The sequence below is a fragment of the Taurulus bubalis genome (assembly GCF_910589615.1).
Source record: "Taurulus bubalis genome assembly, chromosome: 8".
NCBI lineage: Eukaryota > Metazoa > Chordata > Actinopteri > Perciformes > Cottidae > Taurulus > Taurulus bubalis.
The window spans coordinates 16,430,287-16,552,673 of record NC_136596.1 but is presented as its reverse complement, the minus strand read 5'-3'; the positions used below and the strand labels follow the sequence as shown (position 1 = coordinate 16,552,673).

At 42.0% G+C, this 122,387-nt stretch overlaps 6 protein-coding genes across 6 annotated transcripts; 5 read left to right on the top strand and 1 right to left on the bottom strand.

The window, feature by feature from the left end:
• Positions 1 to 810: 810 nt before the first annotated feature.
• On the top strand, positions 811 to 5,711 carry asb6 (ankyrin repeat and SOCS box containing 6). Its single transcript, XM_079222797.1, has 6 exons — positions 811 to 923; positions 1,494 to 1,675; positions 3,096 to 3,202; positions 3,307 to 3,415; positions 3,511 to 3,597; positions 4,546 to 5,711. Exons 1-6 carry the CDS (start codon positions 814 to 816, stop codon positions 5,265 to 5,267), a joined length of 1,317 nt encoding a protein of 438 aa, XP_079078923.1. The 5' UTR covers positions 811 to 813; the 3' UTR covers positions 5,268 to 5,711.
• Positions 5,712 to 20,558: 14,847 nt separating this feature from the next.
• Positions 20,559 to 21,767, top strand: LOC306740404 (immediate early response gene 5-like protein). Its single transcript, XM_079222545.1, has one exon. The coding sequence runs from the start codon at positions 20,671 to 20,673 to the stop codon at positions 21,547 to 21,549; it is 879 nt and encodes a 292-aa protein (XP_079078671.1). The 5' UTR covers positions 20,559 to 20,670; the 3' UTR covers positions 21,550 to 21,767.
• Positions 21,768 to 22,456: 689 nt separating this feature from the next.
• Positions 22,457 to 27,776, top strand: LOC306740044 (carnitine O-acetyltransferase). The gene is made up of 14 exons (XM_079222146.1): positions 22,457 to 22,543; positions 23,683 to 23,952; positions 24,111 to 24,229; positions 24,718 to 24,771; positions 24,851 to 25,016; positions 25,147 to 25,321; positions 25,493 to 25,671; positions 25,767 to 25,867; positions 25,952 to 26,071; positions 26,161 to 26,283; positions 26,615 to 26,750; positions 26,827 to 26,889; positions 26,981 to 27,118; positions 27,224 to 27,776. The coding sequence occupies exons 1-14, from the start codon at positions 22,517 to 22,519 to the stop codon at positions 27,437 to 27,439; spliced, it is 1,887 nt and encodes a 628-aa protein (XP_079078272.1). The 5' UTR covers positions 22,457 to 22,516; the 3' UTR covers positions 27,440 to 27,776.
• Positions 27,777 to 27,924: 148 nt separating this feature from the next.
• adamts13 (ADAM metallopeptidase with thrombospondin type 1 motif, 13) lies at positions 27,925 to 39,569 on the bottom strand (the record flags this gene model as incomplete). Its single annotated transcript, XM_079222145.1, has 29 exons — positions 27,925 to 28,099; positions 28,198 to 28,373; positions 28,900 to 29,076; positions 29,168 to 29,311; positions 29,392 to 29,626; positions 29,979 to 30,183; positions 30,262 to 30,438; positions 30,609 to 30,738; positions 30,851 to 30,953; positions 31,025 to 31,223; positions 31,310 to 31,489; positions 31,681 to 31,810; positions 32,284 to 32,440; positions 32,626 to 32,807; positions 32,891 to 32,971; positions 33,096 to 33,216; positions 33,301 to 33,449; positions 33,555 to 33,681; positions 33,971 to 34,034; positions 34,169 to 34,326; positions 34,448 to 34,552; positions 34,657 to 34,807; positions 35,085 to 35,219; positions 35,789 to 35,935; positions 36,028 to 36,152; positions 36,353 to 36,436; positions 38,919 to 39,052; positions 39,155 to 39,209; positions 39,492 to 39,569. The coding sequence occupies 29 exons, from the start codon at positions 39,567 to 39,569 to the stop codon at positions 27,944 to 27,946; spliced, it is 4,065 nt and encodes a 1,354-aa protein (XP_079078271.1). The 3' UTR covers positions 27,925 to 27,943.
• A 7,054-nt stretch (positions 39,570 to 46,623) lies between these two features.
• ncs1b (neuronal calcium sensor 1b) lies at positions 46,624 to 57,774 on the top strand (the record flags this gene model as incomplete). The annotated part of the gene is made up of 7 exons (XM_079223022.1): positions 46,624 to 46,702; positions 49,499 to 49,523; positions 52,991 to 53,129; positions 56,134 to 56,212; positions 56,657 to 56,745; positions 56,822 to 56,899; positions 57,676 to 57,774. Exons 1-7 carry the CDS (start codon positions 46,639 to 46,641, stop codon positions 57,772 to 57,774), a joined length of 573 nt encoding a protein of 190 aa, XP_079079148.1. The 5' UTR covers positions 46,624 to 46,638.
• A 3,076-nt stretch (positions 57,775 to 60,850) lies between these two features.
• Positions 60,851 to 104,276, top strand: hmcn2 (hemicentin 2; the record flags this gene model as incomplete). Its single annotated transcript, XM_079222510.1, has 81 exons — positions 60,851 to 61,109; positions 62,730 to 62,800; positions 63,402 to 63,560; positions 64,088 to 64,210; positions 67,792 to 67,963; positions 68,080 to 68,186; positions 68,274 to 68,394; positions 68,490 to 68,753; positions 68,871 to 69,015; positions 69,466 to 69,587; positions 69,871 to 70,143; positions 70,575 to 70,716; positions 71,027 to 71,154; positions 71,800 to 71,913; positions 72,005 to 72,163; positions 72,246 to 72,440; positions 73,500 to 73,595; positions 73,744 to 73,871; positions 73,986 to 74,130; positions 74,795 to 74,907; positions 76,236 to 76,395; positions 76,580 to 76,739; positions 78,993 to 79,120; positions 79,284 to 79,535; positions 80,696 to 80,779; positions 82,585 to 82,776; positions 82,887 to 83,017; positions 83,180 to 83,324; positions 83,672 to 83,798; positions 83,890 to 84,047; positions 84,526 to 84,804; positions 84,887 to 85,029; positions 85,584 to 85,734; positions 85,951 to 86,166; positions 86,270 to 86,383; positions 86,503 to 86,690; positions 86,776 to 86,872; positions 87,005 to 87,166; positions 87,305 to 87,418; positions 87,616 to 87,812; positions 88,203 to 88,284; positions 88,367 to 88,498; positions 88,583 to 88,726; positions 88,808 to 88,967; positions 89,573 to 89,697; positions 89,785 to 89,968; positions 90,074 to 90,171; positions 90,258 to 90,536; positions 90,631 to 90,821; positions 91,278 to 91,359; positions 92,087 to 92,223; positions 92,309 to 92,450; positions 92,557 to 92,701; positions 92,840 to 92,967; positions 93,163 to 93,319; positions 93,428 to 93,549; positions 93,638 to 93,802; positions 93,926 to 94,033; positions 94,120 to 94,254; positions 94,552 to 94,686; positions 94,838 to 95,107; positions 95,200 to 95,390; positions 95,482 to 95,695; positions 95,900 to 96,034; positions 96,316 to 96,506; positions 97,188 to 97,269; positions 97,590 to 97,760; positions 98,445 to 98,597; positions 99,047 to 99,184; positions 99,605 to 99,726; positions 99,851 to 100,091; positions 100,187 to 100,246; positions 100,348 to 100,467; positions 100,591 to 100,725; positions 100,939 to 101,058; positions 101,468 to 101,593; positions 102,577 to 102,705; positions 102,788 to 103,081; positions 103,166 to 103,285; positions 103,373 to 103,499; positions 103,652 to 104,276. 81 exons carry the CDS (start codon positions 60,851 to 60,853, stop codon positions 104,028 to 104,030), a joined length of 12,603 nt encoding a protein of 4,200 aa, XP_079078636.1. The 3' UTR covers positions 104,031 to 104,276.
• Between the last annotated feature and the right edge of the window lie 18,111 nt (positions 104,277 to 122,387).

Sequence of the window (122,387 nt, the reverse complement as noted above, 5' to 3'; positions counted from 1 at the left end):
TTTTAGCTGCAGTTCAAGGACAGGGCGGCAAGCGGAACCGTCGTTACCCTCTTGTGCAGTAAAGGGGAATGTAAACACCGTCGGACTGACGTAACTGACGTAAGGGAAGCTTCCTGTTGTGAAGGGATACAACTGTCGTGAGCGTCTGAGTGTCTGAGTGAGTGTATTACAACTTACCTTGGACAGTAATTTATTTCAAACACTTAACTTAAATGAATAGTTTAGGATTGCAATGAGCAATGCATTCAGTCATCTATGCTGGTGCTGACTGTGACGTGTAACACGCGCCTGCTAAATGAGTTAGCGCGCGAGCGTTACAATACGACGTATTTGTCAATCAATGTATTACAAATTACTTCATATCATGGGTTTGTACCAATGTCTCTTAAGGACTCCAGTAAACATCACTCAATTGCAGCCTATGCACTTTGAATCTATAAAATAGAATAGATAGATACAATATTTGCCATGGGTCCTTTAAAGTGTCACACACTTGCAGGTAGTTTGGAGCCTTTTAGAAAGAGACAGAGATTAACTCGTGCTGTTTTCCTTTTACACAATATGCGAATTATTTGCAACTTTGACACCGTAATAATACTCTTTTTTCCTTCTCTCAGATTACTATGAAGCTCGTTTCATCCAGTAGTTTATCCTTTTTATTCCCCAGTCAGTTGTCGCTCTGTTAAATTTGTTGAATGTTGGATGAGGGTTAAGCAAGTTGATCTGAAGAGAAGCCTGAGATATGACTTGTGTTCTCTTGTACATTTGTTCTCCAGGTTTTGGCTTCTCAGAGTTGTGAAGAGTGGAGGAGCCATGCCTTTCCTCCATGGGTTTCGTAGGATCATATATGAGTACCAGCCACTGGTAGATGCTGTCATGTGTGTTGTTGGACCTGAGGAAGCAGCCGGTAGTCACGAGGTCAGGTATAGCAAAGCCACAATATTTTTAAATAATTATTTAATTGTGTGCAGAATTTAATGTTTTACCATTGAGTTACTTTAGTAAGCTTTTTGGTAGCACTTTATAATAACTACACACTATTTAGCATTTGTAAAGTATGAGTAAACACTTAATTCATCATTTATACAGCATTGTTCCAACATGAACACTCATTAGTATACAATGCATTTATAAATGCATTGTAAAGCATAGATAGTCCTCACTTTAGATGAGGTCACACAAAATACTTAACTAACGAATAGTAACTACCTGAACCCATAATAGTCAAGCTTATTAATCAAGAATAAAACATTTATAACTGTGTTTATTAATTGCATACTAATGAGTTGCTAATGTTTATTTCATGGCCTCATTGACGGTGACAAAACCAACCTTTCCTAAATTCTCATTCATAACTGGAAAATGTAGTTATGTTTAAATGTTCAATTGTTTGTGGCAGTTTATTTTACTCCAGCTGTAATATCATAACCGCTATACGTATGATAGAAACACTGTTTGACTGAAACAGGGCCACTTTCTGCTCCTGTGTCCAGAGTCAGAAGCCCTGAGGATCAGTCTGGAGTTTGTGGCTCTCTAGCGAAGCTTCTGGAGCGGGAGTCCCAGTCTGACGTGTTTGTGGAAGGCATCAGCTACTCTCTGTTTAAGGTGGCAGAGCGAGGACTGGTGAATGCAGCTGAAATCCTTATACACTATGGAGCTGATCTCAATTTTGAAGGTGAGAAATTATTTGTTGTTTGTGAATAACCAAGCACCTAAAATAGGAGTAGCCAACCAGAGAAACCAACACATTAATATTGGTTACTCTGGCTGTTACACTCTATCCCACTTGACCTACAGTGCACTGTGTGTAATTAGCCATTTGAGCGATCAGTGTTGATTATTTTAAACAAAAATACTATTTTGGCAAATGAGTTCCAGTGCAATCTAGAAATGTGTCCACATTGTGTTTATATCTCAGACTTGTTTCTGTAGCAGGAGGTGTATCATTTCTTAGTAATAGCCCTTCACTTACAAGGGCCGAGCACTCTTTGAGGCGACAACGAATGTAAGAAACTTTTTCCAAATAGAAATATATTTTTGCTGTGTTGGCTAGTCCTCTACAATTAGCGTCCATCTTGCTCCAGTTTTTATGGGTGGTTGTTAGTCTCTGCTCCATGCACAACACATTGTCATGTGGAATCATTAAGACCAGTTAATGACAGGTTTGACTTCAAAACATAAGTAGACCTGCCTTTTTCACATTTCATATTACAAATTGAGTGAGTTGTCATCCATATTGGATTTAAGAGAATAAGACTCCCTTCAGCAAATTGCAATGGAAAGAGGAGCATGTCTCTCAGTGGTGATGAAACCTACCAGGGCTCAGCCAGACTCTGCTGTGGTGACCTCTGGTGGGAGTAAAAATGTCTTTCCCCTGGGACATAATTAGGGAAACCTGGTAGAGGCAGCTTCATTCATCTTTTACATTTCTTGAATGCTTTTTTCCAGAAAGTTAACGCTGACAAATACTCCCTTGTAGCATGCACGTTTCTCTATTCTTTTTCAGTCATTGTCATCCTTTTCCTTCCTGTTTAAGAATAGCTTGTGCCATTTATTTGACAGGCACTGTGCTGAAACAAGAGCATATATATTTTAGATAGTTACTAGCTACACATGTGGAACTTAATAATCTTTACACCTATTATAATGTATACATAAAATAGAATGAATCTGTTAATTAAAGGTGCATGCATTCAGTAACATTCAGTTTGTGTCCACTGAGAAACCTCAGTCAGGTGCAGTTCTGTTGCATGTCAAACTGAGGATTAACTTACTTAAGGTTTATTATGTGCTTTTATATTGGAGTACTGCCAACTGCAAGAGGTGAGAGAGCACACAACAGCTTGAGAAAACATATGCTGCATTTCAGACACTTGGTTATTAATATAGAAAACACAAGCAAATACAGAGAATACCCTTCAACAAAATCCTTTCAAACCTATGCACCAGCATTATACAGTAGGTTGCGTAGCTTTGCCTGGACACATTGAAAGAAACGGTAGTATTTTCAAGAAATCTTAATCCGTCAGATTTTTATATTTAATCTCTGTGATAAAGAATCATTTTGTTAATGTGAATGTGTGTCTACCCTCCAGACCCAGTCTCTTACTACAATCCTCTACATATAGCAGTTTTGAGGAACAAGCCAAACATGGTGAGGCTGCTGGTCGGGCATGGAGCAAGTGTTGAAAAGAGAGACAGGGTGAGGCAACTGCCAAACGTGGATTCATGTCCTCTCTTGTTTTTGTGGTACCCTCTTTGGTTTTCTCAGCATTCCATGTCAATGATATACATTTTACTTGTTAGATCCATGGAAGCAGTCCTTTGGATCTTGCCGGTGAGGAGTCAGAGAGGCTCACCTGCATGCTCACCCTGCTGGACCTGGGTGCTGATGTGAATGCAATGGATAAACATGGTACGTTTACATTACCCGGCCTAAATAAAACATTTTGAGTTGTTCTACTGATTCCTTCATTCTGAAAACCTATTGCTTTGCTCTTGTCTCCAAAGGAAAAACACCTTTGCTCCATGCAATGGCAAGCAGCGATGGACTCACTGTGCACAACACAGAGAACATCCAGCTTCTACTTCAGAGAGGTACTGACTGTAAAAACGCCCTTCATCTTCACTTTTCCTTCTTGTCTACTTTCAAATACTTTCTCAAGGTTAAATCACTACATTCAGTATGCATACCGGCCTTGTATGGATTTTGAGATGAAAATAAACTGTCATAGGTTGTCAGGGCTAAAATATGCACATACAGTTTTTAATGCAGGTCTAAGTGGAGCTGAACCAATCATGTGATGGTACTTGTAGTTCCATATGCAGTTTGATTACAGGGCTCATGTAGACTTCATGGTCTTGTCTCTTTTAGGGAATTACAACCAGGTCACGAGTCTTTTTAAAAAAAATTTTTTTACAAAGCCAGACCTTTTATGGACAATTTTCTCAAAGGATTTTGAATGTTGATACATATTTTGAGTTCTTCAACATAAGTCCCTTGACTGTGACCATTTCAAATATAACTGCAGACTGTACATTAAAAGGCAAATGCCACAAAGACTAGTGCATCATACACATGCAGCTCTCTGTCAGTAATATATGTTGTTTAAATATATAACAGTAACATGAGTAAGTGTACTGTTATGTGATGTATATCATTTATTGTCATTTGATGACAATGAAATTAAAACAATTTGCATTTACTGTTTATAGACTAGGAACATAAGGACATGAGGATACCTTCTTTGAGTTACTGCTTTTTTTCCTAACCTTTCAAATACCACCAACTTTATGGAAGTACTAAATTGCTGGAATGCCCCTTAAATGTAACCCGCAAAAGCTCATTTTAAAGATGTAACCAGTTAAAGCTCTCTCAGCTTTCTTCAGTAGCTTTGCGATAAAGGACCTAAACAATTACTCTGTTGTCAAACGAGTCATTGATAGATAGTGTCATTGAAATGATCATACTATCTCAGGTACATATGCTCGAATGCCCATGTAACAGTTGTAAATGTGGTTCTGATGATGCTTTCTTCACTACAGGTGCCGACGTTAATGCCGCTACTGTAGACGGTGAAACAGTTGAGGCCTCCTTGGTGTTTCTGGTGAAGGAAGCTCTTGAGGCCAATATGGCGGACGCTGCAGAAATCGGTAACTTCTGCGTGAAAACCACGCAGCTACTGCTGGCTCACGGTGTGGACCCCAGCTGCTGCCTGAATGAGGATGGCGAGCCCTCCCTGACACAGACAAGCCTGGAGCACTTTGACCTGCTCTTCCCTCTGGCTGTGCTCCTAATCCAAAGCGGAGCCTCTTTCGTTTGCTCCTATCACGGCGAGTCCTGTTGGTCAGGTTACAGCCTTCTTTTCCAGCGGCTGCAAACAGCCCTGCAGCAGTGCTCCGATCAAAGTCACAATTCTGAGCTTCTGGAGCAAGCAGAGGTGTTGCTCGATTTAGCGAGGGTAGACGTCCCCATGCTGCATCTGCCTCTCAGGATGGAGCTCCCTGTGGCCGGTGAGAATTCTCCCCCCTATGCTCAGGCTCTAGTAGACCTGCACAACCGCGTAGTACAGCATGTAGCGAGCCCCCCTGCCCTCCGATGCCTTTGTAGGGCATTCATAAGGAGCCACCTACAGCCTTGGCCCCTGGCAGACAGAGTCAAAGCCTTGCCATTACCCGACAGACTGAAAGACTTTATTATTCCTGAACACACATATACCCCAAAGCCTGGCTGGGACTGCTTCAAGCCCCAACAAAGCCAGCACTGACAATTTAGGCCTGTAATAATTTGTATAACATGTCTGACCATAAATGAACCTAAAACTAACAAACCATTGAGGCCTTTGTTTAATTATTATTGTTGTTGTTGTCTGTGCCAAATGAACAGACACATGTGGGTATATTTATGACACAAAGGTATGTCTGCAAAAGATCTCACTCTTATGATTAAACTCCTGTACAGTTGAGTGAGTCATATTGGTGTAAAGGGATTTGCAATACAAAATAAAAGCCACCAGATGGCAGTGTTGATCTTGCGTCTCAAAAGCACCTCAGATGTCGGGGTCAAAGATTTAGTTATTCACAGTGCTGCCTATTTAAGTTGTTCCAGTGCAGTAGGCTCCATCTATATTTCATCTCCTCAACGTGATGGTGATGTTGTGTGGTATCCCCTGCTTAATATGAAGTTGGACCAATAAAACAGACATGTCTCTTGCCAACAGTATCCTGATTGCTTGTTCTATCCAGAAATATTGGTTTGCCGTTATTTTATGTTTGTCAACATGTTACAGCGTGACACTGACCAGGTAGTGGCAGTGCAGCGCTGAATATGACTCAAACTCTCTGGCTACTTGTATGCAAGGAAATAATTGTTTCTATATTTACCTCGTGGTTGTGTTCATACACCAAGCATCACTTGAGTGAATGAAGCAGGAATATAATGCTACAACACGGCAGGAAGCCTGTAGATGTTTTGACATGGTTTAACTGTGACATCATGGAGCTGCAGTGGCTGCTGGCGTGGAAAGTTTTGCCAAGCATTCTTAATGCTTATGTTTAAATTACAATGAATTTAGGGACCCCTGTCCTCTTTTTTTATGATTTAGTTTTGCTCTCCAACATGTACAAACCCCGCTCTGCACATCCCGTCTTTGGTCATAAACAAACCGTGGCTTCGAGAAACATGCTATGATTGTACAGGAACACCGTAGAGTGCATGTGTGTTTGCGTCCATGTGTGTGTGTGACGAGCAAACTAAATAGGACATTGTGTTACACAACTAACCCCTTCCTGACATTGCTGAAGCTGGAGTGGCTCCCAGGCTTGCAAGCGCTCCAGCTCCTCTTGGTTATCTAGGTCACAGCCTCTGAGGAGAAGAGCCTCAGCAGCAGCAGCAGCAGCAGCAGCCCTGCATGACACACGCTTCACTCTCCTGTCTGTCTCAATCTCTTGACAAAACCTCAACACTGGCCCTGGTCGAATGAGGAAGAGAAAAGCAGGGAGGGAGGGAGGGGGTTGCAGGAGGCAGAGCAGTGAAAAAAAAACAAAGTTACAGAGACGGCATATGTGGAGTGGTTGTGGGAGCACTCATGGAGGACGCATGGAAATGAAAATGGCAACGTTGGATTACATTTAAACAATACACTATATAGCTGTAGGGACATAATCCACCCAACCAACAATCACAACAGTGGGGAAAACAGTCTTCTTCTGTAGAGTCCAATCCCTGCTAGTGGAAGGTGATAGAATAGAGATAGTGGGGGGAGGGTTTAAGGCAGTTCCCTCCATCCAGCATTTATTGGAAAACAGTGCGAGTGAAGCTCGGTACTGAAATTAGTTATTGATCCATTCTCTCCCTGAAGCCCATGGGTCTTTCCCACCACACCTGCTCATTCTCTCAGCCTTTTCTTTCACTGCAACCCAGTGTGTCTTTCAGCCGTTGCATAGAGCTTCTGCGCCTTTTTTGCTTGTGTTGTAGATTTTCTTACAATCACCTTGTCATAAGGAGAAGTCATAACATATGATCCTGATAATATTCTACGAGAAAGTTTAATATTTATAAAGAAAACATGTGATGGGTTTTGGAGGGCAACAAACAGCTCAAGACTTTGGTTGACAAAGTAACATGTTTAAATGCTTCAAAGTCAACAAAGTTTACACAATAATTCCAAAATGGATTTTTGAAATGAAAACCTTACATACCATCCTTGCAGAAGCGTGGACTCGACTCAGCCCTCGACTCAGTCTCTAGTCCCAATTTGAATTACTTTAGACTCGGCTTTACAAAATAACAAAAAGACTTAAACTGGACCTGCACTGTAACTCCTGACTTCACTTGGACTTGAGCTTTTTGACTTAAAGTACTTGATTCCTTCCCCCCATCCCAAAGAGAGAAAAGTATGTGTATGTACCTTCAGAAGTGTGCCACCAATCAATTCATCTCACGAATCAACTAACAATTTATTCCAAGCAAATCAACACCTGATGATCTTCTATAAATTCAGTCATGCTTGTTATAACAAACGTGTTTTTGGAAATAAATACACATCATAATAATACAATTAAAATGACTTTTGTAGAACTTAAAAAGTTTAGGACTTGGACTTGAGTGCAAAGACTTAATTGTGACTTCAAAACAATGACCGAGTCCCAACTCTGCATGCTTGGTATGTTGACCTCTTTATTTTAAAGTATCTCTTTCAATTAGTTACTATTTATTTCACTCATCTGTTTCCATGTTAGACAACCAAGTATTTGTTGTTTTTCATTCCCAATTCTGGATCTTATCCAGTCCCTGACACCATCATCACCCTCAGCTGTACAGACTTTTAAAGCTCCACAGATTATAAACAAAAACATAATAATAATATGCAGTACAAGGACATTTAACACCACATTTTAAGGATAAAACCACAAAACTAATTTTACTTGGAAGAGAGACTGGGCTCTTTTCAAGATAAAAATTAAGTATTGCAAAGCAACTATGAGCATAAAACCTACAGAGTAAATCCATGTTTCAGTTTATGCATTCGGACAATAACAGCTTTGATTTAATATTCACTGGAATATTTCCAAAAAAAAATTTTTGTTTAGTTTTTTTCATGTTGTTGGCTGAGTTCCTAGTCTGGCCTTAACCTTTTCATTCACCACTGTGTCACCAACTGAAAGACATTGTGGTCTGTCCCCGGCCTTTTCTTCTATTGAGCGCAGCCCGTGCAGAGTATGTATCTCCTTGTCCTCCCGTAGACATCGTCTAGACACGGGATGATTGCAGACATCACTGAGCACTCAGCTGCTGCCTGAAACCTCATGGGAGTTTTGGTGGACTTTGGAGGGAGATGGCCAGCATCAGTGGGGGTGGGGGGGTCACACTCACTCCCCTTTTAGATAGTGTATTTATGTGTTTGCCCATATATCTACGAGCTGTATGTGTTTGTTGGTGTGAAGGCAAGCGTGGATTCAGATGCGAGTGGGAGAGAGAAAAAGAAAGAACGAAAGAGCGCGTAGACGTTGAAGCACAGTGTTCATAACCGCAGATGTGGTGACTTCATCTGAAAAAAATGTACCCTGTCCTATTGCTTTGCTTGCGTCGATGGAGCTCACCAAAATTAATGGCTACTAATGTTAAGACGAATGAAAGCAAACTCTCCCTGGGAATCAATGTATTATGCTTTCCATTTAGCATATTTGATCTTGTGTAGGATTATTGCTGTTTGGCTCAGGCACTGTTAAATGTAAAGCTTCAACTGGGTGTGTGTACGTGGGGGTGATGGTGGGGGTGTCGGTTGGTTTTTGAGAGATGGTCGCAGGTCGCGGGGTTCACTCAGGACTAATCTCAGAGGGGTTGGATTGGAGGCAGGATTAGTGTGGCCTGTTGGTGCAGGCCACCTATTCCTTCTGCTCCAGGTGTTGGTTCCTCCTTCAGACTGACACATGCTGACTGGTGTGCTCATCAGCCTTTATAGTTCTCATTTGGCTTAACACTTTAAGGTTATATGGAGGGGGTCTTTTTTAATTCCCTCTATTCTATTGAGGGAAAATATGTCAAGATTACATTTCAATACTTGTTAGAAGATAGTCAGAGATTGTCTTTTCCACAATTCCTCTCCTTTTTTATTCACTATTGCGTTTCCTACACCTCTTCCAGAATGTGTTTTCCATAGTTTCCTCATTCTTTGTTGAACTTTGGTGTTGTTCACAATTCTTTCAAAGACTGCTCCAACGAGCAAAGAAACCATAGTGCTACACACTACTATTAACACAAAGCTGTTCTTGCTCTTTGAAGGGGAATAATTTAAAAGTGTAGCACACCAAAAAAGTTACGGTTCCAAACTTCGACTCCTATTTTAGAAGCACACAAATCCACCACCCTACAACTGACGCCATTTCACAGAAATTCCAGACAACTGGCGCCGGAGCTCTGCCTCAAGAAGGACATGATGAATAGGACACACCCTTGGTATGCTAGTGAATGGTAGAGTATATGGCACACTGCAGTGGTGCAGCCTAGATTCATTACAGCCTCTCGTCCTCGCTCTTTAGAGTTTTCTCTGCTTTTTTCCCCCTGCGTTTCAAGCTGCTCGCCTATTTTTAAAAGCTTGAATTTGAGTGAAATGCACTGAGGCACCAGTAAGGCGAGCTACAGCTCTTTCCAGCACTGGTTCCTGATCCACCTCTTTGTTGTGGTCTATGCATGCCTGCTCTAGTCACATGACTGCGTTTCTATGGCAACTCGGGTTTGAGTAATCATTTGCGTTACGACCTTTATTCCCTTGAGAAAAGGGGAGGGGGAGGTTAGACTGAGCCTGTAGAAAGAGGGAGCAAGAGGAAAGAGAAAAGACAAGCAGAAGGGGAGCGGCGGAGAGGCACAGGGAAAGAAAATAGGCAAAAACAGAGGCAGTGGAGGGAAAATGTAGCTCTTTCTTGCCGTTATATTTTGTGTTTTATCTTTTTTTTTCTTCATACCACATGCAACCCCTACCTCGTCTTATTCAGTAGTTGGGCTGGGGGAGAAGAAAGCCAGCCACTAAACACTGGGTTGTGTGCTGCAGTTTCACCATAATAGCTTTTCTGTTGTGTGACTCACTCACTGACGAGGACAGGCCAGTGAGCGGAGAGGCAGCAGGCATACATGTTTCATAAGGGCCGACACACACACACGCACACACACACACACACACACACACACACACACACACACACACACACACACACACACACACACACACTCCCCTTCACTTCTTCTTGGAGGGAAAGCAGCTCTGTGCCACATGTGCAAGTCTCAGCAGAAACAGATTCTGTACGTTCCTGTTTCTTGCTCTCCCGGCTGCGTTGTCATGGTTACCGAGCTAGTCCACCAAGGCACACAGCTCCTCTCTCCCTCCTCTCCTCTCTCTTCCCCTCCCCCTCCCCTCTCCTCTCCCCCTCCCTCTCCCTCTCGCCCCCTCCTCTCCCTCTCCCCTTCCTCTCCCTCTCCATCTCCCCCTCCCTCCCTCTGCCCCTCCCTCCCCCTCTCCTCTCTCTCCCCTCCCTCCCCTCCCTCTCCCGCTTCCTCTCCTCTCCCCCCCCTCTCCTCTCCCTCTTCCTGTCCCTCTCTTCCCTGCCTCTCCCTCCCTCTCCTCTCCTCTCCCTCCCCCTCCCCTCTCCCTCTCCCTCTCTTGCCACCGTTAGGTGATTTAACCCATCAGTTGGGTTATGTCATCTCATAGATGGAGTTTCTAGCTCCCACATCTCCTAAATGGGGTTTTTTGTTTGGACTTGTGTTCCAATTGGGTTGTAGTTTGAGAAATGGAATAAGTGTGTGTGTGTGTGTGTGTGTGTGTGTGTGTGTGTGTGTGTGTGTGTGTGTGTGGGTGTGGGTGTGGGTGTGTGTGTAGGTAAATGGGTGTCTTTTGCGGGTGTCTTTTACCAGCAGTGAGGGGGATCCAGCATTGACAGGAGGTGGCTCGACCAGGGGGCTGGTGATAGACACTATGGGGGTTGTGTGCTGGTTGTGAAGGTGGTGTTGGCTGCTTCCAGGTGCCTGCGACTGGGGCTGCATATGAATGAGGGGCCCCGGTTCTCCAGAGATGGCTAAAACCAGAGACCGGTGGAGCCTGGCTGGTTGAGAGGCCCCCACAAGCTGCTGACAGGAGCTGGAGCTAGCCATCACGTTAATTAGCGCTTTTACTCTAGCAGCGGCGAATAGGGGGAGTGGGTTAGAGAGGGATGTGGGGGTGGTATATGACTCATAGACACAGTATGGTTTATTCATGATGGAGGAAGGGGTGTGTGTGTGTGTGTGTGTGTGTGTGTGTGTGCGCACAATTATGTGTGTGCGCGAGTGTGCATGTGTTATTGAGAAAGAGAGAGAGAGAGAAAAAAGAGAAAGAGAGACATGGAATGAGAAAGGAAACAGACATTTGATTTGCACACAGTTCTCTGTATGTGTGTTTTTCTAACTGTGTGTGTGTGTGTGTGTGCGTGCGTGCGTGCGTGCGTGCGTGTGTGTGTGTGTGTGGTGCCTAAGTAGATCATTGATTGGCACCAAGCCAAGATATTATTATGTCTTGAACATAATACCAGGCATCCATTGTTATTCTTTCTTCTATAATTTTACAATACATACTGAAATGAGGTGAGACTAAATATTTGATGTGATTTTGTAATACATACAGGAATTTGTTACATGCTAAGATAAAGATGATGCAAGCTACAGTAGGAGCCGTTGTATTGTTGATTTATTTCAGTTTCTACTGTTACCGAGACATTATTGATCACAGGCTTTTGAGGCCTGTCTGGGAAGTATCAGACTGATGAAATGGGTTAAAGGTGCCGCTCTCATAGGTGACCCGACCTTGTCTCCGCTGCCTCAGACCCTGACAGTGATCCTCACCCCCCTGAGGGATGCCCGGGATCGATAGATAGGTCTTTTACCCACACCAATCACCCATGACTCCCATATCCAGGTTGAGGAGGGCTGAGGAGAAGAGCTGCTGCAGTATAAAGAACATTCCAGAAGAAGCGTCTCCTCAGTCTGTTAGCTCGCTTCATGCCAGAGCAGGGATGCAAGAGGCTTGTGTGTGTGTGTGTGTGTGTGTGTGTGTGTGTGTGTGTGTGTGTGTGTGTGTGTGTGTGTGTGTGTGTGTGTGTGTGTGTGTGTGTGTATAAGAGGGTGTAAGGGGGGGTTACATTACAGCTATGCTATTGTCTAATTGTCTCCTCTCATCATTAGTGACAACCATGACCTCTGTTATTGGCATATCTGCATTCTGCCTGCACTGCAGAGCCTCCACCACACTACTCGCAGCGTTTTCTCTCCCAAGAGCGGCAGTGCCCATGCCTCATAAATACAAACACAATCTCTCCTACACCTCCTGACTGCAGGACAGGGCTCCACACATATCTGCCCGTGGAGCGCAGCCCATTTGCATACATATTAAAGTGACGCCTCAGAAAAAAGGAAGAGAGAGAAAGATGGGGGGAACAGGGGGAAGGAGGGGAGGGGCGGAGAGAGAGAGCGGGTATATGCAAACAAGGCTTTCATCTAATATGCAAGAACCGGCATTGCTCTGGCATAAATCTGCATCTGAGCTCAGGCAAAGAGAGCGGAGCCCATTTGACAGTAAATGGGCTAGGGATAGCTGTCAGCTGCACAGGGGAACACTGTGTTACCCCACTGAGTACAGGGGCGATTGATCAGGATGGCATGACACATATAGCAAGAACTACAAAGTAGCAATAGTGCATGCTAAATAAAACCTCTGGATGGTATTCGAGGAAAGAAATGGGGGATAGACGATAGAGTATGTCAGGAAAATATGGAATGCTTCAAGGAAAAGTTAAATATGTGCTGCGATATGCTTGTTTCTTGTTTGTTTTTTGCACTGAGTAAACAAACCAGGTAAAAATTATTGAACTTTAGAGGTGCTGTTAGTTGCATTTTGTTACCTTTGGACAGAAGGTTTCCACTCTGTGTGCTAAGCTAAGCTAACTGGCAGCTGGCTACAGTGTCATATTTATCAGATGAGATTTACAGAGATGAGAGTGGTATTGATCTGATCACGGCAAATTAACATATTCCCCTGTTTTCAAGAGAAAACATTAGCATGCTGGCATGCTAAACTAATATTGTGAACCTCTAAACCTTATACTTGCTAAACATCAGCATGTTAACATTGTCATTGTTAGCATTTTAGCATGCGAACAATAGTATTGCTAATCGCCATTAGCCTTGTTTCTGGTCTTTATGCTCAGCTATTCTAACTGGCTGTTGGTGCCACAATATAATCACCATGAAGACTTTAGGGTGGTATAGATCTTCTCATCTAACTTTCGACAAGAAAAAAAAAAGTGTTTCACAAACTGTTGAACTATTCCTTTAAAAAGGCAACGCATTTGTTCTAAAAGTATACATAGGCTGACTGTATATACGCTGCATGATCCCATTAACATGCAGGGAAATGTATGTATTGTCCTCCAACAGGCAGTTGTTCAGCACTTCTAGAACAATTTTGCACAAGCAAAAGTAAAGCGCATGATGGCAGTGCTAAAGCAAAAAACTAAAACAAAAGTGCACTTGTGAAACTTTACTTACTTTCTTCAGAAACTGAAGTGCTGCCGTGAGCTCTGGGTTTTCCCCTAACTGTGAGTATTTCATGTTGGACACCCTTGAACTCCCTTTCCTGTTTTCCTGCCTGAGCATGTCGCATTGAAGCCCGCCATTCTGTCTGTACAGGTGATCTTACGCACAGGAAATGGAAACTCTGAATGTGCATGTGTATCGTATATATTTGTGTGTGTGTGCAGTGTTAGTGCGTGCGTGTTTAAGAGGGAATAGGGCGGGCGGGGGAGGGTGGGGGGGTGAAACAGGATATGTTGGGAATAACACAAAGCACAAAAAGTGTCACATGATCTGAAGCACAGGGTTGATTTATTTGGCTTCAGAAAGAATCTGTTGCATGTGGTTTGGAGGAGAGAATGTTTTCCTTCTTTGCTCTCAATGTGCTCAGACACAACACATGGAAACATTTTCAGAGAGGCCATGGGTCTGTGAATAAAAAGCTCCAGACATTTTATTTCTTCTCCCTCTTTTCATAGTTTTTCGGTTCTTTTTTTCTTTTTTCTCTACTGATTGAATTACATACATCTGCTTGCCATATGTCGAAATACCCCCCTAATGCATATGTGTGATGCACTCAGGGGCTGTGACGTGCAATTACTAGATAAGTTAATAGTTTATTTTGGTAAGAATCAACTGTCAGAGTGGTGTACCAAGGGGTGGGCTCTTCACTTATTCTCTTCAAGTGTGGCAGGATATATCAATGAACATCCTATTTACAGCCTCTATTTCAGTCTGTAATAAATACTCTTCCACTCACATGAGACAGTTGCAGGTCTGCTCTATTGTCTGCCATAAATATGCTGGAAGGGTTGGTTAAATATTGATAACACCAATTCCCCTCAACCCCCCCCCTACCCCCCCACCCCCGCACCACACACCCTCTCTCCATCACCACCACACGCACAAACACGTACACACACACACATCACACACTCACACTCAAACCAAACCCCCTCCTTCTTTCTCTCCTTCTATCTCGCGGTTATTTCACCCTCACAGTAACCTTGCTTATGCATATTGCATATGTAAATAAAGCACCCCGCCTCTGAAGTAATTGTGTGAATCTTCTTCAGAGCTGCCTATCTCAGCTCTGTGTTTAAGAGGACGCACTATGGAAAGACTCAATTCTCTTTGTTTAGCAGGTGATTATTTTCTGTTTGGACTCATCCACCAACTTCAGAACTATAAATGTATTGACAAGAGGAGTGCTAGAAGAGTTTGTTATGGGCGGGGCTGATTCCCATCCAGGATTTCTGGCAGATACACTTAAAATATTTTATCGAGTAGTATGAAGTAACTTTACTATGTCATCTTTAGGTTGAATACTAATGAAGAAACATAGATTACGTCTTCATTGTTTTTCTATGAGAATATTTAAGTTTTTTTAGATATCAAATTGATATCATTCATCATTATTATTGTGTTTGTTTCAGCTCATAACAAATTATTTATCAGATGTTCATTTCAAAGTCGCAGTGGTATTTTGTCCTGCCTTTGCACAACTCTTTGTATCAAGTGAGAGACCAATGCTGGTACAGTTTGTCCTAACAAAGGCTCACATAACCCTACAAATTATTCAAAACGATAAGAGGCTTTCTCTGTCAGTTGTATGTGTGGTTCATGTGTGGTAAAAAAAAAAAAAAGAAGAGAGGAGAAGAAGTTAAGTCTTCTCTTCTTAAAACAAAAGATTCTTTTATTTTCTTTATTAAGCAAAATTGTACTGAAAAAATAGAAAAACCTGCTCAATGTCGTTTCAACGGAAAGTGCTGCCTACCGTACTCTCAGTTTTAGATGAGAATTATACTTGACTTGTTTGTGTGTCAACTGGTATGTTATGAGGGTGTCATTAGTGGTGACGATTGAACTAAGTTTCTTTGTTTTCTTTGTAAAAGCCAAGCTCTTCTCTCTTATCAGGAAGTTGAAATCAAAGTCTTACTTTCAGTTTCAGGTTTGTTGTATGTGGTAATGGGATTAGAATGAAGCAGTTCAGAGAGAAAGAACAAATCACTATTAAAATCAGTTTACCTCAAATTGTATTGAGGACATTCAGCTTGACACTGACCTCAACCCAACCGTGAGACTGTTGACATAGTGTACTATACCATCCATACACAGTACTACATGATACAAAAAGGATACATGATTTTAGATTCAACATGATTTATCAATAAAATAGCAAGTTCATTTCTTTCCAATTATTTTTGTTATGCACTCTAAGCTGATAAAAAGACTGATCAGTAATAAAAGGTTACATCAATACCCCTATTTCTTAGTTTTTATATTTAACCAGCAAAGACTTCTCTGTTTTATTAGATAGGCAGGATGACTCCAGTCAACAGGAGAGTGTGAAGCAGCGTCTTCAAAACTTGGTCCATTTGACATTAGGTCTGACCTTTGCCTCTGTCTCTCACAGATTGTAGGTTGTGGTTTCTACATTTGTTACGGTTATATATTAATTTTGTTCAGTGTGACATTTTGGGACCTACCTTCTTTTTGTCACACTTGCATCTCAGTGGCTTTACCCAGAATGCAACACTTATTCCAGAACATAATACACAAAACGTGTATGAAGGGCATGTGCATTCTTTTTGCTCTCAAGGTTCTTGTTCCCATCTCAGTATTTTTGTATATGTTTTTTTAATAATATATTAAACTACAAATATGCTTGTGCTCATTAGAAAAAAACTAAACAAAGCAAGACCGTGATATATTTTCCCCTAAATGTACCTTTCACCCTATTATACTTTACTATATGCTATACTTTACTACACAATATAATCTGTCAAACAGTGCTAATAATCTAGGATCTCTGTTCCAGTGTGACTTAGATAGTGATAGCAGTATTCAAATATTACCATTAAAAGTGCAGGATCCGATATTGGGAACATTTTCATTGCCTCTCAACGGCTCTCATAATGGCCAGCTGCTCACAACAAACGACGCTAACAGTGCAACCGAGGGTGAAAGCACTGACGGAGCTAAAAGTGTTTACCTGAGGGGGAACCTGAGGATGGGCCCTACACTCCCGCAGCAATACTGTCAGTTGGGACGGTGTTATCAGCTGTAACCTCTGTATGAGAGCAGTGACGAGTGGCTGCAGTGAGCTAACCAGTGAGGCATGCTCACATGCACAAACATGCACGGACATGCACTAAAAGCACGCGCTGACGGCCCGACTATGTCAGCAAAGCTGTGATTATAACGCACACAGAGGGAGAGTGTCTTCATTCTCTGCTCAGGTAGACATTACTTCAACATATCTTTACGTTGCAAATAGCTGTTTGCTGCTATATTAATGTTCTTAAGGTTAAATACAGCACCTTTAAAGGTACTTGAAATTAAAGTAAACACATCTATCCAGTACTACTGTACTTGAAATTGCTGCACTATACCATTAAATACAATGCTATGCCATACCATGTCACGCTGCATCATAAAGTATGATATCAATCTGCTCTCTGCCATTTAAACTATCCCAGAGAGAGCACACATGTCAGACTCCAATTTACACCATTACCAGAGCATGATAACCGTAATAGTGACTGTCCTCCTGATTCACGTATTTGGCAGGAAATCAAAGTCACATCCAGGTGTTCAGGATGATGTCAGCCATCTGGGTGTGTACACATAAACAGATGTGGAGCACGGATGACAGATAATCTCTCGACAAAGAGCTTTTACCCTACACATGTGAGAGCGGTGACAATATTTCTATTATCAGAGGCAGTCCTAATGACATCATTGTCACGTCCAAACAGTACAGTCATAATAAACTGTGTGTGTGTGTGTGTGTGTGTGTGTGTGTGTGTGTGTGTGTGTGTGTGTGTGTGTGTGTGTGTGTGTGTGTGAGTGAATTACACCTATGTATTATGTACATATGAGTATATGTGATTTGGCTTTTAAGGAAATATTTGTAAACGTGTATATTACATTACAGTACAGTACAGTACAGCACAGTACAGTATAGTAGACTATTGTACATACTTGTATAGTATTGTGTAGAAGTGAATGTTGTTTTCTCCAGAGTTCTCCTCTATCTGTTCTGTTCTATTTTGGGGTGAGGGTGTGATTCTTAGTGTGCAATCCAAACCTACCATCTTCAGTTTGCCTTTATGCGGGTTTCTGGATTCTTTGTTGTTTATACATTTGTCCTTTTAGTTTTAAGAGTATGTCGGTGACATATTTGATTTGTCCTTTTTTTCATTATGGCTCTGAAAAGCTTATTTGAATTGTATTTACTTCCACAAAAATAGATCTATTAATACATTAGATAATCTATGCTATTTTATCACTCTCTGCTAGTCTATTCTATTACTCTTTGTGTATGTTCCAATCTACTCTATTACAATTATTTATTCAATTATTTTCTATCACTCTTTAATGAGGTTCTATTCTGCTCTATTGGTTACTCTTTACTATTGTTCTATTCAACTCTGTTCCATGCTATCACTCTCGATGTACTCCTGTTATTTTCTATTCTATTGTTCTCTACACTATTCTATTTTCCATCACTCTGTACTTTGTTTCCATTCTATTTATCGCTATTCTGTTCTATTTTATTTTATTAAGCCCAGAGATATTCTATTTTATTCTGTAACTCTCTATATTCTATTATATTCGTTAACTCTACTATATTCTATTCTATTGTCATAACTACAATATTCTATCTCTATTTTATCACTCGCTGTTCCATTCTATTGTAACTAACTGATATAGTCTCATCTATTGTCTTCTCTCTCTCTTTATATTCAATTTTACTCAAATCTACTCTATAACTCTCTACTAATCTTCCTTCAGTTCTTTTCCATTGTATTACTCTCTGAAACTATCTGTTCTATTCTGCTCTACTGGTTACTCTTTTCAACTGTATATTATATTCAACTATGTCCTATCCTTATGTTGTATTCTATTATATTAGTTTATCTTGTATGTTCAGTTGTATTCTATTCTTTAACTCTCTATGATATTCTATCCTATTAGTCATTACTCTAATATGTTATTTTATATTCCTCTTTTTTATGTTCTATTCTATTCTCTCTTATATTTTATATAATCGATTATATTATATTACTCTCTACTCTATTCTATTAGTCTTTATTCTATTGCTTCCTATTCTATTACTCACATACTCTATTATATTACTCTCTACTCTCTACTATTCTATTACTCCCTATCTCTTACATTATATTACTCTCTACACTATTCCTTGTATTACCATCTAATATGGTATATTATCTATTATTTTCTATCCTATTACTCTCAAGTGTATGCAATTCTATTCTGTCACTATAGATTATTCTATTTTATTGTTTTTACTCCTATATTATTCTCAGATCTATTCTTCTTCTATGATTTTCTTGTGTGTTCTATTATCAGTTACTCTTTACCATGTTCCATTCTAGCCTGTCCCTGTGTTCTATTCTATTGCTCTCTATCATTTAGCATGTTCTATTATGTTCTACTTTAATGTTTTCTAGTTTATTCTATTCTATTACTCTCAAGGATATTCTATTATATTGTCACTTTACTATGTTCTATGTGTTCTATTGTTATTTTCAAACGAGTTATATCTATGCTATCTCTCTCTTTACTCTCTTCTTTTCTATTCTAATTACTAACTGATATATTATACTATATTTTCTCATTTCATTCTGTTTTGTTATACTGTTATACTTGTGCTATGGTCTAATCCATTCTATAACCCTCTACTAGTCTTTTTTTTAATTCAATTCCATTATAGTACTCTCTAATACTGTATGTTCTATTCTGCTCTATTGGTTGTTCTTTACTAAATTATCTTTAACTCTGTTCTATGCTATCACTCGTGGTGTTTTTTTTTCTATTATATTAAATTGCTATCCTGTATGCTGTGTTGTATCCTCTTTGTTCTCTATTTAGTTATTTTCTATTATTTCATTCTCTACTGTATTCTATTATATTACTCACTATTATATTGTGTTATATTACTCCTTTCTCGAATAAATTGTTTTCTATTACTCTCACTTATGTTCTATACAATGATATTATTCTCTACTCTTTTCGATTCTATATTCTATTACTCTATATATCCTGTTTGTTTCTATTACTTTCTATTATGTTCTATTCTATTACTCTATTATCTTCCTTTCAATTACTCCCTTTTATGAGCTATTCTAGTCTATTACTCAAGTACTTTCAATTCTATTCTGTTCTATTTAAGTATACCTACTACTTTCTACTCTAATCTACTCTTAATTCTCCTCACCCCTATGTTATATTATATTATTTATTGTATATTATTGTATTCAATACCAATATACTCTTGTGTTCTCTTCTATTACTCATATTCTATTATACTCTAGCATGTTCTTCTCTATTATGCTACTCCCAATGCTATTTTATTATATTCTGTCACTATCTTCTCTATTATATTATATTCAAAACTATTAACTGCTGTGTTCTATCTCTTTGCTTTCACGCTCTCTATTCCAAATTACTAACTGATAATTCTCTGTTTCTATTCTGTTTTATTGTATTCCAGTCTACTCTAAAACTCTTTACTATCATTTATTCTGATCTTATTTGTTCTGTTTCTCTCTCATATGTTCTATTGTATTCAGTTAATTATGTACCATATCATTGTCTAATCTATTCTATTACCCTCGATTACATTCTACTGCAATTACTAGTCCCATCTATTCTGTCCCCCTCCTCTTGTTCTATTCTATTCTATTCTGCTCTTTTCTACCTGGAGAATAATTGTGGTGATTTCTGTCTGCACTGAGATTTTAAAAGCCCAGAACACATTTAGTGAAATGCAGCATGCCCGCTCCTACGTGCATTCTGAATGAGGCTTGTAGTGATATTTGCGTATAACAGAAGCACCGCCTCCCTCTCATTGGACAATGTCTATGTGAGGGCGTGGCAAGGAAAGATGAGAGTTGGAAATCCATGCCCTTACTGGGAAGACATGGAGCGCTATGGACACAGTCTACACGAATCCAGTAGGAATCTCAACTAAAGACATTTCTTCAGTGAAGAAATAACCGATTTGAGAGACTGAGAGGAAGGAACGGGTGGCCCGGTTGAGGATGGAGTGTACATTTGACGCACAGAATCTGATCTCCATTTCTTTGAGGAAAATCCAAAGCTCCAGGACGCAGAGAGGAGGCATCAAGCTCCACAAGAACTTACTGGTAACATATGTACTGAGAAACGCCAAGCAGTTTTATATGAGCAAAAACTTGTCGCAAACGCAAAGGACGCATCAATATGAGGATGTAGCGGCAGTCCGTGAAAGGCAAGAATATTTTGAATTGAATGGGAGCTTAACGGAGTTGTCCGATGACTTCTACTGCAACTTTACTGGGGTTGAGTCGGACACTTGGCACTGCGGAGCGCACCAGCCCAACGGCCAGCCTGCCGAAGTGGCGCACCAAGACGCATCTGCCTGCGCAATGCTTTCACCAAGTGACTCTGACCTCATGGTTTCGGAAGCCTGTTGGAGTTGTGCAGACAAATCCTCCTGGGAGTTACCTATCCCAAACCTACAAGCCAACCAAAAGACTGTCCTGGACTTGGACACGCATGTGGTGACTACTGTCACGAATGGATACTTCCACTCAGACTGTTGCGCGCAGCCTAAACAGCCGCAGGGCGCGCAGTGCTACACGAAAAAGCGAAAGATGGACACAAGTTATCATATTGTTGATCCAGAGTTTTATTTGTCAGACTTTGGGCCAATGCCATATAAAAGGATGAGGACTGAGGATGAGTTACATTCAGACTCGGACCAGTTGGACAGCACAAACATCTCCAACCTGATCTCAGTGTTGGGTTCAGGTGGACTATCTGAGTTTGTGAGTTGGCAGCAGACGGACCTTGAGCAAATATTCGCCTCTCAAACAATTTGTTTAAAACATACACTGTTAACAGGCAGTGGATGGACCAGAGCAATTGAAGCATTTTGATTTGTATGGTTGTTTTTCTTTGTATTGTTTTCTTTTATTGCTTTCAAATAAACCATGACACGACTGCAATTCACTCTCTCCTCTGTTATTGAAACATGTTGTTGAAATGTGATTTTATAGAGCAATCATGTTAATGTTTGGATTACTTTTGCACAGTAACCTTTCTCGTGCCAATTGATATAATTTGTTCACATGGAATAAATTAATTGTTCCTTTCATTTAAACCTTATTTTCTGGTGATTTATTTGGGGTACTAGAGTCCGTCTTTGGTTTCTTTTCCTGAAGAAATGAGTTAACACTGTTTCTCTGGAAAGACGTTGGACGAGCTCCATCACGTGGCCAGTAAAGATCTGTGCAGCCTTGTGCACCATTTCAACGCAAAATATAATTCTGTAAATGTATTATTTATTTCAGGGCCTGCTTTTATTAATAAATAAAACTAGCATATCTTACAAATGTATTGGCTTTAAATCGCGACTTCAACTCCTGATGAAATATATCATGCACGTGTTGTGTGTGCATGATAAACATATATCTGAGCTTAGAGTTAAAATGACCTTGTATTTTTTCCATTGCTGTCATTTTACCAGTCGCATGGGATATCATACAGGCTATCTGTAATGTATGACAATGGATTTACTACAACTAGAAGATAAACATTAATGCTACTTATGGACTACTGGAATAGTTTTTTTTTAATGCTAAAATAGATACAATGATGAACTAACTAAGTCAGCTTATTATTGCTGAAATATTTTGTGTACAATGTTTTGAAACGGCAGGCAAATAAACACAAAAACAAAACAGGACTTTTAGTGGAGAGCTCTCAGTCGTCTCTGCTCGGTGGGTCCGAGGGGGCGGGTCTCTGAGAATACACAGCGAGCTTGTCCTTGAGACATGACTGCCCGAGGGTCTCCCAGCTATATTCCCGGGACAGCCAAAGACTTTAACGCTTCTGTTTGACAAGATGTTGGGTATTTTTGTCAAGGCCGCGGTGAGTCTATTGCTTTGCAGCCTACATGCATTTTAAGTGCGTATCAACAAACGCAGCAACGTTACGTTTGGTTGTACGACGTCAGACTGATTGACGGTAGGTGGGGCGCTGTCCAGGACAGCAGCAAAGTGACAGTATAAGTTAAATATAACTCGTGTTTCACCACGATTGGTTGTCGATTTTCTCTGGTAAGATACTTCGGAATAGTGTTGATTTAAAGTGTAATTTAGACTTGAGCGTGATGCGTAACGTTGGCCTAGCTAGCGTAACGTTAGCCGATAGCATAACGTTACCTTGACGTGTGGCGTAGCCGACATAGTTTTATTTGCGAGAGTCCGCTTCAGTGTTATATCCCTCTGTTCATATCCTTTGTTGGCATGAAGTGTTAAAACACAACAACGCTGCAAAGCACGGTATTCACAGCGGTTTTATTTTGAAAGCGTCTACCGGAAGTTCGTCATTGTATGCCCAGAGACATGGCACAAATTAAAACGATGCCCATTAATGTGAATCATTTATATGAAAATTTCTGAATTCCTTCGTATTCCCACTGTTATTTAGTTTGTAAACATCCATCTATACATCTGATAGGAATCTTATCATCAATATATCAGATACCTGTTGGTAACCACCATGTGGGCACAGATGAGCCGCTGCATTTTGCTCTTGTGTGTGTTTTGTTTGAGCTGCCATTTCAACGGTTCAACTGTGTCAATCCTCTATTTATAACCTGGCCGAGCTAACACTGGGTCCAATGAAATAGTTTGGCTGTTTTACAGTTGTTTTGGTGTCAGTTTTCACAGTTTAAATCACCTCGCTGTAAAGTATATGCCTTTTTGAAATAATTAGAAAGGTTGTTCACAACACTTACTCCTCTTCTAACTTGAAACCATTGAGTCATTTACTATTTGAGGCTTTGATTGCATGCACCTAATAGTTTACAGCATGTTGACACCTGGATTTGTGAGGCAACGCTAATTCATTTTATGGTTCAACAAGAGAGATTATCTCTCCACACTTTGACTTTTATATCAAGGCAACAAGTCCACAGTGTGGTCAGTTGAAATATTTGAACAAAGAACAGTTGTGACAATAATGGAAAAGGAGAATTTGTGCTCATTAAAGACCGTGTCTTTCAGCTGCGGCCTGGCATGGTGAAGCCATGTCGCCTGGTCAGACCAGTAACGCAGATCCCAGAGAGGACCATAGTGCACCAGGAGGGTTTACCTAAGCTGCCTGTGCCGCCCTTGAAGCAGACATGTGAGCGATACCTGGCTGCTCTGGAGCCCATCGTCAGCGAGGAGGAGCTGGAATACACCCGACAGCTGGTAAAGGAGTTCCTCACGGGTGGTGTTGGGGAAAGGCTGCAGAAAGGCCTAGAGCGACGGGCACACAAGACAGACAACTGGGTAGATATCCGGGTGTATTTAGCTGAATATTTTGGTGTATAAGACATATTTTCATTTGGAGGCCTTCCTTTAGGACTGTAGTCTAAAGAAGCAATGGAAAACTATTTATATATATTATATATATTTTATATCCTGCCTTCTGACTACTGCTTTTTTAGTTGTCAGAATGGTGGACGCAGTCAGCCTATCTAGACTGCCGTATGCCGGTGGCGGTCTACACCAGCCCTGGGGTTGTCCTGCCTCGCATGCACTTCCACGATCGACAAGGACAGATGAGGTGAGAAACAAGGATCCACTTTCAAACCACAGTGACTACGCTGTTTGTCTGTCTAAACAAATCAAATTGTCTAATTGTAAGCACACTCATGAAGTTGTTACCAAAATTGATTCACCGTGTGTCGAAATACAGTGTAAACAAGCTCATATGAAACTGGAGTTTCAAGCCGACCTTTGCACAGGGCTCCCTCCACATGCTGGCTATTTAAAGCTCTTTAGCCACTCATAGCATTGCTCAGCTGTTTTTGAATACTGTGAACTATGGGATATGCTATGCACATAGTGGCCCCAAAGACAAATAGTCCAGGAAAAGAATGGCAGAGTTTAAAAGGGAGCCAGGTACAGTAGGCTCACAATTTGTCAGCCAGTGACACTTTAGGTCATATGGATGACATTTACTTGTAAATGTCTCCATTCAGAGCTAACTACTGGTAATTGATGTTCAGAATCACCACGTTTGTCAATAACACAATGACGTCTTCTGTGCAGGTTTGCTGCAAAGCTCATTGCAGGAGTTTTGGAGTTTAAACAAATGATTGACACGTGAGTTTGCCTGAAATCACCATTACTTTCAGTTGGTTTACAAAATTGCCGATGTATAATATAAGATGCTGTGTCACAGTGACACCCTGCCTGTCGAGTACCTGAGTGGGAAGCCGCTGTGTATGGACCAGTACTACCAGATCCTGTCCTCCTGCCGTATCCCTGGTCCAAAGAGAGACACTGTCGTTAATCACGCCACCGGGAAGACACCTCTCACTCATATCACTGTGGTCCACAACTTTCAGGTACCGGTACTCTAGATGGCACTGCTGTTCTTCTCCATCTTGTAACACATTGTGTAATATTGTTATCACTGGTGGCTAAAGAAATACTGGATCTATGGCTGAAGTAATCTGACCTGGTCTTTCCCCCCAGTTCTTTGTCTTGGATGTGTACCACAGCGATGGCACCCCGCTGACCGTAGACCAGATTTACATGCAGTTGGAGAAGATCTGGAACTCCTCTCTGCAGACTAACAAGGAGCCTATTGGCATCCTCACATCACAGCACCGCAACACCTGGGGAAAAGCCTATAACAATCTGATTAAGGGTGAGCAGAGCGGAAACAAAAACTTCCATGAACCTGTGTCGAAACGCTGTGTTTCGATAGATTTATTATCTTATTTAGAATAAATCAAGTCGTAGAATCTAGGTGAGTATTTGAGAGAAAATATGTTTTTTTGAAAATGTGTATCTGACAGGCGGTTAAATTCCTCCCCAGATAAAACAAATAAGGAGTCAGTCCGTGCCATCCAGAAAAGCATCTTCACAGTTTGTCTGGATGCTCCAATGCCGCGGATGTCAGACGAGCTGTATCGGAGCCGCGTGGCTGCCCAGATGCTGCATGGAGGAGGAGCTCGCTGGAACAGCGGCAACCGCTGGTTTGACAAGACATTACAGGTGAGTGTGAGACAAATGACTTTACATTCAAAATGATTGCCTGCACTGTGGTAAGGGTTGAGCATTTGAACGTGCTTGTCAATCCTCCTCCTCAGTTCATTGTTGGTGAAGACGGCACAAGTGGACTAGTGTATGAACATGCACCTGCCGAGGGCCCACCCATTGTGTTTCTCATTGATTTCGTTGTTAGATACATGTAAGTTTCTTTCAATTCTTGGATGAGTGTTAGCTGTTTTTAAACACACTTAAATGAATTAAATGTTTCATATATTCTCAACAGGTCGAGACCTGAAATAGTTCGTACTCCTATGGTTCCCCTGCCCATGCCTATAAAACTGCGTTTTAACATCACACCTGAGGTCAAGAGAGACATTGAGAAAGCCAAACAAAATATGAACATGTATGTAAAGTGCAGTTCTAATAATTATGATTGTCTCATCTTTGGTGTCAGTCATCTTGTTTAACTCACTATTTTCTTTGTTTCCTCAGCATGGTTCATGACTTAGATGTGAAGGTGCTTATGTTTTCTCATTTTGGAAGAAAAGCCCCACAACAACATAAGCTGAGTCCCGATGCCTTTGTGCAAATGGCTCTTCAATTGGCCTACTTCAGGTAAGAAATCCCTTTTCATAGCTGCTGAATCCTTTTTCAAATGATGCTGGACATGAACATTAAAGGGGCATATCATGGAAAAACTCCCTTTTTTAGTGCTTCAGGGGTTCAATGAGACGGGCGCTAAAACAGAATGTTTCAGACAGAGTATATTCATACATGTATATTCAGACAGGCAGTATGAGACAATAATATATTTTTTGACCATTAAAGCATATAATCATGTTCTAGTAGAAATCCAAAATACAGGTATGAACCTGGAACTGAGCATTATATGTCCCCTTAAACTGTATTACGTCATATATTCTGTGTCTTATTTCTTTAATCCCAGGATGTATAATATTTGCTGCTCTACCCATGAGACCGCATCGTTGCGAATGTTTAATTATGGGCGAACAGATGCAATTTGTGTAACCACTACAGACTCGTTCAAATTTGTCAAGGCAATGCAAGACCCAGCGAAACAGGTACCGTTAAAACACCAGAATTCATAATAAATGTATTCAATAAAAATAGCTGTCTGACAGAAAATACTGTCAACAGAACACCGAGAGGCTGGCGCTGCTGCAGGCGGCCGTTCAGTCACACAAGGAGAACACGTACAATGTGAGAGTTGGAGTTTATCGACATACAAATCATAGTTTTTTTATTCCACCATCTGATTAATGAAAGCGCTACACATTCAACTCAATTTCAGGCAATCCATGGACAAGCTATAGACAGACACCTCCTCGGACTGAAGCTGCTGAGTATTGAAGAGCTGACCTCCATGCCTGAGATATTCATGGATACCTCGTTTGCTGTGGCCCAGCATTATAATCTCTTCACCAGCCAGGTACACCGGTACCTAAGAAAATCAACAGTCTATTATTACTGAGCAAATAATTGTTTGTCGTCAAATTTGTTTGCTCGCCCTCATCTTTCCCATCTCCGTGTCCAGGTTGGCTCCAAGACAGACTGTGTGATGTGCTTCGGTCCGATGGTGCCAGATGGCTATGGAGTGTGTTACAATCCCATGGATGAGCACATCAACATCGCCATCACGGCCTTCAACAGCTGTGACGAGACGAACGCGGCCAAGTTTGCCCAGGCTGTAGAGGATGCTCTGTTGGACATGAGAGCTCTCCTGGAAGACACGGCTACAGCCGAGCAGTGATCCCACACTAGAGCCTGGCATGGTGCTTTCGTCCTGGCGGGCTGTGCGGGAGCTGGAACTGAACCGGTGCGACGAAGTCGCTGGCAGAATGCCACGCTGACAGAGACGCACAATGTACTGAGTGTGCTGGAGCTGAGGGGGAACCTGTCTTCAAAGGGTTGTGGGAAGTGCAATGCGTGACTGCCTTTGTGATGAGAAGCAATTCTTCATAATGGAAATTCTATATTTTAATACATTGTGTTTTATCTACATTTTTAATTAATATAATTTGTTGGTTGTAATAGTATATAATGTATAGGTGCAGTCTTCAAAATATTACTGTCCTTGCTTGACTTGATTTTGAGAGCTTTGGTTTAATTATTATTTATTTTGGGTCAAAAATAATGACCACATAGTAATGAAAAAGAAACGAGGATCTTTAAGTTAATGTTTGTTTGAAAACATGTGAGTATTGTAAACTAAAGAAATCTGGAATATACATTTCAAAATAGTTAATATTTAATATCAATGACGAAAAAAGGAATATTCGGCTCTGAAGCTCCCTTTGGAATGCAGGTAGTCTCCATGAAATTCAATCTCAGCCATATTTCCAGAAGAGTGCCACTGAAACAGCTGTCGGCCTTTAAACACATTGGTTTTTAAGGCATCCATGTCCCGGATCTGAGCAAGTAACACAAGGCGAAATAGTGCAGCCGTTATTATACTGTAACATAAAAACAAACCATTTTGAAACAATAGCAAACAAAAGATGTCCGCACCATGATGTATGTAGACTGGGAGTTGGTGGCGGTGAATACTGGTCCTATGTGTATCGCTTGGATTCTGATCTTCACTGAGGGAGGGGCGTTGATGAGCACTCGACAGGTGTGGTTACTGTTGGACGTTGTTGGATTCTCAAAGACACCGGTTGTAGAAAACAGCTGAATGTCACAATCTGTGGGGCGAAACCATAAAACATTTCATCTCGATGAAATATAATAAACACCTGTCAAGTGAGTTGCAATCCAATGCATTGGCCAGGCAACGAGTAATACATCTGAGAAGCTCAAAGATGTACGTTTTTGTTGAGATTGTGTTAGATGCTGTTTCAAGTCATTTTTTTAAGCCGTTAAAAGTGCTAAAAGTTTAACAATTCATATGGGAGGAGCGAGGACACAACAGAAGCACAGTACAATACAACACAAACTTTCGCAACTGTATTGTATTGTTACTACGATATTTTGGCTTCATCGTATTTATTGCAGGGCTTTTGCATTGGATTGCATTAGACTGCAAGTGTTCACAATACTGTTTTCTCTCTCTCGCTCACATAGTCATGAACCTTTATGTTGCAACATTGGACTTCATGGACTTATAGCTGCAACCATTCCAAAAAGCAAGTAACGCCTCCTCTCATCCAATCTTTTGAGATGAAGGGAATGTCGACCATTTGGACAGCAAGGAAACACAAGCACTCTTACCCTGATGGGGACTCTTCAAGTTTTTCTGTGAACTATAGGTAAACACAACCCCGTTCCCGGGGCTGAGCATTTTTTGGCGCACCAGCAGAACGTTGGTCCTGGTTGTCAGTTCACTACCCACTACCTGCTCGCACTTCCTCACCAATGTCAGGCGGTCAAAAAATACAACATACTCCTCTGTAAAAACACAGAGTGACAGGTGTTTATTAAGCTGCAATAGTCACAACATATAAAATGTCATCCTTTTATAGATTAGATTAAAACCTACTTTTTCTGCAGTTCAAAGAGCCAGATTCCACTTTAATGTGAATGACCTCATCAAGGGGCCGACCTATGGATACCGTGCAGCGGCTGGTCACGTCGTTCAAATACACCGTGCCTGATTCTTCCAAGAGGAGCTGTCCACATGCACCTGTAATCAGACACTGTAATCACATTCCTGCAGGCTGCCTGCAGCACTCACTGAGAATGGTATAGTTCATGTGTACTTACTGGGTTTAGATGTTGGGGTGCTGGCTGTAGTGGCCTGTGGAACGGGTTGCTCTGTTGGACTTAGAGAAAGATGGAAATCTGAGGTGGGCAGAACGCAGTCGCCCAAATAGCAGCCCTGGATGGTGATGGCTTTAGGCATGTGCATACAAAACAGAGGGCTGAGGGGCGTCGGCTTAGAGGGGCCCATGCAGAACACTGCTCTGGACTGGATCCCGTATCCACACGGTACTGAACACTGAATTAGAAAGATATCACAATAAACCTGATTCACATGAACATGACTGGGAACAAGAAGAGGAGTTCTGTCTCCTTGGAAAGAAATTGCTCTTAAAAGGCCAAACAACTGTGTTTGCATAATAGGCAGCTATTCATATTTTGCATTTTCAATGCATATGAACAGATTTTCTTTTTGGAAAATTCCAGATAGCAATTGGTTATCAGTTATTTTCTACACAAAATGAAAACCATTTGGTGTTACAATATCATCGTTTAAGTGCAGACTGATTTGAAAAGTCTTGCATGGTCCTTTAAAAGAGGACGTTGACTCAATATTGAAGATGGTAATAAGCACAATCCAGTCCATGTACCTGGCTCCATGGTTTCACCTCCCATTTGAAGGTGCAGACCTGCACCAGGCAGGGCACTGTGGTGGCCGGCTTCACAGCCGCACGGCAGCTTTCCTCCAGCACCACACTCTCAGTGCCGTGAACAAATTGGACACAGGACACAGTCCTCTGAGCTACACCCAAATCACAGGATGCTGAGCAGGCCGATGCACCAAATACCTTCCATCTGGACAAATTACAGTATTTTAATCATTTTACCTTTGCAAAAGATGATTTTAGACGTGTGCGTTTGTGTGTGAGTCACCTTGCTGGGCAGCTGTGGTTGTTGCATGAAACCACTGCTGTGGGTTTGGGAAACTCACTGCACTCTGAATCCTCCACCACCTCCTCCTCCACTTCTGTTTCCACAGCACAGTACAGCACCCTGTTGGCCACCCCTCCTCCACACGTTACACTGCAGACTCCTTGCTTAGAGCGCCACCTGGTTGTTACAAAAAATATTTAGCTGCTGTCCTTATTTTAAACGACATAATTTATTTCTCTAAAATGGATACACAGCAGACTACATAATGAAGAAAAATATGAGATGCACTTCTTTATATGATACATAAATGCTGCATGTGGATGACAAGTATAGAAGTAGTGTCTCACATTGGGGGGCAAGGAGATGTGTTGCAGGCCTCAGACTGAGGAGGGGGTTTGGTAGAAGCATCACAGTGAATGTCCGTCACCCTGAGTCTGGTCTGGTGGTCCACACAGGAGAACCACACCTGCAGGGTTCCTACACAAAGCATCAAGCTTAGTTTGACCGTATCTGATGAGGCTGTTTCTGAGTGAAGGTGAGGACATGTTTCACTTACCATTGCCACAAGGTGAGGACATGTTTCACTTACCATTGCCACATGTCTTTGAGCACTGGCTGATAACAGGACTCCAGACATACACAGGAGCCTGTTTAGAGCGTGGCAACAAACCAGACTTCAGCACTGGGGTTTCCTGGTCAAGAAAGACAATGTTCAGACACCCTTCACCTTTTGAAATAACACTTTAGTCATTTTCTACTTTACCTCTCCCTTAGATTGCCATCCAATGGGACAAACATCTACCACACAGGGCACCGAATCAGTAGGTTTGATCTGCAAAGAACAAACCCTTTGATCCACTTCAACATCTTGACCATCTTCTGGACGGACACATGACACGTTGCGTTTTGCTTCTCCGGGCCCGCACACTGCCGAACATTCCCCTGGCTCTGACGCTCGCCATCTGGAAACACACATAAATGGATTTCTTTGATTTTTATTATTTGACCCATGATCATAATGATCAACAGTACAGTGTAGGCTTCATACCTCGCAGGACAGTGTTGCAGGTTACATTTCTCAACAGTATCTGGAGCCGTAACAGGTGGGCATTCAGAATTTGAAACCTTTATCACATCGGCTCCGTGTATTTGAACACATCTTACAGGACGCACTCGCTCTCCTCCCCCACAGGAGGCACTACAAGACCCAAACGTCCCTGTATCCCAGCTGTAAAACAGTACATTATTAATGTATAACCATTTGTGCTGAGCTGTGTGTGTGTGTGTGTGTGTGTGTGTGTGTGTGTGTGTGTGTGTGTGTGTGTGTGTGTGTGTGTGTGTGTGTGTGTGTGTGTGTGCATGTGCGTGTGCGTGTGTGTGTGTCGTACAGAAGGAAATAGTATTGAGTATGAAGCAAACCTTGGGGGACAGAGGGACAGCTGACAGGTTGTGTTGAGCGTTACATGCGGAGGAGGTGTTTCACAATTGTGTTTCTCCAAATGATTGTTGGTGTCTTCATCTACACAGACATACACCTGCTTCTGTACACCTGTTCAGAAAGTTAATATGTGAAGAAATAACTTAATGAACACCCTCACTGAAGTTAGTGATATTTAGGGTGATTTTTAAATCCAAAATGTAGATTTTCTTTGCTTTTGTTGTATTGTATGGAACCATTTAGTTAATCAGTTCAGTTGACATTTTATGGTATTTGCTTCTGAAAACATGTGCGATGAGAACAATAACAAATAAATTTGGCATATTTAACACTGCCTGTCCTGTTAATAGACAGACACTGTGAGTATGGGCTAAAAGCTTGCTCAAAAAGGTCAATGTTGTTGCACATTATCATACAAATGCCTCATCTCATTTGTAAAACCCATTGGCTCCTAAAACAAGGGAGCGAAGACTATAATGTGTAATCAGCCTGTGAATGTATAATGACATTTATCATCAAATACATTATTATGCTGGTTTTCTTTTGGTGCTTTTCAATATGACTCGTGATTAACCGTTAGTTACCTGATCCACAGGAGACAGAGCAGGGTGTTGTGAAGACAGCCCATTTTCCGTTGGATGAGATGTCTGTCAAGTTGCTGTTTCTGATAGGTACATAGAAGTGGTAGCTAATGTTTGGATTCGTTTTCTCTCCGTATTCTTTTCCATATTTGCGATAGACCTTCAAAGACAAACACTCAGATGTTGATCACACAGTTTTCCCCATTTTATTTAGTATTTTTTTCTTAATGTTGCTTAAAGATGTAACCTGAGAAAGTTACATTTTTCAGTTTTCAAATGTTGAAGAAAGTCTACTTCTTGAATGAATCAAATAATTTCTCAAAATTAATGTTTTTCTCTCCTGACCTGCACGTTTATTTCTTGTGACAGCGGTCCTGGCAGCAGCAGCTCCTCCATCTCGGGCAAAAGGTCAGGGGTCAGGTGGAGGTGGTACTCTAGGCGGTTATCATCCAGTGGGGAGGGGTGGGTCGTAGTCAGTGCCATGCTGCCCATCCCGGACACAATGTACCGATCCCCAACCCTTACAGCTGGGGACATAAATGCCCAAAACAACTTGTTTTAGTACCTGTTCATTCTGTTGTAGAAATCTCTTGTAAAGTGATGACCTCACCCATGTGAGTGAAGAGAGGTGCCCTGTTGACAATATGAACCTGCGTGGCATTCACTGGCAGAGACAGGAATGTGGTATACTCTGAATGAGAAATAAATAAGAAAAATGTCTTCCTTAAATGAATAACCGATTACCAAAATAGTTGTCAATTAATTTTCAGTCAGAGTTCATTATACATTATACATTATACACTGTTGTTTGCTACCTCTGGCCTGACCGCCAGTGTAGGAGTCAGAGGTCAAACTGCAGGAGGATGCGTCTCCACCACACACCCCGCACACATCACTAACTTTCCCAGAGTGCAGCACACCATCACAGCCAAACAGCTGATAAGAGACAACAGTGCATTTAAAAAAATTGTTGGACTGACTGAATACGATTGCATCTGTTTGACATCTACTCTTCTTTACCTGGCATTTCCCTCTGAGACAAGCAGATGTGGAGCCAAAGTGAGGTGGGCTGTCTGACTCACAGCGAGTCCCATCAGCAAACTGAGAGCCACGGCTCACTATGAAGTTTTCTCCTTTTGACTGGCACATATATCTGCACTGCTCATCCCCTAGTTATGATGAGAAGAGTTCACAGAAAAACAAACGTTAGAGAAAAAAGTGTTGCTTCTTTACATAATATTCCATATTATGGGAAAAATTATATTTCAGCCCACCTTGTGAAAAGCCAATAGCCGGGATCCAGGTGTAGAAGGTGGCAGTGTTTGGTAGGAGGTAGAGAGGGTGCAGGTCTGTTTGGGAACACTGCTCTGCCATGAAATCCAGCTGGGTGAGCACACATGGCTGCAACAACATGTGTGGTAAGACAAAGAAATATATTTTGTCTGCCCTGGTGTCAGTTTGCCTCTTCAACCCCTAAACCCCTATAGAGGTATTCGTGGCTCACTTTGACCCAAGCTCAATGACTTCTTTGTAACTAATTCTCCAAGTTGTCCCATCAGTATTTATGTTTCATGTTGCATGTTGCAAACTGCCAATACAAGAACAACAAACAGTGGGACGATTCTGGGTCCAGTGATTCACTGAGTAAATAGTACTGAACGGAGGCCCAATGTAAATAGTCAGAACGTACTTGCTGGTGACAAAGTCCAGCCTCAATATCTGTTCCCTCACAATCATTTCCTCCAAAAGCAGGTCTGAAACATTAGACATGATACACTTTCAGAAAGTCATCGAGAAGCTGTTCACTTTGAAACATCAATATTACATAAAGTGCAAGTACAGGATATTCAGCTCTGACTATGACTGATGCTTGCATCACATTTGTTACCTTGGGTTATTGCATTGCCGTGTGCGGTGAGTGACTCCCCCACCACATGTCCGTGAGCAAGGGGAGAACTCAGACCAGTTGGACCAGGAGCCATGCACCACCATCACCACAGAAGAGCTGAGCTCATCTGAGGACATGCAACGCCCCTTCAGACACCACTGGAGGAGAGGAATGCACCTCATGAACAAACATGCTTGGGCCTACTTTGATTAAAAGACACTCAATGGTTCAATGGGGGAAGGATTGCACCAAAATGACTCACTAATAACAGAGAAGTACCTGATTAGGTGCACACTCTGTCCAGTCCAGCAGTGGGACCAGGAGGCGTTTGCAGGAGCTGTTATCATCGGGATTAATGTGACAGGACAGGACACGACAAGCTGGCTGATGGAAAAGAAGACCAAAATGACTTAAAATTGGGCGATGGTGTGTATTTTTGATGTGGAATGCCACCTGGTGGTATCAAGCTGCTATTACAGGTGACTAACCAGGTCAGGATTGGTGAAAGAGCAGGCTCTCGCAGTGCTACCAAAAGCTATACGGCACTGGTCATCAACTCCGTAGTATAGACCAGGCTTCCAGTCTTGAAGGGAGCCTCCCAGTGCTGGCAGGTCCTTCACACACTCAGCTTCACCTTCACTGGGAACACAAGTACACATCTCATTATCATGCCCAGACTATGGCAGGTTTGTTTCTAAACTATACTCACAGTATATCACACTGATAGATCCTGTACTTAAGATATAGTAAAGTTTAATGAATTTCAAATCAAAAGCAAATATTACTTTATGAAATTGTGACAATGCAATCAGTAAAAACAACCTGAGGTTAAAATATGACTTTTAAATTAATCCCAAATCTGCATGGTGAATGAGAGGCATTTCCAAGCACAGATGCTCTGAACTTGTTGGCCCACCTGAAGAATGTGAGCAGTTTCTGTCTGCTGCAGGGAGACCAGGTCAGATCCACACTGTTGTAGCCGCCATCAGAGGCCATAATGAACCCACTCCTGCTGCAGGTGTTTTCTACTCCGTCATGGTTGATTCCAAAACTGGGTGAAAATAATTTGAATATGTTGAATTTACTTTACTTTTTGTAGGAATTATTTTAATGTCTCCATTGAGATGCTTTTATCATGAAGCCATCCTCATGCAGTTCTTCTCCCAGTTTGCAGTGAATGCAGGTAAACTTCATCTGTATCTATATATATATTATATATATATATATATATATATATATATATATATATATATATATATATATATATATATATATTATTGGACGTATATATTTAATTGTATGCTTGCCTGTGGTCAAAAATTACATTGTTGCATGTTTATCTAACTTGCTGTGAACTGACTAAAGACTGACCAAGTTAAGGCAGCAATTATGTTGAATAAATTAATTGAAAATGTACCAATTGAATACTGGCTTCTCTTTCCCTACAATTAGTGGTGAGTCACATTCTTCTTTTGAAGAAACTTCTTGGAAATATTTTTGAAATTACAGACCTCCAAAAGAAAGTGTCACCTAATACGGTTTATGAGCTGTGATGTAAATGTAAAACATATATTATAGATATTGCAGATTCTCTGATGATCCTGTGTGTCACTGCCTTACCTGTGGCCAATCTCATGAGCGATGGTGATCCCCAGGTCAAAGCCTGTGTCCTCTGTGATCACACAGCTCCATTCACTGGAGCAAGCGCCCCCCAGCTGCGCTACACCCCTGACCTGACTGTTCCCATCGGGCAACACCAGGTCATACCTGTTAGTGATGGTAGACATATGGTAAAGCACGGTTTCATGAATTGTCAAGAGGAAATCTACCCGCGATACAACCAGCTACATGTAACACACCGTGTAATGTATAACAGAAGATCACCGTGTAGTGGGTCTGTATCATTTGAGGGGTTAATCCTTCGGCCCCAGTCACACACACTTCTGAGAGAGGAGTTGATGTCGGGAGACATTTGGATCTCTGGCTAGAAGAGGGACCACGATAACAAAAGAAAGGTGGTGATAATCAAACAAAAAGACACTGAATTTATGGACATTGCTCACAATTAACGTCAGGCTGGATAACACGAATGGTACAACTGTTGGAGCTATATGTAGCTACTACTTCTGAAATCTGTTCAGTTATGAACTTGATTAATTGAACTTATAACAGGGAGCCAGTTACCTCTGGCTCTGACAGGATGATCATGCGGACCAGGTGCACCCTCATATTGGCACCCAGGGCCCTGTCTCTCAACAGCTCTGAGGCCTGGGTGGAAATTGGAATAAAAGTCAGATGAATACACAGTGTTTCAGCAGGCTGTTCTGAGTGTAAAGGGGCTAAACTCTAAACGTCTGGCTATGTATATATTATAACACCTGAACTGATTTTTCTCTCGATCTTGTGTTGCTTTTACTTATTTTCATGCTCTTCATTCAACCAAACAGTGCCTTAAATAGTGTTGGTTTAGGTTAGTTCTATTCATGGATGGAAGTACCACATTACATGTACTCTCTTTGATGAAACAAATTTGTTTTTTGTGTGTGTACTATTTCCAGTATTTCACTTTTACGCAAGGATTTTTGTTTTAATCTCAAATGTTGCACTTTGCTACCTGTTTCATAAGTTACAGAGTAAAACAAGTCACATGGAAAAGACCTGACAAACTGAGTGAGCATGAAACATAAGGAGATATAAGATCAGAGAAAAGCTGCAGATGTGTCTGTGGCCGCATGAGGGCAGAGCTCAGGAGAAGACACGCTTCACTGGGCTAGCAGACTGAAAAAGTCGCTCAGGGTTAAGGGGCAAAGCAGCTTTTTAACAGTACAACAACTATAATGGCATGACCAATAGGCCTAAATATGTCAATATGGGTCAAGGTTTGTACCGGTGTAACAGGCCAAATTAACCCCTGCCCAGAGTATACCCCAGGTATACTTTGGACCAGGCCAAACTATACCCGGGGGTGTAAAATAGCCTAAGCCATACTATACCCCTCCAGGCCACAGCATTACCCAGGGTGTATATTTGTAGCAATGCATAGTGCACTTTATACACTGATTGTGCAATACTGTTATCATATTTTTGTGCCTATTTTTTGTGCAATATTGTTACTATATTTTTACCTTAAGTTTATTGTAATTATGTGTGTTAGGAGGACCCAGCAGAATATGCTTTTCATTGTACAGAGTAACTGTCTGTTATTTGTGCATATGACAAAACAAATATCTTGAATCTTGAATCTAATTTCAGGTAATATTGATAGTTAGCTAACGTTAGCTAGCCAGTGAAGGGCTGTGACGTTCGTTATTGCCATTCAGTCAAAACTGTCATCAGGCTATTTTTTTTGTCATGAAGTTGTAGTAATAATAACAAAGTTAGTATTGGTGTAGCGAGCTAGACAGTTTAATCACATCTGATTCAACTAATCAACGGTTATCTTGGAATCAAAAAAGTATGTCAGGCTGTCCAAATATAGCAACATGCTTAATAACTAAATAAGCTGGCCCAGGAGTTAGAACATGTACCTTACTGGCCATCAAAGAGCATGACAACTCTTTCATACATGCAAAGCAGCTCACAGAAATATATCCCAACTTGTGTATTGCTCTGCGGATCAGTGCAACGCTACCAGAAACAGTAGCTTCATTTTAATGTGTAACACTACTGTGGTAGTAATCTTTGATCTTTGTGGATGTTTTAATGTTTCAATTTATATTGTAGCAAGAACTTGCTAGTCTTAGAAGTTGAAGTTTCAGGACGTAGTAATCTTTGATCTTTGTGGAAGTCAAATATGTGTTCTGTTTTTATGGTAGAAGTAATACAAGTCTATGTTTTAGAGTTTTAAGATTTAAGTCAGTTAGCTTTCTCACTTAACTTACCTGACAAAGCTGAACCCCCAATAAAATGTTGAACAATTAAGTAATTATTGTGTATATCCTTCAACACTACTGATATCATGGGGGTATAATCTGGCCTGAGGGGTATCTAGCCTCGGCCCCTTTAACCCCCGGGTATAGTCCGGACTGGTTATATATGGCCTGTTATACCGGCATAGTTGAAATAAACTTAAAAAAAAGGTTGCATCTATTTTAATTAATCACTTGCTCCCCCCAGTTAGCATACCTGACCCAATTCAAACACACCAACAGGTGCATGCTGCGGCTGGCTAACATGCTATACATGCTATACATGCTATAACATGATGGACGTACTGAGGAATCTTTACCTTTAGAAAGACATTCAGCTGTTTAAAACTGTTACTCCCTGATGTGGTTGTATGAACTATTCTGCAAAAAAAAGTAAAGACTGCACAAGATTCTCAGATTGCCATTCAACCAGATGAGCAGTCGCAGCTTTGTGTGTATATTTTATGTAAAAACTACACTTGTTATTTATTGCTTTAATATGTGTATTTGTTGTCTGCCTATGGCATATGGAAAAGGAATATCTCGTTGGTTTGGAAAGAAGAGTTTTGGTGTGATGTGTAAACTACAAGTTGACAATCCACTTAATTGTGCAGAGCAAATACATTCTTGTTATATAATTATATTATGTATATATTATTATATATTATAGGTATAATTATGTGTTCCCCCTCTCCCTTTTAAATATGTAAGGCAGTAACATAAACTTTACATTTTAAATTGTAGTTTTTCCTGCTGTGGTTCCAGTACATTTCTCCATACATGTATTCAAGACACAGAAACGGCTTTCGATGGAAAGTAAAGGCTGTTGTGCTCAGTCTTACAATGTTGAGGTTGGTGAGGATGTATCGTTCTGTGTCCTGCTTGTGGACCTGCTGGACATCAGGCCCGACCACCACCAGCAGTTCCAGATGTGTGATATCAGGCATCAGCGCCCAACGACGCAGCTGCCCATTCCCTGTGAACAAGGAGGAGACACAGTATAGACAGACACCAGTAGTTACAGTATCACAGAGAGAGTCTGAAAACGGTTTTACAGTACAGCCATACAGAGACATACCTGAGGCATCAGGAGATGAACGTCCGTGTCTTTGACTGGGGGAGTGATGCAAATGCTTTATGAGGACACAAACGTTTGTTTTTAGGTTATTTTCAAGCACCTTTTTTTTTTTTGACTCAGCTTTAAACCAGTGTAACCAAATTTAGAAAAAACACAACTATTTTAGAGCTTTGTTTTTTTTGTGACTGCCATGTAAATCCAGTTATGACAGCTGGCTGTGGGTGTTCACAGGATGATAAACTGTTTAAAGTTGAAGAGTTCAATGTACTTTGCAGAAGTCACGAGCAGTGGAATCACTAACCGCAGTGCTCCTGTTCACCCGCAGATTTCCACCTACCTCGTCCAATGGTGAATTCATTAGAGCGGCAAAGCCAGGCCGCAGTAACAGCAGACAGAGCAGGGTTGTAAAAAGCATGTTTTCCTCTTCCTGTGTGTCTGCCTGCTGCGCTATAACACCAGGACAACATGTGATCCTCCTCTTCAGCAGGACAGAGCCCAACTCAGAGGCTATCAGTAACACGTGTTTATCTAAACAGTAGGGACAAAGTTGATGGCTGGCATACGTCATTTGTTAACTTTGGGACGCAGAGAACAGATCTCATTGATTGGGTTTTCTTTTCGTGTACTATGACTAATGTGTATATTCTTGCATTGCATAACTGAACAACGAAAACTATTACAATCCGTCAGACTTTTTGTGTTCACAATGTGTTATATTTTAATTATAAGAGATAGTCAGTGACCGCAGCTGTATTCTTTATTTAGTAACTAAAATCCACCTTTAAATACAAGCCCTATTTATCTTTAGTCATTCACAGCTGCAATCACTGCTACATTAATCCAACACATCATAAAAAGTGTTGTGTGTTGTTTCCTGTGTTGGCCTTTAGAGGGCAGACATGATCCTGTGGTTGGACTATATAGGGAGGGAACAGAAGCACACAGACTCCTCCACAAGAGTGTAAATAACATCCCTTATGTCCATGGCAGACACAAAACCTTGTCTAAAGCTCATTTCTTCATTTGGAAGGCATACAATTCAAAGTGGGAACAATATAACAAAAACAATAAAGCTTAAACTGACAAGCTTTATCCTCTGGGTCACGGCTAAAATAATTTTCTTGTATTCCTTAATCTGGGCCAGATGATGGACTATCCCCTCTAGATTAAACAATTAGTAGATATTTTTATTTAAATAATGTGTTGGCAGAAAATACATTTGAAATATATCATTATACTTTACTTCTTTATTTGCTTTTGATGATACAAATACTGTATACAATGGGCTCTACAGATTTCATCCTACTTCTAACACAGCTTGAAAAATGTTTCCCCTGCTATGATTATAAATGCTCAGCTATAACCAGATTGATTTTCACTTTTTCAGAAAAGGAAATTCCAATGTTGTTTGACCATAATACAAAAAGGGTTTCTCCTTCTGCTCCTATCCATCCTTTTCCTTCCTGAGCAGAGATAGTTTATCTCCATAAAGCTAGGATTCCAGCCCCATCTGCCATTAGTCTGCCAGATATCTGCCTGATGTCAGTCTGAACTAACAGCTGGGTGTCACAGGCATTACACAGCATCGCTGCTCCACTAAAACCTCCATGTCCTGCTGGATTTATCGAGCACAACAGACTGCGATAAGTGTTGTTGGATCCTCATTACCCATGTCTGTTCAGAGGAGGGTAGGGATTGTATATTAATGGTCCTAAATTATATATCTCTAGCCATATGGGATACTCAAGTGGGTACAACAGATGACGCCTCGGGAAAGTGCTGTTTGATTGTGGTTATTGAACAAGGAGGAAGTTCCCATGGACTAAAGTTAAAGTTAATTCTGTTAGATACGGCCACATTTTTGTCATCCTTTTCACTTTTACTACTTTAATGTTGAAATCTATAATTCATATTTTGTTAAACCTTTCAAGTTGTATGTTCCTTTTTATAACCCTTTAGACAGACATCAGGCAAACTACATTTTTTATTGCAGAGCCCATTGTCTCAGTGTTTCATTTGGAGATGCATTCAAGTAGAGTGGCTCTGGATTGAACATGAAAAGATTCTTGTTTATCTGCTGCTCTTTGCCGTCCCTCCATCTGTCACACTGTTGTAAATGATTCATGTGTGAAAAAACTATAATTGTTCACCTGCCTCTTTATGACAGCCCATCACCTCAACTCCTTTTGTTTGGATAATGTATGGAGGAAAAGTATCGTGCTGGAATGTTACTGGTTTGAAAGAACAGTATTACAAATGTTAATTACAGTAGCTGGCATAGAATAGTATGCATAGGGCTTTCCAAGCACTGTGTGACTAAAATAATCGAATCTTTTGCTTTTTCATATCTTGCAACGTATCAATTGTCTTAAATCTAGCACGCCTTTCATGTCTGACTCATTGAAGCTGCATTTTTGTTAGGTATGTGACTATTTATAAAACTGCCATGGTGATGGATCAGGTGTTGAATCAAAGCTACAGCCATACCACCAAATGGTCATAACATCCGTTTTTCAAATATATGGATGTTACTCTTGTCTTGCTTTGTTTATGTATGAGTGGCTCTGTCTTCATGCTTTGATATAAGAAAACCAGTAAACTCTAAATACTTCCTCCTGCGGATGGAGTTTTTACTACCTTCTTGTGTTTATGCTGCTAATGAAGACACATATTGTGTTGATGGTATATTGTCGGCCCTGAGGTGGTGACTTACCAGCCTGTAATGCAATATCTAAGGTGCTAAAACTCAGTGGCACAACAAAATATACAGATATTTTCCAGGAAGTGGTTTTCTCCTAGTAGTCCCCCAGCTGTTTTAGCACATGTCAGCATATCATGGTGATGCAAAGACACAGCAGGGGTATTTATGATGCCCCTGTGCTGATTATGATTTAATTATCACACTGTCTGATTTCAAATAGATGGGCAAATATCTCCAAGTATTTAAATTGAATCATTTAAGGGAAAAGCACTTTTGGAATGTGCATTTACCTAATAGGAGAGAAAAAAGATAAATCGTTTTTTGACGTCCTGCAGTGGAAATTCCACATTGTTATGGCTAAAAATAATGGGCTTTAATGGCAACTTTGACATGTTGCAAATGGGGAAATTTTGGTCTATAGAAACTATGAAATATGTAGCATTTAAAAGTGATGAGCTCAGCACCCAGCACCCTAAAAAAACCTCTGAAGAGACATATAGTTAATTTGGTTGATGACTGGAATTAAGATAGATATTGGACATAATGTTTGGTGGTCAAATTTGCAAATACAGTTAGTAAACTTAGTTTAGCTCAGTTCACCCACAGTCTATAACAACAACCCCCAGAGCTGTTGAAGATAAACTATGTTCCTAAAAAGATTCACGCCTGCTCTCTCGTCTACAGCATGAAACGATTAGAAACCTTCCAATAATTTACTGTGAGACTACAGTAACGGCAGTTGACTGTAATAAGGGACTGCAGGGAAGAGCACTGAATACTAAGATGGCCAAGCCACACAGCCCACAGTACATTTCGATCCAACCCTCCCATGGCTGGGCAGACAGCTCCTATCGGGCTGTAGAATGATAGTGGAGCAGTTAATAGTGGACAAATGCTATTACTGAACATCTGTCGGCATGCAGCGGATGGGACCAGAATTTTAATAAGCTGCTCATGAAAAGGTCTGATAGCAAAGTTTGGACTCAAGCACAAGTAACATGAGTAACAAGCTCGAGTAACCAATGAGACTCGAGGGAATCTCGCGTTCTTCATCTAGCCTAGTGAGCAATCAATACCTGTGAAGACTGCAGAACATTCATCTTTTGCTTTAAACCAATCTGAATAACTTTCCTTCTCCTGCAGGTGCAGTAGTATAACATATTTTTTCCTCATTCCCATGTTGCAATGTTTCTCAGCTGGCCTTATGCTCTCTAAATCAGTAATTATAGCAGGCTATGTTCAGATAAACTCAACCTGAATTGTTCTGCTATGCTCTCTCAATTTGATATCCCACTTTCAAGCTTTTCATACTTCTCTTTAAGTCTGCAGACTTGCAAGATACCTTTTAGATTTTTTTGAATGGCGAATAAAATAATTTTCAGCAAACTTCTGACATAACTTAAATTACGTAACTCTTAAATCTCGCATCAGTTGAATTGTACTGTAGAGTACAACACATGAAGAATGTCTTTTGTAGCTCTGATGGGAAAATGTCTGAGAAAATGACCCTTATGATGCCATCATGTGGAGATAATCAGACTATCCAATGACCATTAAAACAATGAACCTTTGGATAAATGTATTCAACACAAAAACATTGAAACATTTTAAATGTCCCTTAAAATAATACTGGAACATATTGAATTGAGTGGAAGTGGTCATTTGAATTTACAATTGTGATAAACGACTTTCAATTAACAGTAGCTTGGACTGGTATCATCATGATGATACCGGCATGTGATGTAGAGAAGACATGTTGCTTGAGTATACTTTAGTGTGAACAGCCTGCTGGTAATGGCCTCATAGTTAATTTACTAGGCAGTATGCAGTATGCAGTTAGTGTGGAATTTTAAACACAGTCAGGGTCGAACTGAAGATTATTGTGTTGCTTTATGGGAATGTTTTTGGAGCTTGACCCTGACTAAAGACTACAACTCAGGATATCTTGACTATTGCTGCATCAATTCTACCTTGTGAGAGTCCTCCAATGCTTCATTGACAAAGACGCCCTTTAGCTGCTTCTAATAAACAAACAAAGAACAAAAGAAAACATTAAATCAACAATCAGTATACCTTAGGGCCGATAAGGATAATGATCCATTGTTTTTAGTTTTGACTTTAATATGGCTGTCCTGAACCTTAAATCGACTAACACTCATACGATTTTGTGAACTAATCGATAAATTGATTTAATTGACAGATCTGTAAAACAGAGTTTCTCCCCCAATAATCCCACAGAAATACTAAAAATATATATATATATATATATATATATATATATATATATATATATATATATATATATATATATATATATATATAGTGTTTACCAGAGATGTGCTCCTAAATTTCTTGGAAATGGACTAATCTTCAACATTAGGCCAATTATATCCATACAGCCCTGGCCACATACCACTATAATAAAGGCGCATATCCACATTTGTAAAATAGGATAATATTGATCTATAACATAAATACACACTCTGCTGCTGTGTTTTGCCTCAAGCCTCAAGCCTTAACATAATGATAAACAAAAAGAAGCTATTTATTTCAAGACTATCTCCGAATTGACGTACTGACACATACATGTTACAGAGGGCATACCATTACCAACTTTAAACTGTCCCTAAAATTAGACTGCGCGTCAAAAAAAAAAAGTGAGTTTAGGTACATGAATCCCTCACTGTTTTACGAGATGACACGTGTGAAGGCAGACACAGCACACAAAGAGTCCTTGTATGACCAACGGTACGGCGACGTCAGCGTCTCTCTGGCACCGCGCTGAGTCGGTCGGGGCCAGCAGCAGCAACGTCACTCCCCGGCGGCGGCACCAGAGCAGCACGGCCATCCGCGCAGCAGCGAGTCGCTCCGGAACTCGGCTCTCCGCGTTGGCACCGCGACTTTCCGCCTCTGGAGCTCAGGTAAACCGAAGTCGCTTTCACGTGGACGCGGTTGTATTCATGTCGAGGAGAGTTTTATCTTTTATGTGTGTTTTATTTTGTATTTTTTCGTGACAAGGACCAGCGTGGGGACCACACATAGCGAGTACAATGACTATATCTCCCCGCGCAGTCGCTATGTGCACTGGAGCCAGACGCTGTGTGTTGCTGTGGCAGCTACTTGCCAGGCAACGTCCCACCTGCTGCTGACGCCACTCTGTTTCATTTTACTGTCGGCCAAAAAAACATTACGAAGATATGGAAACAGTGCGCTCTGTCATTATGTTTTAATTCAGCCATTCTTTTTCTAATACATTTATGTGCGTATGTGTTTTAGCTGTTTTCACAAGACTTGAGTGGAATCGATCATTCCTGAGACTTGGGCTCGAGCCCTTTACGTTGTACTTGTTCAGAGCAGGTTACTTTGAGAATGAAGTACCATCACTCCATACTGCGCCTGGCCTGTGGCCTATATTCGGCTGCTTTGGCAGTAGAACGGTCGTTGTCTGTTTTGAGTGATTTTCCATTCAAGTGCTCATGTGGCTGTGGCTCTTGGTGACAACACAGTCCATTTCCACTCAAACACAGTAAATGCTTGTCATTCCCTTTGTGACTGCTGTCCGTCTGTTTGTTTTCATAGTGTCTAAGTAACACCCAGGACCACAAGGCTTGAGCAAACACAAGATGGTGATTACCAGTGTGGCATCCCTCAGAAGGACATCACTGGCCATGGACACAGAGAACAGATGTTTGCAGTGAAGGTGCCTTGTGCATACTTTCCTATTTTGTGGCTTAGGCAGCTGCTTCGGTTAAGCATCAGTGCATGCCATCGCTAGGCTGGTGATACAAAGAAATTCCATTATCCCTCCTCTCCTGTCTGTTGTGACAGAGAGGAGGAAATCACCATGCCATGCTGTTGTGAGAACAGGAAAAAGGAGGGGGAATTATGAGTCAGAATGGAGAAGAAAAGAAAACTGTCACTCTTCAAATCCGCCTCTAAGCTTGGTAGACAGCTCGCACACTTATTTTAAGACCACAAGCAGATCCATTTTCAGCTGGCATCTAGAACTGTAGAACTATGTGGAGACCTTCCATCAATTATTGCTGAAACCGTTTTACCTTTTCTTAAACGTCTACGTTTGTATAAATTCCAGGGATTGGAGTTAACATTTTGAATGCAAAGTGCAGCGGAGTGCATCCAAAGCTAGCTCTGTTCATTGTATTTTAGTTAACACCTCTCCTTATCTCAGCTGTCAAGAGGGAGGATTCTTTTCTCCAGTAACTTACTCTGAGCAATAGAGATGGTGGTGGGAAAAGGAGGGGTGGGAGGAGTGCGAAAAACAGAGAACGACTGTGAGGGAGTGAGCGAGCTTAACCCAGCCACTGAGTGACTCTTGTATCCAAGGACGAAGGTAGCAACGCATCCAAACGCCACTCTGCGCCCACGGACTGCTGTGAAGAAATGAGGTGAACACATAGGCACTCAGCAGCGCTCATATAGACTTAACGACCTGCCGGCCCTTCTTCACAGGGCCCCCGGGGTCTGACTTGCCTGTCTGGAGTGCCAGCGCTGATGACTGAGCGAGTCATGACAGCAGCTAGAGTGAACTAAACAGAATGTTAGACGCGTTTAGCTTGGAAGGGAGTTTCCTTTTGTTTGTCTTTTTTTTTACAAAACAAACAAAAAAGCTTCTCTTATTTCACCGGCGTCTTTGCACCTAAACTGGCCCACTTTTGTGTATGTTTTTGGCCGAGGAGCAGCCTGGAGAGGAGGTAGTATCGGGTGCTGCGTGCCAAGGTGGACTTGGAGGTGGACTTGGAGGTGTGGAGGAGAGCTGAAGATCATGGGTAAATCAAACAGCAAGCTCAAGCCAGATGTGGTGGAGGAGTTGACAAGGAAAACCTACTGTGAGTACCTTCACGTCTTTTTCTTTTTGCTTGTCTTTAGAAACACAAACTCTTTTCAGCTGGCCTGTATGAGAATAATAGAACATTCTGACCAAAGGTAAAATACTGTATATTGTGTGAGGAATCCCTATGATTAATCATCATATTTTCCACCCATTTTGTTCCATACAGGCTGTACAGTATATGTCCTGCCCGCTGGTTTATAATGGGATTCTACACCAAGTTCACGTTGTCGACAAAACAGAGCTACAACTAAAATATCAGCTGGGAATAAGCTCCCTGTTTTATTTTACATCTGTCGCGAATTGTGATTGGTTAAGGTTTGGCAGAAGTTGCCATCGGCATCTTTCAATCATGCTGAAGGGATATATGGCCATGGAGTTGCTTAGTTTGTTTGATCCTCTTTATTATGTGAGTAGAGAAACGGGGATGGATAGATAAATGGAAATGGTGTGATCGGATCTGCAACATTGCAAGTACACGGCTTTGTGTTGTTCTTGTCGACTTGTGACATTGCAAATTGACAGCGTTCGCTTTCCTCACCTTGCTAGCACTAATTTAGTTGACGTTATTCTGCTTAACAGATAAATACCCTCCACAGTTTTCAATCAAATTTGAACAGATCACATTTATAATTACCACAATGATGTCTGCTCGTAAGACACTATATTAATCATTTGTGTCTTATTTCTGGCATACAGCATTATTATTATTTGAGCAGTACAGTGTGCAGGTGTGGGTGGGAGTTGACATCCACTGGCTGCCAAATGACAGTGTTATTTGTGTGGTGGGTCTCTCCACAGCAGAACCATGGAAGGCTGCTGTGGCAGGAAATTGCTGTGGAGGAAGATTGGGCTTCGTGCTGGGCTGGGCTGCTTGCTGCTGTCCTCTACACTCTTTCTCTCTTTCACCCTCTCTCTCTCAACCTCTCTCTCTCTCCCTCTCTTACCCTGTCGCCCCTTCTCCTTTGCTTTATCCCCTAATTGCCCTCTTTGGGCTGGGAATGAAATAGTATAATTAGTATCTTATCTGGTTAGCATCGCTGAGAAGGGCACCAAGCTTCTCTCCCAGCATGATCATTTCCCTTTCTCTGTGGTTGCCTGACTTGAGACTCTATCATTTCTGCTTTCCTTCATCCTGTTGCCTGTTTCTCTTGCTCCCCCATGAGAAGCTTTTTCTGCCATTGTAGTCGTCGCTTACCTCCTCTTCTTGACAGATTTGGGACTACGTACATTTAACTGTGCCTATGTGTCTTTTTCTTTCTTTCAGTGGTAGTAGAGTTCTTTTTTTTCTTTTTCTCAGCAAATTATCCCATCTGTGTTGACAGGCAACTAACAAGGCCCCGAAATATGACCTGTTCAGTTCAACATTGAGCTGTACCAAGATTCTGGCCAGTCGCTGGTTTTCCTGTTCTTAGTTTAAACTGTGAAAAAAGGTTGCAGCCTCACATATACTTAAATCAAACCAGAAAAGCTTTCTGTTCTGGCATCACATGGAAATGCCAGCAGTCCTATTAAAATGTCTGCAGGATGTAGGCTTGGTCCATGTAATGGCATGATGATTTTGTAAGTTGTCAAAGCCATGAAGAGGCTCACAGTGAGCAGTGTTGCAAGCTGGATGTGTTCTCGCGGACCCTGCAGGGTCAACCAGCTGAGTGTGCTCTCCTGCAATGGTCCGATTGTGTTATTGCCGATCGCTTCCGTCCGACTTATTTAATAAAATGTTTTATTAAATCGTAGGCATGAAAAATTGCCTCAATATTTGACTACATTGACTTTTGTGGCCAATTTAATGGTAGCTCGGCTTGGTTGACAGCCAAGAGATTGACACTGACATTCATTGCCCAGGAAGGGTCACATGATGGGTTTCTTGGTGAAATGATGAGCAGAACAAATAGAATCCGAGATATAGCTAGCTAGATAGATAGATAGATGGATGGATAGATACTTTATTCATCCCCAAGGGGAAATTTGTTTGAAAGGGGGCCACCTGACCTGGCCTTCTTATCGATGCCCTCTATGATTCTGCTCCAGCGCTGCAGTAGTGGCATTATGGAACACACATGTGGATTTCTTGGTAAAGTGTTGGATATATTTGGTCATGGTTGCCTTTGCAGTAACCATGACTATGAGCTGCTCAAGGTTAAACATTACAGTAGAAGATATGATCGATTAACTAACTAGCTGTTTGTTGTCTGTATATGGCTGTTGCTTTGCCCCAGGCTGAACAGAAGTAGTACAGTAGTAGACGGTATCTATCCTCAGACTTACCGTGGCAGGAATTCAGAAAGTCAACCTGGTTAAACTAATGCAATTGATTTTCAGTCCTTGTTTTCATTAGCAACCCCAGGGGCCGAGAGGCTGAAAATTGCTGTGGTTACTTGAAAGAAAGTAAAAAGGCGAGGGGAAAGCCATGAGGGATTGGTTGATCAGATACTGGCAGATAATGGTGTTTGTGTGGGAATCATAACACGTCCTGTCTCCTAAACTGTTCTCTAAATCTGTGGCTGACCTTCATTCCCTCAGTCTCGTTTTATCTTTGTGTGGCTCCACGGGGGGTTACTCCTACTTGTCCCCTACATCCTGGCCAGCAGATCAGATGTTTCACCTCCTCTGATTGTACACAAGAATCAATGATACTTGCACGTTGACACTGTTGAGTGAATATGTGAGAGGATTGGGCCATAATGATTAATGATGCAACTACTTGGCTTCTCCAACAGCATGCTGCTTCTTTTTTTTCTAGGACAGCCACAGTTTTCCTTTAAGCTAATGTCACTCTTTATTTCTCTTACAGTTACTGAGAAAGAGGTGCAACAGTGGTAAGTGTGTGCATTCATTATTAATGAGATGTGTTTTCCATGTGTGATTTGAAGCTAGTCATATAAGCAATTGTGTGTTTACTGGTAAACTTCACAGGGATCAGAGATGGGGGTATTTTCTTGTCTGGAAAAATTTCAAAATCCACGTTGATATATTTTGCCCAGGCGTTGGTTCCTTGAGTCCATGGATATTGTATTAACATTTGGTTTGATGGTTGATTTGAAGCAATGTCTGTCTCTTTACCCTGAAGACAGAAGCGTTCTGAAAATAGAGTGACTTGGAAGCGTTATTGAGACTGAATGACTTTGAAGGCTGATAACACTGATGCAAACACATCCATGATACATTCCTCAACCCCTTTTCCTCTAAATGTGAAAGGGATGTATGATAACAAAAGAATGGCTGAACTCATATGGTTGTTTTACTTAATGGCCACATCGCCTCTATAAGGTTTCGCAGTGATCATTACTGCGACGATGTGAATTTCACATGTGTTTTTTCTGAAGGCACAATTTTACAGTCGCTGGCACACTGACGAGCGACAATGCATCTTCATTTACAGAGACGATTCAAGCATGAGCGTGGTAATCACCTTTGTTTGCTGCATGCTACTGTTTCTTTGGAAGTTGAAAGCAAAGAATAGGGTACATCAGAAGACGGAGCGCTGCAATAAAGCAATTACCCTTCCATGTTAACACTTCAGTTCTCCTGCTTTGGTTTTGCATTTCATGGCCTAATTCTACATGCATGAAAAGAACTCTGTCTCCGCAGCTAGTCGGGGGTTTACATGGGGAAGGAGGCAGACATTCAGCAGTAGCAGCAGCCTTAGATACCACTGTGCATTGGCAGCCTCCTAGGTGGCCTGTCTCTGGGGCTGACTGCACCCCCCCTTTTAAACCTCCACCCCTCCGGCTGTGCAGCCAGCCAACTCGCCATCAATTTCTCACTGTCTTTCACAGCAGAGTTTGCATGAGTCCTCACTTGAAGATCAGCAGCAATCAACACGGCTGAGTGTGAGGGATGAAAGGGAATTTTACCAGGGGAAATACCAGATGGCGTGTAATTAGATCACAGACATAGAAGAATTAGCAGGGTTAGATAAATGCCTGTGTTGTGCATTAAATGTGTCCCCCCCTTTCCTAATTCTCCTCTAAGGGAACATCATTAGTATGCTCGAGGCTCACCTGAAATCAATAACAAAATGCCATAGCTCAGTGATGTCCCTGCCAGCAAAGCAGTAGCAAGAGAGACATCCGATGCAACTCTTCAGCAAACCGCTATGGCAGATGCCAACGAGTAGGAGCCAGTGACAGTAATGCATACTTAATCTTCATGCTGGCCGCCCACTGTGGTCTGAAGCCCAATGTCACGTCTGCTATGTTCCTGCAAGTACAGTGTGTCGTTGAACTTAGAGTTCCGTGTGTGTATGTGTCTTAGCACCAGTGTCACCAAGTCAGATTTCTTGAACATGATGTGCTCTTGGCAAATGAAGGTGATTCTGATTATGACTCTGACGAATAGCTGACACTGGGCAAACATGTTTACACTAGTGCAGAAGCTTTGCACTGTAGATGTGTCTTCTGCTTATGTAACTCTACTGCCAGTATGTTAAATGTGGTAGTCGGCCTGACATGTTTATTAATCTCTGACCGGCCTGTCTGTGGTCTAGTTGCGTTGTGGGTAATGTATGCGCCAGGTTGTGAGAAGTAAGAAGAATGTGTGAAATAAAAAACGACTGGTTTTTCTGCATCAGTTTTGGTACTTTAAAAAAAAAAGTCTCCATCGTGAGTCTGACAGTTATAGAAGTGCAACGCGAAAATGACAAGCACTCTTTCATAAATTTTAAGTCTTTAGGCTGGTCTTAAATTAGTAAAGACTGATCTTCAGCCACTCTCAGGGTAGGAAATAAGTCTTATTAGAGGAACTTGAGTGATCTAGTATTGGACCATAATGTTCTGTGACTCATTAGAAGCAGATTAAAAAGTTGGTGGTAATCAAAGCAACCAAGTCCAAGATTTCCTTTTTTTTAAATTTTGAACCTGAACATTTACCATTATGCAACTCAAGAGTGTCGTCCACAGATATAAATGCCCTCTTCCAGTGTCACTCCTCATGACAAATAATAACCTAAAGTTGACTGATATTTGACGCACCTGAAATTACAAATATAGCCTGTCCATATAAATATATTTAGCAGATAGAAGTAATTCATCTGGATATCAATACTCCTCCATTTTATGACAGCTTTTTGTTCACTGTGACTGCACCTTTGACACAATACTGTGTCTTTTAAATACTATAAAGATACACTGTGACAAACAAACCCTACTCTCTCTAGCTATGCTGTACAGTATGTATCAGTAGCCTTTTATGTTGGTTGCTGGATATAATATTCCATAGTCACACATTAAAGTAACAGAATTCAGGTGAAATGGGTCTGCAATAGATTCTGATATGCATTGTGTGCTCTGCCCTTTGAATTCCAATTAGATTGCATTCTGCATTATAGTGGGTATGGCTTTAATTTGACTGCATATCTTAAAATAATTCAAATATGAGCATCACATGGTTTTGCTTTCTTCTTGCTGAACTTTTTCTCAGCTTCTCCTCAAAGCGTCTCTCCATCTCTTTGACTCTATGAAGCTGGCTTCATTATCTCGAAGGCAGATTAAAAGTAAGGAATTTAACAGGAGTGAGGAGCCAGAGAGTGAGTGGAAAAGAGCTGCCCTGGCCTTCATTCCTCTTCAGAGCACTCTCTCTCTCTTTCTCTCTGGCCGTAATTACAGCCCAGCCTTATTCTGAATCAGAGACGAACATGCAGTGCTCCCTTGTGCGTCATTTTTGCTGTTGATCAAGAGCAAAAGCTTTTTGCGATGCTTTTTATAACTAGAGGGTTATTATTTCCTCCTACCTCTCATCTAGCATTTATTTTTGTAAAGACTAACACTCACTTCCTCTCTCCCGACCTGTTACAGTCTAGTTAGACTTTGTGGCTGCTGTTCCTTTTCATGAAGACATACAAGGAAACTGCCTACCTCTGAGTGACTGCGCTTGAAATTGCTTATTAGATGCTTCTATATATAGGCTAATAGAGATATTAAGTCACTCTCTAGATGTGTCAGTTCTAGGGGCAAGAGGAACCTCTCAGATGTATCCTTCAGCCTAGCATATTATCAAAACAGGAATAGAGAGTAATTTGATTAGAGTTAACCACTCTTGGCTCGCTATTGGATTAGGGTGATCATCTTGTCTGTGAATGAGGCAAATGGCTTTGCCCTTTTACCTTTTTGATCTTGCACACTCTTTCAAACTGAACCTGCACCTGCACACTGTGGAGGAGAAGAGGGGACTTTAGACTGGCATCATTGTTTCCTGATTCCATTCTTGTCTTGATTATGTATTCTCATCACATTATTGATGCTGTTTTAATGATTTTAAATACTCTATCTGTGCTTTTATTTTTCAGGTACAAAGGCTTCATTAAAGATTGTCCCAGTGGGCAGCTGGATGCTGTGGGCTTTCAGAAGATATACAAGCAGTTCTTTCCTTTTGGAGATCCCACAAAGTTTGCCTCCTTTGTCTTCAATGTCTTTGATGAAAATAAGGTTTGTAATCAATTTCATACGTTTTATTATATGTTTTATTGTATTGCATATTGTGTTATTGTATACAAGGCAGAACATATATAATAATAATAATAATAATAATAATAATAATAATAATAATACATTATAATAATATTATTAATAATAATAAAAATAGTTTGATAGTGGCTTTTTGTCTGGCGTTGCTGCTAAATAAGGAATATGATGACAAGGCCCTTCTCTTGGCCAGAGGTTGCACAGAATAAAAGAGCAACATGGGATAGGGATCCTTTACATTATTTCAGCTTTTATTATTCCATAGATTTTTTTTTTGTGAAGGAAATTGCATACTATCAGGTTCATATACAGAAAATTATTATTTATTAAATCTCTTTTGAACAGTCCTTTCTTTGTGAATTCGCCCATCAGTCTGGAGCCAAATGATTGCCATATTTATGTGCTTTGTATTTTGTATTGACTGTGAGGCTAGAATCGTAATATATTTCTCAAGGATTTTTATATCAAAACACTTCATAGATCCTTTGACAATTTGCGAGCAGAGAATTATTTCAGCCAGTATTTCAACAGCTCAAAGGATTCAGTCTGAAAGATGAGTCATTACATTAATAGTAACACATACTTGTAACTCTTAGTTTTATGCCAGAAATCAGTTTTTAAGAGTGTTTGCCAATTTATTTTTCAAAAGGTGTATATGCATGTTTTTTTAAATGATGCTCCTGTCTTAAGTGGGCGCTTCTTTTAAGGATTTGAAGATATGATGAGAAAGCACATTTGGTTGCAACCCTGTCTCCTAAAAATTACGTTCCCCCAGAACTAATATGCATTCCCAATTACGTTTGATCAGAAACGTATCTCCTCCCTGATTATGTTTGTGTTTGACGTATTACACATACGCTGATTATACACGTATACGTTGATTAAACACGTATGTTGATTATACACGTATGTTGATTATACACGTATTTTTGTTTTTATGTTTGTGTTTGACGTATTACAAATATGTTTATTATCGTGTGTTTGTGTTATTGTTTTCTTGCTTTATTTAAGCATATTTTAATTTTTAAACTCTGCGGAGAAAAAAGAAAAGAGGGGCGGGGTGAGGCCAGTGACAGCCGGCCGGCCCGGGCCGGGTGCCGGCCGCACCGGGAGCCCGAGAGTCGGTCGCACCGGGAGGCGAGCACCGGGGAGACCGGCCGCACCGGGAGGCTTGGGGCTCGGTGTTCAGACGCTTGGCGTCGCCGTCAGGCCGTCCAAACATTTTAAATGTAACAGTACGTTGTATTTGACTTATTACAATATTTATTTAAGACCAGTACAGTCAAGATGTTTGGATGTGGTCAGAAATGTTCTGAACACATTCATATCAGTTAGTATTTTGAAAACCGGATGTTGGGTCCCGTGACTTCTTCCGCCCGTTTGAATATTTTTCACGTCAGATTCTGCACTTGATGTGACCACAGAGATCCGAGTGTCTGCTGATGATCGCAGTGGTTTACTACACTAGATGGAGTTTATCACACACTTTGGGCTTCATTCACAAACAACCCGACTCAGAGAAGACCGGAGCCGGCGCGAAGGAGGCTGTTACCGACGGCCTGACGGCGACGCCAAGCGTCTGAACACTGAGCACCGTATTTGGGAATGCGTATTAGTTCTGGGGGAACGTAATTTTTAGGAGACAGGGTTGTTGCATGAGGCCTGTTAAAACTGTTAAAAGCAACATGTGTATGGAGTAATCCACCCCATTGCAGCGGTATGAGATTGTTAAAATTGTGTTTCGGAAGACACACTGGATGAACAGCTCCTGGGATGGCGGGGAGCCCCTGGAGGTTTATTGACTCCGTTAAGAGGCTTCGTGTCAGAAAGAACCAACGGCCCCTCCGTCTGATGTTTATCTGTGACCTTCATTAGCGTTAGGCACCCCATAGTTAGAGAATGCATTGATCTTAAAAGTATTTATGACTTATATAATTAGCAATGCATGACTTCAGCATTGTCTGGCTGGTCAAATGTCTTGTCGAGATAAATTTGGCTGACCCCAGGCCAAGAAGAGCGCTCCTCTGTTTTCTGAAAGTAGTGGCTGCACTTGGTTACAGGTCGGCAGCTGCTGGAGCAGAATGTTGGAAAATCTTTTTTTAATGCAACACAATCCTTTAGTATCTGGAGACTATATGAATTGACCAAAGCCTGAAGGCTCTGCGACCAGGACGTTGATATATAAACATTGCTTGTTGTCCACAAGCTGTTGTTTTCACTGTGAATGGCACATCTTTTATGCAGAGCCTTTTAAGCATTTCATTTGAGTAAGTCTCATGCAGTTGATGGAGGCTGGAGGTCATAACTTGGTGAGTCGGTCTGAATCGGCAGCGTTTGAGTCACTTTGAGCCTTTGTTTATCCATGTTAGCAGACATTTCTCTCAACTGCACAGAGTGTGGCCTCAAAGAGGAACGCTGAAGGCCACAATGTTGGGAGGGTAATTTGAAATGTTGAGCTCCTGTGGTTCCATGCAGAGCATGGGAGTCTAACAAAGCTCAGAGGAAATAAGTCTCAGAGTATTTCCCCCCTTGTCAGGCAGAATGATCTGCCATGCCCATTCATGATGCAGAATCGTTGAGAAAATGTGAAACATGTTATACAGTTATACTAGTATAGCTGTTTGTGTGCTGTAACTTTTAGACGAGCCAGTTGCATCCATCTTACTCATGACCAGAGAGGACATGTTTCTGCCTCAGGAGAGAGCCAGGTGTAGGGCTAAAATAGCAACTGACTTGGAGCAAACGTCTGACCCCCTTTTTCAGAAGACTACAGCAAGGACATCATGAAAGAGCAGCAAGGACATCATGAAAGAGCAGCTAGGAAATCATGAAAGAGCAGCAAGGAAATCATGAAAGAGCAACAAGGAAATCATGAAAGAACAACGACAGCAAGTGTGAAGAAAGATCCTCATATTGTCTCTGGGCCATTCTCTCTCTCTCTCTCCCTCTCTCCCTCCTCTCACTGTAGGATGGACGCATCGAGTTCTCTGAGTTCATCCAGGCCTTGTCAGTGACTTCCCGGGGGACTCTTGATGAAAAGTTGAGATGTAAGAAGATGCACCCTGTTTTTTACATTGAAACGACAGGATTCAGGACCGAGTGCATGCATTGCATATGAAGGAGCACTGTTGGTTTCTGAGAACAGCAAATAGGAGATTGTAGGCATGCAACCTGGGGGTCAATATGTTGCCAACTTTTTTTCTGAAAATACAACACCACAGAAAACTTGCAACTTAAGCTGTAACCGTATTAAACCTGAAACTAAGTGTATATAATACTGCGGTCGCTTTATAACTGGGAACAGACATACAAGGCTGCTGCCTGTCTTTCACCACTTCCAAATCATGTTGAACTTGTGTGCTTGGTAATCCATGAAAAACATATTGCTTCATATAGTATTTTATTGTTTGACATTTTAAACTCTCAGTAGCTTCCTGATCACAGTATGTGCTTAACTACCAACATATATTTAAACATCTTTCTCTATACAGGGGCTTTTAAACTCTATGACCTTGATAATGATGGCTACATCACCCGAGACGAGATGTTGAACATCGTCGATGCCATATATCAGATGGTGGTAAGTGTTACCAGACATCAGACGTATAAATCAGAAATGTTTGAATGGTACAATGTGTAATGATTTAATATTGTAGGGGAACACTGTGGAGCTGCCAGAAGAAGAAAACACACCAGAAAAGCGAGTGGACCGCATCTTTGCAATGATGGACAAGGTTGGTATTTTATATTTTTTCAAGATTATTTTCAAGGCTTTTTATAAGAGCAACTTGAACGACAGGAGAGACAGATGGAGAGAGATGGGATGACACTGTCAGAATTGAACTTTGGCCGTTGTCAAGGACTCAGCCTAACTGGAGCTCTCTCTACCGGGTGAGCTCGAGGTCACCCTAACATTAGTATTTTAATATAAAAAAACTGATGTGGTAGAAAGTGATAATGCCCTAGTTTCTGTACCATTTGATGTTACTATAGTAAACATGAAACTTTGACTGACTCTGAAACAAAGTGCAGCAATGACTATTAGTTTACCTTTAGGAGGACTGAATCTGCCTTTCTTGTCACCCTCAGGGCTTTGAAATGAACACTGTTAAGTTTAGAGCTGTTAGCTGCGGCCATCACAGCGTCACTAACACCGCCTGCAGTCTATAAACATCATATATAGTCTCCTCCACCACTGGCCCCCGGTGCTAATGCCCATTCCCTCAGCTCCAAGAATCTACTCAGCTTTAGTGAAAGATGAGATGCAGCGTGCATGGGTGTGTTTGTCAGCCCACCACTGCCAAGATCAACCCATTGGTCTAGCTGTGCAGCACAGCAGCACTTAGTGATTTGTATTGGCACAGTGTGGCTACCATCCAAGTGCACTGAACCAGAGATCAGTATAGAACAAAAGTAACATGATTTAGAGCCTCTTTTGCCCCCTGCTGGTAACTCCGTGTTACATCATTAAGGGGCTTCAGTTTCATCTTGTCTCCTGTTCCTCTTCCAGAATGCAGATGGGAAGCTGACTCTGCAGGAGTTTCAGGAGGGTTCAAAGGCAGACCCTTCTATTGTTCAGGCATTATCTCTCTATGATGGACTTGTGTAGGAATGGAAGGTGAGTGGATATTAATGAGCTAGTACATGCATGCTTCTCTGCTTGGGTGATTTTCAATCCCAGGCCATGCTTGAACTCAAGATAATACTGTCTAATTCTTAGTTCATCAGAGGTAAGAATAAAGGAAAGGAAAAGCAGTCTGCGTGCTGAAACCCAAGTGAAGAAACCACTTTCTGCTCATAGTTTGTTTCTATGAATTATTGAAATGGCCCACTTGTTTGCTGGCAATCAAATCGTCTTGGAGTGCTGAGTGAAGAGCGAAACAGCTCTCACTGCTTAATGTAATGCACCGGCCACTGCCAATTGTTGCTGATATTCTGCTCAGCGTTTTGTCAACTGCTCGATAAGACATATTTTAGTAAAGCAGTAGCTCTGATGTGTCTTGCATGAACACACCCACGTGTCATGACACCACGCACTGTCATCTATTCAGTGGTGATCATTCTTACAATTTCTCAGGTGAATCCATCTCTGCAGCCGCACGCCAATCCAACACTATCACACCTGCCAGGGGAGGAAGCCACATTTCACCTGCTTCACCCGGATGTGTACTACAAACTTTTTGTTGCACGGCCGTACGGCATTCGTGTCAAGTAGCTGTTAATCTGCATTTGCCGTTCGGATTATAAACAAATGTATCCTCTGATGTGATGGTGAAGTCCAACATGTCAGCAAAACCCTCATTTATCCGTGCTTCAGTAGGCAACGCGTACACTCTTGAGTGTTGTGGTTTCTCCATGGGCAGTCTAAGGAACCAAACGCCCCCTGAGGTGTTGGTGTGTCCGTCTTGTTCACATACTGTAAACTAGGGGATGAACCGCTTAGAGGAGCTCTGCTGCTGCTTCACCACCAGATGCAGAGACTCTAAACCCGGGAGAATCTGGAAAAATGTGTGACTTGGTGATAATGTGAACTCTAACTTAAAGTTACAAAGCAGTATAGTGTACATTGTATAATGTAAATAGAATGGTAATTTATTTTCTGCTTTGCTGCGTTTATGGGAATTTCCTCATAAGAATGGAATGAAGTTTTATTTTTTAATCAAAAGTGTTGAAATGTATTGCACTGTATTTTTCCTTATTGTGGGATTGTTTTTTTTCTCCCATACTGAGGTTTCCTTTTTCCTGAGAGAACAGGTTTTATTTGAAAGGTGTTTAAAGGAGTCGGGAGTTTTCTATGGATCATTTTACTATGTTTGCAGTCTCTGCATCCTATTGTGTTTTTACTTCCCTGTTCCACTTGCGTTTAGTGTCTGCAGTGTTGCACAGCCGCATCCTGAACGACATGACCAAGCAACACAGCACATTCTCACAGCTTGCATCTGAACCGAGGCTCATTATTTCTTTTGAGAGCATCGCACTCCACTCTCAGTCAGCACACATAGAGCCCTGGTCGTTGAGAGGCACACACAGACATCAATTCTGGTTGTAAAACTTGTATGCAAGCTCTGTGGTTGCAATTGTCTTCTTTGTATTTTTCCTGTGTGAGGCCAGAGCATGTGATAATGCCATTTTTTTCAGTCTTGAATTGTTTTAGTTCCAGCATTAATATGTTTTATCAGCTGATTCGTATGCCTTATGCAAATGATAATTTACTGAATGATAAATGTCATCTACCTGTTGATTAACAGTATAAGAGCACAGAATAAAATGCATTTAAGTGGAAAACTTTTCTATTCCTGCATTATTGGTCTTTGTATTTGAAACTGATTAAAAATACTTATTGGGTTTATACATCACTTCTCAAGACTATAATCAATATTTCACACACCTGGCATTCATTAAAGATCCTCCCTCCCATATTGCAGAATTGCTTCACTAATGTAGAATAATGTTGTGTGTGTGTGTGTGTGTGTGTGTGTGTGTGTGTGTGTGTGTGTGTGTGTGTGTGTGTGTGTGTGTGTGTGTGTGTGTGTGTCAGTCAAACTTTGAAACACAGAATCTTAAATTTGCTCTTTGGTGTAAATCTGCACTTTTTGGTTGTATAATGAAGTGCATAACTCGGTGGTGTCTTGGCATTGCTAATGAGGCTCGTGGGTTGTCTGCTCACTGTTTTCTTCTCAAGGATGGATTCAACTGATGTCAAGAGGAGGCCAGGAGGGTCCAGAGCTTTGATCCAAGACGGCTCTGTCCTTTGGGTACATCTTTGATTGACTTTGTATTTTATATAAGTTGTAAATGTCCCTGTTAACTTTTTGCAGAAAATTGAGAAGTTTTGAAGTGAACAGTCATCTTCTAGTCTCAAATATTCTGGGTCCATACCACTTAAACTTTGGAAGAAGACCCTGAATAATTTACATTAATACAATCTTGGCTGGTTTTCTCTGTGAGGTCTGATCTCATAAGCCACAGCTAGACATCGAGTGCATAATAATGAATAATCAATAGCCCATTTCAATCCAAATCAGCAACACAGTAAAAACTTTGACACATCAAGCTATTCCACATATTCATATGCCAAGGGGAGATTTCTCAGGGTGGGCCATGTATAAAATTAGATTGGTGTCAGCTGAATATAAACGATGGCTATTTATAAAAACGAGGCTGGTACTGAGACAATGTTCTCGACGAGTCCAAAATGCAGGCTCCAGCGCAAAGCTGTTCAAAACAGTCTCGAGGGGCCCACATCGATTACGGAAAATGTAATAGAAGGAGGAGCGCTGGATAGGGTTAAACTCTGGAAGTCACAGTGGGGTCGAGGTACACTCACACAAGCACGCCGTCCCAAAAAAAAAAAAAATCAGGTTGAGTCTCGGGAACCTTTTAATACCCATCTCCGCCCCCGTTTGAAGCGTCAGAGCACCAGCTCTCCAGGGGCTCTCCAACACAGAGCCAGTCCACACGCTCCTCCAAACTTTACGCACGGATGTACTCCCGTGGAAGTATTTTACTCTGGATTTTCACGTGTTTCAGCTGAGCCGTATTGTTCCACACATCTTTTCTACCGATTGGAAGCAGTCCCAGACTTTGAACAGCTTTGAAGTCTAAACTTTTACAACTTTGAAAACTTTTTTTTAATGTGATTCGCCTTATTACAGCAGACAAATGCAGTAAATCTATATTACAAAATGACCGGTGTCTTATTAAAGTGCCTAGTCTTGGCGCTGTGTATCGGCGCGCACAGGCTCTTGGCAGTCCCCCGGGCTGAGGAGGATGATGGATCCGGTGACAGCGCCTCGACCCTGGCCTTTGTGTTCGATGTTACCGGCTCCATGTACGACGATCTGAAACAGGTGATAGACGGCGCCTCGCGGATCCTGGAGAAGACCCTCAACCGGAGGACCAGACCCATCAGAAACTTTGTCCTGGTCCCCTTCCATGACCCAGGTACTTTTTGACCAAACACACTTAAATGATCAGCTACACAATATAGGCACATTTAGTTGAGTGTTTAATCTTGAATCTTAATATGTTGCTGAATTAATGCACGTAATTAAGATGTTGCTTTTAGCAAATCAGCCACAAATGGTCAGATTATTTTGGTACAGCACAGCAGCCTGAAGCCTTCTTTGCGAATTATGAATGACAAACTCAGCATGTAGGGTGCGTTGCCCCAAATTGTTTGTATAGCTGTCATTTATATAGTTTTACTTGAAGAGATCACAACAAACTGCAACACATATCAAGACCTGTCACAAATCGTAGCTGTTTGCTGTTTCAGAAGAAGTAACTTTGAACATAGAGCAGCACATTGAACTCAAAGCTGAACATCAAGCAGGGATATATATAGTATGTGAGCTTTTAGAATGAGGAGTCTGTGGGACAGGTAAGGCTCTTCACCCCTGGCATCTACCCTCATATGAGAAAGCTGCAGCTTGAAAATAAGAGTGTTCTAATGGGGGAGGGTGTTTGAGCACTGATGAGAAGCATATGCTGTCTGCTTGTGTGCAATTACCCCACTCACCCCACCCCTCCCTCAATTCCATCCAAGCCTCCGGAAAACCCTCGTAGCCCCCCAGTTCAGCAGGGGGATGGTGGGTTGCACTAACGCCACACATTTTGTCTGTGTTTAATGTGCCCTGCCCTTGGGGACATTGTAAACTTCCAAGATTGCAAAGAAGCCAGGGTGGCTGACGAAGAGGCGTGACAGTGCTGTCAGTGTTTTACAGTCACTCATGAGGAGGAGACAAGGACTTAAAAGCCCCCACTGTTGGAAAATAGATGAATGAGTTAGAAATGTCTTCAACGTGACACATTGCCTGCAATCTCAGTATCATTAGTCTCACAAAGATACTTCCAAATGGTATTTGACAGTCAGAATAACAAGCGCAGACGCACACAGACATCATGAGGCTCCACCCTACCTGATAAGGATTTTGTCTGTAATAACTTTAATGAAAGGCTTGTGTTTATAGACATCAGTGTTCTATAGCTAAATCAAAGCGTCCTCTGTGTATTGGTTAATGTTTACTGTTCCAGCGTTTGGCCCTAGAAGGCATCCAAGTAAGTGTCAGGCCCCGGCAGGTTCTTATCCATCATGCTGGAGTCTGCTGCTGCTTGAAGAACACTAAAAGATGCTGACTACAGCTGCAGAAAATTGTTATCCGAACTTTGGCCAGCTTGTAGCGATTTATGGGAAACAAAACCTGAACATTGTAATTGTGTCAGTGCACCAATCTAGCCACTCTTGTGCTGTGTGTGATTGATATTCATGTCTTGCACGCAAGCTACATGGTATCACTCTGTTCCTAATAAAGTAGACTGTGGCATAGTTGGGCTTTTGATGCTGGAGATGTTTTGTCTCTGTTCCCAGAGGCAGAACAACTCCATCCTTTGTTCTCATATAGTTGATTTGTTTGAAGAAAAATCCAGACGAGTTAGACCACTCTGTTGGGAAGAAAATGTTCCGGCAGATGGTATTGTATAGCAACCAGAACATCTCTCTTCAGCTGACCAGATTCAATGTTGTTTAAGGCTCTGTTATGATATACATTTCTCATCTCGCAGAAATTGGCCCTGTGTCTATTACCACCGACCCAAAGAAGTTCCAGCAGGATCTGCAGGAGCTGTTTGTCCAGGTGGGAACCAGAACGCATGATTATTATATTGGACCTGGGACTATTGTATTGTTACACACTAATCCAAGCTACAGCTGTGTAAACTGCCATTGCTTCAAGTAAGCCGATGGAACTTCTACCGAACAGCAGCAACTGTGGCCACAAGGGACAATAATGTAATAATGGTATAACGTAGTGAAGAGGAGAGTCATAAAGTCAGCAAACCGGCTCAGGAGTATCAGTTACACAGCAATATGTATCTTAAGTTTGGTAACATTAGCCACCACGAGCCACTGGCCACACCAGACCAAGTAAGGCTGAGTGGTAAAACCCCCAAGAATTGAATTGACCGAGGGTGTGGTTTATTTTATCGTGTATATGAATCCAAGTTTTCATTTCTAAAAGTCACATGTTCATATTTCTTCTTTCAGACGTTACTTAGTGTTGCTTAAATTAGTTTTAAATGTGTCAATGTCAGCCATGCCCTGCGTCCCACCTAAATGGGACACTATTCCAAAAGCTGATGTATGAGAGAGTAGTTTGAGTATAAAATCTGCTAAAATGAGCTATTTAGAGTTTATTCTTCCAGGAGTATTTGATCATGTGTGATTCTGTCACCCAGGGTGGGGGTGACTGCCCCGAGATGAGCATAGGAGCCATAAAGAAAGCCTTGGAGGTTTCCCTGCCTGGATCCTTCATCTACGTGTTCACTGACGCGCGAGCCAAAGACTACCGCCTAAAGAGAGACGTTCTGCAGCTGGTGCAGCTCCGGCAATCACAGGTGCAGTCCGAGAAAGTGGATCAGGCTGTGAGCGTCTCACAGATCAGAGCTGTGGAGTCAATCGTAATGTTGGGTTTACTGTCATTCTCACACATATGATAGAGGTTCTAAGCAGCTACAGTACAAAAAACAAGTATACAAAAATGTCATTAGTCTTCTTTAACTCTCCCTTAATGATCTAAATGCTGTTTAGGTGATGTTAGCAGGAAAAGGGTTCAATCTAAAGTTATAAAAACAAGTCTTGGCCCACAGAGTTTTGAGTATCTTTGCATTTATCACACGCTGCAACAAAAGGAATACAATGGCATGCTGGGATAGATCTACATTCCAATGAAGCTCCCCGACGCTCAGCTGAGGAGGGGAAAGTCTCTTCAAAGCTAGTTAGTCTCAGCCTCTACATGAAGCATGACAATGAGCATTAGCGTCACTTTGGAGTCAACCGAAAAGCGAGATCGTAGAAAACAAACACTGAACAGTAGTAATCCTCTTTACTCTTCCTGCTCCCCACCCCACCCCTCCATTCCCAGGTGGTATTTGTGTTGACTGGGGACTGTGGAGACCGCTCTCAGCCTGGCTACAGGGCATATGAGGAGATCGCTGCCACTTCCTCCGGACAAATCTTTCACCTGGACAAGCAGCAGGTCAACGAGGTAAGAGCAAGGCAGTGCTTTGACTGTTACCTCCACCAAACCCTCGTACATGTATTGTGTATCTACAGATTTAATTAGTTTAATTATCAAATACATCCTACGGATTCTACTAATTTAAAGTAGAATATAGTTGTTTATATGAATAAAGCGTATATCTCCTATAAATGGAGAATGGCAGAAGAGAAACAACACACTATTTGACCCACTAATGTAATAATATCGATTTCGTTTAGTGAAATCAAATGATTACAAAGCTGATATTAAACTTCCTGTTCATATGATACGGTTGAGTGACTATTTTATGTTGGGAGCTGCATGTAACAGAAGCCCTGTCTAAGAAGCCAAAGACAGCGGGGCTCACATCCCCGGCAGATGTAAAAGAAGCCAGAGCTTCCTCTGGAAGAGACACTGGTATCCTGCATGTCAACACAGGAGATGGCTGGGCAGCAGCGTTGAGCTGCAGCCAACAGCCCTGCACACTGGTGGCCCACTGAACCTCTGAACTCAGTGGTGTTTAAGTGTGTGTGTGTGTGTGTGTGTGTGTGTGTGTGTGTGTGTGTGTGTGTGTGTGTGTGTGTGTGTGTGTGTGTGTGTGTGAGAGAGTGTGGGGGTCTGTATCCTGTTAAGTCATGGATGCATGTAGCGATACAATGCCGGTGTGTGGGGCAGCTCGCTTCATTATCACTCTATAACCCTGCCAGCTGTTTAAGGAGTGAATTTTTTTTTAATGTGATATTTGTGTTTCTGTATTTAGGGAATAGGAGACCAAACTCCTTTTGCCCTCACACCTCCACCCCAGATGACTTTGTGCGAAAGTAGCCTTTGACATGTTCTTAATGTACTATTACATGTAAACATGTGCATACTTATATTTACTTTCATCTTGGATCCACATTGAATTACTGTATGCCAGTGGGTTTTCTCGACCTGTGTGATTATAGCTCTTGGGTGGCATGCTTTTACCAAATTAATGCAAATCCTTTAATCCTTAAAAACCTCAGAAGTACCCCAAATATAACCAAAATATTCCCTCTTAATAGCAGTTTAATAAAGTGCGGCCAAATAAAAATATACAAAATCTTTTTGTAGTCTCTGGGTGGAGAGTGGAGAGAAAACAGACTGCTTATTTGACTCTCTAATCCCAGGATACGATCTGTCACGGCTTCCCTTCTTCCAACACAGCTGCCCAGTGGAGTTGGTTCCAAGTCCTTAAACAACAACTCATTGTCAGTTCTACGCATCGCCCTCGTTATGCTCTTTTAAATTTGACCGATTATGATCAACCAGAGGAACCACTAACGAGCGTAGACAAAGCCTCACTAATGTGCTGTTAAAATTGGACCATGCATGATCTATGCTCTTCATGATGTCATCCTGAGATGATGTTTCAATGATGTTATGTTTAAGCTTCCAGATAATGTAGCCTGTGATGTATGATTACGGATAAGCAGGGTTTTAAATACCCATGTAATGTAGATGCGGCTTATAACAAAGGATGTGACCAGTTGTTGTGTGTTTCTACCTGGCAGAGACACTCAACTTAACTGCCTTGAAGAGTCGTATACAACATTGCCCTTCTGGTTTTCTCATTACGTGGATGCAGTAGTAAGTTTAGGGACTGTTAATGGTTGTCAGACATAAAATCCAGAAGCCCACGTAACATTTATCCTCCGTTAAACCTGAGTGCGCTGAACAAAGGCACCGTTTATGGAGTAGTATCCTCCTCTAAAATACAGGCCACTTAGACGGGCAAAGCCTCGGCAGGTGTGTCGAAACTCCCACTGAGAAGAGAGCAGGGGTCCATCTGGAGCTGATTCACACTAATAGCTTTGATTTGTAGAAAGACGTCTTTCTGTAAATGTCAGCAGTTGTGGTGTTTCAGCCTGAATAAAGGCTAAACTGACCCCTCACAACTGGGAGGTCTGGAGTCAAGCTGTTGTGCTTAACTACTGCACGGCCACGTTTTTCTTGAGCAGGTAAAGCACCTGGACGAGTGGAATAAAAACAGCATCACCCCCAGCCTGAGCTAACCCTTCTTTTCTGGCCCATCTGTCGTGCTTCTATGAATAGCAGAGGGGGGTCCTTCCTGTAACAGCCCTGTAAGTCTGTTCAACTGAGACACGCCGGATGAGGTTTCACAGGACTTAAGATCCTCTGCATTCCCAGTGGTTGAGACAGGGAGCGGCTGCAGAACTCAGCGTGCTCCTCCAGACCAAGCATGGCCCGGACAGCAAGTCGTCCCATCTCTGCACTCCTCTTCCTTTTATTTGTGGTCTTTATTTGTGGCCTACTCTTCTCTGCTCTCTTGCATAAGAAATGGTCTCTATCCTGAGGCAGATGTAGGTCACTTCTTCGTAGTTTCCTGCTCTGCTGGTGATGGCTGCACATGTGGCAGACATTACAGCTGTTTCCAGTTGTAAAACGGCGAGAGGAACCAGCTGCTGTCAGCACCCACTCGACCTGATAGACAAAAAGCGGAGGGCTGATAATTAACGATTTCCTTGTTTCAGTTTTTGCTTGTTTTTGTAAATGTGTTGGCTATGTCTCCAAGGGTTCGCTAAAGAGATGTTTCCAGTTTGTTTCATTACATACGTAGCTCAGCCATAATGCCTCTCCAGCTTAGGTCTAAATAAATACTAGACAGCAGTTGCTTGTTAAGCATTTGAAGATGGGAGACTTTTGGTCTAGTGTGGCCTCTGAAATGAGACTGTGAAATATCAGTGGGCTTTTCTGCTTCTGTTTTCATTTTAGAGAAAACAAAAGAAAAACTGTATTCATACTCAACACCATGGTAACAATTATCCCTCGAAGGTCAAGCACTTGTCAAAACTGAAATTCTATGTTGTCTGATATTTCTCTGGAGAGCCTCAGAGGGACATTATAGGACTTAGAAGTCATACTTGTTTTTTTTGCCATTAAATATAATCAAACTATCCACTATTATTTCAAAGTTTAGGTAATAGAGTTTTGGAATGACTAATTTATGAACTAGTAAATCTCCTGCAATCCTAACCTGTCGCTGTCTGGCCTCATCTGGCTTCTTCGACCGATTCAACAAAAGAGCTGTGAAACAGTCCATAAATTATCCTGCACATGAGTCAGGTTTATTCTGTGGCATATACAGTTTAAGTGTATTTCTAAAACAAAGGCACCACTGCTTTCTATTCCGAGGAACAAGCCTCATGATTCATGAAAGCTGTGTTGCAGGAGGGGGATTGCTGCCTGACAGACTTCCACAGTAAAATACACTCCTCTGGGAATACATGCTTGAGAGTGCAGAAAACTGTATGTTATCAGTTTGACAGTTGAGCCTTTTCACTTTTCCTTTGTTTAGGCAAAATCCCTCAGAGGAATATTTTTGCGATGAAAGAATAGTCCGAAGACAAAGAGCCAGCTTGCTGCTCGAGCAGGGAAGGGGTTGGTGGGGGTGGGGGCACAAATGCGTTCTTCCTCTCCTCGTCCTGTCTTTAAGTTGAGAGGCGATACCCGACAGTTTGCGTTTGATGGATTCCAGCCTTCGCCCAGCGATGAATGTGTCTCCTCCAACATGACACATCGCTCTGTTTTTCTCCTCCTGTCAGGTTTTAAAATGGGTAGAGGAAACGGTTCAGGCCATGAAAGTCCACCTGCTGTCCTCCAATCATGACAGCGCCCAGGAGAACAAGTGGGAAGTGCCCGTTGACCCCAGCCTCCGAGAGGTCACCGTGTCACTCAGTGGACCGGCGCCACAAATCGAACTCAGCGATCCCTTCGGTAGACAACCCATTATTACTGTTTGAATTTTTGCCATATTGATTAACAACATTTTTAGTGCACCCAAACAAGGGAAGACAATCGAACTTTGAAACGCTGCTGTTGTTGTGTACTAGGTCGTGTAGTTGGTGAGGAGCAGGGCCTGAAAGAGCTGTTGAACATTCCCAACTCTGCTCGCGTCGTCAACCTGAAGTTTCCCAGACCTGGGGCTTGGAAACTGAAGGTACTGCTCTGCTGAATAATTCATGATTATGTCTCTTTGACATTTCATGACAATAGCCTAATTTAATGCTTTACTTTTTTTCTATAGGTGAGCTGCGGTGGCCGTCATACTTTGAGGGTCACAGGAGTCAGCAATCTAGACTTCCGGGCCGGCTTTTCCAGTATACCTGTTTCAGAGTTCAACCACACCCGAGAGAGGCCAATAAAAGGTGCCGGATATGTTTCTGTTAGCTTCTTGATTCTTATTTCACCGAGATCACGCACAGACGACGACTTCACGACATGATCTGTCTTTTTCCCTCAGGACTTCCAGCCCATGTTTTGCTGAAATGTACAGGCCTGAAGCCTCCTGGTCAGCTAAGCCATGTGGAGCTCATGTCAGGCTCAAGCCGCTCCCTACGCACCATCCCCGTGCCTGTGCCCTCTGATCTCGGCCAACAAGGACTGTGGAGTCTCCCGGAGTTTCGCACCCCCTCACAGAGCTTCTTCATCAAGGTCACGGGCAAAGACGAGGAGGGCTACCGCTTCCAGAGGCTGTCCAGTGTCTCCTACACCAACATCGTTCCAGGCAAGACATCCCCCTCCCTGCAGACACATTTTGCCAAAGCCACTCAGTAGTGCAGTGTCTCTCACACCTCATCAATCTTCCTGGTGACCTCTATTCTTTGTTTTCTCCCTTGTGTAGATCCCCCAGCTGTGAGCATGCCTGAAGTGGTGAAGGGCTTCTACATGCAGCCTGCAGTGATTGGCTGCTCGGTCGAGAGTGACATTCCCTACAGGCTAAGATTCACCAGAAGTGGGAATACACTGGGAGAGGAGAAGTTCTTTCAGTGAGTCTTCCCTCTGTTCGCTCAGCACTCTCTAACATTTGGCACATCTTTCGGATTCAGATTCCTTCAGATGCTTCAGCTTAATTTGCTCATTACCTGCTGTAAAACCGCTAATTAGGTCACTCACTACTCTTACCAGTGAGCAAGTCTGTAAAGCATTAGTGCTGCTTGTTGGGTTTTATTGGCTCATCGGTCAGGAAACATGTAGACAGTCAATTATGTGAACATTACATATTCGATTGTGTCATCTTACAAAATGAACACAGCGTCTATTCTTTCGCTGTGTTCTCTGTGTGCTTCGAATTACGTTAATGAAGTGAAGCTGACTTGTGGTGAAAGCTATTTTTTGTTTGTGTGTACGCCAGTGATGTTAATTGAATGTGGTGTAAAATGGGATCATGTTGCTATTGTCATACTCCAGTCAACGAACCAAGCGTTTCTTTGTATCAGGGGTTCTGCCATGGCATCATGGGAGATTGCCCATGCATCGTCTGAGGATGAAGGCCTGTATGAGTGCATAGTACAGAGCAACGCAGGACAGGGACGTGCCTTAACACAGTTGACTGTTCGAGGTATGTCCCACACACACACACACACACACACACACACGTACAACAATGCAAGCACACACACACACCCTGAGTCATCTTGCCTGTATGCATCACAATCACAGCAAGGCTTTGAAATAATTCCCAGACATTCTTTATCTCCGATGCATGGCTAAAATACCGACACGATACAAAGCATTCCAGTGCAAACATTTGTATTTAAGAGTAAACTTTTTCTGGGCTGTTAGTTCACTGCAGTTAGTTCACCGTAGTTTCATGTTTTGGTTGTGTTTCCAAACTGAAACAGAGCCTCCTCCGGTCTTGAAGCCCGCAGTGAATGTGACGTCCTCTGTGGGAGGCGTGGCTGTACTGTCCTGCCAGGTGGAAGGCTCCATGCGCCACAACTTGACCTGGTACAGAGCAGGTCGTACCATCCGGGCCCGCGCGGGGAGAGTGAAGTTGCTGTCCGACGTGTCCCTGCAGATCAGCGGGGTGCAGACTCAGGATGCTGGGGAGTACCACTGCGTGGCCACCAATGCCCACGGAGACAGTCGTATCACCATATGGCTTCTTGTCCCAGGTACGGCAAGAACGATACCCTGCAGGTCATCTGCTTAAACACTTAGCACTCTGAGGTCCTCATGGCTCCTCTCAGGCCCCCGTCATCTGTTTTCCATTATTGGCTTAACTGCCTTGCTGTCGGATTGAGCCACTTCCAAGTCAAAAAATGTCCATCATTAGCCCTAATTAATGCTTGTTTAAAAGTGTGGTTTCTACTGTGGACACACGCTCAGATGTTTGTCATGGACTTCAAAAATAGCCAATTAAATGTAAAAATTGTGTACCAATGATGTCAGAAATAGTAAGGGCTGGTTATTGTATTGTAGCACACATCATTCACAGTCTACTGTTGTAAAACATGTGATAGGGAAGTTATAAATTACATCATACAGCACTGACAAGGCCCTGAGTCATCGACAGCATTTTGCCTCTCTTTGACTCCAATTGTAGAGGCTCCTTCTGTAGTAGTTCACCCCCAGGGCCAGGTTTTCTCCCAAGGGGACGAGATCCGCCTCGTCTGCTCGGCGTCCGGCTCCCCTCCTCCACAGCTCTTCTGGAGCCACGGAAACATGTTCCTTACTAATCGGCCGAGGTAAGGGAACTCTCAGGCCACTCAACACCTCCGGCACAGAGGACTCAGAGAGTCATTACATTCCACTTTAACTACACGTGTAATTGCCACATCTTGTTTGCATCACCTCAGAGATTTATATCCACTGATGTAAAATATGTTTTCCAAACCACAAGTACTTAATATGCCTGTTTAAAATACTTATTCAAAGAAATATTTTTCTCATGATACCCAAGACTAGCAGAAAGGGTTCGGGAATAATTGCCGTTTTCCATCTGCACATGTAATCACGAAGATTCAACAAACAAGAATTTTGGATTTGTGGATACAGGTTGAGTCAAGACCAACATGGAGTTCTGGTCATTCGAGGGGCGCTACCTGAGGATTCTGGTGACTACACATGTTTGGCAACCAATGAGGCTGGCACTGCCTCTCAGTCTCTGTCACTTACATTTGCAGGTAAGTCAATATATTGCATGTTGAGATTGCCATTGAGAAGACATGCTGTTGTTGGAATTATCCTTTTTACCATTTGGAGTCTCTTTTTTTTGTATTTTTATCCGTCCTGAAGAATCATTTGTGGTCCCATTAATTTTCAGACTTTTTGTCTATGTTGTTGACTATTCTTCAGAAGCATTCGTTTTGAATCAATGTGTGAATGATATCCAGTGTGGGATTGGCCACATGCTGCTCCGACTCACGCAATAGGATATTTCTCTTCATCTTTTGTGAGCGCTGAAAGTTGTAGGCCTGAAATTTCAGTCATGGCATGGCAGCTAGTGGTTGACAGAAACCTCAATACTGATGGACTGTGGCAGCCTCTTCCTGGGGCGTGCTGATCTTACACACACTTTTGTCTCTGAATGTCATTTTTAACAACATTGATCTGTCAAGGCAGTGAGAGCCTTGTGAGATACATCATCTCATTCTTTTTAGATCGGCTGTCTGTTCGCTTTATAGAGCATCTATCCCTTCTCTCTTTGAGACAGAATGTGTGTGAAATGTAAGCTTAGTTTTTATATTTACCTCAGGTCTATTCTGCAGCCTTTATTGATTTAAGCCAACAATACTTTAGCTTTGTAAGCTTTCTTTTCTATCCCCCAGAGATGCCTAAAATAACAGTGGCACAGCAGGTCGTACTTGTGTCTGCTGGTGGTGATGTGACTCTGGAGTGCCAAGCCACAGGCATTCCCCCTCCTCTCGTCCACTGGTTCAAAGGTAAGTTAAGGTTAAAAACAATGTGTACATACAGGCAAATGAGGAAATATCCACTAAGTGACCAGTGGGCTTGTTTTATGTGTGTTTCCAGGTGAGCTTGAGGTGGGTTCTGCTCCCTTTGTTGTGCAGGATGAACACCACGGGACCCTGCATATTAAAGGGGTGCAAGAGGTTGACGCTGGTCAGTACAGCTGCGTGGCAAGCAGCTCTGCTGGAACCTCCGCTGGCACCGTCAGTCTGGAGGTTGGAGGTGAGACCACACCTTGGTGTTCCACATAACGCTTATTTTTCTCTCAAAATTTACAAAGGAAAATTCCCTCTTCCCTCCACAGCGGGGCCATTGTTCTCGGAGGCACCGGTTGACGTTACAGCTAATGTAGGGGAGAATATCACCCTCCACTGCACTGCCCGAGGTTTCCCGCAGCCGGTGGTGACCTGGCACAGACAGGACGGCAGACATATTCTCACAAGGATAGACAACCACAGTAGAACAATGCAGTTGGAGAGCGGACATCTTCTAATCCAGAGTGAGTTATCCATGAAACACTATCGCAGAACAAAGCTTTGGTCTACAGTGCAGGCTAAAACAGCTTCATGGTTGCCTTGCACTGACTGGCATGACTGACATTTTCTGAGTGATTACATATAGAAGAGGCGCAGTCTTTTATATTAAATTCAGCTTTTCTTAAGAGAGCGGGGCAACAGGATGTCATTGCCATCGGTAAAGGTACAGTATATAGTTAGCATATATCAAAAAAGATTACATATCTATCCTGCTAAAAGCACTTTTTTAGGTTTGTGAAAGCCTTACCTTAAAGAAAAAGTGCCACACCACCTTGATTCTTTTAATAATTCTGCAAGAGGAGGTGTCCCTTTGTTCAAGTATTTCTCTTTCATTGTGGGATTGTATTCCCGTCAGGGCAAGCAGAATTTAAAGTTGTGAACTCTGGAGGCCTTTCTGACTGCAATATGACTAATCTTGGCCACTGACGGTGATCCTTTGTGCTCCTGAGACTGAATGTTTACAGTGTGCATACTAGTATATTGGAGAGGAACAGACATACTTGCATGGGCTGCTTCTGTCACTGTTTCCATTTATGGCTGCCTTCTGACCTAATTACCTCAATCTGTTACAGATTACTTTTTTTTTTTACCTGCCATTGTTTTAGAAAATGTCTCTATCCATATTGTGTCACGCACAAACTCCACCAGCCCTTCTGCTCTTCACTTTTTGCTTAAATGCTTAATGTCTTTTCATCAGCTATTTAAACACCGGCCTGAATATCCAAACACCAAGTGAATCATATGCTGATGTTCCAACATGTGATCTCGAGGGAATTTACAGAGTGGGACATGTGTGTCGGCAGGCTGGCAGCTGGGGCAAACCCATTAATCCCGCTATTTTCTATTTTTAACTCTTAGTTAATAACAGTAAGTCTGGGCTGCTATTGCTATTAACTTGGACTTATTGTTTTCTTTCTCAGTAAGACTACAGGGGCTATTTTCTTAAATGTAAAGATTATGCTGTGTTCCTAAAGAAGTTGATTTGAATTTGCTCAGTGTTGGTTTACTGTGTTTGACTGCAGGTGTCTGGCTAGATGATGAAGGGCTGTACATCTGCGAGGCCAAAAACCAGTTTGGAACCATTAAAACGGAGGCCAGAGTTGGTGTCACTGGACTGGGTAGGGTTGTCTAAGCTTTCTTATCTTTCTGCACTACCATGCATTTTAAAAACAATGGCAGTAATTCCAAACAGACTGTGGACTTCAAATACGTACACTTTCCTGTTTCTGTTTAGTATTTATGTCCTGACACTTCCTTTTCCTGCAGAGCCCCCTCTCTTGGCCCAAGGTGCCCCAATAATCACCACTGGCATCGGTCAGTCCCTCAGTATTCCTTGCATGCTGTTGGACGGCATACCTCTTCCAGAAAGACACTGGTCCCAAAATGGAAAACTTGTAAGACTGACTAGAGTTTCACTTTTAAATGCATCCAGTATATACACAATATTTACAGTCTCACAGATAATCTCTAAATTCTTGTGTAACAGCAGTTGCTTTTCTCCTGCACAGGTTCACCTGAATGGGAGGATGTTCTTGAGGAGTGATGGCAGTTTGTACATTGAAAGAGCAGTCCCAGGGGATGCTGGGACATATGTCTGCACTGCTGTGAATGTAGCAGGCTCCATGAACATCACTGTCAGTCTGGAGGTTTACAGTAAGAGCCCATGTGAAAGGATCTGTCAAGACACGTTGAGATTTCATTTGCTTTCTTGCATAGAGTTCAATGAAGAACCAAAGCGAAGCTGAAACATCCGGGTTTTGTTCCCAAGAAAATGTCTCTCATTGACATGAATTACTAATCAAGCAACTCAAAATCTAGCTTTGGAACGGTCAGTGTGTCGTGTGGCTGAGATCAATGCCTCTCCCACTCTAGAGAGCGGTATCAATCTTCTCATCTAACTGTCCGCAAGAAAGCGAATATGCCTATTTCCCAAAATGTCAAACTATTCCTTTATGTTCCCATTCCTGAATTCAGTTTCTTAATGCTAGAGACACTGGCAGGTTTGGACCAAAGATTACGGTTTGGACAGTCAGGTCAACTATGTGCTGACTCAGCATGGAAAACAACAGTATGTCTATAACTTGACCACCTGCTGTCATCATAGTGAGAGGGTTCATTTATTGCATGCTTTGATGAAAGGGTCATTTTGTTCATGGGTGCGTAATGACAGGCCAGATTACGGTTCATCATCAGTTTGTAATGAAGAAATGCCTTGAGCGCTGACACTGCTGGATGGCTAAGACCAGTGATAATTCTGTGGGCATGCTTCTTCACGGCCAGTCAAACAGCTGTGCTTTGTGACCTACTTCTTTCACAGTGCCCCCTGAGATCAACGCTGGTCCATACCACTACATAGCCAATGAGGGCGTAGCCATCACACTGTCATGCGAAGCCAGCGGAGTTCCCAAGCCAAAGGTTGTCTGGGCCAAGGTAGGAGTCTCACGCTCGTGGCCAAAATCTACTTTTCTTGATGATTGCTTTGGCTGCATCCCATTAACCCATGCACACATGACTAATTGGGCAGTTCTTATTTCCACTACATTATCTAGTGAGGATCACACTAGCTATATCAAGCATGTTACAATCAAACAAAAGATCAGATATTACAAGCAGTGATCTTACATACCTGCAATTACCACTTATAGGTGCTGCGAAAGAGATCGAAACAGAGGTCCACAAGGTTGTCACTTTAAGATAACATTTTATTTTGCAAAAACAAACTTGCCACATAATCACATAAAACAAGTATTTACAATATACCTGTGTATATATATATATATATATATATATATATATATATATATATATATATATATATATATATATATATATATATACATATATGTATATTTTTGTTTTGTTTAAGTATATATATACATTGTCTTTTTGGCATATTCAGCCCACAGCATGGTTTCTCCCTGTAGCCTTATTTTCCTTAAGATAACACCAATGATAACACTTTGTATTTTAATCAAGATTATATTTAACTTAACTAGGAAGTATGTAGCCATGGCAACTTTACACCATATTGCTGCTCAACTGTGAGGAATCACTCAAGATTGTATTGCACATGAAGAATCTATTTTAAGCTTTTCTTGCAGCACCTTCCAGTCCAACAGTTAAGTAAAAAAGAATCATATCAAAAGGAGAAATCGTCAAAGATTATATTACACCAGGCGGAATCTGTGCAATATGCTTGACCCCACGCAGAATGCAAAATGAATTAAGCCTGTCCTCAGATTGATTGACAACAATACGATCATAAAAGGCACATTCATGACATTTCCACTAAATTACCAATTATAGACAAATAGATTGCCACTACAATCTTTAAAAGCAGTGACTTGCCATAAAGACAAAAATCACTCCAGAATAAACACCCCACACCATTACAAAGTCAGCTTCACTGAGTGAGGTCAATATACATATTGTTGAACTGAACCAGATTGTTCCTCCTTTCTTTCTCCGGAATATTTTCAGGAGTACTCTAGAGTCGAGTAAATTTTCTTTTCTTGTCAGATAAAAGTGAATCTGTAAAAGCAATTTTATGTTCAAAACAAGTGTGTGTGCGGCATGCTGCTTCCTTGTATGCGTGCATTGGGGATAGAGAGTGAGTTAAAGGCGTGCTCTGTAATTACATTAGACATCAAAGGTTGGGCTGTAAACCTTAAAGCAAGCTTAGTGTCCCTGTGCGATTTTTTTGGACAGCTTTTATCTCCAGTATATTCTGTCTGGTCTTATGCCTGCTGTTCCTCCAGGGGAGGCAGCCTCTGCCCAGGGACCGCTCCTCTCTTTTGTCTGACCCTGATGGAGACCTCCACATCCCCTACCCTACCGATGATGATGCAGGCATTTACATCTGCACTGCCACCAGTCCTGTAGGCTACGCCAGCCGAGAGATCCAGCTCAGTGTCAACAGTAAGGCGAATAAATGTTTCACCACGGTCACCCAAACATAGCCGTGTTTGGTTTCACGGAGGCTGATGTCTGTGTACAGACTGTATGATGTTTGACTGTATGAGAAATCTTCACGTTTCGGGATACAAAGCAGGTTAAACATACTGTACATGGTATTCTTACAACTTCTTTCCCTCTTTTCTAGCCATGCCTAAGATAGTGGGCGTCAGTGGCCATGACAACACTGTGAAGATGGCTGCAGAGGTGGGGACGGAAGTTGTTCTCCCATGTGAGGCCCAGGGGAGTCCCTCTCCACTTGTCACATGGAGCAGAAATGGACATCCAATCCCCCCCATCACAGCTGGGTAAGATGAATTCTTTCCTCACTCTGGAAAGGATTCAGTAACATTTGTTGAACAGCATTTAACACCATTTCTCACCATGCCTTTCCTCTGACTTAGCTAACATCTGACTCAGCTTTTACAAGGGTCACTGACTGAAGCTGGCTGTCATTCAAAGCTGCTGCTAATGTTTGGAGGTAATTTAGTGATGACATTTTGAAGGGCAGTAAGGCAGAGACAGCAACAGTCTGCCAGAGAGAGATGTGTGCGGGCTGGTTGGATAAACTGAGGAGGAACATCTGGTCTAACATGGTTCGCTGATTCCCGGCGCTCATGTGTGGTCACTATGGTTGCAGACAGGCTGGGGACAGATGACAGACAGACTCTCTAGGCCAGACACCAGACCGAATGGTTTTGGGGGAGATAGAAGAATGACGGAGTGGGTTGAAGTCTGCGGTGACTCGGATGCAGTGTGACTTGTGTGGGGCCAGGAAGAAGGAAAAGGGTGGGGGTGGAGTGGGGGGATGCCAGGAAGAGGGGAGGAAAACTAACTGACAGAGGAAGAGATACAAGCCCCGTCTGCCTGATGTTCGGATTCCCTGGGGTGCTTCAGCAGTAAAACAACATGCTGACTCTTTACTAGTCCTGTCTGATGAGAATAACACATCTCTGTGAACAGCCCCCACATAAGCCCTGGCTTTGCATATGTAGGACCTGCGGAAACAAGCACTTTGTGAAGGAGGGAGATCCAATCCCTCCAGCTACACTCTGTGGGGTCAGAGGAAATGACCAGGAGTGCTGATTGTTGAAATAACTCAAATCAGTGGGCGGTAAGATTTCTGCCATAGCTATGTAGTAGCAAAAGGAGAGAGGGAGGGTAGGTCAAGACACAAAGCTCTTCAACACTCTGGGTTTATTCACTCTACACCTAATCCTGATGAGGCCAATTTGTCCCAGTTACTCTTTGTGTCAGACTGTGTACACAGATGACTTGACACCAATGTGGGGTGTGATGGATGGGCGAGAGGGGTGGTTCATGTCTTATGTGCTTGAGCTTGTGTCAGCCTTCACTCTTGCATTGCCGCGCTGCCGTCTGAGCGGCGCAGAGTTACCAATCAATGTAAGATGTTGCCGTCTCTCCTTAGGCTGTTTGAGAAGGTGGGGGAGCAACATGACACCATATGTGCAGCTGAAATAGAGAGCTCTTTGTGCTTCAAGCTCATTTCAACTAACACAAACATGTTATTGTTATAATTCAGTTGCTTAGCAGACACACTTATCAAGGATAAATCGCAGAAGTGTGTTTACATTTGGGCATATTAAGCATTTACACAGCTGGATAGCTTCTGGTGCAATTCAGGTTGCCACGCCCCTTTAAAGTTGCTGACGTACATTTAAGTACTTTTAACCTACATGCTGCTTTGGTTTTTGATACAAATCATGTTTTTGGAGTGGATGGCAGTGCATGTGATCACCTCCATCTGTCTACTTGTATGTCTGTGACAAACATCTGTAACTGGAATGGGTTGTTTGGCATACATTTTTGCTTTCTACGTGGTTGTTCTCAGGAGGACGAAACCTATTGATAACGGAGATCTGCGTAACCTTCCATGTGCTTTCACCATCATGACGAATTTTTTATTTTCAAATCATCTGTATTTTCTGACCCTTTGGTGTAAAATACACAATAGCTGCTGTGCTCATTTCTGTTCCCAACAGGAAGACATTTTGTTTTTTTGAGCCTATGACCTTTTTCTATGGTGACATCACCAGTTCAAACTTTGGTTACCCTTTCACACTGTAATTACCCAGGACAAGGGTAATTGTAACAACTCACAAGGGAGATCACGAGGCCCTGGCTGAGGTCCACACTCTACAAAGGGCTTTCTTGTTCAGAACTTTAATCTATCACTCGATCCATTTTTCTTTCAGACAAACAACACAAATAATGCAAAGACGTCATCAACAGCCTAAAAATGTATTTCAACTTTGTATTGCTGTCACTTTTTCTCATGCTTTGTTTTATATTTTGGACCTAGAAAATCCCATTTAAAGTAAAGAAAACCCAATACAATAGATCATTTAACATTATGCTGCATTCTTTTCACAAATTGCTCAAAATGTGAACATATTATGTAATTAATTTACATACTAATGAAGCACTTTATCAATGTGCTTCTGGCTGTCGCTGTACTGGGAATTACCTGTCTAAATCTTCTTCTCATGAAGTGTTGTGTTTTCTCCAACCCTTTGCCTTTGTCCCCTCACCCTTCCCAGGTTCACTGTTCTGCCTTCAGGCTCTCTGAGGATCACTGATGTGCGCCTGATTGATAGTAAACTGTACACCTGCACTGCGGAAAACCCAGCAGGCAACATGTCCCTAAGCTACAATTTACACATTCAAGGTAGCTGTGCGGTTTCATTAAAAAGTTCTTAGAAACTTTAAAACGTACGTTTTCAAAATGCTGAGTAGATGGATTCCATGAGACACATGTCACCTTTAACAAAAAACATGTGTTTACGAAATGTGATGAGACATTGATTTAGGATTTGTGTTTTTGTCCTCAGCTAAGCCCAGAATTCAGCCAGCACCTTCCCTACTAAAAGCCCTGGTTGGCCAAAGAGTTACTCTGCCATGTGTGGTCCAAGGGCAGCCAAGCCCCGAGGTCAGTTGGTTTCACAATGGACTTCCTGTTGGGGTCAAGAACACTACGCCCCTCAGGATCCAGCAGGTCAGCCTGGCTGACCAGGGCACCTACCAGTGCGTGGCCAGGAACAGCGCTGGACAGGAAACCTTGGAGATCAAGCTGGAAATTCTTGGTGAATATCTGCAGTTCAGCTCTTAAACCGAATAATTAATACAACTCTGCAGTATGGACAGCCTATTGTGAATTGTGAATGTAAAAATCCATTTAAACTATTTCCTAGCACTAGTAATTTGAAGATTTATATATACTGACCCAGTTGTGTGTGTCCCAGTTTTAGGCTCTACCTGTCTTTAGAGGCGCATTCTCATGAGGCATGGTAGCTCCATGCTGCATGAGGAGAAGGGGTCATTTGTGCGAGAAAATAAATGTTTCATATGGTGTATTGTCCGACCACATCAAAAAATAAAAGTGTTTCTAGTTGTTTCGAATGTGACACTCAAAATAGGGGTGGGGGGGGCATGAAGACATTCATAGTTTTGCACTCGGCTATTCACATAAAAATATATTGTTGTGGTAGTAGAATGAGAAAAGACAGCTTGAGAAATACATTCAGACCCTGACTCCGTTTTCACCTCCACATGGCTGGCCATTCGCAGTGTGTAGTGGGTGTGAATGCCACATTGTCACGTTCACACAGCCCCACCCTTCTAATCCGGCTTCGATGAAGTGTGTGGGAAAAGGTTGTCCTCAGCTATTTAACCATTTGACAAGCCCTTCTGACGGAGGGAGTATACTTACCCCTGAAGCAGTCCTTTAAGCCTCTATCAACTTGTGCCATCGCTGATCTGTTCTCGGTCCATTAATATTTATTTTATACAGCGACAACATTACTCTTTCTAATCAATACTTCAACATCCACTTATAAGCAAATGATAGATGTACTGTATATGCCCCTGGTTCCACCCCAACCCAATGATTTCAATGATCTTCAATTACATGTGTACGCACTAATCATGTCAGAGCTAGTATACGCTCAAGTTATATATTTTGTTCTATTCCCTTCGGAGCCTTGACAGCTGTATCATTTTATGTTGTCATAATTAGTTTTATTAATTCTCTTTGTCGCTTGATTAGCCAGAGAGTACAAATGTCTCAAATATAACACCCACAACAGTCCCTCAGATGCTCTGAAGACTTCTCTCACTTACTCATTTACCTAAACTGAAATCTCCATTATCAGTCTGTTCAAAACTCATTGCACTTTATATTGAAGGGTCATTCTATCAACTTTGCATTTGAACTGGCACATAACATCTTTTTCTGTCCTCACAGAGGCCCCCTCCTTTCCAGAACCCGGAGATGCCGTAATGGAGAAAGTAGCGAACAGCAAAGTCATCATCCCTTGCCCTGCTGAAGGTACGACATGATTCATAGTTGAGTTAGCCTCAGACTGACTGAAAAGAAAAGGGCAATCAAAGGTCTGGAGTTTAGACGAGGCACAATTTAAAGTGTGTGAATTAAGGTCTTAGAGCCTAAAATCTATATGTTTTTTTTTCAGTTAGTTTTTATAACACAAGAGACATTTCCACTTTAAATGTAGGACAGACATGTGTATTTGTGCACCATCAAAGGATTGTTTCACTGTGACAGTAGACTTTTATTTGTCAAACCAGAAAAAAGATCCTTGCCATCTTAAAAGGCCCATCCTCTTTTTATCGCAGCACACAGAGGTACGTTGTTGTCTCTATTTTTTAAAATCTCTGTGTCTGTCTGAAACAAGGTAGCGTCCTGGAGGGATGTAGAAAGCTCCCTAATTTATCAAAACACTGAGCGTCTGTGAATGTCTGCGGATGCACTGATGGATAATTAATGCTCTGACAGCCCGTGCAAACAGGTATTGTTTTGTGTATAGCTGTGTCATGGTTACCAGCACGGTGAGAGGAGGTGAGGGCTGTGTCCAATGTGGAGCAACAGCTGGGACATCAGTCTGCATGTTGCCTCAGTGAGCAACATCTGCTTTCCTCTGCTCTGAGAGGAATCCTAATTACAGGCTGCTGCTTGCAGATGAAGGACAGAGATGTCTCAGGCGCACCTTGAAGCACAGGAACAGGAAGATGAAGCTACACTATAGCCCTCCTTCCAGACAAGTCATACCGGCATTCAGACAGGCATGCATGAGGCTGTACCAGGCCACAGACGGCTCACATGGAAATGCTTGAGGCTCTTGATATCATCGAGAGGCAGCCATAAGCAGAACACTAGGATCCCCTCATTGTTCTCTTGAGATATATCTGTATGAGAGAGATAAAGCGCAGTCTCGGCCAGAAGGATATTATTAATTCACCAACAAGCGATTTGCATTATTTGAAAAACACATGGAAGAGATAATCTACGACTTTGTCAGTCCGAGCAAGTAAATTCAAAGTCTACTAATGAGATCCATTAACATCTAAAACAGAACATCTGTAGGCATTTCCTCCCAGAAATGAGATAATGAATTTGCTTAGAGGTCCTTAACTGTAAACATATGTTCAGAGAGGCAACGGACGATGCTGGTGCTACGTCTCCTTTGGTTAGTATTTTGTTTGGATTGAGGAAGGATGCGGTGTTTGATTTTGTTTCCTTGTATGTGGTGTTTGTATATGTAACACCTCTGTAAATAGACAGAGCCAGGACATTTGGATCACCCCACTGCACTGATCTTTCTTTGCGACTTGCTGGTTTGTCCTGTTGCTTTGGGTATGAAAGTCTCCACCTTTTCCCCATTCCACTCGTCTCCTCTTGACCATGTCCACCTCTTTCCCACTCAGTAATCCACAGGACACATCTGTTTCAGGCTCCTGAATGTATGCACCAGTGCCTTTGAACTGCTTGTTCGACCACTCCTATTCTGACTGCTTAAGACTCTGTGTCTGGCAATAAATCTTGATGCTAGTGTTTTAAACTGTGCATTTTACATCTCTCCAGCATACTGTGCCTTACTTTTTAGTGTGACCTTGAAATCTTAAGCTCGCAGGCTACAAGGACCTATTTTGGCAATGTCTCCCCTGCTGTCCAGCAAATGAATGTAGAACTGTCTTTTTTCTAGTCTGGGCTGCTTGCCCATTAAGTTCCCTGTAGAGAAGCACAGAGATGGAAGTAACTTTTCTTTCTGTCAGACGTGATCAATAAAGCTCAGTTTATACTCACTCACAATCCTTTTCTTGTCTCCGCACCTGCAGGTTCACCTCGTCCCAAGCTGCGCTGGTTCAAGAATGGCTTGGAGATACAGCCTGAACAATCAGAGTTTTCTGTGGCGAGGGATGGAGCTCTCGTAATTAGAACAGCGTCTGCGAGTCACAGTGGGGACTTCAAGTGTGTGGCGACCAATGAGGCAGGCTCTGTGGAGAGAAAGACAAGGCTGAAAGTAAATGGTGAGAATTTAGTTACCCTTATTTGTCTTCCACCTAACAAAATACCTTTTAACTGAACTCAAACATAGTGCAACCACAAATCCTCCTCTTTTCCTTTTGTACATCTGTAGTTCCTCCAGAGATCCAAGATGATGGACAGCCACTGAACCTCACTGTCACCTTGAAGCAGCCTCTCACTCTGGGCTGCGATGCCTTTGGGATCCCCTCCCCTACAATCACCTGGACTAAAGACGGGCATCCAGTGAGTTCTTTCACCCTGAATTGCCATTTTCAGTAGATGTAAAACTTGGGCTGCATGTTAATATACCTTGTCAATATATAGCTGTACAATGCCACCAAGTGGCCATTGCTCTAATTACAAATAGACACAAAGGATGCACTAAACAGATTTCTGTACGCCCAGGTGGACAGTCCTGGGGTGTATCTGCAGAATGGGAACAGGCTGCTGAGAATCTACAGAGTTCAGCCAGAACATGCAGGCAGATTTGCCTGCACAGCTAAAAACTCAGCTGGAGAGGCCCGGAGAGAATATCGCATTGTGGTGCAAGGTAGGCTCATAAACCAGCTGTCACTGGCTGACACTGGTATTTAGTTTAAACAAGAATAAAGGGGGTAAGACAGATGTAAGGATACCTACTACATCAAGTACAGAGTTAAAAGGGATGTTTTTCTCTTAAGAACTGTTTAATTATTTTGATAACACACTTAATGTAGCATACATCCTGAAAGCTGTCTTTCCACCCACACCTTCAAAGACTAACCATTATAGTTAATGCAAATGACCTCATTAACAGATGATTTAATATCTCTGTTTTAACCTCACAACAGTGACAACTCATTCAGATTTCATAAATACTAACTAGTGTATTTCTGGTGTATGTGTACTCTCTTACAGCTCCACCAGTGATCTCAGGAGCATCCAGACTGCAGGACTTAACTGTGGTACTGGGCCAGGAGGTGGAGTTTCAGTGTCGAGTAAGCGGTCGACCAGCACCCAGAGTGGAATGGAGCCGCGACGGAGAGTAAGCATCACTCTCAACAGTTTATTAATGTTACAATCAGAACCACACACCCATAGTATTGATTTGATCCACCACTCATTCCTCTCTTCAGGGTTCTGTCTCGCGACGGAGACCCCCATGTGGAGTTTCTGGAAGATGGTCAGGTGTTGAAGGTGATATCAGTAAGACTGCGGGACCAGGGGCTTTACCAGTGTCTGGCCAGTAACAACGCAGGAACTCAGATGCGCCAGTTCAGACTCACAGTGCAAGGTCTCTACTTTATCTAAGACACATACACAACCACACTGGCCTGAATTCAGCTTGCACTCTCATTTATTTTCTTTCTCCACGGAAAGAAATATAAAGAGGAAAACAAAAAAGTCCTTTAAAGGTCATGAGGATATTGAGTTGATTTCTTTTCCATAGATGCTGTGGTAGCAGTGTTGTTTTAAGAAAGAAAAATGCTGAACATGATATTTAATTCATGAGTAGACCTCGTCTCTACTATTCTGTGATTTGACATACTCAACACTGCTTGGCCTAAGAGCACACATTGAATTATCTTCATGCCACCTAAAGAGCATGTGCTGTAATTGCCCAAACTGTTGCACTCTACATTTCTGTTTCACAGGCTCTCATGCAAAAGGAATCATTCCAATTCCCAGAGGATCTATCCATCCTGTACTATGGGCCAGTAAAAGTCTTACTGCCTGTTAAACATTAATGTGTTGTCTGTCTTTCTCCCCAGCTCCCCCCACCATCAAGGGCCCCAGTGAGACCTCGGAGGTGTCGGTGGTCTTGGGTTTCCCCACAGTCCTCCCCTGTGATGTTGAGGGCTCACCCACACCCAGCATCACCTGGTTGAAGGACAACCAGGCCATCGTGTCCAGTCCCCAGTCGACATACACACGTGGCGGACAGGCGCTGCGACTGGGCTCAGCGCGGGGAGACAGCACTGGCCTCTACACCTGCAGGGCCACGAATCCAGCCGGCACTGCCATTAAGCATTATTCTCTGAGTGTTCTGGGTAAGAGACAGCTACGCCACTTACACATTAAAAAGGCTGAGAACTTTTAATGAAACACCTGTTTTTTCCCCTCTCTCATCAGTCCCACCACAGATAGAAGGCGACTCTACATCCTTAAAGTTTGGTGGTCAGGGAGAGAAAGTACGGATCAATGGGAGTTTAACTCTATCCTGCCTGACCAAAGGTTTTCCAGAGCCCAAGGTTAATTGGTACAAAGACGGACAGGTTAGTGTTTCATCTTTATAAGCTCTGCGTCCCTTAAAAACCACAAATATGTACTTCTAGGTGAGAGTAAAGTTGTAATCTCTATCAGCCTCTACTGGCAACCAGTAAGAATTGCAACGGGTTTTGTGCCGTGAGTCAGCCAGTTCATTATAACAAAGATGTAGAAAAAGAAGCCAGTGATTTGAATATTGTGATGTAAAATACTGTAATAAAACTGCTTTGCCCTGTGTGTTTTACCTTGACCTACATGTATTTTTATGTGCAGCTTAATTTTGTTGCAACATCTACTAGCTAGTACTCATATGTCTGCATATTCTGCTGGGCACTACGCCACAAAAAAAGCAAAAGGATTAGCTAGATTTTGTATTCTCTGGGGTTACGTATTATTTTATTGTATGTATTTTTTGTAAAACACAACACAGGTGGGAAATTGTGTTTTAAAAGACAGATATTTGATTCCTTGCCAAATGTTGCCTAATCTCGCCTTTCAAACCCACATCTGGTATAGACTGACTACAAAACTATATCCTTTGATGTATTTTCATTGTCTTTAGTTGCTGACTGGAAACTTCCATGCCGGCATTCGGGAGAGCGGCTTCATCCTCCACGTAGAGAACGCCATGCTGTCTCATGAAGGGCAATACACCTGTGTCGTCACCAACTCTGCAGGAGAGGACAAGAGAGACTTCCATGTCACCATTCAGGGTGTGTTGGGTAAAATCTGCGTATGATATAACCAAATCAGTATCATGGTTGGGTGTTCAGTTCAAATTGAAATGCCAACGGCTTTCCAAATACTATTGGCCAAGTTAAATTATTTGGTATCGTTTTTTTTTATCATATAATTAAAATGTTTTGGAATAAATAATATCTTCATTCAATAGAAAGTGAACTGACCCAAAGATGCTCTTGTCCTGCTAGTTCCTCCGATCTTTCACCGGGTGACAAACAGAAAAGCAGCCTGGGGTCTCGGACATGAGGATGACGACAATGAGGACATGGTGGAGAAGCGGGAGGTGGTGCTGGGCCATCCAATCAGCCTGTCCTGTGAGAGTAATGCCATCCCCCCTCCTAAGCTCAGCTGGTACAAGGATGGACAAAAACTCACCTCTGCCGATGGAGTGGTACTGCTTCCAGGTCAGAGGGAATTCCTTCCTGTGTGATCTTAGTTGGAAGCAGTAGTGTGGTTGTTATCTTAATATTCATAGATACATCTGCTGTTGTTTCTTTGTTCTTTCAGGGGGACAGGTGCTACAAATCGCCCGAGTGCAGAAAGAAGATGCTGGAAGGTTTACGTGTCAGGCTGTTAATGAGGCCGGAGAGGATCGCATGCACTTTGAACTGGTTATCTTAAGTAAGCAAGCACATGTACATAATGTAGTTGTGAATTAAACACATGGAATAAAATGTGTTTATTTGAAAATTATTCAAAATCATTTCTGATGCAAATGTCTAATGTGTTTACCTCATCAGTCTCTCCTGTGATCATGGGGGCATCAGAGGAGTTTATAGAGGAAGTGGGAGCAGTGGTCAACAGCTCCGTGGTGCTTCACTGCGATGTGACTGGACACCCGACTCCAGCCATCTCCTGGCTGAGAGACAGGCAGCCGGTGCACACAGACTCACAGCACCAGATCAGTGCGGATGGGACTCAACTCCAGGTTGATCAATTGACTTTTAGACAAATATCAGCATCTAACCGTGACATGTTCTATTGAGGAATAACACTTTAATCCCATCTTTCAGCTCCTAAGTGTCAAGGTCTCAGACATGGCGGGCTATTTGTGTGTAGCTGAGAACAAAGTTGGAACAGTGGAGAAGCTCTTCAGTCTGACAGTGCAAGGTAAGACAAGTCCATAAGGGCTTTACCACTACCTCTGTATACTACCACCATGTTTTGGGTTTATACATTCATTTATAATGTATGTTATCGGATTTTCTTTAAGTATACAAAACACTGTTGTATCTCTTTCAGTGCCTCCTAGAATAATTGGCCTTAAGGAAGAGGACGTTAGTGTGATTGAGGGTCACATGGTGTCAATGCTGTGTGATGTCCAAGCGTACCCTCCTCCAGAGATCACCTGGACCAGAGATGGGCAGATCCTCCACTTCAACACCGGCATCCACATTCTGCCAGGTCAGATCACGGCCACCTGCAATATCCAAATCATTCTTATTTCAGGAGCATTTGCTTTGTTTGAATCTAATAATGGCCCAGATATAATATTTCATAACATAATATATATATATATATTTCTATATATATATTTTATAGGTGGCCAGATGCTTCAGTTGCCCCGGGCAAGACTGGAAGATGCCGGGCAATATGTATGCACAGCCACCAATTCAGCAGGCCAGGACCAGAGGAGCATTCTCCTCAGTGTTTACGGTGAGCATACACATGGTGACCCATCTGCACAATTCAGCTACATATACAGATGATCAAATCTCAAAACATTGTCTTGGCTAAAAGAAATCTGTTTACCGCAAGCCAGCTGTGGCCGAGGACAATTCAGGAGTGAATCATAGCGATTCTGAATGAATCAAACTGATATCATGGCCCTGTCTTCATGTGCAAACCATCAGTTCTGCCCACCCTGAAGCCCCGTCAGGATGCCGAGTCAGACTTGTTTACCCCGCAAGTTGGCTCCTCGGTCACCCTGCGATGTGAAGCACATGGTTTTCCTGAGCCTGAGGTCACATGGTACAAGAATGGGCTGCAACTGGCTGCAGGGAACGGGCTGAAGATGAATCCTCACCAGCTGGAGATCTTAGGAGTTCAGGTCAGGAAAAAATGCTTTTACGTCATACATTTGAGGCTGCAAACAAAGTCTTTTAAGGACTTAAAGTGGCTTTTGAAAGGATTCATACTGATTTTCAGACTTTACACACATCATATAACATGTATAAGACTTATGCATTTGACACTTTACACGCATTTACACTTTCATTAGGATTCATTACGATTTGAAAAGACGAGTAAAACTGGAGACTTGACTGCATATGTGACGAGATACAGCACTCGCCCTTTCTCCAACGATGTCTATTCTAAGTTGGTTTACCTGATTCAGAATGCATGCTCCACCACATAACAGGAAGGAGCTCTTTCTTTGCCTATAGCTTGCATTCAAAATGCACCCTCCGTCACCACACTGATCTTCTTTGTTTCGTAGATGGCCGATGGTGGCACCTACACATGCAAAGTATCCAATGTGGCTGGACAGGTGGACAGGACATTCAGACTGACCGTTCATGGTGAGAATACCTCCTCTATGTCACACGTCAAAGAACTTTGTTTAAAAAGGAGTGGATATATTCTTCACATATGTGTCCACAGTTCAACCTATCCTAGACGGGCCTCTGCAGGAGTCCCTAAACTACACCCTTGGCTCCCATGTGGCCTTGCTGTGTGAGGCATCAGGGGTCCCTGTGCCCAGCATCACCTGGCTCAAGGAAGGAACACCTATTGGTAGGAGGGAGGCAAAGAAAAGGGGATTGGAATAGTATGTGTCATGTATGACAGCTAGTGTAAGTGAATGTGTTTGCTGTCCAGAGAGCAGTCTGCAGTGGCAGTGGTCCGTTCGAGGGAACAGGCTGGAGTTGGGGCCCCTCACTCTGTCTCATGCTGGAACATACACCTGTGTGGCCAAGAACAGAGAGGGACAAACACAGAAAGACTACACACTCACAGTGCAGGGTAAAAATGCAAAATGACACATTCTACTCATAAAAGGAGTGATTTTTGGTGTCAATTAGTTGTAATCTTTGTCCTACTTAGTATCGCCGACCATCTTGGACTCTGAACACCCATCTGATGTGAGTGCACCCATGGGCGAGGAGCTGACCCTGGAGTGTAGAGCAACTGGAATCCCCACACCACGTCTTAGCTGGCTGAAAGACGGAGTGACTTTAGAGGGATCAGACACCCATCACATCACGTACGTCATTCACTTCCCCCTTGGCTGCCAGGGCTTTAAATGCACACAGCATGTTATGAAGAAAAATGATTATATTACATTTTATGGAGCACATTGTGCTCGTTCAAAGCTGCTGAATTAGTTTCACAAGCAGCACAATAATAGATCAATGGCGTTCCCAATAGATTTGGAAAATAAAATATGAATCATGGTCAAAGACAATGTGTGGACGGAGAAATGGAGTCATGTATAGTCTCTTGGCTAATTTAATCATGAGAAACAGTAAGAGCAGCTTATACAGCTGTTCAGCAGTTTCTGTGGTTATTGCAACTGAATCAGCCAGAGAAATCAGAGAATCAGCCAAAGAAAGTAAAGTAAAGTGTGTGTGTGTGTGTGTGTGTGTGTGTGTGTGTGTGTGTGTGTGTGTGTGTGTGTGTGTGTGTGTGTGTGTGTGTGTGTGTGTGTGCGCGTGTGTGCGTGTGTGTGCGTAAAAATCGTGGGACGATGATGATGATGATGGGAAAATGATAACATTCGGATGTGGGGCGGACAAATACTTTAGACAGGGAAATTGGATCAAGTACCATGGTGTTGATGTGAAAACATACGTATTTGTAACTTTGCAGTGTGACTCCTGATGGAAGCACTCTAACATTACTGAGGCTGACTCCCAAGGATTCTGGGACATACACCTGTTTGGCTGGCAGCCCGGCTGGACAGGAGAGCAAAATCTACTCCCTCTTCGTACTAGGTCAGTTTGAACATTTTCCAGATGTGTATCTGTGTGAGTGGATAGGTTTCTGAAGATTTGTTTTCATTTAAATTTGACTTGTCACAGTCCCACCATCCATCTCTGGTGAGACCACTGTCCCCAGAGAGCTGCAGGTCACACAGGACAGTGTTGTGACTCTGGAGTGTCAGACAGCAGGAACCCCTCCCCCTCAGATCAGCTGGCTGAAGAACGGACGCCCTCTGCTCCTCTCTCCTCGCACACGCCTCCTATCTGCTGACTCTGTGCTGAGGTCAGTTTAGAGAAAGAAAGCCAAATACAAACAAGATTAGTGGTTCAGAGATTACATGTTTATAGATGAGGTAATGCTAAGTGTTCCCTTTACTTCATGAAAAAGGATTTCCCCTGTGCAGCTGTCTGACTCTGGACTGTACACATGCGTGGCACGCAGTCGAGCTGGTCTTGCCGAGCTCAGTTATGATCTCCAGGTCCAAGGTATAGTACCACCAACAGGTTTTCCCTTGAACAGATTTGGGATCTGAGGGTTTTATACAGATATTATGTGTGTGTGTGGTCTGCAGTGCCCCCTGGTGTGGATCATGTTGAACCAGTGGAGCCAGTTTCAGTAGTCCAGGGGTCCTTGGTGACGTTAACCTGCGAAGCGCGCGGCATTCCCCCTCCAACACTGAATTGGATGAAGGACGGACAGCCTCTTTCTCTTCACCGCAATTTGCTGCTGGATGGACAGGAGACACGGCTGCAGCTGCCTGATGTAGCGCCCTCAGATGCGGGCCTCTACAGCTGCGTGGCCAGTAACCAGGCTGGAAGCAGCACAAAGAGCTTTAACCTCACTGTGCTCGGTAATCCCAACACAAAATGTACATTAAATGTAAAGTGTTAAAGAGTGTAAACTCCTTGAATAACTGAGCCAACACGCTCTGCTTTCTAATCCAGAGCCTCCAAAGATATCCAGCTCTAGTTCACCAGAAGAGCTGACCATTGCAGTAAATAGTCCACTGGAGCTGGAGTGTTCGGCTGTGGGAGCCCCTCCTCCCACCCTCAGCTGGCTCAAAGATGGTCGCCCCTTGGAAGGAACTGACATTGTTCAGCAGGATGGACAATTTGTCAGGATAAGCAAAGTTCAGGTAAATTACAAACGGACAATATCTGATGATATTGCGAGTAGCTGTGAACACATGCACTACAATAATAATAATAGTAATAATGGTGTAACTTTCTGCAACTGTATTTTCAGAAAAATGCAATTTGCTGAGGTTTTTAGGAAAAAGTGCATTAAAGCCCTTAATGTGCCTATTCATTAACATGTCCAGTCTTTTCACACAAAGACAAAAGGCATATGAAATGAAGGATTAATGAACGATTAAGTTTACTTGTAATTCAATGTTCTTAATAGGTTGTTTATATGTGTGGTTTACATCATAGATATAAAAAAGTTGCACAAATGCATGAGCATTAATCTGTCTACCTAACATCTGATTAGAAGCAACTGCAAAACTAAAGTTTTAACAGGAACAATCTACGCAAATACAACATTGCATGTGCAAAAACCACTCAAGCTGATTAATGTTGTCTCTTTAAAGGTTGAGGATGCAGGTCTGTACACTTGCTTGGCCAGCAGCCTGGCTGGAGAGGATGGAAAAAACCAGTGGGTTCGAGTCCAAGGTGACACAAGCTGTTCTTTCATGTTGTTAAACTTGGAAGAAATATATCATGTCCCCCATCTCTCTTAACTTGCTGTCTTACTTGCACCTGGGACTTGATGGATAAAGCTACGTGTACATTCTGAAGTAATAATCGGTGTTTGCACAAAAGTAAAAACAGACTTGGTCTGGCATTAACATTTTCTGGCTACGGTCATGCACAGTTATGCACGGAATATGAGGTATATACACGGTATTAAGGCATTTTCATGTGTGGTGATTGACGACACAGACAGCTTTGACTTATGATACATTGTGCAGCATCCTTATCCCATTTCACCATTTGTTCTTGCTAGAATAAAATGGTGCCTCGAGAAATATAATGACTTCACTTCTGTTGAGACATATTAAGCTGCTGAGATTAATGCTCCAAGTAAAATTTCTAAATTCATGATGTAAACCTCTTTCTTTGGAATGTCATGACCTACCCAGCTCAGGTGGTTGTATATCATATGTGGTGAAACACATTCCTTACTTTATAAATCTTGTGTGGAAAGCTGAACATGTATTTGTTTGTGCAAACACAAGGATTGGCCTTTGATCTACCGTCTGACTTCATCTGTTCCACGTGTCTTTAAAAAGCAGCACTTATAGGAGGAATTGTTTGTCACATTATTCAATCTGGGTGTAAAATGTTTTGTAAATTGCCTCAGTGAGCCACCGCTTTTTAACCAGTGGTTGTGTTTCAGTCCCACCGACCCTCCTTGGCTCTGGCGATGTGAGAACATTGACAGTGCCAGTTAATGGACATCTGACCTTGGAGTGCCTGGCTGACAGTGACCCCCCTCCCGATATCGAGTGGTACAAAGACGAGGCCAAGCTGCAGGTACGGAGTTAAAATCAAAAACAGGTATTGAACTAGAAGTTTCCTCTAACTCACACATTTCCCTACCGTCCTCTTGGTGCATCAGCTTGGTAGTCGTATCCAGCGACTGGCAGGGGGTCAGTACCTGGAGATACAGGAAGTCCGGCCTGAGGACAGCGGCCAGTATAGCTGTGTGGTCACCAACATAGCTGGAAGCACCAGTCTGTTTTTCACAGTGGAGATTCTCTGTGAGTCGGTCTGTCAATAATGATCTGCTTTCGAATACATTTTTTAAATAGTTCGACATGCTTAACCAAAGCTACTGCATGGATATGCCACTTTTAATTTCTCTAGTACCACCAATTATAAAGGAGAGCAGCTCATCGGTGACTGCACATGTTGGTCAGGATGCGGTTTTACCGTGTGAAGTGGAAGATGACACTTCAACTACGATAATGTGGAGGAAAGATGGCTTCCCCGTAACTCAAGATAACAATAAGTAGGTCCTAGCTTTATCTTTTCTTTGAACAAAACTATTGTGCAATCTGTCCTTGTTATATTATTTTCCACATGTAAAACAAAAAACATAGGCACAGCTATGCAATAATATATTTTTTTAATTGTGTACTTGTTTCAGGTACACAATATTGTCAGAGGGCTCCCTGCGTGTGCACGCGATTCAGTTGAGTGATGCTGGTCGCTACTACTGTACTGTGTCCAATCAGGCTGGCTCAGATCACCGCGGAGTGGATCTACGAGTGTTTGGTAAATATAGCAAAGGAAAAAAAAAACTCTTGAGGTGCCTTTTCCCTAATTTGATCATACCACATGGGTCCCTGTGTTGGTTCTGGTTGGGATTATAGTGCAGCTGTCTTGCCTAAGTATTTTCTAGGATATCGTATAGTGTTAAAAATACAGGACTATGATCAACATCCGTGATTCTGTTCTGTGTCCTATCAGTGGGTCCTTCAATCAGTCCGGGTCCATTCAATGTGACAGTAACCACGGGGATGAAAGCTGTGCTGAGCTGTGAGACGACAGGTATACCTCCACCTGAAGTAACCTGGAAGAGGAACGGCACTCCACTCGATATCAGCCAGCAGCCTGCTGCATACAGGTACATGCAAAGCTCTGGTCGGACTACCTTAGAATACAAAATATGCACATTATGAATCCCACAGCCATTCAAACTTAAAAGCTGACCACATTGTGCTGTTCTGTCCAGGCTACTGTCCTCTGGGTCCCTGGTTCTTTTGGCACCGTCCGATGAGGATGAAGGTTACTTTGAGTGCACAGCTGTCAATGATGTTGGGGAGGAGCGCAGGGTCATTGAGGTCATCCTGCAAGGTATTGATTTTGGTCTTTGTACAATAAGCAGACAGTAGCGTGTCATTTTAGACGATTGAATTGATGCATTTGCTATTTTCTCTTTTAGTCCCACCATCTATTGAAGACGATGTCACAACACTCACGGCCGTGAAAATGTCTCCTGTTGTGTTGCCTTGTCACGTACAAGGACGCCCTCAGCCCACGGTCACCTGGACCAAGGGTGGTGCCAAGCTGGGGGCCAGAGGAGGAAGTTATCGTGTCCTTCCCACTGGTAAGAGAACATATCGAGAAGCTTTTAACATTATTATGCATCACGGTAAACTGGAACAAACTACCACAGGGCACGGAATATATTTTGCTCATTAAACTAGGTATCTTATTCACTGCAATGCAGGAGTGTTGGAGATAACTGCTGCCGTGCCAAGTCATGCTGGCAGGTACACATGCTCAGCCCGTAACCCAGCTGGAGTGGCTCACAAACACATCTCTCTCTCTGTGCAAGGTAGGCTTCCATGGATAGCTGCATGTTACTGTGTAAACATGTAAATATATGTATACAACAAGGGATTTGTTCTTCCATGTATTTAGAACCCCCAGAGATCAGGCCAATGAAAGAGGAAGTACAAGCAGTGTTGCATCATGGGACCGTTCTGCCTTGTGAGTTTCAAGGCTTCCCCAGACCGTCCATAACCTGGCAAAGAGAGGGAGTGCCCATATCAACAGGTAATGACATATATAAGCCAAACACTTATTTTGTAAACATATTGTTACGTTACGGTATATGCTGGCATTTGATAATGTCGTATTCATGAACAAATACACATCAAACCACCTTTAATGCTAAAAGTTGTTGTTGTTTTTTTGTTGAAAGATTAAAATGTTTGTGTTTTAATGTAGTCTGTGATAGTTTTCTGTGAGAACATTCTTAATACTTCTTCATATTACCAGGTCTCACTGTAATTTAAGGGACATGATCTAATTTTCATGTTCATGTGACATGACTTTATTGCTTGATTACAGGCCACAGGCTTGCTGTGCTCTCAAATGGAGCTCTGAAGTTTTCTCGTGTCACACTTGGTGATGCGGGGACTTACCAGTGCCTGGCAAAGAGTGAAGCTGGCGTCGCTGTTGGCAGGACCACACTAGTCCTTCAAGGTAGTTGTGGACTTTGAATCTCACAGATTGGAAAAAAATGGTGATATCTCTGTTTATTTTTAGCAGTCAAGCTGGTTATTCATAATAAGAGTATTTTAATCCTCTATAATTTAATTAATATCAATATATAATTGATCTCATGTTTTCCCAGTGCCACCCGTGCTGAGTGTGCCTCGTGTAGAGTACACTGCAGTCCTCGGCCAGCCAGTCAGTCTGGAGTGTGTGGCTGACGGGCAGCCCCAACCTGAAGTTGCTTGGCACAAGGAGAGGAGGCCTGTGGTTGACGGCACTCATATTCATATCTTTGCCAATGGAACCTTGGCAATTACTTCGACCCAGCGCAGTGACGCAGGCCTGTACACATGTACTGCCAAAAACCTCGCCGGCAGAGCCAGCCACGACATGAGGCTGGTTATTCAAGGTAAGATAGTGCCATTTCATATCATATAAAGATTGAATATACTGTAGTAGGTTTATCTTGTATTAACTAAAAATTATGTTGTTGCATTCCAGTCCCGCCCATGATCCCACCTGCACAGACAGACCTGTCAGTCATTCAAGGATTTCAGGCGCTGCTGCCTTGTGCCGCTCAGGGTTCACCAGAGCCCCGAGTGACATGGGAGAAGGATGGTGCGATTGTGCCCAAACGTCCAGGCAAATTCACTGTCTTGCGATCCGGAGAGCTAATCATTGAGAGGGCTGAGGTTAGCCTGAGTACTCCTCACTGCATTAGAAACCACCGTCTCTTTCTAGTTCTGGGCATACAAATCAGTTCTGATTTTTTTCTTCTCTCAGCCTGGGGACGCTGGCCTGTTTACATGTGTAGCCACCAACGCAGCAGGCTCTGCTAGACAAGACATCCGCCTGTCCATCAACATGAGGCCGGCTTTCAAAGAGCTGCCACGTGATGCAACCCTGAACAAAGGGCAGAGTCTGGCCTTGTCCTGCCACGCTCAGGGAACACCGTCTCCTGTCATCTCCTGGACTATCAACAACAGTCCTTACACAGGTATTCTCTTTCTTTACACTGTGAGCTGCACTTAGATATTACCAAAGTATTACAGGGCCATTGTGGGGGGAAAATCCCATCAAGGTGGCATCTTCCGTAGATCACAGTAGGATGAAATGGCAATCATTCTTGTTTAATCTAATGCAGTTAAAGGTTAAAACTGAACCGTGTTATGCACTGACTGAATTAACATTAATATTCCAGGTGCCACTGTCGATGAGGCTGGCAGGAGCTCCGTGATCGTTGACAATGTGACCATGACTGACGCCGGGACCTACGTGTGCATAGCAGAAAACAGCGTTGGCTCCATCCGAGCACTCTCATTTGTCCGTATTAGAGGTGAGCTCCTTTTCAAGGATTATTCGGGGCTATCCGTTTAAAGGAACAGTGTGTAACATTTAGGGGGAATTACTTGGCAGCAGTGGAATATCAGATGTATAACTATGTTTTATTCAGTGTATAATCATCTTAAACTCAGCTTTTTTTAGGGATATTTTGGTTACAATCTGCACCACACGTCTGGATGCCACTACATCTTACACACTGGGCCTTTAAATTTCTAAAGATACAGTACCGATATGACCTTGATGATCTTGTAAATATGTGCTTCGTGTCTCCAGAGCCTCCGGTGTTAAAGGGTGAAGCTCACATGTCTCAGACGGTCATCCAGGGTGGTTCTGCTATGCTGAACTGTCCAGTCCGCGGCGACCCCAGCCCAGTCCTCCGCTGGCTTTGGGATGGAAAACCATTGCTCCGCTCCAGCCGCATGCAAACGCTTCACAACGGATCCTTGGTCATTTACAGCATCACTGTAAGTACAGAGCTCCGTTCATGTTTTATTTTTCCTACATTTTAATGCAGTTCTCTCTTGACAAGTTTTGTGAAACCAAGTTTGAATGATTAAGCCCCCTTGAGAAAACTACTTGCATCAAATGTCATGTCTTGTAGAACAATGGAGAGTATTTCTTCTATCCATGCTTTATCTGCAGTCTCCTTGGGTGGAGGGACAGTGTATGACTGTCCTGCAGCATCCTGTTCCCACCTAAATCAGATTCACTTCAGTCAGAAAGGCTAACAGCATTAGCAACGGAGTGGGGACGAACAGAGCTGGATGTTCCCAGACTCTCCCCCCCTTTTATTAGCCTTTAACCCTGTTAGGTCTCTAAATGCTGCTGTAATTGCACAGCCTGCAGTTGAGACTTTCTCACAGACAGATGACCGTCCTTCCCATAGAGCACTTTAATGTGAAATTTCCCCTCTCTGGCCCAGGAATATTTATTATGACAAATATTTTAATGGAATAAAGTCTCAACTGCCCAGTAGAAAAAGACAGCCTTTTTTTTTGCTTTAATATCAGCTTTCTGTCACCGTGAAACTACATGCGATCTAAGACACAGTTTTGTTCTGGAGCTTTGTGGCCCCACCAGGGGACACTTGTTCCTCAGGGTGCCAATTAAGCCAAACTCTCCTCCTCTACCTGTTTGATCTACAGGCTGCAGATGAAGGGGAGTACCAGTGTGTGGCTGAGAGTGAAGCTGGAACAGCTGAGAGGACCATTACTCTGAAGGTTCAGAGTGAGTTCTGTGGTCATAATAACACACACTGTCATGGGGTTTGAAATTAATTACAAAAATATACACAACTACACATGCCAGTAGCATCTCTGAGTTAGGATGTCTTCCCTTTCTAATAACCATTACAATTAACTACTTTTGCCACACATCCACATATTCCTGCATTTTGTCTTCTTCTTCTCATTTTGGTTGTTTTTTTGTCATATTTTTACCTACCTTCTGAGACATTTTATAAGATCATTGTTTGTTATTTTTTGCAAATCATCTAGACTTACAACCCTGCTTCACTCATTCTCTGTTTCTTTCTCTCTCTAACACAGTCAATGGAGGCTACTCAAACTGGGAGGAATGGGGTTCATGCAGTAGCACCTGTGGACAAGGCTTCCAAGAACGAATCAGATTATGCAACAAGCCAGAACCAGCCAATGGCGGCCGATCGTGCAGCGGTCCCAGTATCGACTCTGGGAAATGTCAAGTTGGTCTCTGTCCAGGTATGAATACTTGTAGGTATGCCTCGCATGGGGACAGCCAGGACTGGAGGCATAATTTGAATTCTGAATTGTCTGTCCATCCATCCGGTCTATTCTTGTAAACTTGATATTGTTTACTTTTAATTTGCCACAAACGTCCACTCTGATTCGGATGAACTGAATAGATTTTGGTGGTTACTTTGGTGGCATTTTGAACAGAGATGGATGTAAACTCCAATTTGACAAGATGTTGGAGGCATACAACTGCAAGGTCGTAATTCTAGTTTGTCCTCCTTCACTTTTGACAGGAGCAGATATTTAGATTTTTTTGTTTGTTTTGTTTAATAATTAGCGTATTACGATCCTGGTCAAGATGTTGTGTGTACGAATGAACAGAATATTATGAAAGTTACCTTACAGACAGTGTACACACATCAAAAGGACATTCATGGATGCGAGCTACGGTATTATTACAGATTCTTTATGAGATACATGGCGCATTTATTTATTTACTTATTTACTTATTAAATAGAGGCCGAGCACGTTAATGAACATCATTATAAAATACAAGTTCAAAACTTTATGGAATTTAGCAAAACTGCTAATTTGCATCCATGGTAACAAAAGCAGTCAATGTATCATATCAAAGTTAATGTTATGAATAATTATAAATGATTCAAGTTCATGTCTGTTTGGTGATGAAAGGGGAGACTCCTCGCAGGACTAGAGGCAGTCTGATCGGCATGGTGAACGAGAGAGAGTTTGGTGTGTCTTTCCTGGAGGCCAACATTACAGACAATGTTGAAGAGGGGAGCAGCACTATGCAGGCACATCTGGACAACATCCCTCCCAGTGTGGGTGAGTGGTAGCACTTTATGGCCCCTGGTGTCACATGTCTGGAGAGAAAGGCCTCTGAGTCATTTTCATGTGGGTTGTAACAGTCCAGTTTATCAACAAAATTGTGGAACAATCCAACGTGTTCTTGGAATAGAGTTAGTCACCTTTTTAATTTGCACAGTATGGGTTCAATAGACATTAATAGGATGTAAAATAGTCAACTCTACTGATCTAAAATAGGTTTATTTTAAATAGAAAACGTATAGATCCATCATTTTTGAGGAAAACAACTGTGTTACTTAGACTTTCAGTTTCAGGGAAACAGGGATGTTTGTTCTGTCTCTTTATTATTTTTTTCATGAAGAACTGAAAACAGGAGATCATTTTGGGGATGTGGTCTTGTGTAGGCTGTGCGCATTGCATGTCTTTGACTCTGTTATAGACGAAGAGCTGAAGCTGTTTCGTTGCAGGTCCCTTGCTGCGGGTGCTGGTGTCTGCGTTTGCTCCCATCTACTGGACCACTGTGATGCAGAGCGGAGCAGCCAGAAACGGCTTCTCTTTCACTGAGGGCCAGTTCAGACAGGAGTCCCAGCTGGAGTTTGAGACTGGTAAGTTCTGCCCTAAACCAGTTTTACTTGCATGGAAGTCAATAAAGAGTTTTAGCCAAAGGATATTTCTGTAAGGTAACCTATATTCCAAGAAGGTTTTTTGGAGCTTGGCCATTTGCTCAACTGATCTGTGACATGATGAAAATATCGCATTTAAAATCATGTATATACGTATATGTATATCACGTATACATTCAGTATTTTACTGTAAACTACCAACTAAAGGGGTTTAGTCAGAATATGTATCTTGATTCTCTCTGATTGTTCGTTGTAGTTTGCTAAACAACCAGCAGATGGCATCACTAACATTACTGAGTTTACACATGAAGGCTCTTCATTTTAAATAGTTTCATCACACTCTTTTGTGCTTGTAAATGAGTGGTCATTTTACTATTTATTTTTTTATATCTCTGTAAACAGGGGAGATCCTTCGTTTGACCCATGTCGCCAGAGGTCTGGATTCTGAGGGCATTTTATTAATTGACATCGTAATTAACGGATTTGTGCCTCCTTCATTATCATCATCTCATCTGAGTCTACAAGTGAGTTCACTGCTGTCATTACAATGTGAATTTACAGACCTCAAATATATCTTACCAGAGAGTTTGATGACGTAGATAAGATCTTCCCTCATTTCTCTGACCGGATTTCTTTTGTGTCCCTCAGGAGTATGATGAGTCATATGTACAGACGAGCCAAGGGCAGCTGTACTCATGGTCATCGCAGACCCACCAGAGAGGAGGAAGCCCCATGGTGCTGCGCTGCAATCACACCATTATTTATGAGGGCCAGGAGGAGCGCCAGGGCCCTCTGCTGCAACTGCTCAAGGTCTCCGGGATGAAGAGCGTCTACAACATGTTCTCTCTCACTTTGGACTTCCATATCACTGCCAGCCTCCTCATACCAGGTCTGGGGAGAATTCAAATGATTTTTCACTTCATCACCAAAAAAAGCTGGATCTGAATATTGAAGCAGCTCTGTACTTAATTTTTCTGTCTGCAGATGGTTATGGAGACACTTGCCCGAAAGGTTTCATTCCTGACACAGCCTCCTACTGTGCTGGTATGTTCTTTCCTTTTTAATTTTGTTTAAATGTCTCATTTATCTTTGAACTGTTGTCCCTGTATCAGTTTTATTATTATGGTTCAATGTGTCCTTATTAGATGAAGATGAGTGTGTGCTTCAGTCTCCCTGCTCCCACTCATGTAACAACATCATGGGAGGCTTTTCCTGTGCCTGTCCCTCTGGCTTCACCATCTCTCCGGAGACCAACACATGCCAAGGTAAGACAACATTTGTTTTTGTTTTAAATAAATTAACAGATATACAATAGAAAAGGTCTAAACTATCTTTGTCATCTTCATCTAATCAATTTGGCCTCATACTTTTGTGTCACCTAAAACCAGATATTGATGAGTGTTCCCAGGGCTCACACATGTGCCACTACAACCAGCAGTGTGTGAACACAGTGGGCACATATCGCTGCCAGGCCAAGTGTGGACCAGGATTTAAGCCCAGCAGTACAGGAACCAGCTGTGAAGGCAAGTCACTCTAAATCAGTTACAACGGTCTGTGCAACTTTTCATACGGAGGAATACCAACTTATTTTGTTGTGAACGTTGCCTATTTTTGTTGAATCCAATTGTATTTATTTCTGCAATAATCCATGAAGACAAATCTCATTTCCACGCATACAGTATGTTGTACCGTATACTGGATTGATGAAGCCATTGTGTGTCCATTGTGTGTTCCAGATGTGGATGAGTGCCAGGAGTCTGCGCTCTCCCCTTGCCAGCATCAGTGTCTCAACACTCTGGGCTCCTTCCGCTGCATCTGTCACCCTGGATACCAGCTGTCAGGACATCGCTGCATCGGTCAGTCACCTTAACGTGGTGGGACTCCCACATGTTAATAAAGGGACATTTCACCCTAAAATCTCAAATAAAGCTGTTTCCTCTTACCTGTAGTGTGCTGTAGTTGTGTTATCCACATTATTTTGATGGTGCTTTCAGCACCACCAGCCTTCTAGTTCCATTATATTCAATAGAAGGAAGACATCTTCACGGCTAATATCTCCACAATTAGGCAACTCGCATCCAAACAATCTAGATTGATAAATAGCACTACAGATAAGAGGAAAAATATATATTTTATATTTTTGGGTGAACTGTCCCTAAAAGCTTAAGTCATGGGAAGTAAATATTTGTAACTTTCAAATCAAGGCATGTTAAAATAGAACAATTTGTTGGGATAACTAACAGCTCTGTAATTTCCCTTTTACAGACATCAATGAGTGCACGAGAAACGTCTGCCCAGCTAGCAAGGAGTGCCGCAACACAGAGGGAGGATACCAGTGTTTCGACAGCTGCCCAGCTGGCATGACCAAATCAGAGAATGGAGCCTGTATGGGTTAGTGCAGTGGTTCTCAACCTTTCTTTCAGTTATGTACCCCGTGTGAAATATTTGTTCAGCCAAGTATCCCCTAACCAGCGCAAAGCATGTTTGGTTGAAAAAAAGATGTAATACACAGACAGCGCTGTGCCATCAGTGTCAGATTTAATATAGAATAAATACAATTCAGTTCATGAATTTACACTTATATTTATTAAATAACTATTTTCAAAGGATTTTTGAATAGATGCACATCTTTATTTATATTTTTTAATCTCACGTACCCCCTGGAGTTACTTCACGTACCCCGATTTGAGAACCACTGGGTTAGTGGCTTATATCCACTTTATTTAGTTGCTAAATGTAGCATTCAGTCATGATTTCATTCTCTGAAAAAAACTGCATCAACTCATTTATGTCTTGAAGGGCTTATAGAAGACTCCTGTGAGTTAACGGATTAATTTATCCTTGGATATTAAACATGTGACAGTTGGTAAAAAAAAAGCTGGTCTTGTCTGCATTAGTATAATCAGTGGAAGCCAGCAGGACTGTTGGTGATAGTATTGGCAGCTTCTAAAGACCTCTACACTGCATTTACTAACAACACTAATTTAGTAACACCAGGTCAGATTTCACAGGATTTATTAAGGGCACAACACAGCAAGAAGTCACTGCGTGTTCTTCATTAGGAAAGCTAAAGCTTTTCTGATAAAAGTCCAATAATTGGTACTCAGAGAAAAACTTTGACCGGAGACACAAAGATCCTCTTTATGACAGGAAGCAACACAGTTATTGATTGTGTGGTTTTCATTTGAGTAAACTATAGTCCCAATAGCACCCCTGGTATGAGATAGAGGCTGCTACCATCCCAAGTGTTTTTGTAATTTTACTAAAGTTATCACAGTACAAGATCAGTCTCAGCATTTTAAAATGTTCATAAAGTTGATCAAAATAGTTTCAGGTTTGGTGGTGATATATTGTTAACGGCTTATTGTTTTTAGATGTTGACGAGTGCCAGGATGGAAGTCACATGTGTCGCTACACTCAGATCTGTCAGAACACAATCGGAGGTTACGGTTGTGTGTGTCCTAGAGGTTACCGATCCCAGGGAGTAGGCCTGCCATGTCTGGGTAAGACATCCACATTGGTTTTATTAACTTTCCAATAACACTTACACATGAGAATTTACTTGATCCCTGTTCTACTTCTTAGACATTGACGAGTGCCAGCAGACACCGAACCCTTGTGCCTACCAGTGCCGCAATGTTCCTGGCAGCTTTAGGTGCCTGTGCCCTCCCGGTACTGTGCTGCTTGGAGACAGGCGCTCCTGTGCCGGGCTGGAGAGAGGGCAGACCTTCACCAACGGCACCAGAGTCAGAGCAAGACTCCGCCCACAGCTGGTGTCGTCCGTCGGCAGGCCGATCCTCTCCCGTTCTCACGGAGTGTCTCGCATCACCAGACAGAGCTGCCCTGTGGGCTACACCAACAGAGACGGCACATGTGTTGGTGAGCATGGATCAAAACTATCAGATACACCCCATCATAGCGTCTTGTCAACCTCTGGATTCTCACACATTATTCTCTGTACAGATGTAGATGAGTGTCTGCTCAGAAAGCCGTGTCAGCACGAGTGCCGAAACACCATTGGCAGTTTCCAGTGCCTGTGTCCCCCTGGTTACCAGCTCTTACCCAATGGCAGGAACTGTAGAGGTAAGTTTCACTAAACTGGAACTGTAACCTTCTTCCTCCCTTTTAAATGTCCGCAGCTAAGGTCCTATCCCCTTTCTCTACCTCTAGACATTGATGAATGTGTAGATCAAGGTATCCAATGTGGACACAGTCAGATGTGTTTTAATACCCGAGGGGGATACCAGTGCCTGGATACTCCCTGCCCTCCATCCTATCAGAGTGGACGAAGCCCTGGGTAAATTGCATGACAAAAAAAAAAGTGTTGCTCAGTATAAATAAATACATACATTTGGCTGTACATGCTGAACTTATGAGTGCAATATTTTGTAGCTATGAAATATTTGTAATATTAATGTGGCGGTGGCACTTTCCTGTTGACCTTTAAAGGACATGCTACAGGCCCTGCTCTCGGGACTGCGCCTCAGGAGGCTCTCCTCTGCTCCTGCAGTACAAGCTGCTCACTCTCCCCTCTGGCATTCCAGCCAATCACAATGTGGTACGACTTTCGGCTTTCTCCGAGTCAGGCGTCCTACAAGAGCGTACATCTTTTACCGTACTTGAGCAAGAATCGGTGACAGGTGTAATTGGCCGGGTGTTTGGCATCAGAGACGAGGCAGGCAGGGGGATCATCTTCACTCTGCGGGCTCTGAACAATGCAGGACTAGTGCGCCTCAAGGTGCAGGCCACCACCATCTCCCTGCAGGGCCGCATTACCTATCAGAGCATCTTCATTATCTACATCTCCATCTCAACGTACCCGTACTGAGCCACTGCACAGCTTTACAGATGACTCTGACTCCCAGTGGCCTTTGGATGCTTCTTACCGACAAGGCATCTCCCCCAGGTCCTGTGCTTCAGACACATTAGGCCACGCAAAGAATCTCTCACATACAAGAGAAGGTGGACATGGTTAGTAAGTGAATCTCATGAAGACGGATATCCTCATCTGGGACTGAAAAGTCATGGTGGAGAACATCCTGTTAAATGTTCACGAGGTTCTGTTGATTTATTCAGAGAGTAGAACGTACTCTGTTGAAGAAATCAGAACTGACAAACATGCTGGATGAACTAAATATTCATACGTCCTTTTTCAGGAAAAATCTTTCTTATAATTATCTGAAAAATGCAGAATGTAAAAACCAAGCAAGCACTGAAGTTATTTAGTATCCATCAGGAACTACCAATGTTATGTTCTGCTTTCTATCATTATGTTTGTTTACTTTACAATGTTATCTTATTCTTGGACAGATTTATTCTCATATGAAAAAAAGTTTGCAGCCGGCAATACAAGTCTTTCAACAGTTATGAAATTGTACAATTTCCCCCCCACTATTTTAATTTATTTAAGTAATTTGTACACATCAGTTGTTCAAACAACCGCCAGTGTCAGAAGGTTTGAGGATCTACGAGCATCGTGGTGACAAATCTTCAGAGGCACATTGTAACAGTGGCTTGTAGCTTTCATGCTAGCGACATTGTTTCATCTATCGTTTGTTTTTCTACTCCTTTTATAACATTTGTATCACTTGTGAAAGTTTAAAAAGGTGCTAATCTGAATGTACTTGAGTGTTTTAAAAACTCTCCACAGAGTTGGACTACACTTACAGTTTCTGAAGCGTGGCTCTAGCTACAACATGGCACGTCTTTCCTGTATTTATGACACTATACATTAGAGCTTCAACGATTAGTTGACCAATCGAGTAGTTAATCGAAAAAGAAAAGCAATCACCAACTATTTTGATAATCAATTAATCATTAAAGTGATTTTTTATGCAAAGTGGTGGAATATGCTGTTTTCAGCCTCTGAAATATGAAGTTTCCTGCTTTTTCTGTTTCGTATCATATTAAACTAAATGTTTTGGGGTTTTGGATTGACAAAAAAAGACAAGAGATTTAAATACATACCCTTGAACTTGGAAACACTGGGAGGGACATTTTTCACTATTTTCTGACATTTTATAGACCAAACAACAAAGACAAAATTAATCTAATCTGCAAATTGAATACAAATAATCGTTAGTTGCAATCCTACTATACACATTTTAATACTCATTTCAACATTTGAAATAGTTGGTGTTCAGTAATTAAACACTGCCATCAATATACAAATCAAAATGATCTGAAAACCTTAAGATGCCCACAATTGCTGTATAAATGTTTGCCCTAATCCTGCAGATTGAATAAATATGTCCCTGTTATTGTAAATGAGTCTCAAATATGTGTAGAAATAAACTGGACAACAATTTGTTATTGTCTGTTATTACCATACAACAGTCAGTCAGTCTTACTTATATTCTCATTGTAAAACCTGGACGAACATTTTGTAAACAGCATTTTGCAGCTGACAAACAATATTACTGCAAATATGTATCATAAACCGGGGAGAGAGTTTACGCACAACCTACTCAGAAAATCCATTTGTCCACATTGCTAAAACCGGCTGGATGATGGCACGGGGCACAGTTCAGACGCTGCAGTCCGAGTCTTCTTCCATATGGTAAAAACAAAAGAGCGTCTCGGTGGACAATGTAGTCGGCTATGTTGGGGAGCCCGGACACCAGGCAGCAGCTCACGGCATTTTGGGAAATCTCCAGGTGAAGAGCCCCCGTCCACTCATCAGTAGTTGCGTCATAGCTCTCAACCTTGAAGGTGGCTAAGCGGAGGTTGAAGCACCCGACAACAAAGAGCCGATCTTCGAGCACTTCGATGTGGAAGTTGCCGCGGGGAGTCAACATGGGCGCCACTACGCACCAGCTATTGTTCACGGGGTCGTAGGCCTCTGCGCTGCACAGACGGTTGGTGCCATTGACCTCCCATCTCGTTCTCCCCTGGTGGTTGGCTGACTGTTAGTTAAGGAAGCGCTTGATTTGATATGTAGCAGAGCACGCATGTTGAACGTCAATATCGCTGACGATCATGCTCATTTAATTGTGGCAGCCAAAATCGTGATCGCGATTAAAATTTGATTAATTGTGCAGCCCTGCTAGAAATGGACAAAATAAGAACCGACGACGATGGACCGGATGACCATGATGAAGAACCACATCACCGTTTCCCTTAAACACACCACATTTCTGCTAACTGTTGCATATAATCCATATAGTCATACATTATAAGGGTGTGCCAGGATGATGCTTATATTTAGCTTATGTGTTTACACAAAACAGTCAGTAAGTAAGAAGGTTTTAAGCTCCTATGGACAACGGATTCCTAGCATAACAGAAAAATAACTACTGACAAGAGGGTTTAGCTTAGCTTTTTACCAATTTTAATATGTTGATGATATGTTTTTCACCTTGCACATGTTTACACGGTCTTCCGGTAATAAATTACACACACATACAACTGTGTATACTGTGTAACTGTGTGTAACTATGTTTATTATTCCCACAATCAGTTCAAGAGCGGTACGACTCATGTTCAGCGATATTAAAATCAGCGATGTGAAGCGCCACTACGAGACAAAGCACACGACCGACTCGCATCCGAAATTAAGGCACAGTAAAATAAACCTGAAAGCCCAATATGATCAGAACCCTAACAGATGAATTAATATGATCACAGAACCCTAATACATGAACTAACTGACCAACAATAATGTTTACAGAGGAGAAATGAGCTGAAACAAGTGGTTTAATAACCAGGTAGAGGCCCTGCACACACATTTCTCTTTTTAGATGACAAGAATATAATAGCTTGGCTCTTTTGATTGACATCATTTGACGCCAGAATAAACTGAATTTGAAGCCGCATGACAATTCAGTTAAATTAATATTTCTAAAATTAACGACTTTATTTTAATTATTGAATTAATTTATATAGTCTGTATGTATTATTAGATAATGTATTATTTATAATTATTCCAGTTAATGGGAAATCTGTAATAATAAATATTATATATGTTAATTTAACTTTATTGAATTTGACAGTCATTTGTTGACACTATTCAGACGTTGTTGTTTGACAGACCTGATTTTGTGTTTAATGTTAATATATTGAAATGATAAAACATTTTTAAAATTTTTGAAAAAAATTAAAAAGGTTTACATACACATGATCAATACATGTCTGTGTGATGATCACATTGTATCATGTCATTTATTTGACAAGGTTTTTGCTTGTTACACTGTAGGTAGATTTGATTTAGTCAAACCAAGAGTGAGATCAATTAGTTAATAAACCAATACAGTGTTAATATTTGAATGGGCCCCGGGGCACTTTGCACTTGAAAAGTTGGGCCCCGAAGTTAAAAAGGTTAAGAACCCCTGCTTTATAGAATGCAAAAATCTTACACATCTTACAAAGTTCAAATATCAACTAAGATGACAAAGAAATGAGCCAATGTCATGAGATGGTATGGATGGGAAGGAATCATTTTTCAGACTAATACATGAACCAAAGTCAAAACATGGGGAAGTCTCAAGGTATTGTGAAAAAAAAGTGTTAACGTAATTTTTTACTGTCACTTAATACATATTATAAGATAAAATAAGATAATCCTTTATTAGTCCCTCAGTGGGGAAATTACAGGATTACAGCAGCATTGCTCACAAGTGAATAAAGAATAATAAAATAAAATGAAATAGAAACAAGTAATATAAATAAGCAGTAAAACAGTAGAATATTAATATACAGACTGAATAGAAAAGTATATATAAACAAAAATACTTAAACGTAAACGTATTGCACGTAATATTGCACCAGGTGAATGCTAAAGTGAGCAAGTTCAGATCAAGTGTTCGATTGTCAAAGTGGTTTACTGGGAGCTCAGTGTGTTGTGCAGCCTGACCGCAGCGGGAAGAAAGGACTTGCGGTACCTCTCCCTCAGACACCGGGGATGAATCAGCCGGTGACTGAAGGAGCAGTTTAAAAATGGCAAAATCATGACGTAATAATTTATTTGATCTCCTTAAAGGTGCACTGTGCAGGATTTGGCGGTATCCAGCGGTGAGGTTGCGGATTGCGACCATCTGAAACCAGTGTTTAGTTTGTCCTTTCTGGGCTACAGTAGAAACCTAGCTAGCGGCTACGCAAAGAAGATGCATTACAAATAAGCATCAACAACTCCTTTACGTTTAAAAATTCTTTGAAATAGCTGCCTCAAACTGTAACCTTGCCTCCTCACAAACTGATTACAGGAGGTATGCACTCCCCTCCAAGTACTTCTGAAGTATCGCCCCATAAGCTTTATGTTTGATCTTTTCCTTCCCTTTGACCTTGGCTATTTTGACCCCAAACTTGGGCTCCATCCAGACCAGATAGACCCTGGCTTTCTTCAGCAGAGTGTGACTCCACTGCTTCCTCTCAAATGCATGCCTGGGCATCTTGGGCGGCGGTGGCTTCGGGGAGCACTCCCCTCCTCCTCCGCACTTCCTGTGCACACAACGCGAGCATGTCGACCTTGGAGACGGTTTCGCCGAGCTCCTCGTGAAGCGACTCATCTGTGGGATTGAGGTGGTCCCTCTGGTCTGCCAGGACTTCCTTCAGGCCTTGAGCCATGAAGAGGAGGCCGCACTGGACTTTTGACCCGTCGAGAGGAGAGATCTGGTGGACCCGGAGCTCGGGGAAGCCGGGGGGCCAAGCGCCCAGGTGCTCCCCGTTGGCTTTGTCCTGGAAGAGGAGGACCAACAGAGAGGTCAGTTGGAAGATATATGTTAATCATCTCATGAAATATACAGCCTGCAAGCTGTACCACACCCACTCAAGAAATGTGTCTGTAGGTTTAATAAAAAATGTATGGTTTTAATAGCTGCATTAATCCCTATTGCTGCGTGTCGATGTAGCAATGCCATGACCATAAGACAAGTGTTGGAGAACACTGAGGAGAAAAACACATATAAAATGAATATGCATGTCAATAATGCAGTTTTGAAAGTAACTCCTACACCTACCCCAGTACTGTATGAAGTATAGTTTTGATATTTGTACTGTACTCTGCCATATTGTACTTCATTGACTTACATTTATCTTTTACAGCTATAGTTGCTTTTCAGATTAAAATGTCCATGGCGCCATAGTGTTAGATGCATATCTATAACATCTAAAGTAAAATATAACAATTTACTTCACCATCAAAAATATGAATTCTGCTTAGATTCCACTGTATCAGTTAAAGCATTTCAATAATATGATAACTGTATATGCCGTTTTGACGAAATGGTCAAGTTTTAATCATTTTTGAAGATCTTTTTTTACAACTAATATTTCTCTTTATAATTTTTTATGCAACATATTTATAAATTGCTCTTTTACTAAAGCAAAATCTATGAATACACCTTCCATACTATCTGCATGTCTGCTCAGTGGTCTAGTACCTCCTGTATTGCAACAGAAGCTACTCTTTCTTGGGTCCCCATTCATATTTCTAACACTAATTCAATAACAGAAGAACAGTACACATGTATACATATTGTGAGTATGAATGTTACATTCATATTCACAATATAGTTTAATAATACATAATATAACCACCCACTCAAAGCCTGCCTAATACATACAATACCTCTATATAATCACTTTCATCTCTTAAATAATTAAGTTCATCCACTAAATCAAAGATAAAGTGTGACGGTAGCTCTCTATATCCATATCATATTTTAGGGTACATACAATCAAAAAGTCATAATATTCTACACGGTTCCTTGTGTAAATAAATACAATCTTAACTTTTTGGAAAAAAAGTGTTATTTTCTGAAATCAAAATGCTATTTCCATGCCACCGTTGCGTAACAATGAACTGTTGACATTATTAAACTGAACTCTGAAACAAAATATATACAGGGAACAAGTATTTCTGGGCTTTAAGTTATGATGACATGTGCATAGAGCGGTCAAGAACAATGCTAGACGATGAAGACGGTGATGTACACGCAGCATCTTCAGAATCACCGTGGAGACACAAAGATATGAAGTTACTTACAAAAGCCGTGAGGCTTCTTTCAACCAGACTTATGGCGAGGGCCGTCAGCTTCTTCAGTTGGCATGAAGCACCGGACGCATGTTTCTGCGGCGCACGCCTTGCATCCAAGCCTCCAATCAGAATCCCCATCCAGGCGCACGCCACTGCCAGAAATCCTGCGAATGCAAGCGCACGCTTTAAATCCAGCCTTGTAATTGTGAAAAAAGACGCACGTTGATGAATGAATGAAGAAAGTTTGTTCCAACGCATACTGCACCTGCTCTGTATTTCATTCTGACTCTGCTCAAGTTTTAGAACATGACAAGGACTGATTCTTATGTAATGATAATCATAATTATACTTGCAAGACTCTGGAAGGAGGAGCGTGAAAGCAGCACTAAAGATAAACTTCCCCTGTCTCTATCTGAGTCATATCCTTTAATACGAATTTAAAAATGATAAGCAGCAACACCGTTCTGTCACTTTGCACTTCAGGAAATGCTGCCAATCACTGGTGGAGATGATTTAACTATCACGAAGGTTAATTCATCCTGAAGAACCTCTTGTGCAAAAACATTCATAAACAATTGTAATAATAATGTTAACCAGAACATGCTGCAAGAAATCTTGATGGCAATATCAATATTAATAATAATAATATTTTATTTGTATAGCGCTTTAAAAGGTACTCAAGGCACTTTGCATGGTAAAGAAACAATAGAAGATGTGTTATTGAAGTTATTGAGGTACATTATACGTACATACGCCAATATTACCAGTCATAAGATGTGTTATTGAGGTTATTGTTTGTATGTATGCGTGAAATTTAAAAAAGATATATATATATATATATATATATATATATATATATATATATATATATATATATATATATATATATATCTCGTCAAATGCAAGTCTGAAAAGGGAATATTACTCTTTGAGCTGACGACCACAAAACCTCATAAATGCACCGTGATGAGTCACAGGTCAAATAAAAAGACTTCAGACTTCATTGAAACAAATGTAAACATATTAAAAGCGATTTTTTTATTTGAATCTTTAAACTTTAGCTAAATATAAATGGATGAGAGTGAAACATTTGATCAGACTCATGATTTAAAATCATCACAAACCTATTTCTTAATATTCAAAGTTAGAGTTGATTGTAATTGTTACCAAGTGTCACTGAACTGATCTTTAACTGAGATTAACACTATAACTCCAGATGTTGAGATGTTCTCAAGGAAGATGGAACTTAATAAGAGAAACAAGGGAAACTCAAAGTTTGGACATTGTATTCTCAATTTATTTTACAAGATACTCAAGGCACTTTACAAGGTAAAAACAAACAACAGAAAGAAGACAGAGATGACATGACAATAAGAAACTAGACAAAAACATAGTTGAGTAGCATCACAGGTTAAAAGCAGATTTCAATGAATGAGACTGTGTCTGTGGTAGGGGTTTAGGGTTGTGAAGGGCGAGAATCTTGAACTGGATTCTGTGCTGTATGGGGAGCCATGACCCCATGGAGGACTGGGGTCATCTGGTGCTGGAGTGGGAGAGGAGACTGGATGTGTAGTTTGGTGGATGTGCCGTACAGGATGCTGCTGCAGTGGTCCAGTCGAGAGGTGATGAAGACGAGGATGAGTGTTTCAGCGGCCCGAAGAGGAGAGGGAGGAGCGTAGACGGGCGATGTTTAAGATGAAAGAAGGCGTTTTTTTTGTGATGTGCTTGACGTGGCGTTCAAAGGTGTCGGACAGGACCAGAGTCCAGATGTAACCACGAGCCATGGAAACCTGTGAGGCGAGAAAGCTCAAAGACTGCGGTGAAGAAGCAGAGTTACTGATGTTCATTGATGGGACAGGAATTCTTAAAAGGAGAGAGAGAAGAGGAGAGAGGAGTTCAGTGTATCCTAAGATGTCCCCAGCAGTCTAGGCCTGGAGCAGCAAATCTAGGGATGAACACAGTTGTTACATTTTTAAATTCACAAATATAAAAATGACATCATCGCGATCAGCAGTCTTTTCTCTCTGTGGACAATAGTATTTTGGTGATTGGACTTGTTTTTGCAGCATGTCAAGCAGCAGCTTTCTTGCTGACTATTAATCATGTCAGTTTTAATCTCTACAATCATTTGATTGTAGAGCGTCTTTTAAAAGGCTGTTCTGACTACTTCTGTGTTATTTGGCCGTTTCATAGTCGAGAGCAATGGCAGGTATTTACTAAATTATTAATTTATATAATAATAATAATAATAATAATACTTACATTTTATATAGCTCTTCACTTTCAGTGATGGCAGAGGACAAGGCGGGCCGCAGGCGTGCAATGTTCCTGAGGTGAAAGAAGGCCGCTTTGGTGACGTGGTTGGCGTGGGGTAGGAAAGAGAGGGTGGGGTCGAGGATGATGCCGAGGTTGCAGTTCTGGGTGGAGCCATCAATGTTCAGAGAGAAGGTCTGGGCTAAGCAGTTGAGTTTAAGAAAATTCTTTCCAGATGAATAATCTTTCTCAAAGAAAAATCTAACTAAATTAATGAAAATATGTTTCTTAATTTCTAGAATTATACAAATCATCATCAAAAAATAACACAAGCTTTGTTTTCTGCAGAATCTGAACTTCCATTTCAGCTCATAAAACCTTGTTAGAGAGATTCTAAAGGAACAACATGGAGACATGAAAGTGACGCTGAGACGAGTTCACTCACTGACACGATTTGATCCAAACTGGTTTCATTTATTTTAAGAATGATAATATGATCTGAAGTGAACGCTGCTGTTCATTTCCTGCTCGTTACATTTCGTAAGCAGACTTCTGTCACTATGTTGTTAAAAAATACCTGAGATGGCGCAAGTTCAAACCAGAGTTTGACCTTTGACCTTTAAAGTCTCATGAATAAATCTCACCATGAATTCATGTTTGCAGCTTTTTAATTAGTGAGCCGTAGAGATGACTTTGATCAAAGTATTTCTCTGAATGCTTCTTAATAGTGTTAACTTGCAGGTTATTTATGTTGGATATGAGCTGCTCTACATAATTCATTTACATTTAATTGACTTTTAATATTGTGTTAATTATGTATACAAATAGATAAGAAATGGTCTTTAAAATGGTCCTAAACTTAAATTCATACTTGAGCCTATTCAGATATGATGTATTATTTCAGTTTTTTCATGAATCTGGAATCTTTCCACATTAATAAAGACTGCAGTTATTTAGAGACACTTTGCATTTTAAAAGTGTTGATACATATATTCTGTTTGAGTGAGTTTCATTAACTTAGCTGTCAGTGAGACAACTGAAGTAATAGAAAAGGACGAGTGATGAACTCGTTATCAGTCAACTCACACAATGAGGGAAAGAGACATTACTGGTGAATAATGCTAAGATTAAAACTATCCTTAAACCCCTCGTTGATGAAGATTTTTTAGTTTGAAGTTTTTTACTGTAGAATATAATTGTTTATTACATAACCTGCTTCTGTCGTTAACCTAAAATAACATTTGGAATTTCTTTTATTACGTAACATTGATCATTTTATTGATCAGCTTCAGTTTAGTTAAAATCACAACCAAACAGATACTTCTTTATAGTCACCATCATGTCATGCAATTGTATTAATATTGAAATCAGAGAGACAGAAACATTTATTTGATTTTAAATTCAGTTTAATTCATGTATGAAAGGGAGACACCTGATCACCAGGAGAAACCCTTTCATGAACAATAATTTAGAGTTTCTAATTAGCCGAAAGGGAATATTTTATTTAGCCAGCCAGCCAGACAGCCAGCCAGCTAGACAGCTAGCCAGCCAGACAGCCAGACAGCAAACCAGACAGCCAGACAGCCAACCAGACAGCCAGACAGCCAGCTAGCCAGCCAGTCAGCTAGCCAGCCAGACAGCCAACCAGACAGCCAGACAGCCAACTAGCCAGACAGCCATCCAGCCAGCCAGCCAGACAGCCAACCAGCCAGCCAGCCAGCCAGCCAGCCAGCTAGCCAGCCAGACAGACAACCAGACAACCAGACAGCCAACCAGACAGCCAGACAGCCAACTAGCCAGACATCCATCCAGCCAGCCAGCCAGCTAGACAGCCAACTAGCCAGACAGACAGCCAGCCAGCCAACCAGCCAGCCAGACAGCCAACTAGCCAGACAGCCAACCAACCAGCCAGCCAGCCAGCCAGCCAGCCAGCCAGCTAGCCAGCCAGACAGCCAGACAGCCAACTAGCCAGACAGCCAGCCAGCCAGCCAGCCAGATAGCCAGCCAGACAGCTAGCCAGCCAGACAGACAGCCAGACAGCCAACTAGCCAGACAGCCAGACAGCCAGCCAGCCAGCCAGCCAGACAGCTAGCCAGCAAGCCAGCCAGCCAGCCAACCAGACAGCCAACTAGCCAACCAGACAGCCAGCCAGCCAGACAGACAGCCAGCCAGACAGCCAACCAGACAGCCAGACAGCCAACTAGCCAACCAGACAGCCAGCCAGCCAGACAGACAGCCAGCCAGACAGCCAACCAGACAGCCAGCCAGACAGCCAGCCAGACAGCCAACCAGACAGCCAGACAGCCAACTAGCCAACCAGACAGCCAGCCAGCCAGCTAGCCAGCCAGACAGCTAGCCAGCCAGACAGCCAACCAGACAGCCAGACAGCCAACTAACCAGACGGCCAGACAGCCAAGCCAGACAGCTAGCCAGCCAGCCAGCTATCCAGCCAGACAGCCAACCAGACAGCCAACCAGCCAGACAGCTAGCCAGCCAGCCAGCCAGCCAGCCAGCCAACCAGACAGCCAGCCAGCTAGACAGCCAGACAGCCACCGAGACGGACAGAGATACACACAGACAGCCATACAGACAGCTAGCCAGCCATAGAGCCAGCCAGACAGCCAGCCAGCAAGACGGACAGACAGACTGCATGCCAGCAAGCCAGACAGACAGCCAGCCAGACAGCCAGCCAGCCAGCCAGCCAGCCAGCCAGCCAGACAGCCAGCCAGTTAGACAGTCAGACAGCCACCGAGACAGACAGAGATACACACAGACAGCCATACAGACAGCTAGCCAGCCAGCCAGCTAGCCAGCCAGACAGCCAGACAGCCAACCAGACAACCAGCCAGACAGACAGCCAACCAGCCAGCCAGCCAGCAAGACCGACAGACAGACTGCATGCCAGCCAGACAGACAGACGGTAAAGTGTGTGTATGGGAAAGTAAAGTTTTTTTTAAGAAGACAATGAAGTTCGTTTTTTTAAGTTATTTGTATATTTCTAGGAAAATATAAGAGTGTGTGTGTGTGTGTGAGAAAGTAAAGTGTTTTTTTTTTTAAAGAAGACAGTGTAGTGTGTGTGTTTGTGTGTAAAAGTTAAAGTGTTTTAAGAAGAAAGTGAAAAGTGTGTGTGTGAGAAAGTTTTTTTTTTTTTTAAGAAGACAGTATGTGTGAGAAAGTAACGTTTTTTTAAGAAGACAATGAAGTGTGTGTCAGAGGGAGAAAGTACTTTTTTGGTGTTTTTTTTAAGAAGACAGAAAAGTGTGTGTATGGGAAAGTAAATTTTTTTTTAAGAAGACAATGAAGTGTGTGTGTGTGTGTGAGAAAGTAAAGTTTTTTTTTTTTAAGAAGACAGTGTAGTGTGTATGTTTGTGTGTAAAAGCTAAAGTGTTTTAAGAAGAAAGTGAAAAGTGTGTGTGTGTGAGAAAGTAAAGTTTATTTTTATTTTTAAGAAGACAATGAAGTGTGTGTGAGAGGATGAAAGTATACTTCTTTTTTTTTAAGAAGTTTGTGTGTGTGAAGGTAAAGTGTTTTAAGAAGAAAGTGTAAAGTGTGTGTGAGAAAGTTTTTTTTTTTTAAGAAGACAGTATGTGTGAGAAAGTAACGTTTTTTTAAGAAGACAATGAAGTGTGTGTCAGAGGGAGAAAGTACTTTTTTTTTTAAGAAGACAGTAAAGTGTGTGCATGGGAAAGTAAAGTTTTTTTAAAGAAGACAGTGTAGTGTGTGTGTTTGTGTGTAAAAGTTAAAGTGTTTTAAGAAGAAAGTGAAAAGTGTGTGTGAGAGGGAGAAAGTCCTTTTTTTTCTTTTTTTTTAAGAAGACACTGTGTGTGTTTGTGTGTGTGTGAAGGTAAAGTGTTTTAAGAAGAAAGTGAAGTGTGTTTGTGAGAGAAAGTAGAGTTTGTTTAAGAAGACAGCCAGACAGACAGACAGCCAACCAGCCAGACAGAAAGACAGCCAAGCAGACAGCCAGCTAGCCAGCAAAACAGCCAACCAGCCAGACAGCCAGACAGACATACAGCCAACCAGACAGCCAGACAGCCAGACAGACATACAGCCAACCAGACAGACAGACAGAAAAACAGCCAGCCATCAAGACAGTGTGTGTGTGTGTGTGTGTGTGTGTGTGTGTGTGTGTGTGTGTGTGTGTGTGTGTGTGTGTGTGTGTGTGTGTGTGTGTGTGTGTGTGTGTGTGTGTTCTACTCCACCTCCATCGTGTCGTCCTCAGGGGGATCCACCTCCATCGGCTCATCGCAGTCCCACCAGGGTCCCGGAGGAGGAGTGGAGGCCGGAAGAGGAGTGGAGGTTCTTTGGAAAACAAAAAAATAAGTTATCAGAATTATGCAGATGAAACACAATGTTACATAACCATATGACATGGGGACTGTTGTACAATACAAGCACAGAGTGAGTACATTGGACCAATCAATAATTGAAAAGCAGAATCTTCTTCAATTAAACAAAGACGGAGGTAGTTCTTTCTTACACTGCACTCTAACTTTTAGTCTTATATTTTATTCCCGTCTAATTCTATTTACGTTTGTCTTAATTTCCGGTTCACTTGGCGCTTTAATGCTTTTAATTGTATTTGAATGTCATTTTGTGGTTTGTTTCTTTTGAACTTTTTCTTTTGATGTTTTGTGGAGAGAACTTTCAATGGCTTGGTGAATAAATAAGCTTACCGACTCCTTCCTAGGATAGAGAAGGATCTGGGAGAAGAGGTGGTGGAGGAAAAGCCGGGAGAAGAGTAGTTGAAGGAAGAGCTGGGAGAAGACGTGGGGGAGGAAAATCTGGGAGAAGAGGGGGGGGAGGAAGAGCTGGAAGAAATGTTACTATAGAAAGAGTTAGAGGAGGATCTGGGGCGCTTACGTGAAGAGGTTGTGGCGGAAAGTCTCAACCTGGACGCGTCGACTCGCCTGAAGGTAAAGAAATAGAAATACAACCATCAGACCCACTGCTCCACACATAGAAACAAACCAAGGACTGTTGCATCTTATGAACTATCTCACATTACATAGTGCATTAAGAGGATCAGTGCCACTTTGCAGTAATATTTCATTGAAAGTAAATGTCATACAATAAATCCGAGGTATTCAATTAAAATTCAACAAGGTCCAGCTAGAGAATTCCCTCATGTAAACGTCCGGAACGTCACAAACATGTCCCATATATTGAAGGAGCTTAACAGTTGTATTGACGTCTGCATAGTCAACAACTGACTGTCATTTTAAATATAGACAATTTAATTGAACAATATTTATTGTCAGATTTAAGATTGAACTGGATGAATTATAAGCAATACATATCCTAATAATAAATAGTTGATGTTCTCTTATTTCAAGTTAAATAAAGACTGGATTAAAAAAATGAAATACATTACAGAAAGCTTAAAGTACTTAATTAAAAAAATGCAAACTGCAGCCTTAAATTCAGGTATTTCAGGTGTCACCCAAAAAAGCCACGATATATTTTTATCTTCTAAAAATAAAAATGTGTGTTCAGGGGCTTTATCTGTGGTTATGGAAACCACTTGTTTCAGCTCTATTCTCCGCTCTGTTTACATCATTGTAGGACAGTGAATTATTGCGTTTGGATTCGGATCATATTGGGCTCTTAGATTCATTTTTCTGTGCCTTCATTTTGGATGAGAGTGTGTACATTTGCTCAAAAGCGTTGTAATTAGTCTTGTATGCCGCTTGACATTACTGCTTTTATTAATTGCCGACTATTGGGTCTCTCTGCCGTGTGTGTGAATACGGAGTCGAGTGCGCCGCTTATCAGAATACACATATGTGATTGGCTGAGTAGCATCACGTGAGTTGATTTACAACGCGTGTAATTGGACAAAATAATATTGATGCGTGGAAACATATTTATTATATGGTTTGAACTTTTCAAACTTTTGAGTTTTGTTAAGTTTGAGAAAAACCCGAAAGTATATTTTTGACCAAAAGAACCTTTTTGGGGGTAATACTAATACACTAAAAGATCAAATCGGAGGACATGCGTCTCTTTAACATTGTATGTGACGGACATGAAGCAGACAACAAGGAAACAGTGAAATACACCAAAACCACATTCCTTATTTCAACAATAGATATGGTAAAACAAATTCAGTTTTACAATCAAAGTAAGATTCACCCCAAAGACAGACTGTGAAATAACATTATTCAATAAACACACACACACACACACACATAAAGTGTCAATATAACCGTGTAGCGTTCAGGTTCTTACCATGCTGCGGTTTGGAGGCTGGTGCTTTGTTGCTTTGATGGATCTGGGATTGATGGGTCTGGGATCCTGACTGGAACAACAAAAGATCATTACTAAACATGCAACAAAAAGTTCAGACATTTGTGTTTGGTAGATTTTTTCCATAATCTCCAATAAAAAGCTTCAGCCAGCCTTTGAATTCAGGGTTTGATTCCCACTCCTGTATTTTTGAGCATACAGTTTAGACTGAGCTACTTTAGATGAGCTAGATATTTACTTAATGTCACAGAGAGGCACATACACACAGTGGACGAGGTGATTTATTTTAGATTGACAGTGAAAGCTGAGGCTTTGCGCATGCGCGATTAGCGGAGCAAGAGTCTCCTTTCTGCTCTAACTGCAGCTGAGTGTTGCATGAGGCTCCTGTGTCGCAACACTACTACTGTAGCTTTTTGAAAGTGGACTTGGATTTGCTAAACACCGACCCCCCTCCCCCCTTCTAGCCCCGCCCCCTCCCCCTCCCTGACTGGAAAAAAAACGGATCAAACCGGATTTCTGGCCGGCGGCCATCTTTTTTCTACATTTTCAACATCAAATTTGGGAAATATGAGCCTCTCAAACAACAATAACTGTAATTTAATATCACTATACAATTGTTAACACATTCCACACATTCCACACTAAAAATATTCAGGTTTTGCCTTATACTTTTTTTCACCCCGAAAAAACAGCGCGTGAAACAATTTTTAGAGTGACCTATAAACAATTGTTTACCCCAAATCAACATAAAATACAGTAATTTACAAATGTTATACCCCTTTGAGCATGTAAGAAACATTAATAAACACATTTGACATTAAATTAAAAATATTTCTTACCTTAAAAGTCAATAAAGCACAACAGCAGATGTGTTTTCTGTGGATTTCTTCTTTGGGGGGTTTCTTCAACCTAGTTCTTCAAAGGTTGGTTAGCTAGAAGTAGGCAAACAGGCTATCAAAATGATTAGCTTTGCAGCATACACGTTTCAAACTTAACTTGTTCAAGTCCAAGGGTGAAATAATGACTTTGAGTCAATTCAAGTTCTGTTTCCATGACTACGTGGTGCCTGCCTGTGAGAGACAAACGGATCTTCATTTGCCTCTCTAGAAACAAAAAACATGTCCGAACGATTTATTTGAAAATCTTCATTTATGGAACAGTTTATAAGTTGCCACTTAACTGTCTCATGTACTTGTTTATTTTTTTGTGAATGACATTGACAGCTATGTAGAATAAATATGATTGCTTTGCTCTTGTTCCCTCCCCCCCCCATGTCAACTGTCCCTGTGCTGCATTTCCCTTTCGGGTGTTCCAGCATTATTCCCATTAAATGGACAGTCACTTAACGGTATTAGCGTTAAGGACACTTGTCAAAACTGTCCGCTGTCAAAGAGGTGTTCTTTTTCGGACAGCGTGGAGCCTAGCTAACTAAACATTGCCACATTAGTCGACCATTTGTCGTTTTCAAACCAGCATGCATACTGTTCAGATGACTAAACCGAAGTGTCATCACCACGATGCTAAAGAAGCTCGCGCCCTACTACTAACCTACTGTAGCCGAGGGTTTATACTTCACATTATTAAGAAAACAACAACATGATGCTCCGTAGTTTGCACAAGATGGCAACCACTTTAATTATTGTCACACCCTTCACCACAACATTTCCTCTCCCTCCATTTTTTCCCTTCACAATAAAAGCCCCAGAAACATAAAACAGAACACTGCTTCCTGGAGAGCTGTTTAAGTACACAATATAATAGCTTACATATCTCCCCTCCTCCTGAAAGAAACGTTCCTGTTTCTAAACACACAAAAATTCCTTAAAACAAAATTGCCCAGTAAACAACAGTATACATGTTCCCATCACCCAACTGCAAAGACTCTGGTAAGTATGCCCCGCTAATGCCAATATACACTAGACCAGGGGTCGGCAACCTTTAACACCGAAAGAGCCATTTGATCCGATTTCCACGGAAAAGAAAACACTGAGAGCCGCAAATACTTTTTGACATCTAAAATTAATTTATTTATCAACGCATTTATTATATAGAAAGAAAAAATATTTAAAGAAACAACAACTTCCCTTTCATGCCTCGGGGTTCACCCCAGCCTTACACTTATTAGTGCTTTGACTACCATTTTGAAGATGGGCTATCATCTTATCTAAAATGAAGATAACACTGTATATATTGCTTTTTCTTACCTTTACACTTTGTATAGACAACTAAAGTGTGTTGCTTATGAAATCCACAAAGTGCTACAGAGAAAATTCAATTTTATCTATGTAATGAACACATTTTGAATTCTTGAAAAAATAATACAATGTCAGAATGTCTCTTTCAAATAAATTAAAAAGCTGAACTAAATTATCCATGTAGCAAACAAAAGCAAAAAAATGCCGTGAGCCGAGCCGTCATCCTTATATCGCCTTTGGGCTTTCAGAGCAAGTAGCGGAGCCTTGACCTGAATTTAAAAAATAAATTGGGGAAAAAAGCACTGTGTCACTAAACAATGAAAAATAAATATTTGCAAAATATCTGCATAAATATTTATTTTACCTGGTTAATGGGACTTCTGCTCCTGAACCTCTGCGCACAGCGTCTGCAAATCGGGGCTGTACGAAGTCACTCTCATCTTTACGCAGGACTGTAAGCTGTCATCTGTGAGGCGTGAGCGGTGTTTGTTTTTAATGTAGTTCATGGTGGAGAATAGCTGCTCACATACATATGTGGATCCGAAGATCGAGAGGACTCCAAAGGCATATGTCTTCATGTTCATGTAGGTGTCCGGGATGGCATTCCATGTTTCAAATACGAGTTGGTCCGGTCTTGGAAGGTTCTCAATATCACTCCATTTGTGATTCCGAGCAAGAGTGGCCTTTTGACGTGCAACATCTTCAAGGTCCTCTGTCAAGCGTTTGAATTTGGACACCCACATGTCTTTGTCAGCTATGTCAGCCAGCTCCAGCTCCAGATCAGGTTGACTTACACCTGCAAATGCAGTCACATTTAGCAGGGATGGATCGATGTTCAGGGGAGTGACGGGGAACGACAATGTGGTTTTTTCCTCTCTGAACTCACGGAATCGTTTCCCAAACAATGCTTGCATTGTGGTGATTGCACACTGCAAATACTCTGAATTGATCACCTTGTGAGCTTGTTTGAACTCCCTTAAAGAGGAGAAGTGAGACAGTGTGCCTCTCTGTAAATCTCTGGCTAAAACTGTCAGTTTGCGCTCAAATGCTAACACCTCCTCCAGCATGTGTAGCGCTGTGCCTCCTCTCCCCTGAAGAGTTGTGTTCAGCGTGTTCAGGTTCGCTGTCATGTCCACCATGAAGTGCAGCTTTTCCTGCCACTCTGGCTGTTCCAGCTCAGGAAAGGTGAGCCCTTTGCTGCTCATGAAAGTTTTCACCTGTCCCAGACATGCAGCAAAACGTTTCAGGACCTCTCCTCTGGAGAGCCACCGGACTCTGTTGTGCAGCAGGAGATCACAGTATGTGCTGTCCACCTCATCCAGTAACGAACGGAACTGGCGGTGATTTAAACCTTTTGCCATCATTTTATTGACAATCTGAATGACAACATTTATGACCTCTGTGCATTCTGAAGGAAAAGTTTGCGCGCACAATGCCTCTTGGTGCAGGATGCAGTGAAAAGTGAGCAGCTTTCTATCCAGTGACTTCTGCAGCAAGGCCACAAAGCCCCTGTGCA

What these genes read in the sequence shown, in the direction of transcription:
- asb6 (XM_079222797.1), top strand. Translation starts at nt 814, where the DNA reads ATGCCTTTCCTCCATGGGTTTCGTAGGATCATATATGAGTACCAGCCA. An exon ending in GCCGGTAGTCACGAGGTCAG is followed by an intron (nt 924 to 1,493) that starts GTATAGCAAAGC and finishes TCCTGTGTCCAG; the next exon opens with AGTCAGAAGCCCTGAGGATC. An exon ending in GTGTTGAAAAGAGAGACAGG is followed by an intron (nt 3,203 to 3,306) that starts GTGAGGCAACTG and finishes TTTACTTGTTAG; the next exon opens with ATCCATGGAAGCAGTCCTTT.
- LOC306740044 (XM_079222146.1), top strand. Translation starts at nt 22,517, where the DNA reads ATGTTGGGTATTTTTGTCAAGGCCGCG. An exon ending in GTATTTTTGTCAAGGCCGCG is followed by an intron (nt 22,544 to 23,682) that starts GTGAGTCTATTG and finishes CGTGTCTTTCAG; the next exon opens with CTGCGGCCTGGCATGGTGAA. An exon ending in CTTCAATTGGCCTACTTCAG is followed by an intron (nt 26,284 to 26,614) that starts GTAAGAAATCCC and finishes CTTTAATCCCAG; the next exon opens with GATGTATAATATTTGCTGCT.
- LOC306740404 (XM_079222545.1), top strand. Translation starts at nt 20,671, where the DNA reads ATGGAGTGTACATTTGACGCACAGAATCTGATCTCCATTTCTTTGAGG.